At 51.7% G+C, this 127,302-nt stretch overlaps 15 gene segments (V, D, J or C); all 15 read right to left on the bottom strand.

Moving 5' to 3' along the window:
- Positions 1-7,306: 7,306 nt before the first annotated feature.
- On the bottom strand, positions 7,307-7,976 carry LOC114509472. The segment is given in 2 exon segments: positions 7,307-7,803; positions 7,887-7,976. Coding segments are annotated over 2 exon segments (390 nt in total).
- A 3,045-nt stretch (positions 7,977-11,021) lies between these two features.
- LOC114509469 lies at positions 11,022-11,946 on the bottom strand. The segment is given in 3 exon segments: positions 11,022-11,179; positions 11,430-11,738; positions 11,851-11,946. Coding segments are annotated over 3 exon segments (525 nt in total).
- Positions 11,947-15,649: 3,703 nt separating this feature from the next.
- On the bottom strand, positions 15,650-24,918 carry LOC114509468. The segment is given in 3 exon segments: positions 15,650-15,762; positions 24,244-24,573; positions 24,688-24,918. Coding segments are annotated over 3 exon segments (489 nt in total).
- A 3,402-nt stretch (positions 24,919-28,320) lies between these two features.
- On the bottom strand, positions 28,321-28,896 carry LOC114509466. The segment is given in 2 exon segments: positions 28,321-28,691; positions 28,800-28,896. Coding segments are annotated over 2 exon segments (468 nt in total).
- Positions 28,897-31,945: 3,049 nt separating this feature from the next.
- On the bottom strand, positions 31,946-46,016 carry LOC114509464. The segment is given in 3 exon segments: positions 31,946-32,029; positions 45,534-45,823; positions 45,936-46,016. Coding segments are annotated over 3 exon segments (432 nt in total).
- An 8,768-nt stretch (positions 46,017-54,784) lies between these two features.
- LOC114509462 lies at positions 54,785-55,376 on the bottom strand. The segment is given in 2 exon segments: positions 54,785-55,208; positions 55,292-55,376. Coding segments are annotated over 2 exon segments (390 nt in total).
- A 2,460-nt stretch (positions 55,377-57,836) lies between these two features.
- Positions 57,837-67,840, bottom strand: LOC114509461. The segment is given in 3 exon segments: positions 57,837-57,884; positions 58,806-59,143; positions 67,778-67,840. Coding segments are annotated over 3 exon segments (432 nt in total).
- Positions 67,841-71,371: 3,531 nt separating this feature from the next.
- Positions 71,372-72,008, bottom strand: LOC114509458. The segment is given in 2 exon segments: positions 71,372-71,775; positions 71,883-72,008. Coding segments are annotated over 2 exon segments (429 nt in total).
- A 15,052-nt stretch (positions 72,009-87,060) lies between these two features.
- On the bottom strand, positions 87,061-98,257 carry LOC114509453. The segment is given in 2 exon segments: positions 87,061-87,450; positions 98,195-98,257. Coding segments are annotated over 2 exon segments (399 nt in total).
- Positions 98,258-103,099: 4,842 nt separating this feature from the next.
- Positions 103,100-103,653, bottom strand: LOC114509184. The segment is given in 2 exon segments: positions 103,100-103,452; positions 103,562-103,653. Coding segments are annotated over 2 exon segments (399 nt in total).
- Positions 103,654-107,187: 3,534 nt separating this feature from the next.
- On the bottom strand, positions 107,188-107,711 carry LOC114509450. The segment is given in 2 exon segments: positions 107,188-107,558; positions 107,666-107,711. Coding segments are annotated over 2 exon segments (417 nt in total).
- Positions 107,712-110,784: 3,073 nt separating this feature from the next.
- On the bottom strand, positions 110,785-111,402 carry LOC114509186. The segment is given in 2 exon segments: positions 110,785-111,174; positions 111,282-111,402. Coding segments are annotated over 2 exon segments (429 nt in total).
- Positions 111,403-112,123: 721 nt separating this feature from the next.
- Positions 112,124-115,851, bottom strand: LOC114509446. The segment is given in 3 exon segments: positions 112,124-112,170; positions 115,314-115,616; positions 115,729-115,851. Coding segments are annotated over 3 exon segments (408 nt in total).
- A 4,812-nt stretch (positions 115,852-120,663) lies between these two features.
- Positions 120,664-127,302, bottom strand: part of LOC114509442 — an 8,613-nt gene continuing 1,974 nt past the window's right edge. The window contains 1 exon segment of the V gene segment in view: positions 120,664-121,157. Within this exon segment, the coding sequence occupies positions 120,679-121,157 (479 nt within the window).
- Positions 124,610-125,249, bottom strand: LOC114509443. The segment is given in 2 exon segments: positions 124,610-124,918; positions 125,038-125,249. Coding segments are annotated over 2 exon segments (273 nt in total).

Here is a 127,302-nt window from a genome sequence, read left to right as displayed (position 1 = left end):
ATGATGAGGATAGAAGGCAGAGTGACCCACGTGGTGGCACCAATTGGGGAACCTGTCTGTCTTTGTTCTCTGATGGCTACCCAGGCCTGCCAGCCGTGTGTCAGGGTCCCCATTGCCACTTGTAAACCCGCTTTCCCCGTGTGAGTCCTGCTGGGAACTCACGGTGACTGACCCAGTTCCAACCCCAGGGACAGGCTTCACCTTCCCAGGAGGAGTGAGACGGTCCCAGCACTGGGCACAGTGAAGGTGTCAGGGTGCTGCTGTGAAGGACCTTGTGCAGGCCAGGGCTCCAGGTCTGTTGGTAGCAGGGTCCCGCTGTCCTCACGGGACAGGCTGCTGTGGGGTCACATGCCTGGTAATGCCTAGGGGGTTCGCTCCCAGGACAACATCAGCCTGGTGACACTGCGGTCAGTTAAACCTCAGAGAAAGTCGAAAAGTAGCTATTGCGGCTATCTTCTGGAAACAAACCTCCCTGAGTCACCACTGAATGAGCAGGGCATTGTGGGTAAAGTTTCCATCCCAGGGCTCACCTTGGGACTCAGCCACACTCACTTGCCTGTGACCTTCACCCAGGAGGTGTAGCTACTCCCTTCCCGCCAGTTTCAAGGAGCAACATTTGCTTTCTCCCCACCTGGCCGTGGGGCTCTGAGTACCCATCGACCTTAACAATCAGACCCAGAGACCCCTGCACCCCCAGTGCTGTGCGGCTTGTTCCAGCTGCTGCGAGCCCGTCCTCAGCCCCTGTTCCTGACTTTCACTGGCCCCCCATGCCCCACATCATCCTCCCCAGTGGCCATGAGACACCTGCCTCTGTCAGGTTCCTGAACCCAAGGGATTTCCTACCTCGGTGCCCTCCCAGGTCCCAGCATCTTTACACCTGTGGGCAATGCAGGATTCAAAGGATGGCCCTTTGCATCATGGACCGATGGGTCAGGGTATTCCCCCGGGCACGTGGCAGCTGCTCTCCTGGCCTCCTTCTCATCCCAGCTCACACCCGGCTCCCTGCACAGGGCAGGGCCCTGGGGCTCTGCCAGGACCTGCAGGAACCCCCCAGATGCAGAGCTGCCCCGATGCACTTGCTGCAAGTGCAGGAGGCAGTTCCCTTCTCACGGGGCCTGATGTCAGCTGGGCTTAAGGCAGCTCATCTGGGCCCCAGGCTGGGAACCTGGGACAGACCCAGGGAAGAGTGAGGACAGGGCTCCCAGAGTCCTTGTCCCACATGTGTGGGGAGAGTACCCTGCCAGTCCTCCCCAACCACCCAGACCCCACTCAGGGGCCATGAGAAGAGACCAGATGAGGGGCTTGCCCACACTCTGCTCCTGGGGGTCACAAGGATGCAGGTGTCTCAGCTCCCATTCATCCCCGGATGGAAGGGCTCTGCATTCTCGTCTTGCCCCCCCCCCCAATTTGGGGGGTGCATAGGGCACCCAGGGATGACCAGCAAGGTAGTGGGGGTGAGTTTCATAATATGAATGCTTCACTCTTACTACTTTGCACCGAACATGAAGCCCTCTGCAGGAGAGGTGGAGGCCCTGCAGAGTAACCAGATCTGGGTGGGAGGAGGGGCAGAGGGGCTGCACTGGGCAGCCTGTGCTCTGGAGCTGGTCTGGTCCCGGGGCCCCAGGATGCTCCAGTCACTCCACCACCCGCCTCCCCAAAACTCAAACCATGTCTTCTCTTTCTGTGAGGTTCAGGGGTGTTCTCCTGGACAACGTCATAGGGTATGGGTTAGGATTTGAGAGATGCCCCTTCTCCTCCCTCTAGGGGTGCACCCACTGCACAGGCACTGAAGAGTTTTCTCTGGGTGTTCCAGAAGCTTCCTCTATCAGCATGTGCTCCCAAACCACCAGGATGTCCTAGGAGGCCCTTGCAGCCAGGCTCACAGGGACACTCACTGACCCTGGGTGGAGGACAGATGACCTTCCTCCTCCTGAGCCCTCAGCTGTGCCAGTCCCGGCGTGTCCCTCTGCCAGAGAAACTGCCAGAGTGGGTGAGTCCTCAGGACCCAGGAACATCCTAGGGTGACCCATGAACATGACACTGTGTAAATGGCAATGTGGCCTATAGTGCCGGGAAGAGGCTGCCTGGGGCCCTGGCTGGGGTCCGACTAAAAGTGGACAAGGGCGGCGAGCGGGCGCTGTCAGGTCTGTGTCCCCACGGTGGGCCCATTAGGAGTCTCTATGTGTCCATCTCCCCTCAGCCAGCAGCACACTCCAAATGCCTGTGTCCTGTTCTGTGTCAGACTCGCCTGCATAAAATCCATCTGAACACTCGATAATCATTCCATTGTGAAGAGGGAACAACAATCAGGATAATACTTTTCAAACATTCAGTGTTTTTTGCAAAGAGAACATATGTGTATGGGAATTCTGGTTAGAAAAACAGGAACGTGCTGCCTTCTGCTCCGGGCTGAAGGAGCTTCTGAACGTGTTTTTGTGTGTCAGTTGATTCTCTTCATCCGGAGTTGACGGGTTCTGGGTCAGCCCCTGTCGTTCCCAGGGAAACCACATGGGGGAACTGTCGCCAAGAACTTAGAGCCACTTACAGGAGGAAACCACAGCCTCAGACAGAGCCCCTGGACAGAGTAACTGGTGTCACCCTGGTCCCCGTGGCGGGCACAGCTGTCGCCCCATGTCCCTGTGTGAGGCATTTTAAAGACAGAGAAATTGGTCACTCACCACACACTAACTAGAGAAGTGATTTCCTGTTACTCAAGGCCGTCTGGACTCAGTGGTGTCTGTCAGTCGTCCCACCTCTGTGTTGCACTGAGTTGGAGACAAAGGGGTCCGTGCCCCTTATGTCACAGGCCCTGTGGCCCTGGGTTGAGAAAGAAGACTCTTCAGTAGTAGAGCCTGGCTAGAGGTGGTGACTAAGGGAGGGACAGCTCAGCCCTGAGAGCACAGGGAGGTCGTGTCTCATGTCCCCACACACTGGGAGCACCGTGGGAGCAGCCCTGAGGCTGCTGTCCCACAGCAAATGCAACCAGCAGCCTCGTGCGCTGCCTGCAGCCCAGGGACAGTGGGGACGAGGGCTGAGCTGCTGACAAGGTCAGAGACTCACCAGGGATGTTGAGCATCAGACTCATCCCAGTGGAGCAGGGGTCCGGGGCACTTCTGGAAGATCCAGTAGTAACAGGACCCAGTGAGACACATTACTGGTGTGTCCTGCTGAGGGAGACTTTGACACTGAGGATGCTGGGTCAGCAGAGGTCAGCCCCTGACTTTTGGACCTACAGGGAAGCCTGAGAAATGCAGGGTCCAGAACAAGACACCCTCAGAGAGGGGAGAGGAGTGTTTGGAGACGAGTGCATGTCCAGGACACCCACGGGGACACTCTTACTCAGCAGTCAAGGGGCCACCTGTCCCTCTGACATACTCTCCTCACCTGAGGGGGCTCTCCATGCAAACCCTCCCCTGGGGCAGGTTCTCTGTCAGACCCTTCAGGGCCTGTAACTCTTCCCAAAGACACCAGCATGTGAAAGACTTCTTCCCTGGGACCAGGATGAATTTGAGGCTAAGAGGGGGCATGGGATGCAGATCAGCTCTGGTAACAGTTGCCCTTCACTGGAGCCCAGGTCCTGTGGGGACGGGAAATCTGGGCACTTCCCTCCCGCAGGCCCAGCGTCTCCAGCCCTGGGGTCTCAGGTCTCAGGGAGCACAGGACAGGGGTGAGCACAGCCCCTTCTTTCCGTCCTTGTTACAGAACAGACCCGGGGTGGTGGTGAACTATTACCGAATGGACCCACCCTTGTGCTTCGGGGGTCCCCCACCCTGTACTAGGTTCACCTTGTCTGCCGCCAGGGAGAGACATCTCTCAATGCCAGAGATAGCTGAAAAGGAAAGGGATTATTTATTTAAAGTTACACAAGCTTAAGAGTAATGACTTCATGTCTTCATTGAGATCCCAAAGTCCTTTACAATACCCACAAACACACACTCCTCCTTCCCCTCTGCCCAGTCCAAGGTACTGTACCTCAGAAAACGAAATAGCAGTCTGTGGTCCTTCTCTGCCTAAGCCTCATGATTCCAAAAACACACAAGGTCCCAAAATGATGCATGGTCCCAAAAAGAACCCACATGGTTGCTGTGCCTGTGTTCAAATCCCAGCGCTAATCTTCCTCTGCTGCACCATTCCTGATCCTTCCACAATTGGCCACAGTTGCCATCATTCCCATATTTTTCCACCTGTACTGGGCGGCCATAGTAACTCTGGGCAGGTGTGGCTCTGTGGTGTGGAGCCAATCATCTCCAATCTCTTACGCAGGCTCTGTAACCAGGGGGAGTTGCCTCCTAGTTACACCCTAGGTGGAAGTCACTCCCTTCTCCGTGGCTCAAAGCTAGGCCACAGCTGTTTAACATATCCATGATACTAGGTGAAGGTTACAGATGTGTTAAACGACTATTCTAGAGGTTATATGCAAGACTGTTGCTATTCAAAACAACTCTTAATGCTCCATGAATCCCATCCCCCAGCTCAGACTTGTGGGGGTGAGGACATCCTATATATATTTTTCTAATATTTCCTGGACACTGAGTTCTGGACCCCATTATAAATTCCTATTTGACTCCCCTCTTGGCTGCACATTCTTAGACCCTGACACCACGGCCCAGCCCCACAGTGCCCTGTGGTCCCTGGCGCCTCACTGGGGGTGACCAGGAGAGATTGATAATTTCTATTTTGTAAAATAATAATATATGGGATTTAATGATTGTGAGAGAAATATGTGTGTGACAGAGTTAGTTCTCATGTGCTCAGGAGACACGTATTCTCAGGAGGAGGAAGGAAGGTCCGCATGTTCTGACTATGCAGCCCCCCTGCCTGTGTCTGTGACGTGGAGACCGATGCTGTGCAGGGACTCTGTGCGTCTCAGGATGAGCAATAAACACACCAATGGCTTCACATCAACAGCTTCTCTGTGCAAATACTCCAAGGCCGGTGGACACAACTTTTTAAGAAAAAAAACAGTAATTCTATTGTCATGTTACAGTGACTGGCTGTGGGTGGTGGAGAGTGGACGACACACCTGGGAGATGAGAGTAGGAAACACTTAGGACGTGAACTCAAGCTGGTCTGCAAGGTTCACCATCCTCCCCAGACACAGAGCCCTGGGGAGTGAAACTCCAGCAAGAACCTGTCCTTTTTTCTGGAAACGAACATGGAGATGGAGTTCAGTCCTGCAGAGTGAGAGGGAGAGAGGAGGGGGTGCGGGAAGCAGCAGCGGAGCAGAGGAGGGGAGGGACGGTGTGCGGGGCCTGGTCAGTGCACGTCTGCAGGACCCGGGTCCCTTCACCTGTGTGGGCTGCTCCAGGGAGAGAGGGAACCATGTCTATGACGAGGGTCAGTGTTGACGTATCACTGTGGACGTGTCATTAGCAACGTAATATTGTCACTTTAACGTGTAACATGTGTGGGCTCAACACGACTGTCTTTCTTCTTTTGTCCTTTTTTCATTCCCGCCTGAGGACATGCTTATTAATTTTAATGTGAAAGGAAGGGAGTGACAGAGAAATAGAAACATCGATGCGAGTTGGCAACATGGGCAGGTTGCCTCCCCACTTGCCCTGGCCAGGGACACAACCCGCAACCCAGGCATGTGCCCTGCGGAGAAAAAAATCCTAGACTCTTTGATTCCTGGGATGACACTACAGCCACCTGCACCACAGCAGCTGGAGAAACACTTCTGTCTTCATCACCATGTGTAGTCGCAGACACTGTGTTCATTTGTAACCTCACTCCGACCCTGTGTGCATGGACAGCGGGGCTCCATCACCACACCACTGTGAGACCCTGGACCTGCCTGTGCTCCCAGACTGAGTCACTCATTCCTGTTCAAGAACAGGACCAACTAAGGAGCGCCCCCTGCAGGCACCTCCATGCAAATGTCTCAATAAAACTTGCTCAGAGACAAAAGGTCTTTTGTTGTCCATTACTCTGTGTGTTCTCATTTGTTCTTGAATTTATTCTGGACATACAAATGTACAGTGGTGAGCAAAAGCAGGCTTGCAGTGGCAATGTAAATGAATAATACAACAGATAATAAATAGTAATACAAGAGTAAACTGCGTTTGGCCTGTTCACACCTGCAAGCCTACTGTTGTCCACCCCTGTGTGTGTGTGTGTGTGTGTGTGTGTGTCCTCAGAGTGTCCTTCTTCCTGTGTCGCCTGAAAAAATCTTACAGCCTGTTTTTTCTAATCTGTGTTAGCCCAGATAAAGTTCATTTCTGAGAGCTCAGTAAGGTTTTTTTCCTTATCCTCACCCAAGGATATGCCCACTGATCCCAGAGAGTGAGGCGGAAGAGAGAGAGAGCAAACAATAAAGACAGAGAGAGAGAGAGAGAGAGAGAGACAGCAGTGTAAGAGAGAAACACCGATCAGTTGTCCCCATCCCGTTGTGTCCCTGTTGGGGCTCAAACCCAAAACCTAAGTATGTGCCGTGACCAGAAATAACACCCCCAACATTTTGGTGCACAGGACAAGGCTCCCACCAACTGAGACACCAGGCCAGGGTGACTGGTGCATTCTTATGCACAGGTTCTGGAAATATAAAATGAATTGAATCACATGGAGTCAAGTTCAACTACAACAGGGTGATCCACTCACCCTTTTTTTATGTTGGATGCGCCTGGTTTAATTAATGAGAGTCTCATATTAGTGTTCCTGGTTCTGCAAGGCACAGGGTCCCCTAAATGAAACTTGCAGTTGAATTTGACACAGTTATTGTATTAGAAAAGATTTATGTACACAAAGTGATAAATAGCCTTAATTTGTATGAATTATAAGATTTTAAATGCTATACAACTGCAGTAGGTCTTAAATTAAAAAATAATATTATGTGGCCATTCCAGTATATATTGATATACAGTTCAAGAAACATTAAATAGCTTATGATTGTATTTAAAATGATATCAGTAGACTAATGAAACAATTATAAGCGTGTATTGTGATGAAAATTCTGAAAACAACTGACAAAAATGACTGAATCTACTTAAACTCTAAAAAGTGTACAAGTGATAAGAAGTGAGCTTTCTTAAAAGCTGTGTAATATCTATATTTCCTAGCTTTCCTTTAATAACATCGCACTGATTAAAAATCCCATGTGATGAAAAATACACGTTAGTCACATACAAAATGGTGATTCCATCCCTTCTTTCTCAGCTGACAAAATTCACAGTTCAGATGTCTCTTTATGGTGAAAACGTTTGACTTCGGCCTGCTCAGCCCATCGAGGTCCCTCTGCTCCCTGAGAATCATAAACACCTGGGCTCTGGTCTCTCTGGCAACGCTTCTCCCACGGCATTCCCTGTGGTTTCCTCCTCTTTAGTGCTCCAGGGTCGTAGACATCATTACAGAGTCCTTCCTGTCCCCTCTGTCCCATTGGGACTGTCTGGAGCACTGAAGCATGAGATCATGTGACTCTCAAACTCTGAGGCTGTTCTTAGACCAGGCTGGGCCAGGGCGAGGTTTATGTCCCAGGTCTTCGTCTGAACCTGTCACTGTGCCGAGCACCGCTGTACACCAGCCAGCAGTAGTACTTGGCCTCGTCCTCCAGCTGGGCCCCCGACAGGGTCAGGGCCCCCTTGCCCCCGAGAATGGAGCCTGAGAAGCGGGCCGGGGTCCACCCGTTTTTCTTGTCTATGTCATAAACCAATGTGATGGGGACTTGTCCAGACTTCTGCTGGAACCAAGATGGGTAGTGCTCATTGGTGACAGCTCCAGTGTTGTGGCCACAGGTGAGAGTGACTGTCTCTCCTGGGGACACTGTCAGGAAGGGCTCCTGGGTCACCACAGCCTGAGAGCTGGACCCTGAAATGAAAACACACACATCAGGAATGAAGAAGGAAGGCAGAAGGTCCCTTCCAAAGCTGGTCTCTGAAATGTCCATGAACCTGGGCAGAGGGTGAGGAGGAGCAGGAGCAGGAGAGGAGTCCCAGTCATGGTGCCAATGTGTCCAGGACACTCTGGCCCCACAGCTGACACTGGACCCTGTGGCGGCTCCTTTATCTCCCTCAGCTTCCTCGAGGGAGGGTTTGTGTTTGGGTCATGCTTGATGCAAATCTCAGCTCCTTATTTCCCCACCCTCAATTTCGTGCATCCCCACCCAGGGCCCGCTGTACTGTTGGAAGTCAACAGCTGGCCTGCCTGTGGGCTCTGTGTTGGTCCCCTGGGAGGAAGCACCTGCTGTAAAATATACCTCAAGCCCCTGAGCTTGCTGCCTTCAGGGTCATTAAATCTGAATTTACTGCAGGCCTTGTTCACCTCAAGTGGACCCACAGCGCCCCCTGGTGACAGCCTCAAAAAATAATACCTATAGTGTGAATTATGTAGAGCAAATGTTGTATTTCTTTCAAATCTGTTGTAATCTTTGAACATCCCATTTTATTGTCCAGGTATCACCGGGCTCATCGGTGTCCCTCCTCTGTGAATACTTGTTGGTTCTTTTTCTCCCAGTTCCTGGAATTCAATGTAACTGTTAGTCTGTTCTTCAGCCCAACTAGTGGGGTTTTAGTCACCAAGTGTCATTTTTATTTCAGTAAATTCCCTTCCATTTGAATTTATAATGTATGTTTCATTTCTGAGGTTCGCACCCTTTTCACTTGTTTAAACGGTGACCACAATGGTTGTCAAGGTAATTTCATGATTGTCTCTTAAAATCCGTGTCCCATGATTCCCACCTCTCAGTCATATCAAACCGAATGCGGGTCCGTCTGCCCGGCGCTATGAAGCCGATACTGAACAAGCAAGTGCTGCTGGGGCCACATGGCTGCTATGGAAAGGAGTGAGAACATGTTACTGGGAGAGAGAGTCAGAGAGAGAGAGAGAGGAAGTCTTTTTTAAATAAGGATTACCGTATTTTCCATGTAAAAGCATGCCCATGTTTCTGTGGGCATTACTAACAGTGTTATTATACCCAATATTATACCTATGGTATGTTACCATCATACCTGTGTAGAATGACCATTCTTATTTTTTCCTCAAAAATTTGGGCAAAAAAAATGTGCATTATACATGGCAAATATAGCACATTATCTTGGGCTTGGGAAGGACCAGGCACCTTTCCAAACTAACCAATCCACTTCCCAAGCTTTCCTGGGCTGGCTCAGATCCTCCCCTTAACCAATCCATTTCCTGGATAACCCAGGGTTCTGTGTCACACATCCAATCCAGTCCTTTACCCATGCTGGACACTCATCCGTCTTAGTTCCTACTGCACATGCTGAAAAGTAGAAGCAACCCCCAACCCACGCCATCTTGGCCTCTACTGTGCAAGTGCCCACCAGAGGAATTTCTTCAGGTGTTTATCCTCCCTGGGTAATGACCAGCAGCAATCCTTCCTGCCCACTCTGTGGATTCAGAAGTCACCTGGGAAAGGGATGGAGCTGTAGCTTTCTCACACAGCAGGCCCAGTGTCTGATTCCTCTCCACAGCCCATTAGGCTCAGCAATGTCTGATGCCATTGGCTCCCTTCCTTGATCAGCACCTGGTTACCAATGCTTACACAGCAATGAGATAAAGGGAGACAGAGAACGCAGAGGGGGACATGTATAAGGAGAGACAGAGACAGAGGCAGACAGGGAATGAGCCCAGGAGAGAGTGGACCTGTGGAAGTCAGGCTTCTCATAACCATGCTGAATGGCCCCTCATCTCTTTGTCCTTCTCTGTGGTTAGAGGACAGTCAGAAAGTCCATCCAGCCCCAAAGCAGAGGGGATCACACAGGGTGGGGGAACAGGAGGTGGGAACACTGGGAGTCACCCCGGGGCTCCCAGCACACAGGCCCCAGGAGGCACTTGGTCCTGAGTCTGTCCACACTGGAGCCCTGGAAGGTTGCCCGCTCCAGGGATGATGTTGGAATTTCAGGTCCCTTTAACTTTCTCAGGTGCCTGGGATGTAGGCAGGAGGATCTGTGAGTCCCCCTTGATCCAGAGCAGACCCGGTCTATTTGCACTGAGTTCTGTGCTCTGTCAGCCTCCATGTGTCCCTCCCACTGCCAAGCCTGTGCTTGAGTCCTGAGGATCCTCCCCCAAGGTGACAGGCACCTCAGGTGTTTATAGCGCCACACACGCCTCAAGACACAATAGGAGGGAGATGCTGGAAAGCTCCCACTCACAGACTGGGAGACTAAGGCATCTCGAGAAGATATAACTGCTTTAGGGTCCCCTCACTGGTGAAAAGGAGGAGCCTGATGCCAGGTCTGTGTCCTCAAAGCTGAGGCCCTGCCTGCACCCAGGGCTGGGGGTGGGGGTGATTTCACCTACGTTGTTATTCAACATGACACAGGTAGTATTACAGTGCATTTAAACAAGAAGAAATGCATGGTTGGATCTTTACATTGATGGGGACAGACATGTTGTCATTCCCCAGCCCCTACGGTCGGCCACAGCCCAAGGAGCTATGGGGCCAGTGCACCTGGGACAGAGGCCTTTCTCTGGGAGCTACAGGGACAGGGGTTCACAGAGAGGGCCAATGACAAGGTGGCAGCTCTGGAACATCCAGGAAAGAAGTCAGTGGTCACTGACAGAGACGCAGGATGCCCAGTCAGAGTTTGTGTCTGAAGTGACCAGAGATGGTGCCCCCATTCCAGCACCTGGGCTTCAGAGCAGAGCCACTCTGTGTCCCCAGCTGATGGGGAGCTGACTTCCTGTTCTGTCTGAGACCTGTTGTCCAGGAAGGGGCTGCGTGAGGTGCTATAAGTACAGCATGCGGAGGAGGCACACCCACTCCCCAGGGGCTGCCCTGTAAGGACCTGCCTTTGGTGGCAGCAACAGAAGCAGAAGCCACAGGTGTCCTGAGTGGCACAGGCTGGGACACCCCCTTCCTGCAGATGAGAACGAGCTTCTCCTGGTCTCAGGTCCAACAAGCCTGCAGCTCTGTGTGAGCACAGAGAACACTGTGTCAGGGTGGCTATGAGAGGCAGCCTTGTCCTCATCTCTCAGCCCAGTGAGGGTCAGGGACCCTGAGCTGCCCAACCTGGACCCGGGAATGGATCGTGAGCCACACAGGGTGGATCTATCCTGAGTGATGGTCAGGGTGGAGGCTGAGAGGGCACATGTTGGTGACAGCCCACACTCTGGGCCTTCCTGATATGAACTGACATGGACACAGACCGGTTCCCTGTCCCTGGATCTTGCTGACCCATCAGGGACTCTGTTCCCAGCATAGCCTCCCCCTGACACACAGGACCTTCCCCTCATTTGAGAAAACTGCACAATGTGTTGCTGCCTCACAGACAGGCCTCAGAGGCAGCGTTCAAAGGATGTGACACATGTTCCTGTCACAGTCCCCTGTGGTGGGTCTCAGACCTGAGTTCAAACCAAGCAAAGCAAGAAAGGAGCTGTCTTCTCAGAGGAGTGGGGACTGCCCCGGGGAACTGCACTGCAGGGGACAGCAGGTTTTTGTCTCACTTCCCCACGCCCCTGCAGCACTGTGGGACCACTGTTACTACTGTCATCCCATGCTGAGCAGTAATAGTCGGCCTCGTCCTCAGCCTGGAGCCCACTGATGGTCAGGGTGCCGACGCTGCCAGACCTGGATCCAGAGAATCGGTCCGGGATCCCAGAGGGTCTGCTGCTAGTATAATAGATGACGGTTTTAGGGGGTTTTCCTGGGAACTGTTGGTTCCAGTATACATAATTACCACCCCCGATGTTGGTGCTGCTTCCAGTGCAGGAGATGGTGACGGTCTGTCCTGGGTTCCCAGACACTGAGGGCGGCTGAGTCAGCACAGCCTGGGCCCAGGACCCTGGAGGAGGGAGACACACAGAGATGGTGATTCTGGGTCCAGAGGCAGGAACAGGAAGAAGACCCCCAAGCATCCTCTCAAGGTCTCCTCCCCTATCCCCTTATCCAGTCACCTGTGCAGTGAGCCAGGAGGGTGAGTAGGAGAGGGGACCAGGCCATGGTGGAGTCCATCCCTGAGTCCTGCCTTCTGTGGCCCCACAGCTGAAGCAGAGCTCCTCCAGACCTCTCCCTTCCCCTCTTCATACTCTGAAAGGGGGAGGGCCCACTCATGCAAATGAGACCCCCGCCCCCATTTTTGATCCCTCCCTGGGCCCTCTGTCAGGTACCTATGCCTGGGGATTTCAGGGGGGTTGGGAGAGAGACTGTGTGAAGCCCAGGACATGACAATGTCACAGCTGTATCCTGAGCAGAGGGCACCAGGCAGTGTCAAGTCACAAGTCCCAGCTCTGAAGACCCCAGACCTGCAGAAACAGTCCCTGAGCGCCCCCTGGTGCCCAGACCTAGACACACCACTGTGTGACATGCTGGCTGATTCCCATCACAGACAGATCCTGCCTCCCCACAGCCCTGTTCCCTGACCTGCTTCCTTAGTAGTGGTCCCGGTGCCCCCTATGGGGGATCCCTGTCACTCCAAGACACTTTCATGTCCTGCTCAGACTCCTCAGGGTGAGTCAGTCCACTTGTCCCTCAACTGGTCTGTGGGGTCAGCACCACGCTGCTGCTTTCCCTCATGTCGTCTTCCCTGGAGCGGGGTCAGGCCCAGAGCAGTAACTGTCCCACGGCAGCATGAGCCCTATTTCAGGACAGTTTTATTTTTTACTGTGATTCCTCCCCTGTTAGAAATTAATCACTGTTTCTCCAAGGCACAAAAATACTCTTTCAATGTTTTTCCTTTTTTCAGCAGAAATTAGTATATTTTTATGCATATAATTTTGGCCAAACTTTCCCTATGACCTGGTGTGGGGGAGGTTTGCCTGCAGAGCCCACCCCTCCACTGCAGATGAGAATAAGTCTGCCAAGACATGATCTGCTTGGGGAGGAAAGGTGGCCGATCTCTGAAGGAGAAGGACCAAAAGCCACTTCCTCAATGACTTTTTATTGCGTTTATTTGCGAAGAAATACAGGGCCTCTATGTAATGCTCATCAATCATTGTCAGGCACTAATAATCAAACAATAGATAACCTGACCTTGTCTTGGCAGGACCAGCCACACAGTGCCCCCTGCTGTTCTCGGATCCAGGGCCCACCTGCCCCTGGACTACACCCCACACCTCTGGAGGGCAACCAGATTTGGCCCTGGTACCTTTGGGATGTCAGTACCAAGAACAGGGAATGAGTGAGTTTCTCCGTGGGGCTGGAACTAAGACATTATTGTCTCTAGATAACCAATCACTTCCAGGTGACTACATGGATGAGGCATTCAGCGTGTTTGTGTCGCCAAAATATTTCAGGTTTTCTTGATATGTCCTCTTGCTTCTTCTCCTTGTGCGATGCCACTTCACATATAGAAAGATCTTCATCCAAGTTCGAGGCTCAAAACCTTCACCGCACTCTGCTGGTTCACACTGACAGAGAGTCTATGGGATCTACACTTATTCGATGACATTGTCTTCTCGGTGTGCTTTGGAGACACTGCTGTTCCGTTCCCACCCCCGCTGCCCAGGTACTGGCGGGCTGCGTCCCTCTCGGTCTCCGTACTCAGCGCCGTCAGAGAGGACGTGCCCTCCTGCTCTCCTCTCCAGCCTGTCATGTCCCTTCAGAGCTATTCTGATACTTTATTCTTTCCTCCTTTGTCTATATTTTATATTTATGATGTTTTCTCCTTTAATCTCTTTCAGTCTAATCTTAAAATTATGTGCATTCTAAAGACTGAAAACTACACCTTTACTATAAGCATCTCTTTTGTGTATATTGCTTCTCCTTTTCAATGTAACGGCCTCATTCCACACCGAGTCATAATCAACTTGTGTGAAAATGCCTCCAGTGTTGACCTGGAAGAAAAACCGGACCTTTCTGGAAATGTCCTTGTGTTTTTCATACTTGATGGAGCTGAGGGTTGCCTCATAGGCTCTAGATGGCAAGAAACTGATGTTTTTTTAAAGCCTTTAAATAATTAAGATTTTTTGTTATTAAACTGGTGCTGGTAAAGGTTAAGAGCCTGACAGCCAGGACCTTAAAGGGACAGGGCTCCCTCCTGTTCCTGGGAATCCAGGAGTCGTTTCTCCTGAGATTTCTCAGGAGAAAGGGAACACTCTGCTGTGTGCAGATGTCAGACCTCAAGGAATCATCAGCACATCCTGGGCCAGGCTCAGGGGACCTGAAGCTCCTCCCTGAACAGCTGTGCAGCAGGGACCACAGCAAAGTCCCACAGCGCCCCCTGGTGTTGGCAGGACACACATCTCCAAGTTCCCTGAAAGCCTTGGAGCCCAGGTGGTCCCTGCAGCTCAGCAGGTCACTGACTGTACCCCATGTCCATGACAGGACTCCCCAATACTGCGATTCTGATGCACTGTGTGTAGTCACAGCACAGTCCCTCACTCCATAATGGAGGCCCCACCTGTGCCTCATTCCTGACTGTGAGACACACATGCCTCTCAAATTCCGATGACGCTGTCGTTCTCAATGCTCTGCACACAATATGTCCACAGTCCCCACATCTCCCTGTCCCACTCCCGGTGGCCACAGGCAAGTTCCCATCTATACTCTCCGGGGCCACGCAGGTTCCCCTGACTGCTGCTAGAGTTTGTCCTCACTTTATTGTGTTCTTTGCACAATTACCAGTTCTATTTCACATGTACACATGTGGTGAGGCCACTCTCTGATGATAAATCTCTCCTACATACCCTCTCTACAGTAATTAAGGGAAAATCTTTGGTATCTCATTCAAGGTTTTGGTGCCGGTCGGCATTGGGTCCCATATCCTCCCTCCCATCTCCCGTCTGCAGCCTGTGAATGAGCACATGTGGACCCTGGGGGCGAAACTGAAACTTACATCTGGACTCTTTGGGGTTGAATACTGGTCCAACACCCTCTCCCATTTCCTAGCATTGTTGTTACGAGAGACACTAGCAACCCTTCACCCTACTGCACATCCAGAAACAGTGTCAGCTTAGACCTACTGGGGGATGACTCTTGGCCATTGGGCAAGGCAGGAGCAGTTCTGAAAGAGCTCACGGCAGGGCACCCCTGCATCCGCTGGTGTCGTCGCTGGCTCTGTTTGGAGCCTCCAACCTCTGCCGTAAGTCCCAGTAAGACGTCCTCAGGAACACCATTTAGCCTGTTTTCCTGAGGGAGGTGGGATTTCGAGATGCCTTGCCTGTGAAGAACCACAGGCTCAGCTACTAGAGCTGGACACTGGCTGTAAGGATGCTCACTGTCCTCTTCTTCCACCTCCCATTCTGGGTGCCCAGCCCCTTCACTGAGCACCTGGTCTAGATTTCTCCCTGGCAGGGGGTAGCAGACATCAGTTCCATATGTCCATATGCTCCAATCCCATGGCCTTCTCAAGATGTGGGCTATGTTTTTATTATGTTTCTATTATGTTTCACTCTAACATTTGTCTTCAAAAATCCTAGCTCTATAGTATCACTGATGTTAACCTGAAAACTAAAAGCCAATGTGAGAGGCTACAAGCATGTATTTGGGATAAAAAATCATTGCAAGCCTGGGGCATAGTTTCATGCAGAAAGCCACATTGTGTTCAATTATGCAGTGAAGGCAGTGGTTTTCATGAGATATGGGAGGAATTAATGTCATGGATAGAAGAGAAATATTTCTATTGGTAATAATGATCCAACAAATAAATTTCTACACTACAAATAAGCAAAGTTATTCTGTAGCTGCACTCCGTGGGTCCAGTTCTAAGGAACGTCTTGAATGGTGAGCCCTGTACTCAGGCTGTCTGCTCCCCCGTCAGCTGTGCAAACAGTTGTCGGGAGCAGGCAGTTGCTTTGACCCAGAACAAAGGTCAGGCGTTCCTGCCCTCAAGCAGCACAGAGGCTGGAGAAGGAAGACGAACACGAAACCTCCTCTGGGACGGGGGCTCCAGCTCCATTTCCCAGTGGCTCTGCCTCCTCTGCTTCTTTGCACCCGATTGTGAAGTTGTCTTGGTTGTTAAAAGCCAGCCAAGCCACCCTCAGACCTGACTGTCTGTGTGTGTGTGTCCTGGTGGGAATGACCTTTCCTTTGCTGTCCTGCCCATTCCCTGTGAAATTGTGGGTGACATTGGCTCCTATTTTAAAGAGACCTTTGTCTTCATGAAATGGTGGGTTAAATCCTGTCATGGCTTAGAAATGCGGATCTGATTGCATCCCCTGGGGCTGTAGAGAACAACCCTCCTGAGCCCACGTTCCCTAGACCAACTTCTGTGAAGAGGACACGGGGTGGTAGAAGCAGAGGGTGCACTGAGCTCTGGGTTTTTGTCTCACTTCCCCCCTGCATGTGTCACTGTGCTGATAGCCACCGTGCCACAGAAAACAATAGTACTCGGCCTCGTCCTCAGGCTGGGCCCCCGACAGGGTCAGGGCAGCTTTGGCCCCGAGGAGGGAGCCTGCGAACCGGGCAGGGATCCAGGAGTGTTTGCTGTTTGTATTATAAATCAGTGTGGTGGTGACTTGGCCAGACTTCTGCTGGATCCATTGTGGATAGTTATTGCTGGTGACAGCTCCAGTGCTGGAGGCACAGGTGAGAGTGACTGTCCCTCCTGGGGACACAGTCAGGGAGGGCTCCTGAGTCACCACAGCCTGAGACCTGGACCCTGAAATAAAAACAGACACATGTCAGGGATGAAGAGTAAAGGCAGAGGGACCCCCTCAAAGGCTGGTCTCTAAAGCATCCTCGGACCTGGGCAGAGGGTGAGGAGGGGGAGCATGAGGACAGGAGTCCAGGCCATGGTGGACACTTTCCAAAGTCCCTGGCCTCAGGCTGGCACTGCTCTCTGGGTGTCCCTTTATCTCCCCCTCAGCTCCCTGGGGGAGGGCTGTGTTTGCTGGGTCATTATGCAAATATGATCCCACAACACCATCAAATTCTGAGTCCCCAGGAGAGTTTTTGGCTTTCCTGTGAACAGATCGCAGTGGTTGCGTGAGCTGTCAGTCTGTCCCTTGAGAGGAAGCACCTGCTGTCAGTCAGGTCTAACTCAGGGCACGCTAGTGGGCAAAGAACTCTTTTTAATGGACCCATTTGAGTGGGTTTCAGCCATGCCCCTGTGAGAAGACCCACAGCGCCCGCTGGTGATGTCCTCTCAGAAACAGTCATGGTGGATGGAACTGCAGAAGGATGGTGGCACTTCCTGAATGAATGAATGAATAAATGAATGGAAAAAGTTGACCTATTCCTGATTTCTTGCATAGAGTTTTCTTTTTTAATTTTACATTTTGTGTTTTTAGTTCTATAATTCCCACTTGGTTTGTTCTCGTGACTTCTATTTACATTCGTAGTTTTCTCCTTTCCATTTGTACCAAGAACGCTCACTGTTGCCCTTCAGAGGGATGTCAGGGTCACTGCCAGACTGATGTCTGTCACTGTGTCTCCTCATCACAGTCCTCTCAGTGTCTGTGTCAGGTCACTCTCTATTCTCATCAAGTTTTTACCTCCTGCTTCTTGAAAAATCAGGTGGGGTTTTACTGGATCCAGGACTTTGGGGGGTCACAGGAGGAGCCCCTGAGTCCCATCTCCTCTGTCTTCCCTCAGGCCCCCCTCCTGCGGAGCTGCAGCACAGAAGGTCAGGGGGTGGGTGTTCAGCTCCCACTGGCCCCACAGGGGTGGAGCCCTGATTCCACTGCTCTGTGCTCTGACGCCTTCCTGGGGACAGTGAGGCAGTGGCTGTCACCTGCTGGTTCCCTTCATGCAGGGTGACAGACACACCCACTGCTGGCCCCTGCTGACCTCAGGGAGAGAAGCACAGGGCTGAGGCGAGTTTCTGTGCTCACTCCCCACTGGACTCTTTGGCCCTAGTGACACCAGGGAGGGGAGGGGACACCTGCAGTGCTAACTCTTCTCCCCCATCTCATCCAGTCACCTTTATTCAGTGCTGTTAGTGCTGGTTGGGTTCTATGCTGTGCTCTCCATGGTTCCCACACTCACCATCAGGGGGCGCAAGGGAGCAGACTAGCTTTGCCTTGTGCCTTTTCATTAGGTGTCTTTACTGAGTGATGAAGTTCAAGTTCAGCTCACCCCTGAGTAGCTAGAATCATGAGTGAGAATTTTTTGTCTGGTTAGAGTAACAGGAAAACATGGTCTGGCAAAGTATGTTGGGGAATGTTTCTTTCTCCTCTGTTTTCTTTCAAACTGTGTGGTCATTATTATTTCCCAGTTAAACTGTTTACTAAAATTAACAAAAAGTCTACCTGAGGCCAGATTTGTGGTTTTGAGCTTTGAAACTACAGCGGTAAAGAGCTGTCACGGCAAACAGGAAAGTAAACAGACGCATCTCTCATTCTGTCAGACATCACAGCAGACACACAGGGCACGTCGTCACTCGCTTGTGATTCTACAGCCAGTGTCGAGATGACTACAGATTCAAAATGAACTACACATTGTTGATAGATCAATTAGTCCAGTGATTTTGATTAAGGTGATGTATTCTGAAATATAAAGAGGTGAACCTGTTCAAATCTAATTTGCAATATCGTGTGAATCGTTTCTCGAGTGTGGCCATGACAGACAACATAGTGTTTCCTAACACTCCAAGGTCTCTGGGTCCCTGCCTGGGAGCTGAGGCCCCAGGGAAGCCAGGTCACAGGTGTGGGAACCCTGTATTTGTTGTCATGCCACCAGGAACTCCGAAACCGGGTCCACAGTGATTTTGTTTGCATTAGGAAACCACGTAGCAAATGGGACATTTATGTTGAACCATAAAGACAGACAGGGGTGGGACCGTGAGGTCTCTGGGTTGACAGCACAAGTGATAACAGAAGCCAAAACCTGAGCCAGTGTTGGTCACAGTCAGGGACAGGACAGTGATGGGTCACCAGAGAGGGGAGGGCACATGTTCACTTCACGTCCATGTGGCATGGGAGCTCTTTGTGGCTGGAGGTTATGAAGGCCTGTGACTATGCTAATCAGCCTCCTCATCAGGCTGGTCCTCACAGGTGGTCAAAGAGGCTGTGAGCACCAAGTAGGAGCTGGTGAAGAGGGATGACTCTCAGGGACCTTTGTCCCAGGTCCAAAAGTGGAGTGCGTCAGTGATGTGACTTCAGATTTTGGGACCATTACCATGGCAATGTTCAATGTGTTTGCTGACATACGTTCAGGAGAAGGTCATGTTGGATCTGGGCTCATCAAGACCCCCCACTTGGGGGGGAATATGACACAGGAACAGGGGGAGCACCCACTCCTGCTGCCCCATAGCCCAGTCCACAGCCAGTACTGTTAACATGCTCTAGTGGGTTAAGAGAGGACAAGGGGACAAAGTGCCTGTGGGTTTAGGAAACCCCACTCACAGGGGTCCCCATGGGCCTGAGTGGTGGCAGCTGTGAGAGCATCTCATCCATGGACCCACTTCACCCACGTGCCTGGAGCAGGCTCAGCATTTCCCCAGCACTAGCAGAGCATCCCCACCCTATAGTGACCCAAACAGATATCTCTGGGATACAGGTCACAAATGGCCCCTTTAATAATCCTTTCACATGATTTAGCTGAAGGCTTGGGGACTCAGAAAAGGCTCCAGGCCAGCTCTGTGCATGGAATTCCTCCTGGGCCTGAGTCTGTGCCAAGGATCTCACCTCCTAGCACCTCATCAGTGCTACGCAATGCTTTGCAGCCAGCCTTGTGCTCAGGAGCCTGGAAGGAAGGACAAGGTCACTGCTCTGCCCTCCAGGACAGCAGAGTCCCTGCTGTGGTGGACAGTACCCCACTGGGAGGGACCCCAGGCTCTGGGAAAAAAGAGCTCTCTCCTTATTTCAGGAGAACAGCAGTGTCACGTGCTCTGGTTATACTGCACTTGGGAAACAGGTAACACTTCGGTGACATCATGAATAATTCATTCCGTGTTGGTTCTGTTTTCCTGAGACTTCAGAAACACGGAATAAAACTTTCAGACTAGACCCCTTGTAAACCCAGAGATACTTTCAAGTAAGTTTGCATATAGTAGAGCTATTTTAAAATGTTCATTTGTTGTGAACCAAAACTCTTTTAGGCTGAGGTTGTTGTCACTCGTCCCCATCTGTGTGAGTCACTGTGAAAAGCACCATTGTTCCAGTTCCCACAGTGATAGTGGGCGTCGTCCTCAGGCTGCAGCCCAGAGATGGTCAGGAGCCCTGCATTGGCCGAGGTGTCTTAGGATCCAGAGAAGCGGCTGGGGACCCCGGAGCCCTGGTGCTTCTCTGAGTCTGATTTATATGCCAGGAGATACCGGGGAGGGCTCCCTGGCTTCTTCTGGTACCACCATATGTGGTGGTCGACAACACTGATGTCACAGCTGAGGGTACAGGTGAGTCTGGCTGTGGCTCCCAGAGAAGCAGAGAGGGAGGGCGGCTGAGTCAGCACAGGCTGGGAGAGGGAACCTACAGAAACACAGACACTTGTCAGTGCTGGGGCAGAACCAGGGGAAGTTTCTCAGGAGATGGAGCAGGAAGGGAATAAACTTGGGAACTGAGCCCTGGTCCCCGAGGCCTGTCCCTACCTGTGCAGTGAGAGAGGAGCACGAGGAGGAGAGGAGTCCAGGCCATGGTGCACACAGTCCCTGAGCCCACAGTGGGGCTGGGCTGCCCAGGCCTCCTTTTCTCTCCACCCTCTGCCAGGGGAGGGGCCATCCATGCAAATGTGTGTCCACCCTAGGGCTGCCCAGTCCCTCCCTGAGCTTTTGTGCTGGAGCTCAACTCACACCCCAGACAGAAGGCAATGGAGTTTGGTTTCACCCTTTAGGAGAGCCCGGAGAGCAAGCACCTGCTGAAACCGCACAAAGGATATTCCTCAGGAGAATCACCAGGCTAGAGAGGGCACCGCTGCTGAGTCCCCATCAGGGAACACAGAGTTCAGCTTCCAGGCCCAGGCTCCCTTGAGTGAACAGTCCTCACTGACCCCCTCCCTGTACTGCCACCTGCTGGTGACAAGGCACACCTGACTCTCTGGACCAAAACCCTTGAGAGCTCAGGTGGTTTCTGCAGCTCAGCAGGTCACTGACTCTGTTCACACATCCAGGGTCTGGTTCCCAGATACCGTGACTCTCATACTAGTTACTGTAGCATCTCACTTCCGGGGGTCCCCTTCTGTGGGAGGTGGAAACAGGAGCATATATGACAAATTGATTTGGCTTCACCCCCAGTGAAGATGTGGCACAGCACATGCACAGGGAGCTTCCAGTCCCACATGGCAGATGACGGACAGCTGATCCGGTTTGGAGGGCTCACAGGGGCTGCTCGGGGAAACAACATAGAAAGGGGGTTTCTCAGGCCTGGCGTTCATGTGGGATGCTGCTGGGGTCCCCAGTGACGTCAGGTGCTCACCTTGTAACAGGGTGCAGCCGAGAGGAGAGCCTCAAACAGGGATCTGTAATAAGATCCAGAAGAGACTGGAGATAACTGGCTCCACACCACAGGGCCACACCTGCCCAGAATCTGGCAGCTGTAGCCAGTTGTGAGAGGAGCTGGAAATGGGGCTGCAGAGGAAGATTGGCACTGGAATTTAAACCGAGATGCGGCAGCCATTGGAGGGGGAGAGCCATGCGCAGCCCTGCAAGAGAGAACCACACAGCTTTAGCACAGTGAGACTCTCGCGGCCCTGAGGGAGAGAACCACGCGGCCTTGACGGAGTGGGGACTCCCGCAGCCCTGAGAGGGGGAACCACGCGGCTCTGGCAGAGTGGGGACTCCCATGGTCCGGGGAGAGAGGACCACGTGCCTTTGCCAGAGTAGGGACCCCCGCAGCTTTAGGAGATATGGTACTCCGGACTGGGCAAAGGGGGAAGGAAGGAAGGACTGTGTCTGTTGGTGGGTGCTTTAAGGGACTTTAGGATTTTTGGTGAAGACATTAGGTCCCTACTTTAAGTTTGTATAGCATTAAATAAACGTTTCCTTTTCCTTTTCACAAATCTGTGGCATTGAGAGACGTCTTTCCTGTGGCGGCGGACATAACAGACCTGGGGGCTTCTTTCAGTAATAGCATATCGTCCCAGGCCCCCCTTGTTTGTTCTGTAACAACCTCACTCCCCCTACCAGGAAGGTGGTGTCTCTCTTAGAGCCGCGCTGCCCTGGCTTCAGAGAGCATGACGGGGGGATGTGACACTGTCCTTCCTGCTCCCCTCAGTGTGTCCCGTCTCACACCTGTGCCCCTCGCTGGCGCTCTTCACTCACCTGCAGCCCCTAGCTACTGTGAAGGCATCTTCCCACTCACACAGATGCACAAACTGCTGTGTCTGGGAGGCGACGAGCCCTACACACTCTTCCTCCTCGGCCTTGCTTATGCCAGCCTCCTCCCCAGATGCAGTTTCAGTGCAATAGGGACCCGGGGTAATCTCGCCGAGACTGCACACCTGAGTGGTCGGGAAGCAGCCCAGTGGCATGCACACCTCCCACCTCCCCCACCCACCCTGGATTCTCTTCACCTCTGGCCACAGGTCTGCCGACCTCAGTGTTCACCTCCTGTGGGCCCCTGACCTCCCCCACCCAAGACTCTCTCGTCTCTAACCTCTTTCTTCTTCAAGGCGCTGTGGCTGCCACTGAACACCGGCCACATGATCTGGTCTCAACGGCCCAAGCCTCACCTCATGGGGAGTCTCAGTAAAAGCCGTGTGTGGGTGCGTTAGTGTCCTGATGTGCTTAGGAAACAGAAACGTTCTGCAGGAGGAAAACCGTTGGCATGGGTTGACAACCGAAGCCACTCCTCTCTTTGTTATGACATCAAGACTGACCTTGTGCGGGGCCTCAAATTCTGAATGAGACAACTCTATATCAAGAGCTTGTGTACGCAAACGCTCCAAGTTTGGATGGATACGTTTTTAGAAAGAAGCAGTAACTGTACTGTTGTATTCCAGAGATCCCCTCAGGTGGTGGGAGGGGTGGAAAACTGTTACAGAACAAACAAGGGGGGCCTGGGACGATATACTATTACTGAAAGAAGGCCCCGGGTCCGTTATGTCCGCCGCCAGAGGAAAGACGTCTCTCAATGCCAGAGATTCGTGAAAAGGAAAGGAAACGTTTATTTAATGCTATACAAACTTAAAGTAGTTACCTAATGTCTTCACCAAAATCCCAAAGTCCCTTAAAACACCCACAAACACACAGTCCTTCCTTCCTTCCCCCTTTGCCCAGTCCGGAGTACCGTATCTCAGGGAAGGAAATAGGAGTCCATGGCTCAGGTAGTCCTCTGGTTCTTCCCAGGTAGTACTCCCTCTCGACTGGGAGACCTCCCTGGGTTCCCGGCACCCTCGGCTGAGTCACCGGGATCTCTGCTAAAACCAGGTGGTGGTTCCCCCTTCTAAAGCTGTGGGGGTCCCCACTCTGCCAGGCCACGTGGTTCTCTCCTCAGGGCTGCAGGAGTCTACACTCCATCAAGTCCACGTGCTTCTCCTTCTCCTCTCAGGGCCAAGGGAGTCTTCACTCTGCTAAAGCTGTGCGGTTCTCTCTTGCAGGGCTGCGCATAGCCCCCCCACCCCCAATGGTTGCCGCATCTCGGTTTAAATCCCGGCGCCAATCTTCCTCTGAAGCCCCATTTCCGGCTCCTCTCACAATTGGCTACAGCTGCCAGATTCTGGGCAGGTGTGGCCCTGTGGTGTGGAGCCAATTATCTCCAGGCTCTTCTGGATCTTATTACAGATCCCTGTTTGAGGCTCCTCTCTTGGCTGCACCCTGTTACACAACTACAGTTGGGAGATTCAAGTGGGAATGAGATTGTGAAGGGATTTGGTGCCGTTCTACTCGCTATTTATTCTCCCCACAGAAGGATACCTGGGGATGGAAATTATAGCGAGAACTTGAGAACTTTTTTTCTGAAATCCTAACGTGGAGACGGAGTTAAGACCTGAAGAGCCAGAGGGAGAGAGGAGGGGGCGAGGGGGCAGCAGCAGAGCAGGGCAGGGGAGGGCGGTGAGCGGGGCTGCTCAGTGTGCATCTGCCGCCGTTGTGACCACCTTTGCTGTCGGCTGGTTCACGTACAGAGAAAAGTGTGTCTATAGCCCAGGTGAATGTTAATACATCACTAGGGGCCTCTCATTCTAACACAGGACTCAGACTAGATGGCATGAGATTTATGATGAACATGATTGCCCTGGTTATTGTTGGTTGCTGCTGACAATAACATTTCTTCTTGATTAATCACTGTTACCCACTCCATGGGCACTTGAGTCCTGTTACATCACCCGAGGCTGTTGCTGGGACACCTTGGGAGTACTCAGGTAACAGGCATCATAGTGGGTTACTTTTCCACCTTCAGGGTCAGGTCTGACCACACAGGGGCGTCGCCTGCAGGTGTCATCACAGAGCCTTGACGGTACATGGGGCTCAGAGCCAAGGGCTCTGGGTCCAGAGGTTGTAGTCTCACTTCCTCGTCTTCTGAGCCACTGTGAGTCACTGTAGCTGCTCCCACTGCCATGAGGTGTGCCACAGTAATAGTCGGCCTCGTCCTCAGGCTGTAGCCCAGAGATGGTCAGGAGCCCTGCGTTGGCCGAGGTGTCTTTGGATCCAGAGAAGCGGCTGGGGACCCCAGAGTCCTGGTGCTTGTCTGAGTCTGATTTAAACTGCAGCATATACTGGATAGGGCTCCCTGGCTTCTGTTGGTACCAGTTTATGTAGTAGTTGCCAACACTGAAGCCACTGTTCATGGTGCAGGTGAGTATGGCTGTGGCTCCTGGAGATGCAGAGAGGGAGGACGGCTGAGTCAGCACAGGCTGGGAGAGGGAACCTGCAGACACAGACACTTGTCAATTAGGGGGCAGAACCAGGGGAAGCTTCTCAGGAAATGAGCAGGCAGAAAATAAAACAGAACACAGGCCTGGTCCCCGAGGCCCACCCCTACCTGTGCAGTAAGAGAGGAGCACGAGGAGGAGAGGGGTCCAGGCCATGGTGCACACAGCCCCTGAGCCCACAGTGGGGCTGGGCTGCCCAGGCCTCCTTTTCTCCCTACCCTCTGCCAGGGGAGGGGCTGTCCATGCAAATGTGTGTCCATCCAGGGGCTACCCAGCCCCTCCCTGAGCCCTGGTGCTAGAGCTCAGCTCACACCCCAGACAGAGAAGGATGTAGTTTGGCCTCACCCCTTTAAACATAACGGGGATCAGACAAGATCAGGTGCATTCAGGGTAGCATGACCTTACAGACTATCTGAATGAACCTCCAACACTAATTGGAAGGAACATAAGCACCCGTATGGTCATTGCCCCATTACTTGCAGTTGCCAAGATATGGAAACAGCCTAAGTGTCCATCAGCAGATGGGTGGATACAATAACTATGGGACATTTACACAATGGAATACAGCTCGGCCATAAAAATAAAGTTTTACCCTTTACAACAGTATGGATGGACGTGGAAAATTTTATGCTGTGTGAGATAAGCCAGTCAGAGAAAGACAATGAACATATGATTTCACTCACATGTGCAATGCAATGAACGAACTGAACTAATAAGAAAATAAAGACAGACTCTGAGATAGAGATCAGGGTGACAGCTAAGGGGGGAGGGTCAGAGGGTGGAGAGACTGAGCAAAAAGGAAACAGGATTCATGGACAGGGACAAGAGTAGGGTGATTGTGGGGGGAGGGGTGATTAAGGGGGACTGAATGATAATGGAAAAAATATAAGTAAAGAAAGGAAAAGCCTGGGGAGGAATCACCTGCTGAGAGAGCACAAAGGCCTTTGCTCAGAGGATCTGCCAGGCCACAGAGGACCCCTCACCAGAGTAACAATCAGTGAGTTCCAGCCCCTCCCCCAGCCCCAGGCTCCATTGAGTAAAGGGTCCTAGCTGAGCACCTGTGTTAGGAGTCCAGGACAGTCCCACAGCGCCCCCTGCTGATTGCAGCCCACATTCCTCACCATGGCCTGAAGCCCCAAGAGCCCTGCTGGTCTCTGCAGCTCAGCAGGTTGCACGTGGTTCCTTGGGCTTCATTCCTAAAACCAGAACGACTTTATGATCTAGAATTCCACTTGTGGGTATTTATCTGAGAAAACTAAAACATCTTTGAAACACATGTGCAACCCCAGGTCCAGGATAGCATTGTTATACAACAGCCAACATATGGAAATCACCTAAGTATCTGTTCATGGGTGAATGGCTAAAGATCATGTCATTCATAAGATATAATGTTAAATCAGTGTATCAATGTGCCTTTGAGAGAAATGAAATCTTGTCATTTGACATAACATGAATAAATCTTGGGGACATTATGCTTAAAAAGTAAGTCAGAGAGCAAGACAGGTACCATGATCTAACTTATATGTGTAATCTGATCAACAACAACAACAAAAAACTAATAAACACAAGATACAGAGAAGAAATTGGTGGTTGCCAGAGGCTGAGGTAGGCTGGGACAGAAATGAGAGAAGAAGTTCCAAGGTACAAATTTGCAGTTATAGCGTAAATCAGGCCCTGGCCAGGTAGCTCAGTAAGTAAGATGTGTTGAGATGAGACAAGGCTGTGGGTTCAACCTGTGGTCAGGACACGTACAGGAAGCAACCGATGAATGTGCAAACAAGTGGAACAACAACATCCACTTCTGTGTGTGTGTCTCTCTCTCACTGTTTCTCTCCTTCTCTGTCTCCCTGTCTCTCTCCCACCCCTTTCCTCCCTCTCTCTCTAAAGTCATTTCTCCTAAGAAGGCATCGTTATTTTGTAGAGTGTTATAGAAGCCAATATCTGGGAAAAGGCAGACTCATCACACTGGGCACCATCATGTGCAATTCCACTCAGTGGACAGGACAATAAAATATTCATGAGTGAACTAGTGCAGGAACAGGCACATTTGTAAACATTTCCCACTGCAATCCTACGTGCCCATGAACCAAACCTGAGTTCATTCTTGTATCTGCAACTCTGACACGTCACTGCCGGGAGCATCACGCCTCCTCCCCCTGGTGATACCTGTCAGTTTCCATTAATAAGGAGAGTAGTCTGACTCCCACCCGTGCCCACCCACTCACGTGATTATGTAAGGACAGTGCAGAGCACAGCCACACCTGCACTGTTACCTGTATCCCCCTGGGAATCCACTTTGTCACTCCGAGCACAGTTTTATGTGCAGTTTCCTTTGCTGGTAGAGTGACAGCAGCCCCCGCTGTGACAGGTACTTCAGTCAGTAACATTTCTCCACACCCTTCCCCTCAGGGCAGGGGCTCACGCCTTCTCAATCCAAACTGATGGGCTCCTGTCACCCTTCGCATTCCACCAAGGGACCCTCAACCTCCTAACCTGCATGTCAAGTGCACACGTTAAGGTCTATCATTGTGTTTCACAGTTTTCAATGCATTTCACAGCGTCGTAGTGCCATTTAGGAGACATTACACTGTCATACAGAATAATTCAGTTGTTCCTTTTTGTTTTCACATAGTCAAATTTAAAACAGATGTTCCCACTCTCCCTACAGTTTTGCCTCTTCCAAAATGTGACATCATTAGAATCATGTTAAAAATGACATCACCTTTTAAACAGAAGCCCCTTGTTGGAGGACCTCATGGCTGCTCCCGGCTTGGGGTGAGCCCACACACAGCGCTAATACACACCCACGCACGGCCTGTCGGTTGCTCTCAGGGTGGGGAGACTGTTGATAAAGATACGTTAAACTTTCACATGCAGGTGTTTCTCTGAACAGAAATTCCGATTTATTTTTATAATGTCATTTTATTTACTGTAACTTTTAATTGAGATATAATTGATATACAATATTATATTAGTTTCAGTGGCACAACATCATCAGTCTATGTTGATAAATATTGCAAATTCATCCGCAAAATGAGTCTACTTAACTTCCCTCACTACACATGGTAACAATGTTTATTATTTCTTGTGCTGCGAATGTTGGGGATCTGCTCCTTCAGCTGCGTTCACACACACACAGCCACAGCATCTCCGCCCCAGTCCCCGTGCTGTCCACGACATCTCCAGAGCATTCATTCCACAACTGGGAATTGGTTCCCTCTCACTGCCTTTACCCACGTGGCCACCTACTTCACCCCAGACCTTTGGGAACCACCAATCTGTTCTTTTTTTATGCTTTTACATGGGCATATATTACAGAAAATGTATTGAAACTCAGAAGACAAAACAAAGCAGTCAGCAGTGATTACACTGAAGGACATTATAAAGTGAGATGCAAACAGCTGACTCATCCTTCATGCACAGCACACACAGTGCTCAGGCCCCATGGTGGGTTCAGGGGCCCAACAAAATGTTTTATTTATTTGAACATCGCAAGAAAAACTGAATGCAAACCAGTCTTGAAGTCAACTGTCTCCATCGTGGAGGAAAATGGATTTTCAGTTTCATTTAGGACACTCAGTCTGGGAAAGTGCTGCTGTGAGTGATTGTGAAGACAGAAGGGAGAGAAGCATCCTCCAATCCCAGAGAGTGTGCTTGGGGGAACCTGGGCCAAAAACATCAGCCAGAGAATGAGTATAAGTCACAGGGCACAGGCCAAGCCTGAGCAGCAGCTGCTGCAGGGTTCAGCCAGCTCCCAGATGACACAGGGGTTCTTGTCTCACTTCCCCACAGGCCTGCAGCACTGTGCAACCGTTGAGACTTTTATCATGGCTCTGGCAGTAATAATCAGCCTCGTCCTCAGCCTGGAGCCCAGTGATGGTCAGGGTGGCTGAGCTGCCAGACTTGGAGCCAGAGAATCGGTCAGAGACCCCTGAGTATCGATTGCTATTACCATAGATGAGGAGTTTGGGGGCCTTTCCTGGGAACTGTTGGAACCATTGCACATCATAACCCCCGATGTTGGAGCTGCTTCCAGTGCAGGAGATGGTGACGGTCTGTCCTGGGTTCCCCGACACTGAGGGTGGCTGAGTCACCACAGACTGAGCCCAGGATCCTGCAAAACAAAGACACACAGAGATGGTGATTCTGGGTCTGGAGACAAACAAGAAAGTACAGCATGAGTTTGCCCAGGGCCCCATCCCCTGTCCCCTTATGCAGTCACCTGTGCAGAGAGCCAGGAGGGTGAGCAGGAGAGGGGACCAGGCCATGGTGGAGTCCATCCCTGAGTCCTGCCTTCTGTGGTCCCACAGCTGAAGCATGGTTTCCCCCAAACCTCTCCCTTCCCTTTGTACTCTGAGACAGGAGGGCGCATTCATGCAAATGAATCCCCAGCCACACCTCCTCAACTATTTCATTCGTCCCTGAGTCCAAACCACCCACCCCTGCCCCAGGACCCTGTGCATGACCCCTGTGAGGTGGGGCTTTGTGAGACCTGTGCATTAGGGAAGTCACATCTCTAAGCCTCAACTGGCTGGTCCCAGCTCAAATCAGCCCAGTTCCCTCAATAGCAACACCTGAGCGCCCCCTAGTGCCCAGGCCCAGATCCCATTGTGTGTGGTGACCAGAACCCAGAAGAGACAGCCTCTGACTTCCCCTTTCTGTCCACTGAAAACTGCCTTAGGGCCAAGCCAAGTGTCCCGTCTTGTGGCTTCCCCATCACCCCAGGGCACATTAGCATTTAGTGCTGTCCTCAGAGACCTCAGAGTGAGCCTTTCCTCCCCTCCCTGGGCTGTCCGTGCTCACGAATGACATGGTGTCTCTAAGATAAACCCATGAGCTAGTGTCAAGTCCAGAACAATGAGCTGCCCCAGGCAGGCATGTCCCCTGCCATAGGGTGAGCAGAGAAAGCTTCCACTGCCCCACTCCTCTGCCCCGTCCTCCTGCCTTAGAGCCAGGCCAGCCCCGCCCTCAGCAGCTTCCTCATTATCTCAGGGCAGACGTTTTGCTGTACACAGACACCCCGGGGTGAGTCTGTCCGTGTCCTCCTTGGCTGTGCTGTGGTCAGGGCAGGGGTCTGGCGTCTTGTACAACCTTCTCGGAGACCAGGAGCAAGTCCAGAGCATGACAGCCCCCATAGGTCATGAGCTGTTCTGTGTTGGAAACACATTTTCCCTTACATTGGCCCCTCCTTTTCTGCCAGAGCTCTCTTCCCTGTGGAAACCCCAGAGCCTGAGAAGATGGGGGTCCTTCTGTCCAGGGATTTGGGGGTGGAGAAAGGAAGCCCCTGTGGATGCCCAGTGGGCGGTGGTGTGGACCCCTCAGTGTCTGCCGGGATCTCCTCCTGGAACCAGTGAGCCCCACACGGAAAGCGTGGTTCCCTGTGAGACTCTGTGCCCAGGTCACCGCCATCCATCCTCAGGGGCCTCCCAACCTGACCTTGTCTGCTCCTTTTCCATGTGATCAAACACAGCAAATGTGCACTAGGTTCCAGAAGAAAATGACTTTAACACTCAAACTGTTTTACAGGGGATGATGAAAACTGCGTGTGCACATTTGTTGAGAATGGTATAGGAGCCACTCTCTGGCAAAAGGCAGACTCATCACCATGGCGAGCCATCTCTTTCAGCTCTGTGGAAGGACCGGACAATGAAACACAGAGGAGCACAGTGAGGCAGGAACACGCACGTTTATAAACACTCCCATGTGCAATCTCCTGCCTCCGTGACATGGAACAGGAGTTTTCTCTGCTGTCTGCAGCTCTAACACGTCACGACTTAAATCCGACAGGCTCCTCCCCCGGTGATAACTGTGAGTTTCCTTTAATAAGGAGAGCAGTCTGGCTCCCACCTGTGCACACCCACTCACCTGGTTATGTAACCGCAGTGCACAGCACAGCCACACCCGCACTGTTAGCTGCACTTCCTGGGAACTCACTTTATCACCTGGGCACAGTTGTATGTGCAGTTTCCTTTGTTGTTAGTCTGACTGGTGCCCCTCACCGTCACAGGAACTCCAGTCAGTAACTTTCCTTCCCCCACCTACCCAGGGCGGGGCTCATGCCTTCGATGTGCAAACTGATGGGTGCCTGTCACCTTCCACATTCCACCCCAGTACCCTCAGCCTCCTAAACTGCATGTCATGGGCACACGTTATGGCGTGTCATTGTGCTTCACAGCTTTCAATGCATTTGACAAGGTCACAGTGACTTTAAGTGTAATTACATTGTCACATAGAATAATTTTATCACTCCTCAAGAAATACCCTGGGTTCACACAGTGACGGCTTCTCCTTCTAAAGCCATGTGTACCACAGGTGTTCCTGCTCTCCCTACAGCTGTGTTTTCCAAAACGGGACATCATGAGCACCACACTGTGAATTGCATCCCCTCCTAAAAATGAGCCAGTTCTTGGGGAACATCACCGCTGCTCCCAGCTTGGGAGAGTCCACACGCAGCTGTAATGCACACCCGTACACTTTCACGTTGGGGAGACTGTTCATAAACACACTTTAAACTTTCACGGGCAGGTGTTTCCGTGGACAGAAATTTGGATTTATTTTCACCATTTCATTTTATTTACTGTAACTTTTTATTGAGTTATAAATGACATACAATGCTATATTAGTTTCAAAGGTACAACATTGTTGTTCTATATGAATACATTGCAAAATCAACACCAGAGTCAGTCTAGCTGACATGTGTCCTCAAACATAGTTACAATTATTATTATCTCTAGTTCTGAGAATGTTGGGGGTCTGCTCCTTTACCTGTGCTCACACACGCACAGCCACTGCATCTCCGCCCCAGTACCCATGCTGTCCACGACGTCCCCAGACCATTCATTCCACAACTGGGCTTGGTCCCTTTTCATTCCCTTTATGCACATGGACCACCCGCATCATCTCCCACCAACAAACTATTCTACTTTATACTTTTCTCAGACTATATTTTGTACTAAAAGTCAGAAGAGAAAGCAAAGCAGTCAGCAGGGATTACACTGAAGGACATTACAACACGAGACGCCAGCAGCGCTGACTCATCCTTCATGCACAGCACACACGGTGCTCAGGCCCCACGATAGGCTCTGGGCCCAACACAATGTTTCCTTTATGTGAACATCACAAGAAAATATTAATACAAATGAGTCTGAAAGTCAACTGTCCCCAGCTGGAGGGGAGATGGACTTTCAGTTTTACTTGGTCCCTTGGTCAGGGAAAGTGCTGCTGTGAGTGACATTAGAGATAGAGGGAGAAGAGAATCCTCCCCTCCCAGACAAGGTCCCTGGGAGAACCTGGGCCCAGGACAGCGGCCAGAGAATGAGCAGAAATCACAGGGCACAGGCCGAGCCTGAGCAGCAGGAGCTGCAGGGTTCACCCAGCTCCCAGATGACACAGGGGTTCCTGTCTCACTTCCCCGCAGCCCTGCAGCACTGTGAGAGCACTGAGACTATTGTCCCATGCTGAGCAGAAGTAATTGGCCTCGTCCTCAGCCTGCAGCCCAGTGATGGTCAGGGAGCCCGAGGTCCCAGACTTGGAGCCAGAGAATCGATCAGGGACCCCTGAGGGTCGATTGTTAGTATTATAGATGACACTTCGAGGGGGTTTTCCTGGAACCTGTTGGTACCAGTGTACACTTCTACCCCCAATGTTGGAGCTGCTTCCAGTGCAGGAGATGGTGACCCTCTGTCCTGGGTTCCCTGACACTGAGGGAGGCTGAGTCAGCACAGCCTGGGCCCAGGACCCTGGAAGAGAGAGACACACAGAGATGGTGATCAGGAGTCTAGAGACAGGAGGAGGAACCCATCTTCCCAGTGTCCTTCCCCTGTCCCCTTATCCAGTCACCTGTGCAGTGAGCCAGGAGGGTGAGCAGGAGAGGGGACCAGGCCATTGCAGCAACCATCCCTGAGTCCTGCCTTCTGTGGCCCCACAGCTGAAGCAGAGCTTCCCCCAAACCTCTCCCTTCCCCTCTTCATACTCTGAGAGAGGGAGGGCCCACTTATGCAAATGAAATGCCCAACACTCTGCTATATTATTCCTCCCTGGGCCCAAACCCGGTGCCTCTGCCTGAGGAGGCCATGGGTGTTTGCAGGGTGGGGCTGTGTGAGACCCAGGGGTTGGGAAAGTCACAGCTGTTAGCCCAGGACAGAGGGCACTAGGCAGTGCCAGCAGGTGGGTAACAGCTCAAAACACCCTGGTCCCTTGAAACAGCACCCAAGCGCCCTCTAGTGTCCAGGTCAGGCACAGCACTATGTGACATGGTACCCAGAACCCATCAGAGACAACCTCTGCATCCCAGGGCTCTCTGTCCACTGAACCCTTGTAGGCCAGGCCAGGGGTCCCCTCTTGTGGCCTCCCCGTCACCTCAGGGCATTTAATGCTCTACTCAGCATTGTCTGGTAGTGTCTGTTCCCAGCTCCCTTGGGACTGGTCAGTGGTCAGGACTGAGGTGCTGTCTCTCACACAAACTCTTAGGCCAGTATCAAGCCCAGAGCAATGCCAGCCCCAATCCTATTTGCTGTCTGACCAAGACTTGACCGTCTCTGTGGTGGAGATCAGGCAGTGTGACTTAGGTCCTCGTCCCAGACCCAAGCAGTCCCTCCCGAAGCCCCTGGGTCTATGGGCAAAAGTGCCTTCGACGGCCCCGTGTTCAGCCTCCCGATGCTCACGAATATTCTCCACCTGAGCCTCAGCCTGTGGGGCCATGACCAGGCTGGGGTGTCATCAGGACAGTCCAGTGTGAAGGTGGGACTGCACCAAAGGCCACGGATCACGGAAGGGCCTCTGAACTCTGGGTCCTGAGGGACAACTGAGTGTAGGGAAGGCCCCCGAGTCTGGTGTCAGGCCCAGGGGTGAGGTGGGTCTGTGGGCCTGGCTGGGGCTCTGATGGAAGGCTTGCATCTCCTTCTCCTCCTCCTCTTGGGCTGGTGCCCTGGCTCAGCCCGGGATCCCTGCAAGTCTCAACATCCATCCTCACCCTCCTTCCCTCCTGTTCCATCTGCCTACAGGAGCCCAGAGGTGTCAGGAGAATGAGCAACAAGCTCTGGACACAAAGGAACAGTTAGGGACCCTGAGGGTTCAGGACATCAGTGTGACTCTTTGGGGCTCCTGTGTGGGAGCTGTTGGTGCCTGGACACAGTGCAGCCCGACTCAGCGGCTCCTTCCAGGGCAAACGGAGTTGACGTTCCAACCAGGGGGTGGCCAGTTAGCGGGGACAGTCCAGACCACCCACAGGGCCCTGGAAGGGACCTCGGGGCACATCTGAGGAGGAACCCAGCCCTGAGAAGGCCCAGTGACCCTGCCTGCGGTCAGTCAGTGGAGTTTGTGACACATGGATCCCAGGAACAGTGAGGAACTTGTATTGTCCCCTCTGCTGACACCCACCCGAGCACCCTCTCAAGGGGACGTGCATTTAAATCAGTAATAACATGTAAAGGAAAAGTGTTTGTATAACCTTCCTGCTCAGTGCTGACGGTTTACTGTGTTTGTGTGTAAGCAGGTATATCACAACATGTTAAAAATTCTTTTTTATTGATTGCTGAATATTGTGTTTATTTTCCTACAGACATTGTCAGATAATTTTTTTAGTATTGGGACCAGAATAACATATGTTATGAACTACTTTTTAAATTATACACCAATTTTATTAATTGTAGACTAGAAATTTTAAATTATTTTGAAGGGAACTATCAATTTGGTCTCTAGACTCCTATCTACAGATGGTAGTTTTCCTCACTTTAAACTTCAATGGACTCCTCAGCTCCGAATCTTTTCATTTTTCTTGCTTCTGTTACAGATTTGACACTTCCACAGTCACACGTGTCATGGCAGATGTGTCAGCAGCCAGCACGAGGGCCCACGACTCCAGGGTGGTCTTGTGTCAGATTCTGGTAGGTTCCTCACTCCTGAGCTGAGGACATTGGCATCAGCCTCCCACTGACCCCTCCACTGCTTGCCCAGAAGGGGCCTGTGTCCCCGGGTAAAGTATCTGCCTGGCAGAGTGAACAGACTGGGAATGTGAAACCAGAAAGGATTCCCTTCTCCTCAACACCAGAGACACTGGGAAAGTCTTCAGATCCTCGGAGGGCGCTCAGAGATTGAACAACCGAGTCACTTCTGACGTGAGTCAGATGAAGGGAAGTGAGCACAGATGGTGGGACCACAGAGAAAGGGGGGGTCGTATCTTCAATTCTCAACTGGAACACACTGACGAAAACATTTTCTACCTGGTCCTACACATCAGCCTGTTCTCGGGACTGGATGTAAAACTCGTGTGGGAAGTGTTCCTTGCCAAACCTGAAGCCAGACTTTCCATCGAAAAGGCTCTGAGACACATGTCCCAGGTCGCCCACTCCAGGGCTGCTGCTGTCCCTGAGCCACACTGTCCACATCTGTGGTGCTGCTGCTTCGGCAACACATGACCGTGTTCCTGAGACCCGGCCCCACGTGGTGGCTGCATGAGCCAGCACAGCCTGCAGGCAGGAACTGGAAGACACAAATAAAGAGGGAGTGAGATGTGGGGCCCCTGCTTCTTTGTCCCCAGATTAATTCCCTTGACAACCAACACCCCCAGAGGTTGTGATGGTTCCAATGGGCTCAGAGTGTCGATGAGATTTCAGGAACTTTATGTGTCAAAATCACCCAGTTCTATCCCAGCTGCTGCCTCTGCCAGGACAGTAGCTCTTGACTGTCTGTCCTGGTCCCAGGCCTGAAGGAGGCTGGGTGAGCAGGGAGAGATGCAGGACCTGTGTGCACAGGGCAGGGACCACACGGCAGGGAGGGGCAGAGCTGGGGCGGGAAGCCCGAGGGAGCCTGAGCTTTACCTGTGTCGGGTGTGATCAGTGAGGAGGAGAGGATCCAGGACGTGGGGGAGACGACCTGAGCCCTGATCTAGGCCCGGGAACCAGCCTCACACCCACAGCCCCCTCCGCAGCACATGTGCTGGAAGACCTTGCAGCTAACTAACCGCATGTCCTTCCATTTGGGAGAAACTGTTGTCTCGGGCACACTGAGAATTTGGAAAAACGAACTAGGATATTTCCTTAAGTTTAAATTTCTTGCCATGTTTTGCATGTTTCACTGTATCAGAGTATCCTTTCTTTCGGATGGACCCTTAAGTATTTCATATGTATGTCAAATAGTCCTGGCACCGAACAAGCCGGTTCTGGTGCCTGCTCCAAGGAAAGCCAAATTGGTGAGGCAGGAGTTGGTGCAAAAGACCAAGATTTGTTTAGGTGTCTTGGGACCTGGGAGATGGGTGGATTCCTGAGTCCAAGCCCATGTCCCCTTCCTGCTCAAGCTGGAAGATCTTACAGGAGTAGGAAGGGGAGGGCTCTTCTCTCCTATCCTATTGTCTTGCTGGTATTCCGTAGGTTGGATCATGTCCATTCTTCTTACCAGCTATTGGTGGCTCAGTGTGTCTCCCTTGCTGCCATCTTTGCCAATGGGGAAGAGACTCCCTGAGTTCTCTGACTCTCTGTGGTACCTGGGTCAGTGGGGAGGAGGTGGGGGCTGTGGAACACACTGTCAAGGACCCTGCAGACCCACAGTCCTCAGCCCACACCCTGATGCTGGACAAGGTGCCCAGGCCTCCTGTAGAGCCCGTTGGAGTCCTGGGAGCATATCTGGGTCCCAGCCTGCCCACCTGTGCTCTGTGAAGCATCCACATGGCCCATGACTCACAGTGGCCAGCTGGGACCTCGCTTCAAATGACTGCAGCGTACGATAACAGTACTGCTGTTCTTTTTTACATTCTGAAAGTTCACTGCTAGTATATACAACAGGGTACGGTTTATGCCGACGTGTCGGTTTGCATCTCCCGATTCAGACTTGAGCACTCAGACTGGAATCCTGTCTCAGTCACCCCTCCAGCCTGAGCTGGCCTTGGCCGGGATCAATGTAACTTGACCTCCTCAAATGTCTCCGATGGGAAACTGTTCTCTCAGCAAGGAATTTCTGTCTGTAAAACAGTTAACACAGCGAGAACATATGGTCAAGACCCGTTCTAAAGGTTGCACTGAAGGAAAAGATGTGACATTGTCAGAACTACTGGTCCAAGGAAACTCAGGCGCAGAAGGAAGATCACACCGCACAGACAACGCTGAGCTAGAGCCGGTCAGAGCCACCCGCCGGGTTGGCTGCACTGGGACTGGGGAGGAGAGAGGAGGTTTCTGTCTCACTTCCTGCTGCTCTCACTCTCAACTGTGCTGCTCCGCCCCCTTCCATGGACGTTTCTGACTGCAGAGGAGCCCACCTTGCAGAGGCCCCCACAGAAGCTCCCGTGAGGCTCAGAGCGTAACCTCTGGGCCCAGGGGTTTCTGTCTTACTTCCTCGTCATCGGAGCCACTGTGAGTCACTGTAGCTGCTCCCACTGCCATGCTCTGTAGCACAGTAATAGTCGGCCTCGTCCTCAGGGTTGGTCCCCGAGATGCTGAGGGAAGCTTTGTTCCTAGAGATGGATCCAGAGAAGCACTCAGGGACCCCAGGGGGTGGTGGCTTGTGTCATAGATGAGCATTCGGGGAGGCTGGCCTGGGGTCTGCTGGCACCAGTTAGGGTCGTTACTATTAGAGACTGACCAGAGCTAAGGCCACAGGTCAGCGTGACTGTCCCTCCTAGAGACACGGACAGTGACGGCTCCTGGGTCACCACAGCCTGAGCGCTGGACCCTGAAAGGAAAACAGACACATCAGGAATGAGGAAGGAAGGCACAAGGTCCCTTCCAAAGCTGGTCTCTGAAATGTCCATGAACCTGGGCAGAGGGTGAGGAGGAGCAGGAGCAGGAGAGGAGTCCTGGTCATGGTGCCAATGTGTCCAGGATACTCTGGCCCCACAGCTGACACTGGACACTCTGGCGGCTCCTTTATCTCCCTCAGCTCCCTGGAGGGAGGGTTTGTGTTTGGGTCATGCTTGATGCAAATCTCAGCTCTTTATTTCCCCACCCTCAATTTCGTGTGTCCCCACCCAGGGCCCACTGTACTGTCAGAAGTCAACAGCTGGCCTGCCTGTGGGCTCTGAGTTGGTCCCCTGGGAGGAAGCACCTGCTGTAAAATATACCTCAAGACCGTTAGCTTGTTATATTCATGGTCATTAAATCTGAATTGACTGCAGGCCTTGTTCACCTCAAGTGGACCTACAGCGCCCCCTGGTGACAGCCTCAAAAATAATACCTATGGCGTGAATTATGTAGAGCAAATGTTGTATTTCTTTCAAATCTGTTGTAAACTTTGAACATCCCACTTTATTGTCCAGGTATCACCAGGCTCATGGTCTTCCATCTCTGTGAATACTTATTGGTTCTTTTTCTCCCAGTTCCTGGAATTCAATGTAACTGTTAGTCTGTTCTTCAGCCCAACTAGTGGGGTTTTAGTCACCAAGTGTCATTTGTATTTCGGTAAATTTTCTTCCATTTGAATTTATAATGTATGTTTCATTTCTGAGGTTCGCTCCCTTTTCACTCGTTTAAACGGTGACCACAATTGTTGTCAAGGTAATTTCATGATTGTCTCTTAAAATCCGTGTCCCATGATTCCCGCCTCTCAGTCATCTCAAACCGAATGCGGGTCCGTCTGCCCGGCGCTATGAAGCCGATACTGAACAAGCAAGTGCTGCTGGGGCCACATGGCTGCTATGAAAAGGAGTGAGAACATGCTACTGGGAGAGAGAGTCAGAGAGAGGGAGAGACAGTCTTTATTAAACAGGGATTAACGTGTTTTCCATGTAAAGTGCACCCATGTTTCTGTGGGCATTACTGACAATGTTATTATACCCAATATCTTACCTATGGTATGTTACCATCATACCTGTGTAGAATGACCATCCTTCTTTTTTCCTCAAAAATTTGGGCAACAAACGTGCGCATTATACATGGCAAATACAGTACATTATCATGGGCTTGGGAAGGACCAGGCACCTTTCCAAACTAACCAATCCACTTCCCAAGCTTACCTGACCTGGCTCAGATCCTCCCCTTAACTAATCCATGTCCTGCATCTCACGGGGATCTGTGTCTCACATCCAATCCAATCTTTTCCCCAGGCTGGACATTCCTCTGTTTTAGTTCCTACTGTGCCTACTGCAAAGTAGAAGCAAACCCCACCCCATGCTATCTTGGCCTCTACTGGGCATGTGCCCACCAGAGGAATTTCTTCAGGTGTTTATCCTCCCTGGGTAATGCAGCAATCCTTCCAGCAGCAATCCTTCCTGCCCACTCTGTGAATTCAGAAGTCACCTGGGAAAGGAGTGGAGCTGTAGCTTTCTAACACAGCAGGCTCAGTGTCTGATTCCCCTCCACAGCCCATTAGGTTCAGCAATGTCTGATGCCATTGGCTCCCTTCCTTGATCAGCATCTGGTTGCCGATCCTAACACAGCAATGAGATAAAGAGAGACAGAGTACGCAGAGGGGGACGTGTATAAGGAGAGACAGAGACAGAGGGAGACAGGGAAGGAGCCCAGGACAGAGTGGACCTGTGGAAGTCAGGCTTCTCATAACCACGCTGAATGGCCCCTCATCTCTTTGCCCTACTCTGTGGTTAGAAAACAGTCAGAAAGTCCATCCAGCCCCAAAGCAGAGGGGATCACACAGGGTGAGGGAACAGGAGGCGGAAACACTGGGAGTCACCCAGGGGCTCCCAGCACACAGGCCCCAGGAGGCACTTGGCCCTGAGTCTGTCCACACTGGAGCCTGGAAGGTTGCCCGCTCAAGGGATGATGTTGGAATTTCAGGTCTCTTCAACCTTCTCAGGTGGCTGGGACGCAGGTAGGAGGAGCACTGAGTTCCCCTTGATCCAGAGCAGACCCGGTCTATTTGCATTGAGTTCTGTGCTCCGCCCGCCTCCATGTGTCCCTCCCACTGCCCAGTCTGTGCCTCAGTCCTGAGGATCGTCCCCGAAGGTGACAGGGACCTGAAGTGTTTAGAGCCCCACACACCTGAGGACACAGTAGGAAGTAGATGCCGGAAAGCTCTCAATCACAGACTGGGAGACTAAGACATCTCCAGAAGATATAACTGGATTAGGGTCCCCTCACTGGTGAGAAGGAGGAGCCTGACGCCAGGTCTGTGTCCTCAAAGCTGAGTCCTAGGCTGCACCCAGGCCCCCCCAGGGCTGGGGGTGGGTGTGACACTGTGTCAGTATGTGGACAGTGGTCGTGGAGTTGGATGTGGCACAGGGTGCTGGTGAGCAGTGAGCAGCCCAGAGGGACCCTTGGGAACTTTTATTCTAGGAGCAAGCACAGGTGGGGACCTGAAGCAGTGATCTCACTTCCTGGTGATGGAACAACCCAGAACTTGGCACCCTGGTGACCGGGCAGCCACATTCTAGAGAAGCTCCCCCTCAGCTCACTTGGTGGCAGATGCTCCAGAGACAACACGTTCACTTGTTTTGTCCCCAGGGAGGGAGGCACTTGCCTCAGGAAATCACGCAATGACAGAGACCTCACACTTTGCAACTGTTGTCAGCCAAGACGCCTCTGATCCTTTCCCGAGGGACCCAAAGATGACCCAGAGAGGCTCAGGGGTTCCAGTTGTGCCTAGACCAGCACTCAGATTCCACCAGGGCAGCCCTCTGTCCCCTCTGTGTCATGTGTGTGGAGGTGAGGAGTTCTCGTGGGCTGGTCCCACACGCACCCTCCACAAATGCAGCCTGAGGGGGACCAGAGCCTGGCCTGGTGGTCACTTTCACACCCCAGTTCAAGGCAGGATGTGGAGTGTGGGGCGCCCTCTGACCCCAGTTTATCCTGAGCTGGGGTGGTGAACCTCCTGTCCCAGGGGTACAGTTATGGGGAGACACAGGGCTTAGCTGATGTGGGAGAAGAGAGTTAATTCGGTAGGAAGAACCCCATGGATGGTGAGGGAGGCCTCCAAGGCCTCCGGATCAGCCCCTGGTCACGGTCATTGCAGAGGTGACCTCAGGATATGGGGAAGGAGATGATCGATGGGCCACCTCTCCACCTGCCCTAGTGACATGCAGCTGGGCCACAACACCAATAAGGCCTGCAGGGGCACAGGGTAAGTGTGGCCATTGGGGGGCGCTTGTTTTCCATAAAAAATTCCCGGATGGCTGGTGAACACCCTCAACCCAAATGTTGCAAGCACTGTTTCCCACGGTCCCTCCCACAGTCTCCATGTGGTCCAGAATCTTCGGCCCCAACCTGGATCCCTGGGCTCATCTCCCCTGGACTCGGCTCGAGAACCTGGCACTTTCGGAGGTAGAGACCGACAGTGAGGTCCCTGGGAAGTGCGGTGCCTGGGGGCCTGTGGGGCGGGGCCGGGTCTGCTCACACAGAAAGGAAACCCGGACCTGGTGCTGGATCAGGAGGGAAGTCTGGCCTCAGACCACCCACCTGGAGGACTGCAGGCAGGGAAGACGTGCTGTGCTGGGTCCTGGGCTGACGCTTCTCTGGAAGCTCAGGCTGTGGTTGGTGTTTGGGGGCACATGGAAAGGCAGGCACATGGGTGATCATTTCTCGTCTTGCAGCTCCAGCCCCAGCCAGGAGGCAGAGCCAGCTCCAGCTTCAGCACCTGCACATCCTGAGGTGCCAGGTGCAGGGGCAGAAGCCAGTGCAGATGTAGGGGCCGCTCCAGAACCAGAGGAACGTCCGCCTCCGGAGCTGCTCCAGAGCTGCAGGCCGCGCCAGCAGCAGCATCCAATCCTCCCGCAGCTCTGCAGGCTGCACGTGCACACGGTGCATGGTGGGCCCTGACCCTCTGACACCTGCAGGGGGTCCCTCCTTGCCCCTCCAGGGTAACAGAGGTTTTCCTGAAATGTCTGGCGCTCCTCGTCCTGCCACGCACAACTCCAGTCTCTGCCTCCACCTTCGCAGGATGACTGTTCTGTGACTCCCTGAATTCACCTGGCCATTTACTTATATGGACACCGGTTAGGTGAGTTCAAAGGGCCACCCTATGGTAATATGGCCTCATCTCTGCTCAGAAAGCATTTGTAAATAATGCCACATGGTGGAGTACTGGGTATCAGGATCTTCGCACACTTCCTTCAGTGCACAATTTAACTGCCAACATCTAGGAGGAAGGGTCCTTCCCCAAATTTTATACTTGAGAAATATTGCTGAAAACAACACATGTTATTGCATTTACAATAAAATGATTCATGATAAAAACATAATCTTCACTAATATTGAAAAGAGGGTTCTTTCCTTATGAGGAAATGAGTGTCACTTCAGTCCTCAGTTCCAACTCCACAGTTCCTGTTCCCCTGGAGTACAGAGGATGGTGGTCTGCTCTTTCCAGACAAATTTCTTCCTGGCATGTTCAAAGGACAGCAACGCAGCAAACATTTTAGTTCATGGGATGCATAGACAGTTTTTAAGAAGATCTGATTTAATTTAGTTGAAACTGGTAAAAGATAACGGCCTTGGTGGGCTTCACAAGTCCCAGTGAAGAAGGTAAAATGCCTCTTGGTTTTAGAAATTGACTCAATATTCTTAAGTTTGCAGTATTCTCTTCATCTGTGTCACATGTTTCTTGTCAAAATTTTGTCTAAGGTGTCCTAAAAGTTGTTTACATTTCAAACAAAAGTTTCCTGTATTTTCTTACTCCCTGTGTCAGTTTAGTAACAGGCAGATATGAGGCTGTGCTGCGTGTGCAGATGGGCCGAGTGTCTGCGCAGTGGGATGCAGGGGGTCCCCCTTCCTCCCGTGCCCCGGGGGCAGCTCTGCTTTACTGTGTCAGCGCTGCCCAGTCCCCACACTCCCAGACCCTCAGGCCTCTCAGTGAATGGTTACTTAGGACCAGGAGACCCTCTTCCCTAAGGCCCTCCCTGCTCCAGGCACCCGGAGAGATCTTTCCCCTTATGTCAGGCAGGTGCTCCCTGCTTAAAAAGATCATGAATTCTCTTGCTGCTTTTTGAACAAAACACTGTCTCCTCCTAGGAGAATCCAAAGCAGTTTGGTCACTTCAGGGAGAACGGTCCTGTGGTGGAGGTGCCCAAGGACTCAGAGTCTGCGGTCTCGGAGGCCATTTATCCCGGACTGGTACCGTGTGCAGATTTCATCAGGGTGTTGGCCCTGGAGGAGGTGGTTCTGCTGCTTCAGTGATGCAGGGGCTGCAGTGCAGTGAGCATTTTGTACATAATACTCAGGCCCCAGGCAGATGTCAAGATGGGCCTTTCTCATTGAAGAGGATTAGCTCAGGAGGAAGGATCCACCAGCTTCTAGGGCAGAGCCTTCAGAGTAGAGGATTCAGCACTTGGCAGATGGGGCCCTGCTGCAAGCTGCATCCCAGAGGCAGGAAAAGGACACGCAGGGTCAGGGGAGGTGGTGACAGCAAGGTCATTCCACAAGGATCCAAGATATCAGGTTCCGTCTCCCAAAGACCCACTCTTTTTGGAATTCCCTCAGCCCCTTCATGGGGGCGAGCACCAGACTAGAGGCTGCACCTCACGGTACCCGCTGCAGTCTCTGCAGCTTATGGGGCTCTGGGCACTGATGGAGGACACAGTCTTTACATTTCTGTCCACACAGAGATGGGTTTTTCGTATTTTCTGTCTCAGTTTGCATCTCTGAGGGTCAATGTCAGTATTATAGTTCATGTCCTAGAGTGGTGTTGTCCAGTCTGACCCTGATGCTGTCACTATGGCAACTCTGGAAGGGTCAGGAGTCCTCCTTGGGGCCCCAGTGGAGTCCCTGAGCCTTAAGATTTCATGACAGGGGGTCGTCCACGTGCCATTGACCTTCAGGTTCACATGAGAGTGAAAATGCTCTCAGATTTGGGCTATAGTGAGATTCCACTAGTTTGTGGATTTTTTAAATCTCTTGATATTTATTTGTTAAAATATTGGCAGACTATTTACCAAATGATAAAGACAAAAAGAATCAAGCATGAGAAATAGAGTTCTCCCAGGTACAAAGAAAATGAAAAGACACATAAGGAACAGCGTCTCCCCATCGTAATAAACGCAAATGCAGACGAAGGAGACGCCACCACCAGCAGCTCCAGGTGGCACATCGGGTTCACGTCCACACGGCAGATCAGAGCAACCACGGGCTCTGGAGAAGAAACTGATAATGCAGAAAGTTTAAATGAAATGAGGATAAAATGAAAATGACTAACTATATCGAAAGAGATACAATATACATTTTCCTATGAACATAAAGGGATTTCAAAGATGAGTAAAAAGGATACTTTCTCTAGAAAATACACAACATATTATAAGGAAGTATTCCACACAAAAAGTGTAAAATAAAGTGACTTTTGCCACCAACACAAAAAATTTACAACGGAATCTTTCAAAAGTGTCTGCTACATACATATTTTTCCAAACCTTGAAAAAGTGGAAGCTTTCCTGATTCCCACAGAGAGCAGGTGTAACAGTGACACCTGCACTGGACAGAACAAATGCAGAAAAGGGTCAATTACAGACGACAACGTGACACATGATCCAAATGTTCTCACGTCAGTATTAACGCAGATCCAACAGCAGGCCAGTAAGTGGACGCACCAGCATCACATTTGATTCCCTCCAATGTCCAACTTACACTTCAGTTGATCGACCCTCTCACAGAGCACATCATATTACTAGACCAAAGGATAAGATCAAAACACTTCAATAACTTCAGAAGAAGCCTTTGAACAAAGTATAAAAGTAACTTATAGTAAAAACACACACAGTGTGAACAGCAGGCACGTTTTGCAGTGCGGGAACTCACACTCCCTCCTCACACACCCGACTGAGCCCCACACTCAGCTCTCAGCTACTGAGGCGGGAGGACGACATTCCCACAAAGATGGGGAACTGGCCACTGTGACTTCACCTGCGTTGTCATTCAGCATCACACGATAAGTACTAACAATGTAGGTAAACAAGACAAAATTCATGGTTGGATCATAGCACTGGTTACTTTTCACATTCGGTCATGCTCCAGCACCAAATGCCGGCCACAGCCCGAGGTGCTGAGGGGCTGGTTCAGCCAGGACACAGGCCTCTCCCTGGGAGCTACAGGGACAGGGGTTCACAGTGAGGGCCAACCAGAGGGTGGCAGCTCTGGAACACCCAGGAAAGGAGTCAGTGGTCACTGACAGAGACACAGGATGCCCAGCCAGAGTTTGTGTCTGAAGTGACCAGAGATGGTGCCCCCATTCCAGCACCTGGGCTTCAGAGCAGAGCCACTCTGTGTCCCCAGCTGATGGGGAGCTGACTTCCTGTTTTGTCTGACACCTGTTGTCCAGGAAGGGGCTGTGTGAGGTGCTGTGAGGACAGTGGGTGGGAGAGGCACACCCATTCCCCAGGGGCTGCCCTGGAAGAACCTGCCTTCTGTGGCAGCAACAGAAGCAGAAGCCACAGGTGTCCTGAGTGGCACATGCTGGGACGTCCCCTCCCTGCAGATGAGAACGAGCTTCTCCTGGCCTCAGGTCCCAGAGGCCTGCAGCTCTGTGTGAGCACAGAGGATACTGGCACAGGGTGGCGGTGAGAGGCACCCTTGTGCTTAGCTCTCAGGCCAGTGAGGGTCAGGGACCCTGAGCTGCCAGAGCTGATTCTGGGAATGGATCGTGAACCACACAGGGTGGACCTGTCATGAGTGATGGGCAGGGGAAAGGCTGAGAAGGGACATACTGGTGACAGTCCACACTCTGGGCCTTCCTGATGTGCACTGACGTGGACACAGACGAGTTCCCTGTCCCTGGTTCTTGCTGACCCATCATGGACTTTGTTCCCAGGACAGCCTCCCACGACACACAGGACCTTCCCCTCGTTTGAGAAAACTGCACAATGTGTTGCTGCCACAGACAGGTCTCAGAGGCAGCGTTCAAAGGATGTGACACATGTTCCTGTCACAGTCCCCTGTGGTGGGTCTCAGATCTGAGTTCAGAACAACCAAACCGAGAAAGCAGCTGTCTTCTCAGAGGAGTGGGGACTGCCCCGGGGAACTGCACTGCAGGGGACAGCAGGTTTTTGTCTCACTTCCCCACAGCCCCGCAGCATTGTGGGACCTCCGGTACTGCTGTCATAGGACTGGCAGTAATAGTTGGCCTCGTCCTCAGCCTGGAGCCCAGTGATGGTCAGGGTGCCCATGCTGCCAGACTTGGATCCAGAGAAGCGGTCAGGGATCCCCAAGGGTCTACTGCTAGTACTAAGGATGACGGTTTTAGGGGGTTTTCCTGGGACCTGTTGGTGCCAGCCGACATGGGAACCACGCCCGATGTTGGTGCTGCTTCCAGTGCAGGAGATGGTGACAGTCTGTCCTAGGTTCCCAGACACTGAGGGTGGCTGAGTCAGCACAGCCTGGACCCAGGAGCCTGGAGGAGGGAGACACACAGAGATGGTGATTTTGGGTCCAGAGACAGGAGCAAGAAGAAGACCCCCAGGTGTCCTCCCAATGTCGCCTCCCCTGTCCCCTTATCCAGTCACCTGTGTAGTGAGCCAGGAGGCTGAGCAGGAGAGGGGACCAGGCCATGGTGGAGTCCATCCCTGAGTCCTGCCTTCTGTGGCCTCACAGTGGAAGCAGAGCTTCCCCAAAATCTCTCCCTTCCCCTCTTCATACTCTGAGAGAGGGAGGGCCCACTCATGCAAATGAGACCCCTCAATTTCTGATCCCTCCCTGGGCCCTCTGTCAGGTACCTGTGTCTGGGGACTTCAGGGGGGTTAGGGGTGAGCCTGTGTGAGACCCAGGGCATGGCAAGGCAACAGCTGTGACCTGAGCAGAGGGCACCAGGCAGTGCCAAGTCACAGGTCCCAGCTCTGATGACCCCAGACCTGCAGGAACAATCCCTGAGCGCCCCCTGGTGCCCAGACCTAGACACACCACTCTGTGGCATGCTGACTGAGGCCCATCGCAGACAGATCCTGTCTTCCCACAGCCCTGTTCCCTGACCTGCTCCTTAGGGGCAGTCCCAGGTGCCCCCTTATTGGGGATCCCTATCACTCCAGGACTCTTTCATGTCCTACTCAGATTCCTCGGGGTGAGTTGCTCCACGTGTACCTCGGCTGGTCCTTGGTCAGCACCGCGCTGCTGCTTTCACTCAGGTCGTCTTCCCTGGAGCAGGACCAGGCCCAGAGCAGTGACTGTCCCACGGCGGTGTGAGCCCTGTGTTCAGGGCACTTTTATTTTACACTGTGACTCCTCCCTTGTTAGAAATTATTCTGCATTTCTCCAAGGCACAAAAATAATCTTTCAATGTATTTTCTGTCTTTCAGCAGACAATAAGTATATTTCTATGCATATAAGTTTAACCATGCTTTACCTAGTAAGTGGGAACTTCATTGTTTCATACATTGAATAAGTAATTCCCATGGTCCCGTGTATATTGGAATGAGAGCAGATATCTGATTTTTTGAATCAGGTTCTCTGACCCCAGCTTCCTGGACCCAGAAGGGGACAGTGACGGTGACAGTACCACCTGTCACCAGGACCTTGTGAGTAGGGATCCTCAGATGTGACTTCAAGGTCACCGGGGGAAGCACTTTGGAAAGAAACCCAGAAGGGGATGCATCATGGATTGTGGGGCCCCAGGCCCAGGTGCTGGTCCTCTGGGACTGTCCTCCCTGAGGGAGGGGCAGAGGAAGCAGAGGCACCCAGGGGATGTGGGCAGGGCCACCATTGCCACTTGAAAACCCGCTTTCCCCGTGTGAGTCCTGCTGGGAAAGGAGGCCATACTTCGGACTTTCTGCTGCCTCCTCCCTTTCCCAGGAATATGTCATTTCAGACCATTCCTCACAGATGGGAGGGGGTGTTGCTCTCCTCAGAACTGAGATTTCGTGGAACATTAAAAATGTTGGGGGTCAGAGCTGCTCATTGTTCAGACTGGAACCACCTTGCCCATTTCCCTGGCCAGTTTCCAGTGTCCACACACCAGACCCAACTGATGGATGATGAGGATAGAAGGCAGAGTGACCCACGTGGTGGCACCAATTGGGGAACCTGTCTGTCTTTGTTCTCTGATGGCTACCCAGGCCTGCCAGCCGTGTGTCAGGGTCCCCATTGCCACTTGTAAACCCGCTTTCCCCGTGTGAGTCCTGCTGGGAACTCACGGTGACCGACCCAGTTCCAACCCCAGGGACAGGCTTCACCTTCCCAGGAGGAGTGAGATGGTCCCAGCCCTGGGCACAGTGAAGGTGTCAGGGTGCTGCTGTGAAGGACCTTGTGCAGGCCAGGGCTCCAGGTCTGTTGGTAGCAGGGTCCCGCTGTCATCACGGGACAGGCTGCTGTGGGGTCACATGCCTGGTAATGCCTAGGGGGTTCGCTCCCAGGACAACATCAGCCTGGTGACACTGCGGTCAGTTAAACCTCAGAGAAAGTCGAAAAGTAGCTATTGCGGCTATCTTCTAGAAACAAACCTCCCTGAGTCACCACTGAATGAGCAGGGCATTGTGGGTAAAGTTTCCATCCTAGGGCTCACCTTGGGACTCAGCCACACTCACTTGCCTGTGACCTTCACCCAGGAGGTGTAGCTACTCCCTTCCCGCCAGTTTCAAGGAGCAACATTTGCTTTCTCCCCACCTGGCCGTGGGGCTCTGAGTACCCATCGACCTTAACAATCAGACCCAGAGAACCCTGCACCCCCAGTGCTGTGCGGCTTGTTCCAGCTGCTGCGAGCCCATCCTCAGCCCCTGTTCCTGACTTTCACTGGCCCCCCACGCCCCACATCATCCTCCCCAGTGGCCATGAGACACCTGCCTCTGTCAGGTTCCTGAACCCAAGGGATTTCCTACCTCGGTGCCCTCCCAGGTCCCAGCATCTTTACACCTGTGGGCAATGTAGGATTTAAAGGATGGCCCTTTGCATCATGGACCGATGGGTCAGGGTATTCCCCCGGGCACGTGGCAGCTGCTCTCCTGGCCTCCTTCTCATCCCAGCTCACACCCGGCTCCCTGCACAGGGCAGGGCCCTGGGGCTCTGCCAGGACCTGCAGGAACCCCCCAGATGCAGAGCTGCCCCGATGCACTTGCTGCAAGTGCAGGAGGCAGTTCCCTTCTCACGGGGCCTGATGTCAGCTGGGCTTAGGGCAGCTCATCTGGGCCCCAGGCTGGGAACCTGGGACAGACCCAGGGAAGAGTGAGGACAGGGCTCCCAGAGTCCTTGTCCCACATGTGTGGGGAGAGTACCCTGCCAGTCCTCCCTGACCACCCAGACCCCACTCAGGGGCCATGAGAAGAGACCAGATGAGGGGCTTGCCCACACTCTGCTCCTGGGGGTCACAAGGATGCAGGTGTCTCAGCTCCCATTCATCCCCGGATGGAAGGGCTCTGCATTCTCGTCTTGCCCCCCCCCCCAATTTGGGGGGTGCATAGGGCACCCAGGGATGACCAGCAAGGTAGTGGGGGTGAGTTTGATAATATGAATGCTTCACTCTTACTACTTTGCACCGAACATGAAGCCCTCTGCAGGAGAGGTGGGGGCCCTGCAGAGTAACCAGATCTGGGTGGGAGGAGGGGCAGAGGGGCTGCACTGGGCAGCCTGTGCTCTGGAGCTGGTCTGGTCCCGGGGCCCCAGGATGCTCCAGTCACTCCACCACCCACCTCCCCAAAACTCAAACCATGTCTTCTCTTTCTGTGAGGTTCGGGGTTGTTCTCCTGGACAACGTCATAGGGTATGGGTTAGGATTTGAGAGATGCCCCTTCTCCTCCCTCTAGGGGTGCACCCACTGCACAGGCACTGAAGAGTTTTCTCTGGGTGTTCCAGAAGCTTCCTCTATCAGCATGTGGTCCCAAACCACCAGGATGTCCTAGGAGGCCCTTGCAGCCAGGCTCACAGGGACACTCACTGACCCTGGGTGGAGGACAGATGACCTTCCTCCTCCTGAGCCCTCAGCTGTGCCAGTCCCGGCGTGTCCCTCTGCCAGAGAAACTGCCAGAGTGGGTGAGTCCTCAGGACCCAGGAACATCCTAGGGTGACTCATGAACATGACACTGTGTAAATGGCAATGTGGCCTATAGTGCCGGGAAGAGGCTGCCTGGGGCCCTGGCTGGGGTCCGACTAAAAGTGGACAAGGGCGGCAAGCGGGCGCTGTCAGGTCTGTGTCCCCACGGTGGGCCCATTAGGAGTCTCTATGTGTCCGTCTCCCCTCAGCCAGCAGCACACTCCAAATGCCTGTGTCCTGTTCTGTGTCAGACTCGCCTGCGTAAAATCCATCTGAACGCTCGATAATCATTCCATTGTGAAGAGGGAACAACAATCAGGATAATACTTTTCAAACATTCAGTGTTTTTTGCAAAGAGAACATTTGTGTACGGGAATTCTGGTTAGAAAAACAGGAATGTGCTGCCTTCTGCTCCGGGCTGAAGGAGCTTCTGAACGTGTTTTTGTGTGTCAGTTGCTTCTCTTCATCCGGAGTTGATGGGTTCTGGGTCAGCCCCTGTCGTTCCCAGGGAAACCACATGGGGGAACTGTCGCCAAGAACTTAGAGCCCCTTACAGGAGGAAACCACAGCCTCAGACAGAGCCCCTGGACAGAGTAACTGGTGTCACCCTGGTCCCCGTGGCGGGCACAGCTGTCGCCCCATGTCCCTGTGTGAGGCATTTTAAAGACAGAGAAATTGGTCACTCACCACACACTAACTAGAGAAGTGATTTCCTGTTACCCAAGGCGGTCTGGACCCAGTGGTGTCTGTCAGTGGTCCCACCTCTGTGTTGCACAGAGTTGGAGACAAAGGGGTCCGTGCCCCTTATGTCACAGGCCCTGTGGCCCTGGGTTGAGAAAGAAGACTCTTCAGTAGTAGAGCCTGGCTAGAGGTGGTGACTAAGGGAGGGACAGCCCAGCCCTGAGAGCACAGGGAGGTCGTGTCTCATGTCCCCACACACTGGGAGCACCATGGGAGCAGCCCTGAGGTTGCTGTCCCACAGCAAATGCAACCAGCAGCCTCGTGCACTGCCTGCAGCCCAGGGACAGTGCGGACGAGGGCTGAGCTGCTGACAAGGTCAGAGACTCACCAGGGATGCTGAGCATCAGACTCATCCCAGTGGAACAGGGGTCCGGGGCACTTCTGGAAGATCCAGTAGTAACAGGGCCCAGTGAGACACATTACTGGTGTGTCCTGCTGAGGGAGACTTTGACACTGAGGATGCTGGGTCAGCAGAGGTCAGCCCCTGACTTTTGGAGCTACAGAGAAGCCTGAGAAATGCAGGGTCCAGAACAAGACACCCTCAGAGAGGGGAGAGGAGCATTTGTTTGGAGACAAGTGCATGTCCAGGACACCCTCGGGGACACTCTTACTCAGCAGTCAAGGGGCCACCTGTCCCTCTGACATACTCTCCTCGCCTGAGGGGGCTCTCCATGCAAACCCTCCCCTGGGGCAGGTTCTCTGTCAGACCCTTCAGGGCCTGTAACTGGTGCCAAAGACACCAGCATGTGAAAGGCCTCTTCCCTGGGACCAGGATGAATTTGAGGCTAAGAGGGGGCATGGGATGCAGATCAGCTCTGGTAACAATTGCCCTTCACTGGAGCCCAGGTCCTGTGGGGACGGGAAATCTGGGCACTTCCCTCCCGCAGGCCCAGCGTCTCCAGCCCTGGGGTCTCAGGTCTCAGGGAGCACAGGACAGGGGTGAGCACAGCCCCTTCTTTCCACCCTTGTTACAGAACAGACCCAGGGTGGTGGTGAACTATTACCGAATGGACCCACCCTTGTGCTTCGGGGGTCCCCCACCCCGTACTAGGTTCACCTTGTCTGCCACCAGGGAGAGACATCTCTCAATGCCAGAGATAGCTGAAAAGGAAAGGGATTATTTATTGAAAGTTACACAAGCTTAAGAGTAATGACTTCATGTCTTCATTGAGACCCCAAAGTCCTTTACAATACCCACAAACACACACTCCTCCTTCCCCTCTGCCCAGTCCAAGGTACTGTACCTCAGAAAACGAAATAGCAGTCTGTGGTCCTTCTCTGCCTAAGCCTCATGATTCCAAAAACACACAGGGTCCCAAAATGATGCATGGTCCCAAAAAGAACCCACATGGTTGCTGTGCCTGTGTTCAAATCCCAGCGCTAATCTTCCTCTGCTGCACCATTCCTGATCCTTCCAAAATTGGCCACAGTTGCCATCATTCCCATATTTTTACACCTGTACTGGGCAGCCATAGTAACTCCGGGCAGGTGTGGCTCTGTGGTGTGGAGCCAATCATCTCCAATCTCTTACGCAGGCTCTGTAACCAGGGGGAGTTGCCTCCTAGTTACACCCTAGGTGGAAGTCACTCCCTTCTCCATGGCTCAAAGCTAGGCCACAGCTGTATAACATATCCATGAGACTAGGTGAAGGTTACAGATGTGTTAAACGACTATTCAAGAGGTTATATGCAAAACTGTTGCTATTCAGAACAACTCTTAATGCTCCATGCATCCCATCCCCCAGCTCAGACTTGCGGGGGTGAGGACATCCTATATATATTTTTCTAATATTTCCTGGACACTGAGTTCTGGACCCCATTATAAATTCCTATTTGACTCCCCTCTTGGCTGCACATTCTTAGACCCTGACACCACGGCCCAGCCCCACAGTGCCCTGTGGTCCCTGGCGCCTCACTGGGGGTGACCAGGAGAGATTGATAACTTCTATTTTGTAAAATAATAATATATGGGATTTAATGATTGTGAGAGAAATATGTGTGTGATGGAGTTAGTTCTCATGTGCTCAGGAGACACGTATTCTCAGGAGGAGGAAGGAAGGTCCGCATGTTCTGACTATGCAGCCCCCCTGCCTGTGTCTGTGACGTGGAGACCGACGCTGTGCAGGGACTCGGTGCGTCTCAGGATGAGCAATAAACACACCAATGGCTTCACATCAACAGCTTCTCTGTGCAAATACTCCAAGGCCGGTGGACACAACTTTTTAAGAAAAAAAACAGTAATTCTATTGTCATGTTACAGCGACTGGCTGTGGGTGGTGGAGACTGGACGACACACCTGGGAGATGAGAGTAGGAAACACTTAGGACGTGAACTCAAGCTGGTCTGCAAGGTTCACCATCCTCCCCAGAGACAGAGCTCTGGGGAGTGAAACCCCAGCAAGAACTTGTCCTTTTTCCTGGAAACGAACGTGGAGATGGAGTTCAGTCCTGCAGAGCGAGAGGGAGAGAGGAGGGGGTGCGGGAAGCAGCAGCGGAGCAGAGGAGGGGAGGGGCGGTGTGCGGGGCCCGGTCAGTGCGCGTCTGCAGGACCCGGGTCCCTTCACCTGTGTGGGCTGCCAGGGACAGAGGGAACCATGTCTATGACGAGGGTCAGTGTTGACGTATCACTGTGGATGTGTCATTAGCAACGTAATATTGTCACTTTAACGTGTAACATGTGTGGGCTCAACACGACTGTCTTTCTTCTTTTGTCCTTTTTTCATTCCTGCCTGAGGACATGCTTATTAATTTTAATGTGAAAGGAAGGGAGTGACAGAGAAATAGAAACATCGATGCGAGTTGGCAACATGGGCAGGTTGCCTCCCCCACTTGCCCTGGCCAGGGACCCAACCCACAACCCAGGCATGTGCCCTGCGGGGAAAACAATCCTAGACTCTTTGATTCCTGGGATGACACTACAGCCACCTGCACCACAGCAGCTGGGAAACACTTCTGTCTTCATCACCATGTGTAGTCGCAGACCCTGTGCTCATTTGTTACCTCACTCCGACCCTGTGGGCATGGACAGCGGGGTTCCATCACCTCACCACTGTGAGACCCTGGACCTGCCTGTGCTCCCAGACTGAGTCACTCATTCCTGTTCAAGAACAGGACCAACTAAGGAGCGCCCCCTGCAGGCACCTCCATGCAAATGTCTCAATAAAACTTGCTCAGAGACAAAAGGTCTTTTGTTGTCCATTACTCTGTGTGTTCTCATTTGTTCTTGAATTTATTCTGGACATACAAATGTACAGTGGTGAGCAAAAGCAGGCTTGCAGTGGCAATGTAAATGAATAATACAACAGATAATAAATAGTAATACAAGAGTAAACTGCGTTTGGCCTGTTCATACCTGCAAGCCTACTGTTGTCCACCTCTGTGTGTGTGTGTGTGTGTGTGTGTGTGTGTGTCCTCAGAGTGTCCTTCTTCCTGTGTCGCCTGAAAAAATCTTACAGCCTGTTTTTTCTAATCTGTGTTAGCCAAGATAAAGTTCATTTCTGAGAGCTCAGTAGGGTTTTTTTTCCTTATCCTCACCCAAGGATATGCCCACTGATCCCAGAGAGTGAAGAGGAAGAGACAGAGAGCAAACTATAAAGACAGAGAGAGAGACAGAGAGAGAGAGAGAGAGACATCAATGTGAGAGAGAAACACCGATCAGTTGTCCCCATCCCATTGTGTCCCTTTTGGGGCTCAAACCCAAAACCTAAGTATGTGCCGTGACCAGAAATAACACCCCCAACATTTTGGTGCACAGGACAAGGCTCCCACCAACTGAGACACCAGGCCAGGGTGACTGGTGCATTCTTATGCACAGGTTCTGGAAATATAAAATGAATTGAATCACATGGAGTCAAGTTCAACTACAACAGGGTGATCCACTCACCCTTTTTTATGTTGGATGCGCCTGGTTTAATTAATGAGAGTCTCATATTAGTGTTCCTGGTTCTGCAAGGCACAGGGTCCCCTAAATGAAACTTGCAGTTGAATTTGACACAGTTATTGTATTAGAAAAGATTTATGTACACAAAGTGATAAATAGCCTTAATTTGTATGAATTATAAGATTTTAAATGCTATACAACTGCAGTAGGTCTTAAATTAAAAAATAATATTATGTGGCCATTCCAGTATATATTGATATACAGTTCAAGAAACATTAAATAGCTTATGATTGTATTTAAAATGATATCAGTAGACTAATGATACAATTCTAACCGTGTATTGTGATGAAAATTCTGAAAACAACTGACAAAAATGACTGAATCTACTTAAACTCTAAAAAGTGTACAAGTGATAAGAAGTGAGCTTTCTTAAAAGCTGTGTAATATCTATATTTCCTAGCTTTCCTTTAATAACATCGCACTGATTAAAAATCCCCTGTGATGAAAAATACACGTTAGTCACATACAAAATGGTGATTCCATCCCTTCTTTCTCAGCTGACAAAATTCACAGTTCAGACGTCTCTTTCTGGTAAAAATGTTTGACTTCGGCCTGCTCAGCCCATCGAGGTCCCTCTGCTCCCTGAGAATCATAAACACCTGGGCTCTGGTCTCTCTGGCAACGCTTCTCCCACGGCATTCCCTGTGGTTTCCCCCTCTTTAGTGCTCCAGGGTCGTAGACATCATTACAGAGTCCTTCCTGTCCCCTCTGTCCCATTGGGACTGTCTGGAGCACTGAAGCATGAGATCATGTGACTCTCAAACTCTGAGGCTATTCTTAGACCAGGCTGGGCCAGGGCGAGGTTTATGTCCCAGGTCTTCGTCTGAACCTGTCGCTGTGCCGAGCACCGCTGTACACCAGCCAGCAGTAGTACTCGGCCTCGTCCTCCAGCTGGGCCCCCGACAGGGTCAGGGCCCCTTTGCCCCCGAGAATGGAGCCTGAGAAGCGGGCCGGGGTCCACCCGTTTTTCTTGTCTATGTCATAAACCAATGTGGTGGGGACTTGTCCAGACTTCTGCTGGAACCAGGATGGGTAGTGCTCATTGGTGACAGCTCCAGTGTTGTGGCCACAGGTGAGAGTGACTGTCTCTCCTGGGGACACTGTCAGGAAGGGCTCCTGGGTCACCACAGCCTGAGAGCTGGACCCTGAAATGAAAACACACACATCAGGAATGAGGAAGGAAGGCAGAAGGTCCCTTCCAAAGCTGGTCTCTGAAATGTCCATGAACCTGGGCAGAGGGTAAGGAGGAGCAGGAGCAGGAGAGGAGTCCCGGTCATGGTGCCAATGTGTCCAGGACACTCTGGCCCCACAGCTGACACTGGACCCTGTGGCGGCTCCTTTATCTCCCTCAGCTTCCTCGAGGGAGGGTTTGTGTTTGGGTCATGCTTGATGCAAATCTCAGCTCCTTATTTCCCCACCCTCAAATTCGTGCGTCCTCACCCAGGGCCAGCTCTACCCTAGAGAGTCAACGGCTGGCCTGCCTGTGGGCTCTGAGTTGGTCCCCTGGGAGGAAGCACCTGCTATAAAATGGACCTCAAGCCAGTGAGGTCCATTTGTTGCCTTGACGGTCGTTAATCTGAATTAACTGCAGGCCTTGTTCACCTCAAGTGGACCCACAGCGCCCCCTGGTGGTGATAATAGCTATAGTGTGACTCATTTAGAACAAATGTCCTATTTCTTTCCAATATGATGTAATCTTTGAACATTTCACTTTATTGTTCAGGTATCACCAGCTCATGGTTTTCCATATTTGTGAATACTTCTTAGTTCTATTTCTCCCCAGTTCCTGGAATTCAATGTAAGTGTTAGTCTGTTCTTCAGCCCATCCAGTGGGGTTTTTAGTCATCGAGTGTCATTTTTATTCAGTAAATTCCCTTCCATTTGAATTTATAATGTATGTTTCATTTCTGAGGTTAACTCCCTTTTCAATTGTTTAGACAGTGACCATAATCTTCGTTAAGGTAATTGTATCATTGTCTCTTAAAATGTGTGTCCCATGATTGCCACCTCTCAGTCACCTTGAAATTCAATGCGGGTTTGTCTGCCCGTCACTATGAAGCTGATACTCGACAGGCAAGGGCTGCTGGGGCCACACGGCTGCTATGAAAAGGAGTGAGAACATGCTACTGGGAGAGAGAGACAGAGAGAGAGAGAGAGATTCTTTATTAAACAGGGATTACCGTATGTACCGTGTATAAGAGCACCCACGTGTCTGTGTGCATTATTGACAGCATTATCATACCCAATATTACGCCTCTGGTATGTTATCCTTATACCCATGTATGATGGCCATTCTTATTTTTCCCTCAAAAAATGGGGCAAAAAAAGTGCACATTATGCATGACAAAATACAGTACATTATCTTGGGCTTGGGAAGGACCAAGCACCTTTCCAAACTAACCAATCAACTTCCCAACCTTTCCTCGGCTGGCTCAGATCCTCCCCCTAACCAATCCATTTCCTGCATCTCTCAGGGTTCTGTATCCAACATCCAATCCAATCCTATTCCCAAACTGGACACTCTTCATAGTTCCTACTGCGCATCCTGCAAAGTAGAAGCAACCCCCACCCCACGCCATCTTGGCCTCTCCTGGGCATGTGACCAGCAGAGGAATTTCTTCAGGTGTTTATCCTCCCTGGGTGATGCAGCAATCCTTCCAGCAGCAATCCTTCCTGCCCACTTTGTGGATTCAGAAGTCACCTGGGAAAGGAGTGCAGCTGTAGCTTTCAAACACAGCAGGCCCAGTGTCTGATTCCTCTCCACAGCCCATTAGGTTCAGCAATGCCTGATGCCATTGGCTCCCTTCCTTGATCAACATCTGGTTACCGATGCTAACACGGCAATGAGATAAAGGGAGACAGAGAATGCAGAGGGGGACATGTATAAGGAGAGACAGAGGGAGAGGGAGACAGGGAATGAGCCCAGGAGAGAGTGGACCTGTGGAAGTCAGGCTTCTCATAACCACACTGAATGGCCCCTCATCTCTTTGTCCTTCTCTGTGGTTAGAAAACAGTCACAAAGTCCATCCAGTCCCAAAGCAGAGGGGACCACACAGGGTGGGAGAACAGGAGGTAGAAACACTGGGAGTCACCCCGGGGCTCCCAGCACACAGGCCACAGGAGGCACTTGGCCCTGAGTCTGTCCACACTGGAGCCCCGGGAAGGTTTCCTGCCCGAGGGATGATGTCGGAATTTCAGGTCTCTTCAACTTTCTCAGGTGCCTAGGATGCAGGCAGGAGGATCTGTGAGTCCCCCTTGAGCCAGAGCAGACCCGGTCTATTTGCACTGAGTTCTGTCCTCTGCCAGCCTCCATGTGTCCTTCCCACTGCCAAGTCTGTACCTGAGTCCTGAGGATCCTCCCCCAAGGTGGCAGGCACCTGAGATGTTTATAGCCCCACACAAACCTCAGGACACAGTAGGAGGTAGATGCTGGAAAGCTCCCAATCACAGACTGGGAGACTGAGACATCTCCAGAAGATATAACTGGTTTAGGGCCCTCTCACTGTTGGGAAGGAGGAGCCTGATGCCAGGTCTATGTCCTCAAAGCTGAGGCCCTGCCTGCACCCAGGGCTGGGGGTGGGGGTGATTTCACCTACGTTGTTATTCAACATGACACAGGTAGTATTACAGTGCATTTAAACAAGAAGAAATGCATGGTTGGATCTTTACATTGATGGGGACAGACATGTTGTCATTCCCCAGCCCCTACGGTCGGCCACAGCCCAAGGAGCTATGGGGCCAGTGCACCTGGGACAGAGGCCTTTCTCTGGGAGCTACAGGGACAGGGGTTCACAGAGAGGGCCAATGACAAGGTGGCAGCTCTGGAACATCCAGGAAAGAAGTCAGTGGTCACTGACAGAGACGCAGGATGCCCAGTCAGAGTTTGTGTCTGAAGGGACCAGAGATGGTGCCCCCATTCCAGCACCTGGGCTTCAGAGCAGAGCCACTCTGTGTCCCCAGCTGATGGGGAGCTGACTTCCTGTTCTGTCTGAGACCTGTTGTCCAGGAAGGGGCTGCGTGAGGTGCTATAAGTACAGCACGCGGAGGAGGCACACCCACTCCCCAGGGGCTGCCCTGTAAGGACCTGCCTTTGGTGGCAGCAACAGAAGCAGAAGCCACAGGTGTCCTGAGTGGCACAGGCTGGGACACCCCCTTCCTGCAGATGAGAACGAGCTTCTCCTGGTCTCAGGTCCAACAAGCCTGCAGCTCTGTGTGAGCACAGAGAACACTGTGTCAGGGTGGCTATGAGAGGCAGCCTTGTCCTCATCTCTCAGCCCAGTGAGGGTCAGGGACCCTGAGCTGCCCAACCTGGACCCGGGAATGGATCGTGAGCCACACAGGGTGGATCTATCCTGAGTGATGGTCAGGGTGGAGGCTGAGAGGGCACATGTTGGTGACAGCCCACACTCTGGGCCTTCCTGATATGAACTGACGTGGACACAGACGGGTTCCCTGTCCCTGGATCTTGCTGACCCATCAGGGACTCTGTTCCCAGCATAGCCTCCCCCTGACACACAGGACCTTCCCCTCATTTGAGAAAACTGCACAATGTGTTGCTGCCTCACCGACAGGCCTCAGAGGCAGCGTTCAAAGGATGTGACACATGTTCCTGTCACAGTCCCCTGTGGTGGGTCTCAGACCTGAGTTCAAACCAAGCAAAGCAAGAAAGGAGCTGTCTTCTCAGAGGAGTGGGCACTGCCCCGGGGACCTGCACTGCAGGGGACAGCAGGTTTTTGTCTCACTTCCCCACGCCCCTGCAGCACTGTGGGAGCACTGTTACTACTGTCATCCCATGCTGAGCAGTAATAGTCGGCCTCGTCCTCAGCCTGGAGCCCACTGATGGTCAGGGTGCCGACGCTGCCAGACCTGGATCCAGAGAATCGGTCCGGGATCCCTGAGGGTCTGCTGCTAGTATAATAGATGACGGTTTTAGGGGGTTTTCCTGGGAACTGTTGGTTCCAGTATACATAATTACCACCCCCGATGTTGGTGCTGCTTCCAGTGCAGGAGATGGTGACGGTCTGTCCTGGGTTCCCAGACACTGAGGGCGGCTGAGTCAGCACAGCCTGGGCCCAGGACCCTGGAGGAGGGAGACACACAGAGATGGTGATTCTGTGTCCAGAGGCAGGAACAGGAAGAAGACCCCCAAGCATCCTCTCAAGGTCTCCTCCCCTATCCCCTTATCCAGTCACCTGTGCAGTGAGCCAGGAGGGTGAGTAGGAGAGGGGACCAGGCCATGGTGGAGTCCATCCCTGAGTCCTGCCTTCTGTGGCCCCACAGCTGAAGCAGAGCTCCTCCAGACCTCTCCCTTCCCCTCTTCATACTCTGAAGGAGGGAGGGCCCACTCATGCAAATGAGACCCCCCGCCCCCATTTTTGATCCCTCCCTGGGCCCTCTGTCAGGTACCTATGCCTGGGGATTTCAGGGGGGTTGGGAGAGAGACTGTGTGAAGCCCAGGACATGACAATGTCACAGCTGTATCCTGAGCAGAGGGCACCAGGCAGTGTCAAGTCACAAGTCCCAGCTCTGAAGACCCCAGACCTGCAGAAACAGTCCCTGAGCGCCCCCTGGTGCCCAGACCTAGACACACCACTGTGTGACATGCTGGCTGATTCCCATCACAGACAGATCCTGCCTCCCCACAGCCCTGTTCCCTGACCTGCTTCCTTAGTAGTGGTCCCGGTGCCCCCTATGGGGGATCCCTGTCACTCCAAGACACTTTCATGTCCTAATCAGACTCCTCAGGGTGAGTCAGTCCACTTGTCCCTCAACTGGTCTGTGGGGTCAGCACCGCGCTGCTGCTTTCACTCATGTCGTCTTCCCTGGAGCGGGGTCAGGCCCAGAGCAGTAACTGTCCCACGGCAGCATGAGCCCTATTTCAGGACAGTTTTATTTTTTACTGTGATTCCTCCCCTGTTAGAAATTAATCACTGTTTCTCCAAGGCACAAAAATACTCTTTCAATGTTTTTCCTTTTTTCAGCAGAAATTAGTATATTTTTATGCATATAATTTTGGCCAAACTTTCCTTATGACCTGGTGTGGGGGAGGTTTGCCTGCAGAGCCCACCCCTCCACTGCAGATGAGAATAAGTCTGCCAAGACATGATCTGCTTGGGGAGGAAAGGTGGCCAATCTCTGAAGGAGAAGGACCAAAAGCCACTTCCTCAATGACTTTTTATTGCGTTTATTTGCGAAGAAATACAGGGCCTCTATGTAATGCTCATCAATCATTGTCAGGCACTAATAATCAAACAATAGATAACCTGACCTTGTCTTGGCAGGACCAGCCACACAGTGCCCCCTGCTGTCCTCGGATCCAGGGCCCACCTGCCCCTGGACTACACCCCACACCTCTGGAGGGCAACCAGATTTGGCCCTGGTACCTTTGGGATGTCAGTACCAAGAACAGGGAATGAGTGGGTTTCTCCGTGGGGCTGGAACTAAGACATTATTGTCTCTAGATAACCAATCACTTCCAGGTGACTACATGGATGAGGCATTCACCGTGTTTGTGTCACCAGATATTTCAGGTTTTCTTGACACGTCCTCTTGCTTCTTCTGCTTGTGCGATGCCATTTCACATATAGAAACATCTTAACTCAAGTTCGAGGCTCAAAACCTTCACCGCACTCTGCTGGTTCACACTGACAGAGAGTCTATGGGATCTACACTTATTCGATGACATTGTCTTCTCGGTGTGCTTTGGAGACACTGCTGTTCCATTCCCACCCCCGCTGCCCAGGTACTGGCGGGCTGCGTCCCTCTCGGTCTCCGTACTCAATGCCGTCAGAGAGGACGTGTCCTCCTGCTCTCCTCTCCGGCCTGTCACGTCCCTTCAGTGCTATTCTGATACTTTATTCTTTCCTCCTTTGTCTATATTTATATTTATGATGCTTTCCCCTTTAATCTTTTTCAGTCTAATCTTAAAATTATGTGCATTCTAAAGACTGAAATCTACACCTTTATTATAAGCATCTCTTTTGTTTATATTGTTTCTCCTTTTCAATGGAATGGCCTCATTCCACACCGAGTCATCATCAACTTGTGTGAAAATGCCTCCAAAGTTGACCTTGAAGAAAAACCAGAGCTTTCTGGAAATGTCCTTGTGTTTTTCATGCTTGATGGACCTGAGGGTTGCCTCATAGGCTCTAGATGGTAATAAACTGATGTTTTTTAAAAACCTTTAAATAATTAAGGTTTTTGTTATTAAACTGGTGCTGTTATTTAGCTGAGAGCCAGAACCTTAAAGGAACAGGGCTCCCTCCTGTTCCTGGGAATCTGGAAGTTCCTCAACGAATCCAGGAGTCGTTTCTCCTGAGATTTCTCAGGAGAAAGGGAACACTCTGCTGTGTGCAGATGTCAGACCTCAAGGAATCATCAGCACATCCTGGGCCAGGCTCAGGGGACCTGAAGCTCCTCCCTGAGCAGCTGTGCAGCAGGGACCACAGCAAAGTCCCACAGCGCCCCCTGGTGTTGGCAGGACACACATCTCCAAGTTCCCTGAAGGCCTTGGAGCCCAGGTGGTCCCTGCAGCTCAGCAGGTCACTGACTGTACCCCATGTCTACGACAGGACTCCCCAATACTGCGATTCTGATGCACTGTGTGTAGTCACAGCACAGTCCCTCACTCCATAATGGAGGCCCCACCTGTGCCTCATTCCTGACTGTGAGACACACATGCCTCTCAAATTCCGATGACGCTGTCGTTCTCAATGCTCTGCACACAGTATGTCCACAGTCCCCACACCTCCCTGTCCCACTCCCGGTGGCCACAGGCAAGTTCCCATCTATACTCTCCGGGGCCACGCAGGTTCCCCTGACTGCTGCTAGAGTTTGTCCTCACTTTATTGTGTTCTTTGCATAATTACCAGTTATACTTCACATGTACACATGTGGTGAGGCCACTCTCTGATGATAAATCTCTCCTACATACCCTCTCTACAGTAATTAAGGGAAAATCTTTGGTATCTCATTCAAGGTTTTGGTGCCGGTCGGCATTGGGTCCCATATCCTCCCTCCCATCTCCCGTCTGTAGCCTGTGAATGAGCACATGTGGACCCTGGGGGCTAAACTGAAACTTACATCTGGACTCTTTGGGGTTAAATACTGGTCCAACACCCTCTCCCATTTCCTAGCATTGTTGTTACGAGAGACACTAGCAACCCTTCACCCTACTGCACATCCAGAAACAGTGTCAGCTTAGACCTACTGGGGGATGACTCTTGGCCATTGGGCAAGGCAGGAGCAGTTCTGAAAGAGCTCACGGCAGGGCACCCCTGCATCCGCTGGTGTCGTCGCTGGCTCTGTTTGGAGCCTCCAACCTCTGCCATAAGTCCCAGTAAGACGTCCTCAGGAACACCATTTAGCCTGTTTTCCTGAGGGAGGTGGGATTTCGAGATGCCTTGCCTGTGAAGAACCACAGGCTCAGCTACTAGAGCTGGACACTGGCTGTAAGGATGCTCACTGTCCTCTTCTTCCACCTCCCATTCTGGATGCCCCGCCCCTTCACTGAGCACCTGGTCTAGATTTCTCCCTGGCAGGGGGTAGCAGACATCAGTTCCATATGTCCATATGCTCCAATCCCATGTCCTTCTCAAGATGTGGGCTATGTTTTTATTATGTTTCTATTATGTTTCACTCTAACATTTGTCTTCAAAAATCCTAGCTCTATAGTATCACTGATGTTAACCTGAAAACTAAAAGCCAATGTGAGAGGCTACAAGCATGTATTTGGGATAAAAAATCATTGCAAGCCTGGGGCATAGTTTCATGCAGAAAGCCACATTGTGTTCAATTATGCAGTGAAGGCAGTGGTTTTCATGAGATATGGGAGGAATTAATGTCATGGATAGAAGAGAAATATTTCTATTGGTAATAATGATCCAACAAATAAATTTCTACACTACAAATAAGCAAAGTTATTCTGTAGCTGCACTCCGTGGGTCCAGTTCTAAGGAACGTCTTGAATGGTGAGCCCTGTACTCAGGCTGTCTGCTCCCCCGTCAGCTGTGCAAACAGTTGTCGGGAGCAGGCAGTTGCTTTGACCCAGAACAAAGGTCAGGCATTCCTTCCCTCAAGCACCACAGAGGCTGGAGAAGGAAGACGAACACGAAACCTCCTCTGGGACGGCGGCTCCAGCTCCATTTCCCAGTGGCTCTGCCTCCTCTGCTTCTTTGCACCCGATTGTGAAGTTGTCTTGGTTGTTAAAAGCCAGCCAAGCCACCCTCAGACCTGACTGTCTGTGTGTGTGTGTCCTGGTGGGAATGACCTTTCCTTTGCTGTCCTGCCCATTCCCTGTGATATTGTGGGTGACATTGGCTCCTATTTTAAAGAGGACTTTGTCTTCATGAAATGGTGGGTTAAATCCTGTCATGGCTTAGAAATGCGGATCTGATTGCACCCCCTGGGGCTGTAGAGAACAACCCTCCTGAGCCCACATTCCCTAGACCAACTTCTGTGAAGAGGACACGGGGTGGTAGAAGCAGAGGGTGCACTGAGCTCTGGGTTTTTGTCTCACTTCCCCCCTGCATGTGTCACTGTGCTGATAGCCACCGTGCCACAGAAAACAATAGTACTCGGCCTCGTCCTCAGGCTGGGCCCCCGACAGGGTCAGGGCAGCTTTGGCCCCGAGGAGGGACCCTGAGAACCGGGCAGGGGTCCAGGAGTGTTTGCTGTTTGTATTATAAATCAGTGTGGTGGTGACTTGGCCAGACTTCTGCTGGATCCATTGTGGATAGTTATTGCTGGTGACAGCTCCAGTGCTGGAGGCACAGGTGAGAGTGACTGTCCCTCCTGGGGACACAGTCAGGGAGGGCTCCTGAGTCACCACAGCCTGAGACCTGGACCCTGAAATAAAAACAGACACATGTCAGGGATGAAGAGTAAAGGCAGAGGGACCCCCTCAAAGGCTGGTCTCTAAAGCATCCTCGGACCTGGGCAGAGGGTGAGGAGGGGGAGCAGGAGGACAGGAGTCCAGGCCATGGTGGACACTTTCCAAAGTCCCTGGCCTCAGGCTGGCACTGCTCTCTGGGTGTCCCTTTATCTCCCCCTCAGCTCCCTGGGGGAGGGCTGTGTTTGCTGGGTCATTATGCAAATATGATCCCACAACACCATCAAATTCTGAGTCCCCAGGAGAGTTTTTGGCTTTCCTGTGAACAGATCGCAGTGGTTGCGTGAGCTGTCAGTCTGTCCCTTGAGAGGAAGCACCTGCTGTCAGTCAGGTCTAACTCAGGGCACGCAAGTGGGCAAAGAACTCTTTTTAATGGACCCATTTGAGTGGGTTTCAGCCATGCCCCTGTGAGAAGACCCACAGCGCCCGCTGGTGATGTCCTCTCAGAAACAGTCATGGTGGATGGAACTGCAGAAGGATGGTGGCACTTCCTGAATGAATGAATGAATAAATGAATGGAAAAAGTTGACCTATTCCTGATTTCTTGCATAGAGTTTTCTTTTTTAATTTTACATTTTGTGTTTTTAGTTCTATAATTCCCACTTGGTTTGTTCTCGTGACTTCTATTTACATTCGTAGTTTTCTCCTTTCCATTTGTACCAAGAACGCTCACTGTTGCCCTTCAGAGGGATGTCAGGGTCACTGCCAGACTGATGTCTGTCACTGTGTCTCCTCATCACAGTCCTCTCAGTGTCTGTGTCAGGTCACTCTCTATTCTCATCAAGTTTTTACCTCCTGCTTCTTGAAAAATCAGGTGGGGTTTTACTGGATCCAGGACTTTGGGGGGTCACAGGAGGAGCCCCTGAGTCCCATCTCCTCTGTCTTCCCTCAGGCCCCCCTCCTGCGGAGCTGCAGCACAGAAGGTCAGGGGGTGGGTGTTCAGCTCCCACTGGCCCCACAGGGGTGGAGCCCTGATTCCACTGCTCTGTGCTCTGACGCCTTCCTGGGGACAGTGAGGCAGTGGCTGTCACCTGCTGGTTCCCTTCATGCAGGGTGACAGACACACCCACTGCTGGCCCCTGCTGACCTCAGGGAGAGAAGCACAGGGCTGAGGCGAGTTTCTGTGCTCACTCCCCACTAGACTCTTTGGCCCTAGTGACACCAGGGAGGGGAGGGGACACCTGCAGTGCTAACTCTTCTCCCCCATCTCATCCAGTCACCTTTATTCAGTGCTGTTAGTGCTGGTGGGGTTCTATGCTGTGCTCTCCATGGTTCCCACACTCACCATCAGGGGGCGCAAGGGAGCAGACTAGCTTTGCCTTGTGCCTTTTCATTAGGTGTCTTTACTGAGTGATGAAGTTCAAGTTCAGCTCACCCCTGAGTAGCTAGAATCATGAGTGAGAATTTTTTGTCTGGTTAGAGTAACAGGAAAACATGGTCTGGCAAAGTATGTTGGGGAATGTTTCTTTCTCCTCTGTTTTCTTTCAAACTGTGTGTTCATTATTATTTCCCAGTTAAACTGTTTACTAAAATTAACAAAAAGTCTACCTGAGGCCAGATTTGTGTTTTTGAGCTTTGAAACTACAGCGGTAAAGAGCTGTCACGGCAAACAGGAAAGTAAACAGACGCATCTCTCATTCTGTCAGACATCACAGCAGACACACAGGGCACGCCGTCACTCGCTTGTGATTCTACAGCCAGTGTCGAGATGACTACAGATTCAAAATGAACTGCACATTGTTGATAGATCAATTAGTCCAGGGATTTTGATTATGGTAATGTATTCTGAAATATAAATAGGAGAAGCTGTTCAAATCTAATTTGCAATAACGAGTGAATCGTTTCTCCAGTGTGGCCATGACAGACAACATAGTGTTTCCTAACACTCTGAGGTCTCTGGGTCCCTGCCTGGGAGCCGAGGCCCCAGGGAAGCCAGGTCACAGGTGTGGGAATGCTGATTTTCTTATCATACCACCAGGAACTCCGAAACCAGGTACACAGTGATCCTGTTTGCATTAGGAAACCAGGTAGCAAATGAGGCATTTATGTTGAACCTGTAAAGACAGACAGGGGTGGGACCGTGAGGTCTCTGGGTTGACAGCACCAGTGATAACAGAAGCCAAAACCCAAACGAGTATTGGTCCCAGTCCGGGACAGGACAGTTATGGGTCACCAAAGAGGGGAAGGCAAATGTTCACTTCACATCCATGTGGCATGGGAGCTCTTTGTGGCCGGGGTATGAAGGCCTGTGACTATGCTAATCAGCCTCCTCATCAGGCTGGTCCTCACAGGTGGTCAAAGAGCCCATGAGCACCAAGTAGGAGCTGGTGAACAGGGATGACTCTCAGGGACCTTGTCCCAGGTGCCAAAGTAGAGTAGCTGATCTGACTTGAGATTTTGGGACCATTACCATGGCAATGCTCAGAGTTTGCTGACATATGTTCAGGAGAAGGTCACATCGGATCTGGATTCAACAAGAGCTTTATGGGGGGTCGAAGGGTGTGACTCAGGAACAGAGAGTGGAGCACCCGCTCTTGCTGCCCCACAGCCCAGCCCCCACTCTGGGCTGTTGCCACAGTCCAGTGGGGTGCAAGAGTAAAGGGGGACATAGCCAATGTCTGTGGGCTCAGGAAACCCCACTCACAGGGGTCCCCATGGTCCTGAGTGGTGGCAGCTGTGAGAACATCTCATCCATGGACCCACTTCACCCACGAGCCTGGAGCAGGCTCAGCATTTCCCCAGCACGAGCAGAGCATTCTCACCCTATTGTGACCCAAACAGATGTTTCTGGGCCACAAGCCACTAGTGGCCCCTTGGATAACCCTCTTGCAAGATTCAGCTGAAGGCTTAGGGACTCAGCAAAGACTCCAGGCCAGCTCTGTGCATGGAATTCGTCCTGGGCCTGAGTCTGTGCCAAGGATCTCACCTCCTAGCACCTCGTCAGTGCTACGCAATGCTTTGCAGCCAGCCTTGTGCTCAGGAGCCTGGGAGGAAGGACAAGGTCAGTGCTCTGCCCTCCAGGACACCAGAGTCCCTGCTGTGGTGGACAGTACCCCACTGGGAGGGTTCCCAGGATCTGGGAAAAAAAGTGCTCTCTCCTTATTTCAAGAGAGAAACATCAGTGTCAAATGCTCTGTTTATATTACCTTTGGGAAACAGGTATCATTTCAGTAACATAATGAATAATTTCTTCTGTGTTGGTTCTGTTTTCCTGAGACTTCAGAAACATGGACTAAAAAATACAGACTAGACCCACTGTAAACCTGGAGACACTTTCAAGTAAGTTTGCAAATAGAGGAGTTGTTTTTCAATGATCATTTGCTTGAACCAAAACTCTGTTAGGCTGAGGTTTTTGTCCTACTTCCCCATCTGTGTGTGTCACTGTGAGGAGCATTATTGTACCCAATCATACAGTAATAGTCGGCCTCGTCCTCAGGCTGCAGCCCAGAGATGGTCAGGAGCCCTGCATTGGCCGAGGTGTCTTTGGATCCAGAGAAGCGGCTGGGGACCCCGGAGCCCTGGTGCTTGCTTGAGCCTGAGTAGTAGTACAGCAGATACCGGGGAGGGCTCCCTGGCTTCTGCTGGTACCACAGTATAGCATAGCTGCCAACACTGACGCCACTGCTGAGGGTGCAGGTGAGTCTGGCTGTGGCTCCAGGAGATGCAGAGAGGGAGGGCGGCTGAGTCAGCACAGGCTGGGAGAGGGAACCTGCAGACACAACACTTGTCAGTGATGGGGCAGAACCGAGGGAAGCTTCTCAGGAGATGGAGCAGGAAGGGGATAAACTTGGGCACTGAGCCCTGGTCCCCAAGGCCCGACCCTACCTGTGCAGTGAGAGAGGAGCACGAGGAGGAGAGGAGTCCAGGCCATGGTGCACACAGCCCCTGAGCCCAAGGTGGTGCTGGGCTGCCCAGGCCTCCTTTTTTCCCCACCCTCTGCCAGGGGAGGGGCCATCCATGCAAATGTGTGTTCATCCAGGTGCTACCCAGCCCCTCCCTGAGCCCTGGTGCTGGAGCACAGCTCACACCCCAGACAGAGGTAGATGTATGTTGGCTTCACCCCTGAAGAATCATCGGAATCAGACAAGATCAGGTGCATTCAGGGTAGCATGGCCTTACAGAGTATCTGAATGAACCTCAATCACTAATTTGAAAGGACATAAGCACCCCTATGTCCATTGCCCCATTACTTACACTCACCAAGATACGGCAGCAGCCTAAGTGTCCATCAGCAGATGAGTGGATAAAACAGCTATGGGACATTTACACGATGGAATACTATTCGGCAGTAAAAAAAAAGAAAGTTTTACCCTTTACAACAGTATGGATGCACCTGGAAAATATTAGGCTGTGTAAATAAGCCAGTCAGAGAAAGACAAATACCATATGATTTCACTCACATATAGAATCCAATGAACACCCTGAACTCACAGGAAAACAGAGACACACTCTGAGATAGAGACCAGGGTGAGAGCTAAGGAAGGAGTCAGAGGGTAGAGGGACTGAGCAAAAAGGGAAAAGGAAAGGACACATGGATGTGGACAAGAGTAATGTGATTGTGGGGGAGGGGTGATTAAGGGAGAATGAATGGCAATGGGAAAATATCATTAAAGACAGAAAAGGCCTGGGGAGGAAGCACCTGCTGAGAGAGCACAAAGGTCTTTGCTCAGAGGATCTGCCAGGTCAGAGAGGACCCCTCACCAGAGTAACAATCAGTGAGTTCCAGCCCCTCCCCCAGTCCCAGGCTCCACTGAGTAAGGGCCCTAGCTGAACAGCTGTGTAAGGAGCACAGTATGGTCCCACAGCGCCCCCTGCTGGTTGAGCGCACACACTTCACCATGGCCTGAAGTCCCAAGAGCCCTGCTGGTCTCTGCAGCTCAGCAGGTTGCACATGGTTCCTTGGGCTTCATTCCTAAAACCAGAACGACTTTATGATCCAGAATTCCACCTGTAGGTATTTATCTGAAGAAAACTAAAATATCTCTAAAAGACATGTGCAACCCCAGGCCCAGGACAGCATTGTTGTACAACAGCCAACATATGGAAATCGCCTAAGTGTCTGTTGATGGGTGAATGGCTAAAGATGATATCATACATATTATATAATGTTAAATCAATGAATGAACGAGCCTTTGAGAGAAATGGAATCTTGTTATTTGAGACAACATGATTAAAACTTGGGGACATTATGGCATGTAAATAAGTCAACCAACAGGACAGACTCCATGATCTCACTTATATGTGTAATCTGGTCACCACCAACAAAAAAAAAACTAATAAACAAAAGATACAGAAAACAAATAGGTGGTTGCCAGAGGCAGAGGTAGGGTGGAATAGAAATGAGTGAAGAAGTTCCAAGGTACAAATTTGCAGTTATAGCATAAATCAGGCCCTGGCCAGGTAGCTCAGTAAGTTTGATGTGTTGAGATGAGGCAAGGCTGTGAGTTCGACCTGTGGTCAGGACACGTACAGGAAGCAACCGATGAATGTGCAAACAAGTGGAACAACAACATCCACTTCTGTGTATGTGTCTCTCTCTCACTGTCTCTCTCCTTCTCTGTCTCCCTGTCTCTCTCCCACCCCCTTCCTCCCTCTCTCTCTAAAGTCATTTCTCCTAAGAAGGCATCATTATGTATTTTAGAGTGTTATAGAAGCCAATATCTGGGAAAAAAACAGACACATCACATTGGACACCATCATGTGCAATTCCACTCAATGGACAGGACAGTAACATCTTTATGAGTGAACTAGTGCAGGAACAGGCACATTTGTAAATATTTCTGTATGGAATCGTTCGTGCCCATGAACCAAACCTGAGTTCATACTCTTGTCTGCAACTCTAACACGTGGCTGCCGGGACCATCATGCCTCCTCCCCCGGGGATAAATGTCAATTTCCATTACTGGGGTGAGTACTCTGGCTCCCACTCTTGCCCTCCCACTCACGTGATTATGTAACGACAGTGCAGAGTACAGCCACACCTGCACTGTTACCTGTACCCCCTGGGAATCCACCCTGTGACTCGGAGCACAGTTTCAGTGCAGTTTCCTTTGCTGGTAGTGTGACAGCAGCCCCCACTGTCACAGGTACTTCAGTGAGTAACTTTCTCCCCACCCTTCCCCTCACGGCAGGGGCTCATGCCTTCGCAATTCAAACCCATGGGCTCCTGCCACCTTCCACATTCCACCACGGGACCCTCAACCTCCTAAACTGCATGTCATGTGCACTTTTTAAGGCCTGTTATTGTGCTTCGCAGTTTTCAATGCATTTGACAAGGTCGTAGTGCCATTTAGGTGCCATTACATTATTATGTAGAATAATTCAGTTGCTTCTTCTTTGTTTTCACATAGTCGAATTTAAAACAGATGTTCCTACTCTCCCTAGAGTTTTGCCTCTTCCAATATTTGACATCATTAGAATCATGTTAAAAATGACATCGCCTTTTAAAAGGAAGCCCCTTGTTGGAGGACCTCACTGCTGCTCCCGGCTTGGGGTGAGCCCACACACAGCTGTAATACACACCCACGCACGGCCTGTGGGTTGCTCTCAGGGTGGGGAGACTGTTGATAAAGATACTTTAAACTTTCACATGCAGGTGTTTCTGTGAACAGAAATTCTGATTTCTTTTTATAATTTCATTTTATTTACTGTAACTTTTTAATTGAGGTATAATTGATATACAATATTATATTCCTTTCAGCTGCACAACATCATCATTCTACATTGACAAATATTGCAAATTCATCACCAAAATAAGTCTACTTGACTTCCCTCACTACACATGGTAACAATGTTTATTATTTCTTGTGCTGAGAATGTTGGGGATCCGCCCCTGCAGCTGCGTTCACACACGCACGGCCACAGCATCTCCACCCCAGTCCCCGTGCTGTCCACGACGTCCCCAGACCCTCTCATTCCACAACGGGGAGTTGATCCCTTTCACTGCCTTTAGCCACGTGGCCACCCCCTCACCCCAGACCTCTGGAAACTACCAATCTGTTCTAATTTTATGCTTCTACATGGACATATTTTATAGAAAAGTTATTAAAAATCAGAAAACAAAACAAAGCACTCAGCAGTGACTACACTGAAGGACATTATAATGTGAGATGCAAAGAGCTCACTCTTCCTTCACGCACAGCACACACGGTGCTCGGGCCCTGCGTTAGGTTCAGGGGCCCAACACAATGTTCTATTTGTTGGAACATCACAAGAAAAACTGAATGCAAACTAGTCTTGAAGTCAACTGTCTCCATCAGGTGGGAAAATGGACTTTCATTTTCATTTAGGACACTCAGTCTGGGAGAGTGCTGCTGTGAGTGACTGTGAGGACAGAAGGGAAATACCCTTCAACCCAGACAGTGTCCCTGGGTGAACCTGGGCCCAGGACGGCAGGACAGAAGGAGAAGTCACAGGGCACAGGCCGAGCCTGAGCAGCAGCAGCTGCAGTGTTCACCCAGCTCCCAGATGACACAGGGGTTCTTGTCTCACTTCCCCACAGGCCTGCAGCACTGTGCAACTGCTGAGATTGTTATCATAGGTCTGGCAGTAATAATCAGCCTCGTCCTCAGCCTGGAGCCCAGTGATGCTCAGGGTGGCTGAGCTGCCAGACTTGGAGCCAGAGAATCGGTCAGAGACCCCTGAGGCTCGTTTGCTATTATCATAGATGAGGAGTTTGGGGGCCTTTCCTGGGAACTGTTGGAACCATTGCACATCATAACCCCCGATGTTGGAGCTGCTTCCAGTGCAGGAGATGGTGACCCTCTGTCCTGGGTTCCCAGACACTGAGGGTGGCTGAGTCAGCACAGACTGGGCCCAGGATCCTGCAAAACAAAGACACACAGAGATGGTGATTCCGGATCTGGACACAAAGAAGAAAACGCATCATGAGTTTGCCCAAGGCCCATCCCCTGTCCCCACATGCAGTCACCTGTGCAGTGGGCCAGGAGGGTGAGCAGGAGAGGGGACCAGGCCATGGTGGAGACCATCCCTGAGTCCTGCCTTCTGTGGCCCCACAGCTGAAGCAGGGTTTCCCAAAATCTCTCCCTTCCCTTTGTACTCTGAGAGAGGAGGACCCATTTATGCAAATGAATCCCCAGCCACACCTCCTCAACTATTTGATTCCTCCCTGAGTCCAAACCACCTACCCCTGCCCCAGGACCCTGTGCATGACTGCGAGGTGGGGCTTTGTGAGACCTGTGCATTGGGGAAGGCACATCTCTAAGCCTCAACTGGCAGGTCCCAGCTCAAATCACCCCGGTTCCCTCAGGAACAACACCCGAGCGCCATCTAGTGCCCAGCCCCAGACTCCATTGTGTGTGGTGACCAGAACCCAGAAGAGACAGCCTCTGACTTCCACTTTCTGTCCACTGAAAACTGCCTTAGGGCGAAGCCAAATGTCCCCTCTTATGGGTTCCCCATCACCACAGGGCACGTTAGTGATGTCCTCAGAGACCTCAGGATCAGCCTCTCCTCACCTCCCTGGGATTTCCATGCTCAGGAATAACGTGCTGTCTCTTACTTAAACCCTTAGGCCAGCATCAAGTCCAGAGCAGTGACCAGCCCCAGGCAGGCATGTCCCCTTCTGTGCAGGACACGGGTTCGTTGCTCCCTGGTGTTAGAGGTCTCCTTCCCTGTGGGTCCCCAGCAGAACTGAGGAGAAAGGGCCCCTTCTCTCTAGGGATGGGGGGGCTGTGGGGAGAAAGCCCCCTCCTCCTTAGTGTGTGATGTTGTGTGAACTTTTGTCATCATCCCAACTTCAGGGAACCCTCGGTCCTCACACACTGTGAGCACCGATCCCTCCTGGGAGTCTGCTCCCAAGCTCACATTGAAAAGTTGGCCGGGACCTTGTCAAATCACATTGTTTGTGGCATTTCTCTAAGAGTAAAAAGGGCCAACATGCAGAAAGATCTAGAAAAATTTTCAATTACTTGGAAAACTTTTTATTAAAAGTTTATAATCAGTCACCACTTATCCAACTTAAAATGCATGTATGATATTTATTTAAGATTCCTCTCAATAAGATTCAGTTAAAAATTCCACCATGGGATCCTCAACTCTCTACATTAGATTTCACGTGCCTACGTTAAGCTTCTGTCACTGTGCTTAAAGTTTTCAATGAGTATGACAGAGCCATGGTGTCATGTGGGTGCGGTTACATTGTCATGCAGAACAATTCCATTGCTCCCGAAGAAATACGTTGCGCTCACACAGTCCATCTTCTTCCGCAAACACCCGGTGCACAACACACGTCCACACTGCTCTGGAGTCGTGCTGCTTCCAAACGTGACGTAATTACAATCGCACTCGGAATACAAATTCCCTTCCCCAAACAGGCCCCTGGCCGGAGGACGTCATCGCGCCTCCCAGCTGGGGCGAGTCAGTGGACGGCTGTGAGGGACGCCCAGGCACAGGGGCGTGGCTGCTCTGTGACTGGGGAGACTAGGAGTAAAGAACCATAAAGTTTCCCATGCAGGTTTCTCTAGGGTCAGAAGTGTGAATTTATTTTTATGGTAATTTTTATTGTATCTCTTTAACTCAGGTTAATTCGTATACAACACTGATTAGTTTCAGTTGTACAACACTATCGTTCCATATGGAAATGTATTACGGAATCACCACTAGGTAAGTCTACCTGACATCCATCACTACACATGGTAGCAATTTGTATTATTTCTTGTGCTGAGAACGTTGGGGGTCCACTCGTTCAGCTGCGTTCACACAGGGACAGCCACAGCATCTCCGCCCTAGTCCCCGTGCTGTCCACGACGTCCCCAGACCATTCATTTCACAACTGGGAGTTGGTCCCGTTTAACTCCCTTTACCCACATAGATGAAACTACCAATCTCTTATCATTTTATTCTTGTAAGGGGCCATATTTTGTACTAAGTATCAGAAGACACAACAGCAGGTCAGCAGTGACTACACTGAAGGACATTATAAGATGAGATGCAAACAGCTGACTCACCCTTCACGCACAGTACACACAGTGCTCAGGCCCCGTGGTAGGGTCAGGAGTCCAACACAATGTTACATTTTTGTTGCCCAAAAAATAATGAATACAAACCAGTCTGAAAGTCAGCTGTCCCCAGCTGGAAGGGAGATGGACTCTAAGTTTTGTTTGGACCCTTAGTCTGAGAAAGTGCTGCTGTGAGTGACTTAGGACAGAAGACAGAAGAAATTTCTTCAGTGTGAGACAGGGTCCCTTGGTGAACCTGAGCAGTCAGAGAATGAGCAGAAGGCACAGGGAACAGGAGGAGCCTGAGCAGCAGCAGCTGCAGGGTTCACCCAGCTCCCAGATAACACAGGGGTTCTGTGTCACTTCCCCAGAGACCTGCAGCACTGTGCGAGCATCGAGATTGTCATCATAGGACTGGCAGTAATAATCGGCTTCATCCTCAGCCTGGAGCCCAGTGATAGTCAGGGTGGCTGAGCTGCCAGACTTGGAGCCAGAGAATTGGTCAGGGACCCCAGGGGAGCGATCTTCGTCATAATAGATGAGGGTTTTGGGGGCCGTTCCTGGGAGCTGTTGGTACCATTGCACAAAATTATCCCCGATGTGGGAGCTGCTTCCAGTGCAGGAGATGGTGACCCTCTGTCATGGGTTCCCAGACAGTGAGGGCTGCTGAGTCAGCACAGGCTGGGAGAGGGATCCTGCAAACACACACAGTGTCAGTGATGGGGCAGAATCAGTGGAAGCTCCCCAGGAGATGGAACAGGAAAGGAATAAACTTGGGCACTGAGCCCTGATCCCCGAGGCCTGTCCGTACCTGTGCAGTGAGAGAGGAGCAGGAGGAGGAGAGGGGTCCAGGCCATGGTCCCCACCGACCCTGAGCCCACAGTGGGGCTGGGCTGCCCAGGCCTCCTTTTCTCCCCTCCCTCTGCCAGCGGAGGGGCCGTCCATGCAAATGTGTGTCCATTCAGGGGCTGCCCAGCCTCTCCCTGAGCCCTGGTGCCAAAGTTCAGCTCACACCCCAGAATGAGGGGATGAAAGTTGGCTTTATCACTTGAGTGAATCCTGCTGGGGAAGCACTTGTGAAACAACGTAAGTTCCCAGCTCTGGGGACCATATAAGTCCTGAGAGGACACAGCTGCAGAGTCCCCATCATTAAACACTGGGCCCAGCCCCCAGGCCAAGGCTCCTGTTAATAAATAGTCCTTAATGAGCTCCTGGGTAAGCTGAACAGGGCAGCCCCACAGCGGCCCCTGATGGTCAGACAGCACACATGTCTCCCTGAAGCAAAACCCTGAGAGCCCAGCTGGTTTCTGCAGCTCAGCAGGTCACTGGCTCCATTCATTCACACATCCAGGGTCTGGTTCCCAGATACTGTCACTCTGAGACACTGTACTGGTTCCTGGTGCATATCACTCCCAGGAATCCTCAACTGTGGGAGATGCAAACTTCTACCTAAAAGAAAAATTAATTTGGATTCGCCCCAGTGATGATACTGCAAAAGTAAATGCACAGAGACTTTCATGTCCCATGTCACAATAGAGGGGGCCACTCTTCTGGTTGGAAGGGGCATAATGGCTGCTCAGAAAATTTGCCAGGAGCACATGCAGGGGACACGTGACATGCAGAGGAGGCCTATTCAGCACACATCTCAAGTCACCTGATGCACGCACAGTTTTCACAGATCTGATGTGATTAAGTGATGGGCAACAATAATGGCTGTTGAAGGCTTCACACTTACCAACGGAAATGTAGCATGCTTATCCATTTCAGAAGTGGCCTTTTGACCTTAGGTGGTGGAGTCCTGTGTACCTGTGTCACGTGTTTCTTGTTAGGGTTTTGTCATAGGTGACCTAACATTTGCAAATGTCATAAACAAATCTCTACCTACTTGTGTTCTCTTACTGATTGTGTTCTTTCTGTAGCAAGGTAAATGTGAGATTGAAGTATTTTTATGTCAACTGTTGTGTTTTTCAGTTCTTCCATTTCCATTGGGTTTGTTTTCATGATATTATTTCAACTCTGAGTTTCTCTTTTTGCCCATTTGAAACAAGCAGGCTTATGATTGCTCATCAAATGGATGTTGGGATTGTTCTCAAAATATACCAGTCACAACATTTCCTCATCTGAGTGAGCTCAGTGTCAGCATAAGTAAATTCTCTTTCCCACTCAACTTATTTTTTTAACATGACAAGCAATGTATTTACCCTGGATTCAGGATTTGGGCAGATGCCACTCAGAGGAGCTTAGCAGAGAGAGAGTGAGGCTTGGACTTCAGTCCTGCCCGGCACCCCGCCCACCCACACTGAGCAGGGGCTCCTCGTCCCCGAGGCTCCTCCCTGTGCCGCAGGTGTCCCCGCACCTCACTCCTTCCTCTAAGGGGTGACCTCCACTGCACGCGGACTTCCTCCTGCTCCTCCTGCCACTTAGATAATTACATTGTTGGGACCATACAGGTGCCTGAGCCCTCAGAGTGAATGTGTGCTCCACTCAGAGAATGGAGGGGCCGAGGGCATGGAGACCCCTGCACACCCTCTGTTTCAGGGCCTGGGGTGACTGGCTCCTCTCTCTCTCCTCACACTTTACTTCCCACCATGTCATCCCACTGCCATAAACCTCATCAATTGTCCCGTCCTCAACTGCAATGGGACCTGTGTCCACTTATAACCAGTCACAGGGGACGTCTCCAGGAAGAGACCAGAATCATTCGGAAGTGAGATCTGCTCTCCTGGTGCTCGCCCCGCTGACAGCATCCTCATGACGTGGTCACAGCACTTCCCTTCCAGGACGCAGCCAGGTCCCCACAGCCACGGACAGGTGACTCCTATGCAACACAGTGAGCTGATGTGCCCTGTGCCTTCTTCAGAGGAGGCGTCAGGCGTCAGTGCACAGTATGCACTCCGGGAGTCGGTGAGAGTGGAGTGGGACTGGATAAAAAAGTAAGTACGTATACACACGCACACACACACACAACCACAGGAATGTAGTAGATTAAGGCACTAAGGAAATAATGGTGTTAACATTCTGTACATGAGTGGAATACAAGTCTGACAAACACACAGTGGGGTCAGGAGCAGGTGTGTTGAGTGAACACAGAAGCACTGTGGACAGTGAGGGAGGCTCCTACAGGGTCCCGGGGACGTCAGGGTCACCATACTGATCACTGTCCCTGAGCTTCAGCGCTCCTTTGACAGCCGTGTTGCTACCATCCGCAGTTCAATGGTCATATTCAGCTGCATCCTCGGGCTGCAGGCCGGTGATGGGCAGAGAGGCCGTGCTGCTGGCCCTGGAGCCAGAGAACCGAGTGGGGACCCCTGAGGGCTGAGAACTTCTGAGCATCACAGTTTGGGGGCCACACCAGGAACCCGTTGGTACCAGCCTGCACTGAGGATCCCAACACTGTTGCTGTCTTCAGGGCAGGAAAGCCTGACCTTCTGTCCCCCTCATTTTATTCTCACTGCAGGTGGAGAGTGAGCATGTCACCCCCACTTTCCTGGTGCCCTTCCTGCGTCACTAACCAAATGCCTGGCCCACAGCAACTTCCCTCATTGATCCGAATGATCCATATCTTTTCCTTTGCATTCTTACTTGTTATTAGGACATTCTGGGCCCCACCCCATACATCCACGCCACTCTTACTTCTTCTGCCAATTCCAAACTGAAGACCAGTCTATTGATGAGGCCTGGTTGGCCCATGTCCCCGCCCACCCTCAGGCCCAAACCCACCCACATAACCGTCTCCCATGTAGGTGCTTTTTCCCACCCTTTACACTCTCCCTCACAGCACAGCTTCCGGGGCTGAGAGGAAGCAGATAGAGAGCTGAAAATACACAGCTGGCACAGTTTTGTTTCAGTGGTAATTAAGAACAGATTCTAAGTCCTTCAGATAAAAATTCACTTTTATCTCATCCCTGGAACATCCAATGTGTATCCCAGCATGAATTCGAACTCCTCCCCCTTAGGACAACCCCACAGCGCCCCCTGCAGGGTCCATGTCTCAATCCTTCCAGGTCTTGTGACCCACCTGAGGAATGCAATACAGTGTTCGTGATTTTGGATGATTTTACTAATCACTCTAAATCTCACTGGTAAGTGGTCCTGGAATTTTGGTCCACACAGAGAAGAGTAGAGACTGTTCTATCTTCTGTAGGACACACCTTGTCCCATGTGATCTCTGAAAAACATTTAGTGTGTGAGCAGGCTGAAAAGATAGTAACAATGGATTACCAAAATTTGTAACTACAGACAATAAGGAAACAATTGCACATCCCCAGGCACTAGGAAAAGAGTAGCCAACTGAAGAAGCGACAAGAAATGCCGCCCTCAGTTACCCTTGGTCCCAGGCACCTCAGGGGTGACAGCTGCAGGCTGAAAGAGCACAGGGAGGTTTCAGTCTCACTTCCCCATGACTCTGGAGCATCGTGTAAGTGTCACTGCTGCTGTCCCATGCACCGCAGTAGTAGTCAGCCTGATCCTCAGGCTGCAGCCCCGAGATGAGCAGGAGCCCTGCATTGGCTGAGGCATGTTTGGATCCAGAGAAGCGGCTGGGGACCCCGGAGCCCTGGTGCTTCTCTGAGTCTGATTTATAACCCAGGAGGTACCGGGGAGGGCTCCCTGGCTTCTGCTGGAACCAGAATATATAGTAGGAGCCAACAACAAAGCCACTGCTCAGGGTGCAGGTGAGGGCAGCTATTGCTCCCGGAGACACAGAGATGGACGGCGGCTGAGTCAGCACAGGCTGGGGGAAGGAACCTGCAGAAACACAGACACCCTTTATGTCCTGGAGGAACAACGAGACAGAAGGACACTTTCAGCGTGTGGGGAGAGGGAGTCCAGGGAGGTGGGGTGTCAGGACATCCTGACCTGTGCAGTGAAGGAGGAAGACGAGGAGGGAGAGTGGGGTCCAGGCCATGGTGGGGATGCCCCAGTGCTCTGCTGAGGCTGACACCCTGCTGGTCCCTCTTATCCCCTGAGACACAATAGAAAGGGTTCTTTATGCAAACTCACTCCATCCTCTGGCCAATGAAATCCCTCCCAAGGCCCTGTGTGCCCCCCAGTGTCCTGGTTCACACCTGGGAGGGGTGGACCTGGGCTGGGCCTCACCTGAGGCTCCCCAGGGGCCCAGTGAGCACAGACACCAGTCACCACATGCCTAGTTTCCCAGCTGAGAGCCCACACAGACTGCTCACCAGAAAACCTCAGAGCCCCCGCTGCCCCACCCAGGCCCATCACGCCCGTGACCAGGCAGCAGGTGACTGACTGAGACCCTGTCCTCATGACCGCCTTGTCCTCCGCCCACTCCCTGCCCAACTACAGAGCCAGGCCCCCCTCAGGGGCTGCCTGCTTCCTCCTTCCAGTCTGTTTTCTGTTCGGGCCCCTTCACCTAGAATCACCCAGACTTCACCCCACTCCCTAAGGAAACTCCGGGCAATGGCGCCTCCTGCATGAGCTGCACGAGACACAGACGCACAGGAGCCGAGAACACGGACAGTTCGGCCATGCAGCCACCGCCCAGGCTGCTCACGAAGGCAGGTTTGTCACCTGCCGCGGGGCCCTCACTACATCAGCTCTCGGGACTCACAGAGCAGGTACGGGGAGGTCTGTGGTGAGTGTCCTTCTGTGCTTGCTCGTGTTCTCCAAGTGGCGTGGGCCCTCTCCCAGGCTGACAGCGCTCTGCTTTGGGGGCTTTATGAATAGAACCTGGGTGTCTTCTTTCATCAGGCGACTTGATTCTCCTCCTCCAGACTTCTCCTCGGTTTCTAACTACCTTTGCCTTCCCTTCCTACTTGATACCAATCCGGTCAGTTTAATGATTTTTAAACATGTATGTAGATACTTTTGGAGAAGGGAGCTTTCATCCCCACCGCAGACCCGCCGATTCGGAATCTGCGCTGCCCAGGCCCCGGAAGCTCCCTGTGCAGAGTGAAGTCGGGGGGGCTCTGGCCTCGCACACACGAAGGCCCCGCAGGGCTTGTGCTGGGCAGCGCGTCCCCTCCTCAGTCTCTCCTCTCCCCGGGCTCAGCCAGCAAACTCTCGTCCTGCTTCCCCTGCCAGCCCCTCGCACCCAGACAGACTTCCCCAGGCTTCCCCCTGAGAGTGGGAGGCGTCGCCCCTTACCTCACAGAACACAGACGGATGACGGAGGGTGCTGATAATGCCATGATGGTCTCCACATAAGGACACTAGCAAACAGTCGGACCGATACAATGGCCACAATTTGCATTACTTCCTACAATCAAAATAATGGTAGCAATTGTTATATGTTTCTGTAGGTTTGAGACAGGAGACGTTAAGCTTCAATGAAAGAGTAGTTGATAAAAGGTAAATATGTGAGCACAAATTTGACGATAGTGTGGGAAAATTGCGAATGGAGGTTCTGTAACGTGTGCACGCGGCTGGGGAACATGGTGACGGTAATTGTTCGACGCTCTGGTTTCCTGGAGATGCCACTTCAATGGGCCACTGCTCGGTGGCTCACATTCACAGAAACGTGCTGTCTTGTGCCCCCGGAGGCTAGAAGTCTGCGTCCTGGATGGCGGGCACCTGTCCCTCTGACACCTGCAGGGGACCCTTCCACGAGCCTCCACAGCTAACGGAGGTTTTCCTGACGTGTCTGGGGTTCCTCGGCCTGCAGCTGCACAGCTCCAGCCCCTGTCTGCGCCTTCACACAGCAATCTCCTTCCTCTCCCCGTCATCACTGTGGTCTTCCATGGACGCTAGTCATGCCCCACTAGGAGGCCACCCTACCTCACATGGCCTCATAGTAACTAATTACACCTGCAAGATGATATTTTTAAATAAAAACACCCTTTGAAATAATGGGGGTTGTGATTTCACAGATCTTCTTGGAGTAACCAATTTAATGGCCCACATTTGGAAAGAGTAATGCTTCCCCAAACCTTCTATTTTAAAAATATTTTAAATGCAATACATACACTGCAATAAAATATTTCCTGAAGAGCAAACTTTGCTAATAAACAAAAGGACGGTTTCCCCTGATTCCTGGGGGAACACCGCTGGACAGGGCCCTTCTGCAGGAAATGTGCTGGGCTCCAGCCCTTCATTCTAACTGAGCAGTCACAGATCCTCCTGGACTGCGCCGCAGATGGATTCCACCTTCCGGGGCATGTTTGACAGGTTCCACACCCCCGGGCCCCAGCAGTGGTCTCTGGCGTGGGTGAGGTGGGCGAGGAACAGGGCACAGGGTGAGGGAAGCACCAGGAGGACAGGAGTCCAAGTCATGGTGGACACTGTCCAAGGTCCCCTGGCCTCAGGCTGGGGCTGCTCTATGGGTATCCCTTTATCTCCTCCTCAGCTCCCTGGGTGAGGGGTGTGTCCTCCATTGGTGGGACGTCATGCAAATATGAGCTCACAGCACCATCCTATTCACAATCCTCAGTCCGGTTTGAACCCTCATTCTCAGGAGGAATCTGTGAGCTCTGAGTCTGTCCCTTGAGAGGAAGCACCTGCTGTCCCCGCTAACTCACACAAGTGACCATGGGTCAGGGCCATTCAACTAGAACCATTGAGTTTGTTTCAGGCCTTGAAGCTCTGAGAAGACCCACAGCGCCCCCTGCTGACGTCCTCTAGCTTACTCATGGTGGTGGGAACTACAGAAGGAATTATCAATATAGGCCCTTCTTTTCTGTCAAAAAGTAAAATAAATAAGTAAATAAGTAAGTAAACAAACAAATACACAAAGTATTACCTGATCTTGATTCCCTGTAGATAATTTTCTCTTTTTATTTCAACTATTGTTCTATCAGTTCCACAGTCCCCATTTGTTTTGTTTTCGTGACTTCCGTTTCGATTCCGAGTTTCTCTCATTTCCTAATGCTCATAGTTTCCCATCAAATGTACCTGACGATGCCGCCTGAACACGTCTGTCATTACCGTCGTCCGTCTCATGTCTGTGTTACTGTCAGCGGCGCGTCTTTTCTCTGAGTCTGTGTGAGACGCCAGGTGCTTTTTTCTGAGTTCTGGACATTTTGGAAAACACATTAGGGTCCTCTGGGTCCCATCTACTGTCTTTCACCCAGTGACCCCTGTTCGGAGCGGCACCAGGTCAGGGGGCACGTTCGGTTGCCACTGGCCCCAGCAAAGGTGGAGCCGACTGCAAGGCCAGCTGTGTGCTGCTCTCCCCTTCCTGGGCACAGTGAAGCAGAGACTGTCCCCAGCGGGTGCCCATCCAGTGGAGTGAGAGACAAGCCCGCCGCCGGATGCGTGAGCTCCTGGGCGGCAGCGGGGGTGGGCGCTCAGCTCCCCGCTGAGCCCTCTCCTGTCACCACACCAGGGACAGTCCAGGGCAACTCAGTCCCAACTCCCCTGCCTCCCACTTCTCACTTAGTGCTATTAATGCAGGATGGGCTCAAGGTTCATTTCTCAAGGGCCCACATAGTCACCATCAGGGGGCACACGGGTGCAACGTAGTGTTGGTCACAGTCAGGGACAGGGCAGTGTTGGGTCACCGGGGAGAGCTGGGCAGATGTTTCCCTCCTTTCCCCAGGTAACAGGAGCCCTGGTGGCATTAGGTTGTACTGAGTCCTGTGACAGTGATAATCAGACTGCTGATTGGGCTGGAGCCCAGAGGTGGGCAAGGAGGTCGTGAGCACCACCAAGGAGCCAGAGAAGATGCTGAGCCCCTAGGGTCACTGACCTCTGTCCTAGGTCACAAGGTCAGAGACCTGCCAGGAAGCCCTGAGGACCAGTAGGTTCACTGCTCCCTGTGCAGGAGAAGGGATGGTGGATCTGGGCTCACAAGAGTTTCCCAGGGGCAGTGAGCCAGGCACACCCTGGGGACGTCCTGCTCCTGCTGGCCCACAGCCTGGCCCACACCCTGGAGTGCTGGAAAGTTCCAATCACATCTGAGAGGAGAGGGGACAGTCAGGGCCTGTGGGCTCAGGAAAACCACTCACAAACGTTCCCATGGTTCTGTGTGGTGGCAGCTGTGAGAGCACCTCATCCACGGACCCACTTCTCCCACGTGCTCTGCAGAAGGCTCAGCATTTCCCCAGCTGCTGTGGGGCCTCCCCCACCACCTTGGGACACAGAAAAACAGATTTTCTCTTCCCAGGCCCTGCCTTTGCCCATTAACCACCCCATCCTCGACTTCACAACTGAACTCAGGGCCCCAGCAGGGCTCACAGGTGAGCCTGCCCCTGGAATTCCTCCTGCACCTGAGTCTTCACCCAGCATCTCACGTCTGAGTTTCCAGGCCCTGAGACACATTGGCCCTCAGCCTGCCCGGAGCTCAGGGCAGGGTGGGAAGGGGACAGTCTCTGCTCTGAGCCCTCCCGGTGCAGATCCGTGTGGTGAGGGACTGGCCCCTGCTGGGATGGTCCTGGGCTGTGACCAAGGAGAAAGGCAGGGAGGGCTGCTCCCTTACTTCAAGGGACAAGGAAGATCCTCAGACTCTGGTTGTATTGCACACGGATGGAGGGCAACACTTCTGTGAAAATGAATAATTTGTTTTTGTTCACTTTTGTGTTTCTGAGACTTAAGGAATACAGAATAGAATATTGAGAGTATCCTCACAATGAAACAAAGGTACTTCCAAGTAGACTTCGCATGTACACAGGTTACTTTATAACATTGAATTGTCATGAACCAAAACTGTGTTAGGCTGAGGTTTTTGTCCCACTTCCCCATCTGTGTGAGTCACTGTGGTGAGCATCACTGTGCCAAATCTCACAGTAATAGTCGGCCTCGTCCTCAGGCTGCAGCCCTGAGATGGTCAGGAGCCCTGCATTGGCCGAGGCGTCTTTGGATCCAGAGAAGCGGCTGGGGACCCCGGAGCCCTGATGCTTGTTTGAGTCTGAGTAGTAGTACAGCAGATACCGGGGAGGGCTCCCTGGCTTCTGCTGGTACCAGTACATAGTTTTACCACCAACACTTATGTCACTGCTGAGGGTGCAGGTGAGTCTGGCTGTTGCTCCCGGAGATGCAGAGAGGGAGGGCGGCTGAGTCAGCACAGCCTGGGAGAGGGAACCTGCAGACACAGACACATGGTAGTGAACAGAAGGGTCAGGGTGCAGTCTTTCTGGGTTGGTCTCCGAGGCCCGTCCCTACCTGCACAGTGAGAGAGGATCGCGAGGAGCAGAGGGGTCCAGGCCATGGTGAGCATAGACTGTTCTCAGGCCACAGAGCTGGGGCTGGGCTGCCCAGGCCTCTCTTATCCCCTCCCTGCTCACAGACGAGGGGCTGCTCATGCAAATGTGTCCCCACCCAGAGCTTGTCCCCGAAGGGGCACTGACAGGTCTGTGGCCCTTGCCCGCACAGCCAGCCTGTTCTGCTGGTTTCCCCTGTGGGTGGGTCTGGGGGAAGCCTCTGCTGGAACCACACACAGGCCCACATGCAGGGGACTCAGGCACTCCCAGAGAGGACACACCTGCCCAGTCCTCCCAGGAAGCAAAGGGCCAGCCCTGCTGCCCCCTGTAAGAGCAGACCAGGCACAGTCTCACAGCGACCCCTGCTGGTCGCTTTAAGCCACTCCAACACCTCACCTTTCCCTGCTTACTTGACTTCCCTCTTTCCAACACAGGAGGGTCACCCCTGCAGGGACCACACTGGGGCACTTCTGGTGTGAGCATCACTGATTCAGGCCTCCTCCATGGGCGGTGGTCCAGCGGAAGTACCACAGAATCCTGCCGAGGAGAGCGTGGGGACCACTGCGGAGCAGAGGCCACAGGGCCTGGATCTGAGAGCGAAGTGGACCTGTCCCCGTGGAGGGCCCTGAGGAGGGAACTTGCTCTGGGTGCTGAGTGTGACCAGCCGCTCACTGAGGGGACAGAGCCCTTCACAGAGGAGGACGTAGAAGGAGCAGGACGCTGACCCTTGCAGAGCAGGGTGGGGAGGAGTCTGCACACCCATGGGGCTCATCTGTATGGAGCAACTAAACAATAAGGGCTGTGGGGAGGGGGCAGGACCTGGGCGTCCTTGGGAACCACGTGGGACCCGCCTGCAACTTTGGCCCACGTGCTGGGACATTTTTACCGCCCTTTAACCTGTCCTCAGAGCTGCATTCATTCAATCATGCTCATACCTTAGGGATTTGTTCTGTGGGAAGTCCTAGGGCAGACCTTGGGACAGAGACCAGCAAGGGCACATTTGGGGGGGGGGGGCCTGGCAGGAGATGGCAGCAGAAGGAACAAGCACAGGGTGGGTGGGCTGCTGTCCTGAATGGGACTCGGAGAGGGGAACGACGTGACCCCATGGTGTGGGTTAAAACTCAGATGTGTTAGAGAAAAGGTAACACGGTTCTTACGGTCACAGGTAGTCATGTTCTTACAGTCCCTTGTCACTCTACCCCATGACATCTGTCCTTTCCCTGGCTGGCCAGGGGCTGTTGGACCAGACAACCTTTTATTCAGTGAATCCTCACAGGCACCCTCGCAGATGAGCAAACATCCTAACTCTGCCCGCTGCAGGGTCCCAGGCTGACAGTGCTTGTCATAAGAGCGACTTCTGACGCCCTACAGACCCCAATACTGTGCTCCATCATTATAGCCACCGACTGCGGCAGGTCTGACGTTCCTAGGAGACACGTATTCTCAGGAGGAGGAAGGAAGGTCCGCATGTTCTGACTATGCAGCCCCCCTGCCTGTGTCTGTGACGTGGAGGCAGACGCTGTGCAGGGACTCGGTGCGTCTCAGGATGAGCAATAAACACACAAACAGCTTCTCTGTGCAAGTGAAACTGGAAAAGGCAGCAGACCTCCTGCTGCCGGTCACTACCAAACCCAGTAACCAGAGTCAGAGATTGAATATTTATGGGCGCTTTATTCAGATGGCCAGCGACCTGAGAAGAGGGCGGGTTCCCACCCTGAAAGACCCTTCTCACGTTTTCCTTCCAGGCCAACGTTTTTATAGCAGGGAATAAACAAGGTGTGGTGAGGGGTTTTGAAATTCAAGGAGAATTAGGTGAAAGAAACTGCAACATTCTTATCCTGGGCAGTTAGCTGTCCCCTGGGACGGGTGGTCCTCTGTCTCTCCCTGGAACTCAGTGTCCCGCATGCCTCCCCTTGTCCCCAGGCGGTGGTCCTCAGCAGTGCCCCAGGAGGTCGGCAGTTTCTCCCAGGGGCCAGGATGGGCCTTCTCTGTAGTTTCTGAAACAAAAGCTTTAACATATGCATTACTCACTAGCTTTATAACTATTTACCTTAAACTAACCTTTTCCAACTCTTGAGTCCCCTCTCACAAGTACTCAAAGGTGGATGGTTGCATCTTTTGAAAGAAGCAACAATTCTATTGTCATGTTACAGAGACTGGCTGTGGGTGGTGGAGAGTGGACAACACACCTGGGAGATGAGAGTAGGAAACACTTAGGACTTGAACTCAAGCTGGTCTACGAGGTTCACCATCCTCCCCAGACACAGAGCCCTGGGGAATGAAACTCCAGCAAGAACTTGTCCTTTTTCCTGGAAACTAACGTGGAGATGGAGTTCAGTCCTGCAGAGCGAGAGTGAGAGAGGAGGGGGTGCGGGAAGCAGCAGCGGAGCAGAGGAGGGGAGGGGCGGTGTGCGGGGCCCGGTCAGTGCGTGTCTGCAGGACCTGGGTCCCTTCACCTGTGTGGGCTGCTCCAGGGACAGAGGGAACCGTGTGTCTATGACCCAAGTCAGTGTTGATGTATCACTGTGGACGTGTCATTAGCAACACAATATTGTCACTTTAAGGGGTAAGGTTTGCTGGTGAACATGACTTTCTTTCTTCTTTTGTCCTTTTTTCATCCTCACCTGAGGACGTGCTTATTGACTTCAGAGGGAGAGGGGTCGAGGGGGTGAGAGAGAGAAGTACCAATGGGAGAGAGAAACGATGGCCTGTTGCCTCCTGCACCTGCCCTGACCAGGGATTGAACCCACGACCTAGGAATCTGCCCTGACTGGGAGCACAAACCCCGACCCTTTATGAGACCGCACTCCAACCACCTGCACCACACCAGCCAAGGAAAACACTTTATAGTTGCAGACACAGGGTCAATTTCTTACCTTACTCCTACCCTGTGTGGGCTCCATCCCCTCTCACTGGTGTGAGAGCCTGGAATGCCTTGTGCTGGCTCCCTGACTAAGTCACTCATTCCTGTTCAAGAACGGGGCCTAGTGAGGAGCGCCCCCTGAAGGCACCTTGGCAGAAGTTTTCAATAAAAGATCCTCAGAGACAAGGGCTCTGGGCCCAGGGGTTTCTGTCTCACTTCCTCTTCATCTGAGCCACTGTGAGTAACTGAAGCTGCTCCCACTGCCATATTGTGTAGCACAATAATAGTCGGTCTCGTCCTCAGGCTGCAGCCCCGAGATGACCAAATGTGCAGCATTGGCCGAGGTGTCTTTGGATCCGGAAACTCGACTGGGGACCCCAGGTCTCAGCTGCTTGTCTGAGTCTGAGTAGTAGTACAGGAAAAACCGGGGAGCGCTCCCTGGCTTCTGCTGGTACCAGTACATGTTTTTACCAGCAACACTGAGGTCTCTGCTGAGGGTGCAGGTGAGTCTGGCTGTGGCTCCCAGAGATGCAGAGAGGGAGGGCGGCTGAGTCAGCACAGCCTGGGAGAGGGAACCTGCAGACACAGACACATGGTAGTGAACAGAAGGGTCAGGGTGCATTATCTCTGGGTTGGTCTCCGAGGCCCGTCCCTACCTGCACAGTGAGAGAGGATCGCAAGGAGCAGAGGGGTCCAGGCCATGGTGAGCACAGACCGTTCTCAGGCCACAGAGCTGGGGCTGGGCTGCCCAGGCCTCTCTTATCCCCTCCCTGCTCACAGACGAGGGGCTGCTCATGCAAATGTGTCCCCACTCAGAGCTTGTCACCCAGGGCACTGACAAGGTCTGGGGGCATTCTCCAGGGAGCCAGCCTGATGTGCTGGTTTCCCCTGTGGGTGGGGCTGGGGAAGCATCCAGGGTTGGCCAAGCCCCTCCGTGAGCCCTGGTGCTGGAGCTCAACTCACATCCCAGACAGAGGGAGATGGAGGTTGCCTTCACCCCTTGCAAGAGCCCTGGGAGGAAGCGTCTGGTGAGACCACACGAAGGTTAATGCTCAGGAGAATAGGCCAGACCCAAGAAAAGACACAGCTGCTGAGGTTATGTAGCATAGAGCCCGGCCTCCGGGCTCAGGTTCCTTTGTGTGATGTGTCCTCACTGGGCAGCTAGCTGTACAGGGACCACCGTGCAGTCCCACTCTGCCATCTGCTGGCCACAGGGCCCACTTGTGTCCTGGATCAAAACTGAGAGTCCCGCTGGTTTCTGTAGCTCAGCAGGCCACTGACTCTATTCACACATCCAGGGTCTCGTTCCCAGATACAGTGACTCTGAGACACTGTACTGGTTCCTGGTGCATCTCACTCCCAGGGGTCTCATCTTGGGAGGGGCAAACATGTACCTATATGACAAATTACTTTGGCTTCACCCCCAGTGAAGATGCAGCACAGGGCATGCACAGGGAGCTTCCTGTCCCACATGGCAGATGATGGACAGGTGATCCGGTTTGAAGGGCTCACAGGGGCTGCTCAGGGAAATGACCTAAGAAGGGGTTTTCCAGGAAAAAGCTCGGTGACATGTTCAAAGGACAGCAACGCAGCAAATATTTTAACTCATGGGATGCATGTACAGTTTTTATGCAGATCTGATTTAATTTAGTTGAAACTGGTAAAAGGTAATGGCCTTGGTGGGCTTCACAAGTCGCAGTGCAGAATGTAAAATGCCTCTTGGTTTTAGAAATTGACTCAATATTCTGAAGTTTGCAGTTTTCTCTTCATCTGTGTCACGTTTCTTGCCAAAATTTTGTCTACGGTGTCCTAAAAGTTGTTTACATTTCAAACAAAAGTTTCCTGTATTTTCTTACTCACCATGTCAGTTTAGTAACAGGCAGACATGAGGCTGTGCTGTGTGTGCAGATGGGCCGAGTGTCTGCGCAGTGGGATGCAGGGGGTCCCCCTTGCTCCCGTGCCCCGGGGGCAGCTCTGCTTTACTGTGTCAGCGCTGCCCGGTCCCCACACTCCCAGACCCTCAGGCCTCTCAGTGAATGGTTACTTAGGACCAGGAAACCCTCTTCCCTAAGGCCCTCCCTGCTCCAGGCACCCAGAGGGATCTTTCCCCTTATGTCAGGCAGGTGCTCCCTGCTTAAAAAGATCATGAATTCTCTCACTGGTTTTTGAACAAAACACTGTCTGCTCTGAGAAGAATCCAAACAGTTTGGTCACTTCAGCGAGGACGGTCCTGCGCTGGCGGTGCCCAAGGACACAGAGCCTGCGGTCTCAGAGGCCATTTATCCCAGACTGGTACCGTGTGCAGATTTCATGGGGGTGTTGGCCCTGGAGGAGGTGGTTCCACTGCTTCAGTGATGCAGGGGCTGCACTGCAGTGAGCATTTTGTACATAATACTCACACCCCAGGCCTATGTCAACATGGACCTTCTTCATTGAAGAGGAGTAGCTCAGGTGGAAGGATCCACCTACTTCTAGGGCAGAGCCTTCAGAGTAGAGGATTCAGCACTTGGCAGATGAGGCCCTGCTGCAAGCTGCATCCCAGAGGCAGGAAAAGGACAAGCAGGGATAGGGGAGGTGGTGACAGCAAGGTCACTGTGTTAGAGTACAGGATATCAAGTTCCGTCTCCCAAAGACCTACTCTCCCTAGAATTCTGTAATCCATTCATGGGGGCGAGCACCAGACTAGAGGCTGCACCTCACGGTACCCGCTGCAGTCTCTGCAGCTTATGGGGCTCTGGGCACTGATGGAGGAGAAAGTCTTTATGTTTCTGTCCATACGGAGACGGTTTCCTCATACTTCCCCTCTCAGTTTCCATCTCTGAGGGTCAATGTCAGTTTTATATTTCATGTCGCAGAGTGGTGTTGCCCAGGCTGGCCCTCATGCTGTCACTGCTGTGCCCCTTGAGGGGGCAGGGGTCCTCCTTGGATCCCCAGCGGAGTCCCTGAGCCATACGACTTCATTATAGGGGGTTGTTCAGGTGCCACTGACCTTCAGGTTGACATATGAGTACATGAAGAAAGTGCACTCAGATTTGGGCTACATTGAGATTCCACTGTTTTGTGTACTTTTTAAATCTATTCATACTTATTTGTTAAAATGCTGGTAGAGTATTTACCATATGATAAGGAGAAAAAGCATCAAGACTGAGAAATTGAGTTCTCCCATGTACACAGAAAATGATAAAGACACATAAGGAACAGCGTCTCCCCATCGTAATAAACACAAACGCAGACAAAGGAGATGTCACCACCAGCAGGTCCAGGTGGCACATCGAGTTCACGTCCACACGGCAGATCAGAGCAACCACGGGCTCTGGAGAAGACATTGATAATGTAGAAAGTTTAAAGGAAATGAGGATAGTATGAAAATGAAAAATATATTAAAACAGCTACAACACAGATTATCCTAGGAAGAAAAAAAGAGGTTTCAAAAATTGAGCAAAAATATACTTTCCTTTGAAAAAAACAGAACATATTATAATGAAAGCATTCCACACACAAAAAATTATAAGATAAAGTTACTTTTGCAAACAAGAAGAAAAATCTTGCAATTCGATCTTTCAAAAGTGTCTGCTACATGCACATTTTTCCAAACCTTGAAAAAGTGGAAGCTTTCCAGATTCCCACAGAGAGCAGGAGTAACAGTGACACCTGCACGAGACAGAACAAATGCAGAAAAGGGTCAATTACAGCTGATAATGTGACACATGATCCAAATGTTCTCACGTCAGTATTAACGCAGATCCAACAGCAGGCCAGTAAGTGGACGCACCAGCATCACATTTGATTCCCTCTAATGTCCAACTTACGTTTCAGTTGATCGACCCTCTCACAGAGCACATCATATTACTAGAACAAAGGATAAAATCAAAACCCCTCAATAGCTTCAGAAGAAGCCTTTGAACAAAGTATAAAAGTAATTTATAGTAAAAACACACACAGTGTGAACAGCAGGCACATTTGCAGTGCGGGAACTCACACTCCCTCCTCACACACACGACTGAGCCCCACACTCAGCTCTCAGCTACTGAGGCGGGAGGACGACATTCTCACAAAGATCGAGAACTGGCCAATGTGACTTCACCTGCATTGTCATTCAACATCACACGGTATGTATTGACAATACAGGTGAACAAGAAGAAATTCATGGTTGGATCACAGCACTGGTTACTTTTTACACGTGGTCATTCCCCAGAACCAAAGGTCGGCCATAGCCCGAGGTGCTGCGGGGCTGGTCCAGTCACGACACAGACCCCTCCCTGGGAGCTACAGGGACAGGGGTTCACAGTGAGGGCAATGAGAGGGTGGCACCTCTGGAACATCCAGGAAAGAAGCCAGTGGTCACTGACAGGGATGCAGGACGCCCAGTCAGAGTTTGGCTCTGAAGTGACCAGAGATGGTGCTCCCAGTCCAGGGCCTGGGCTTCAGAGCAGAGCCACTCTGTGTCCCCAGCTGATGGGGAGCTGACTTCCTATTTTGTCTGAGACCTGTTGTCCAGGAGGGGGCTGAGTGAGGTGCTGTGAGGACAGGGGCTGGGGGAGGCACATCCATTCCCCAGGGGCTGCCCTGGAAGAACCTGGCCCAGGGTGGCAGCAGAAGCAAAAGCCACAGGTGTCCTGAGTGAACATGCTGGATGTCCCATCCCTGCAGATGAGAACGAGCTTCTCCAGGTCACAGGCCCCACAGGCCTGCAGGTCTGTGTGAGCACAGAGGACACTGTGTCAGGGTGGCTGTGAGAGGCATCCTTGTCCTCAGCTCTCAGCCCAGTGAGGGTCAGGGACCCTGAGCTGCCCGACCTGGTCCCGGAAATGTATCATGGACCACACAGGATGGGTCTATCCTGAATGATGGGCAGGGTGCAGGCTTAGTGGGGACACGTTGGTGACAGCACACATTCTGGGCCTTCCTCAGGTGCAATGATGAGTTCCGTGTCCCTGGTTCTTGCTGACCCATCACAGACTCCGTTCCTAGCACAGCCTCCCCATGACACACAGGACCTTCCCCTCGTTTGAGAAAACTGTACACTGTGTTGCTGCCACAGACAGGCCTCAGTGGCAGCATTCAAAGGATGTGACACATGTTCCTGTCACAGTCCCCTGTGGAGGGTCTCAGACCTGAGTTCAGACCAACCAAACCGAGAAAGCAGCTGTCTTCTCAGAGGAGTGGGGACTGCACCGGGGAACTGCACTGCAGGGGACAGCAGGTTTTTGTCTCACTTCCCCACGGCCCTGCAGCACTGTGGGAGCACTGCCACTGCTGTCATAGGACTGGCAGTAATAGTCGGCCTCGTCCTCAGCCTGGAGCCCACTGATGGTCAGGGTGCCGACGCTGCCAGACTTGGATCCAGAGAAGCGGTCGGGGATCCCCGAGGGTTTACTGCTACTACTATAGATGACGGTTTTAGGGGGTTTTCCTGGGAACTGTTGGTACCAGTATACAGATCTACCACCCCCAATGTTGGAGCTGCTTCCAGTGCAGGAGATGGTGACGGTCTGTCCTGGGTTCCCCGACACTGAGGGCGGCTGAGTCAGCACAACCTGGGCCCAGGACCCTGGAGGAGGGAGACACACAGAGATGGTGATTCTGGCTCCAGAGACAGGAGCAGGAAGAAGACCCCCCCCGGGGGTCCTCCCAAGGTCTCCTCCCCTGTCGCCTTATCCAGTCACCTGTGCAGTGAGCCAGGAGGGTGAGCAGGAGAGGGGACCAGGCCATGGTGGTGACCATCCCTGAGACCTGCCTTCTGTGGCCCCACAGCTGGAGCAGAGCTTCCCCCACACCGCTCCCTTCCCCTCTTCATACTCTGAGAGAGGGAGGGCCCACTCATGCAAATGACACCCCCCTAGTTTCTGTTCCCTCACTGGGCCCTCTGTCAGGCATTTCAGGGGGATTAGGAGTGAGCCTGTGTGAGACACAGGGCGTGGCAAGGTCACAGCTGTACCCTGAGCAGGGGGCACCAGGCAGTGCTAAGTCACAGGTCCCAGCTCTGATGACCCCAGACCTGCAGGAACAGTCCCTGAGCGCCCCCTGGTGCCCAGACCTAGACACACCACTGTGTGACATGGTGGCTGACACCCATCACACACAGATCCTACCTCCCCACAGTCCTGTTCACTGACCTGCTCCCTTAGTGGTGGTCCCAGTGCCCCTCTATGGGGGATCCCCATCACTCCAGGACACTTTCATGTCCTTCTCAGACTCCTCAGGCTGAATTGGTCCACATGTCCCTTGGCTAGTCCTTGGTCAGCACTGTGGTGCTGCTTTCACTCAGGTCGTCCTCCCTGGAGCAGTGACTATCCCACGGTAGCATGAGCCCTATTTCAGGACAGTTTTATTTTCTACTGTGATTCCTCCCTTGTTAGAAATTAATCTGTCTTTCTCCAAGACACAAAAATAGTCTTTCAATATATTTTCTCTCTTTCAGCAGACAATAAGAATATTTTATGCATATAAGTTTAACCATGCTTTACCTAGTAAGTGGGAACTTCATTGTTTTATACATTGAATAAGTAATTTCCATGGTCCCGTGTATATTGGAATGAGAGCAGATATCTGAGTTTTTGAATCAGATTCTCTGATCCCCGCTTCCTGGACACAGAAGGGGACAGTGACGGTGACAGTACCACCTGTCACCAGGACCTTGTGGATGGGGATCCTCAGACATGACTTCAAGGTCACCAGGGGAAACAACTTTGGAAAGAAAACCAGAAGGGGATGCATCATGGATTGTGGGGCCCCAGGTCCAGGTGCTGGTCCTCTGGGACTGTCCTCACCTGAGGGAGGGGCAGGGGAAGCAGAGGCACCCAGGGGATGTGGGCAGGGTCCCCATTGCCACTTGTAAACCCGCTTTTCCCGTGTTAGTCCTCCTGGGAAAGGAGGTCATACTTAGGACTTTCTGCTGCCTCCTCCCTTTCCCAGGAATACATCATTTCAGACCATTCCTCACAGATGGGAGGGGGTGTGGCTCTCCTCAGAACTCAGCTTTTGTGGAACATTAAAAATGTTGGGGGTCAGAGCTGCTCATTGTTGAGACTGGAACCACCTTGCCCATTTCCCTGGCCAGTTTCCAGTGTCCACACACTAGACACAACTGACCAATGATGAGGGTGGAAGGCAGAGTGATCCACGTGGTGGCACCAGTTGGGGAAACTGTTTTTGTTCTCCGATGGCTACCCAGGCCTGCCAGCCGTGTGTCAGCCTGTGACTGACCCAGTTCCAACCCCAGGGACAGGCTTCACGTTCCCAGGAGGAGTGAGACAGTCCCTGCCCTGGGCACAGTGAAGGTGTCACGGTGCTGCTGTGAGGGATCTCGTGCAGGCCAGGGCTCCCGGTCTGTTGGTAGCAGGGTCCCGTTGTCCTCATGGGGCAGGCTGCTGTGGGGTCACATGCCTGGTAATGCCCAGGGGTTTCCACTCCCAGCACAAAATCAGCCTGGTGACACTGGGGTCAGTTAAACCTCAGAATGTTGGAAAACTAGTGATAACCCACTTGTCTTCTGGAAAACAAACCTCCCTGAGTCACCACTGAACGAGCAGGGAATTGTGGGTAAAGTTTCCATCCAGGGCTCACCTTGGGACTCAGCCACACTCACCTGCCAGTGACCTTCACCAAGGAGGTGTAGCTACTCCCCTCCCACCCAGTTTCAAGGACCACACTCTCCCCACATCCCATCCTTCACTTCCTCCCTCTGAAACCTGAAAACCAGACTGTCCTTCTCCCGCTCCCCTGCTCTGTCTCAGACCAGCACCAGGCTCATGTCTCACCAAACCACTGCCTCCTCCTGCTCACGGAACTGACTCTCATCCCCTCCCATCCTCCGCTGTGCAGCGGCTGGAACTCCGACACTTAATCAGATTCGCTGTCTTCCCAGTCACATCCTCTAGTGCTCCTCGCCCCTACCTTAGCCCAGCACACAGGAGGTGTCCACCTTGTGGTGAACTTATGTGGGCCCAGGAACACTCAGCCATCTGGAGTCAGACACAGCTGAGCTCTGTGTGTGTCCCTGGTGCTGTCCTGACCAGTCACAGATTCTCCTGGGCAGCCTGCCTCTGGCATCAGGAACTATCTGCTGGGTGACAGACCATCAGATGACATGTCGTTTTCTAAGACAGACTTTGGAGGCGTACATTGAGACAGTGGGCTACGGGTTCTAGACTGTGCTCTCTGATATGACTGTGAAACACTAGATTCCGCTGAAATAAATAAACAATGAGGGATCTGTAAAAACCACATTGTGGTGGGGAAAGTCTTTGTCCCAGTGTGCAAAAGGCAGGAGAGCATTTCCCCTGTTGGCCTTTCCCTAAGCTGGTCCTGGCAGGACCTGCCCCACACTGCCCCCTACTGGTCTCTGACCCAAGGCCCACCAGCCCCTGGACCACAGCCCGCACTCCTGCAGGGCACCCTGGTTTGCCCCTCGAGCCTTTTGGATGTCACTATCCGCAGCATGAGAATGAGTAGGCTTCTCCTTGGAGTTGGGAACTAAGACATTATTGTCTCCTGACAACCAGTGACTTCCAGGCCGCTCCATGCAGGACACATTCACTGTGTTTATGTTGCCAGACATTTCAGGTTTTCTTGACATGTCCTCCGGCTTCTTCTGCTTGCCTGGTGCCATTTCACATGGAAGAATGTCTTAATCCCAGTTCAAGGCTCGAAACCTTCACTGCACTCTGCCGGTTTGTACTGACACAATGTCTGTGTGAATGTCGGGACATCGTGTCGTTGGTGTGTGTTGGAGACGCTGCTGTTCGACCCCGCCCCCACTGCCCAGGTACCTGCGGGTTGTGTCCCTCTCGGTCGCCACAGTCCACACTGTCAGAGAGGACGTGTCCTGTCTTCCTTCTTCCCACTCGGGCCTGCCATGTCCCCTTCAGCACAATTCTGATGATTTATTCTTTGCTTTTTTGAATATATTATATATTTATGATTCTTTTGCCTTTCCCCCTCTTATCTAATCTTAAAATTATTTTCAGTGTAAAGCCTGAAAAATTGGTCACTACTATAAACAACTTTTTTGTGTGTATATTGTTTTCCCTTTTTCAACCCATTCCACATTGAGTCCTAATGAACTTTTTTGAAAATGGCTCCAAATTTGAACTTGAAGAGAAAACAGAGTTTTCTTGATATTTTCATGTAATTTTCATAAATGGTGGTATTGAGTGTTGTGTCATAGGCTCTAGACTTGAATGAACTCCAATGTTTTTAGAAACTTTTAAATAATTAGGATTCGTGTTATTAAACTGGGTACTGCGTATAAGTTATGAGCCTGAGAGCCAGGGCCTTGAAGGGATAGGGCTCCCTCCTGTACCTGGGAACCCGGCAGTTCCTCAAGGATGTGACCTCAGGAGGAAGTGGACATGCTACTGTGTGCGGATGTCAGACTCAAGGAAGGATCAGCACATCCTGGGCCAGGCTCAGGGGACAGGTAAGGGACTGGGCTTCAGGGGACCTGAAGCTCCTGACTCTCACAAGCAGGGATTCTTTCTGTCATTCCCAGTCAACATGAGGGTGGAGATATTGTAGCTTCTGGTGACAAAGAAATGTTCTTTTCATTGCACGAGAATGAAGAACAGGAGGGAATTTTTGTGCATTCCTAAAGTAGGTTTGACTCAGAAGCATCAGTCCCTGCAGCTTCACTAGCACAGGGACAGAGAATCCAAACGTGAGCTGGTGCTGTCCACAAGTAGGGACAGATGTTTGGGGTTCTAATGGGGGGAATGGAGGGGAGATGTTCTAGCACTTCCCATGGACTGCATGTTCCTGGGTCTCTGGGTTGTCCTCAGACCTTTGACCATGACCACCAGCCTCATTCTCCATCAGGCTGCAGCCCTGTGTGATCACGGAGGGGTGTGCCCTGACCTGACTCTGGAGAGCCGGGGTGGAACTCAAGGATGTCCACCATGCCTCCGAGGTCACACATTTAGGGGCTCTGCCTGGGGGTCTGGACCGGCATCAGACACGCCCACAGTGCCTGTGCTTCTCCCCTGGTGAGAGCATCCACAGGACCTTCCTGGGTGGAGTCTCCTTGTGCACACCCCGGGGAGGCTGTGCTTCCTGATACTGCAAAGTGCCCCTGGGAACTTGTGTTGGTTAAAAGCTACAATGGGACACGAGGAGAGGGAAGAACAGTCCTGGTCTCGTGGCCTCAGGAAACACCCGTCACGTAAATTCTTATGGATTCTGAGAGATATGGGCTATAGAAGAGTCACATCCAGGGACCCACTTCACCCACCTTCTCTGGAGGAGAATCACAGTTTCTCCAGCAACACTGGGGCCTCGCCTTCATCCTCTCACATCCCACATGGGGGTTTCATGTCCTCAGGCCCTCGATCTGCACACCTATTCTTCCCTGACACCCTTCTCCCTGACATCATAACCCAGGTACCTGCGTTAGAACCAGGCCTGCTCTGTGCCTGGAATCTTCCCAGACCTGGGTCTTCACACAGCACCTGAACTGCCTTGTCTCAGGGACCAGGGTGCCTCAGGTCCCTGGAAGGGATGGGCAGGCTCTGCTGTGACCCCTTCATTGGACTCCTTGACCTCAGACCAACTTCTTATGCTGCCCCAGGCTTCCTTTCCTTCCCACCTTCTGCCACAGGATGCACCATCCAGGCAAATATGTGTCCACCCAGGGGCTGCCCAGCCCCTCCCTGAGCCCTCCTGTGAGCCCAGAGCTCAGCTCACACCAAAGACTGAGGGGGGTGGAGGGTGGCTTCACCCCTGCGAGAGCCCTGGGAGGAAGCACCTGTTGAGACCACACAAAGATTCCTCCTCAGGGGACTCTGCCCAGCCGCAGAGGACACAGATGCTGAGGCCCCAGCAGTGAGCACAGGGTCCAGTCTGCAAACCCGGGCCCCACTGAGTGAACAGTCCTCCCTGAGCAGCTGTGCAGGGACCACTGCAAAGTCCCACAGCACCCCCTGGTGTTGGCAGGGCACACATCTCTCTTTGTTCCCTAAAGGCCTTGGAGCCCAGGTGGTCCCTGAAGCTCGACAGGTCACTGACTGCATCCCCACGCCTATGGCAGGACTCCCCGATACTATGATTCTTATCTACTGTGTATAGTCATAGCCCAGTTTCTCACTTCACAGTGGAGGCCCTGCCTATGCCTCATTCCTGACTGCTAAGATACACATGCCTCTCAAATTCCAGTCTTTCTCAAAGTTGTGCACACAGTATGTCCGCAGTCCCCACACCTTCCCGTCCCACTGCTGCTGGCTACAGGCAGGTTCCCATCTACACTATCTGGGACCACGCAGGTTCCCCCTCTGCAGTCTCTTATTTATCCTCACTTTGTCCCTGGGCATCTGAAGACTCGCCGTACCTGTGCAGTGGGAGAGAAGCATGAGCAGGAGAGGGGTCCAGGCCATGGTGCAGGCAGCTTCCTGGGCCCCAAATGAGGTCTGAGGTGGGCTGGGCCTCTTTCATCTCCCCCATTGGCTGGGAAGAGGAGGAGCTGTTCACTCTTATTTGTTTCCCCCAATGATGATGAACCTTTTCCACCCTGAGAACCAGCCAAGTGAGAGCCTAGCTGGTTGGACAGGGAGCTGGTGGGTGAGACTGGGTTTGCCTGCTGGGAGGGTCCAGGGTGGAAACAGCTACTGGGACCTTACACAAACCAGTGAGCAGCAGGCTCTGCCCAGCCCAGTGGGGATGCAGCTGCAGGGTCCCCATCAGTAACCACAGGCCCCAAGCCACAGCGGGAGGCACCCAGTGCCTGGTCCTGGTGGACCCACAGCACCCCTGCTCTCACTGCTCAGAATTCATCTGTGGATGGAAACACCTGGTCACTGTCGGTCCGCAGACGTCCCTGGGCACACCACGTGCTGTGCCCCAGGTCTCTGATAGAAACAAACCACCTTTTCCAGTGATGGGTCTTGGGGTATGAGGGGAAGGAGACATGGAAATAAGAACCACCTTCGCATGCTTCCAGAGCTCTAGGAGGGAGAGAGCAGAGGGCTCTCAGGAGGCACCCCTGAGCTGCCATTTCAACCAGGGCCCCAGGGAGGGGGCTGGGATCAGGGCTTAGACTGCACAGTGGGGTCATCCTGGAGAAAAAAGAATTTCGAAAAGACGGGCAGGTTTGTGAGACGGTGTACCAGGCTTGGCAAATACTCAGACTCATAAGAACGTGAGGCACTGAGGCAAAGCCTGCAGACTGAGCATTGCAGTGTCGGAGGGCAACGCACTGGCTGGACGAGGGAGCACAGGGGATCCAGGTGGCTAAGAACCTTCTCTGACCTAGTGGATAATCGTCAAATATGCACGACCACTTAGGGAGGGGTATTTGACAGAGAACCAACTGCACATACAGTGCGCACCATTTCATAAGGTTGGCATTTGTGTAAACCTGAGAAATCAACACCAATTCATCAAGAGAATGAGTGTACTTGTCAACCTCACAAACAGATCCATAGTCTTTCAAATTTCTTTCTTTTCAGACCCATCTCCCCAGTTCCCAGGCCAGCACTGATCTGCATTTCCCCCACAAACATTCAATGTCCTATTTTAGCATGGCATACATTTGAAATAATATATTATGCCCTGTCTTTATATTTCATCTGGCACTTAGAAACTGAACCCACACTACATCGTACATCCATGTCTTTTCGTTGCTAACAGTGCCCAGTCTGTGGATGATGCACCAGGCCTTTCAACACCCGCCCACGGAGACATCGGGGTCATTTCCGGTTTGCGGAGACTGGAAGGACAGCAGCTCTGAGTGCTTGTGAGGCCCCAGGGTGAGCACGTGCAGTGTGTGCGCCTTGCTCTCTGGTACGCGGCAGTGGGACGTGCTCGGAGGCACGTCTGTAACGTTTGAGGAAGTACCAGACCACCTTGAAAAGCGATTCCATGACTTTGGCTCCCACCAGTCGGACCTGAGAGCAGGACCTGTGCCATGTCCCGGCCCGCACTCTGCCCAGTTACTCACGGGACCTTCAGACACTCTTAGAAGTGTGGCGCCATCTCCTGTGGCTTCATCCGCACGTCACTGACACCTTCTGAGGCCGAGCATTTCTCCCCGTGCTTGTTTCCCATCTTCATATTATACTCGGGGCAGCTTCTTTTGAAATTACTTTCTCAGCACTAAGTGGCCTACATTAAAGTTTTTTTTTGTTTAAATCAGATACACGACTTGCAAATGGTCTGTGGCTGAGGTTGCCATTCTGTCCACATTGTCTGTCAAAGAGCACAGTATTTACAACCTGGTAAAGCACAGAGGATTCATATCTGGTTTTTCTTCTGCTATTCCAGCTCAGAAAGTTTTTCCAGCTTGAGATTTTGTACACATTTCCTGGTGGAATTGTGTTTTCATCTCTAAATGTTAGCAGTTCTATTTCTAGCACAGAGGGTGTTCTTCTCCTTTACAGTGATAATGTGTCCCCTCCTTTACTCCTGGGTTACCACACAAGGCGGGGTTTAAGACATGTCTCTCCTGATCCACAGATGAAGAAGTCAAAGGAGCCAGTGAGAAGAAAGGAACCCTCGGTGATTTTATGTCCCAGAGGCTGCAGCTACCAGGTTCCACCCCGGGCACGGGAACAGGGGCTCTGGCGGCCCCTGGGGGCAGGCACAGCTGCTGACACCTCAGCAACAGCTCCAGGACCATGGGGCTCCCCCAGACTCCATGTCAGCGGGGCCCCTGGGTGTGAGCTCCCCGAGTGAGAAGAGAAGAATTCTGAGAAGATGGTCGGAGGGGGCAGGGCCTGTCCAGGATGAGCTCCCACCCTGGGCTGAGGCCTGGACACACAGACTCCCTAAGTCACATCACCTCTGGGCCTCTGCCCACCTCAGGCAGCTTCCTTCTCTCGCCACATCTTCTGGACAGTTCTCTGCTGTCAGCAGGTGATGGTACCTGTGATGGTTTACCTGGCTGTAAGCATGTTAGGGGGCTTCCTTAGACCCTCGGATCCAGGAAAAAGCCTCCCTGACTCAGGGAGGGGGGATGGGAGTGACAGCAGAGTCACAAACACAGACAGACAGGGACAGGAGGGGATGAGCTAGGAGCAAGGTGGCAGGTCTGTCTGGTTCCCAGGGACCTTGAGGAGGAGCAGGAGGAGCTTCCCTCCTGGAGGGTTAGGGTTGGGAGGGCTCCCTGCCTCTTCACTGCATGAACCTCGCATACCTGACTCTAGGGGGCAGCAAAGCACCAATTCCCCATCTACCCCCTCAGTCCTGGCTGACCATCTTCTGATGCACAGCATACAAAACGGACTGATGCGGAAGATTTTGACTTTAGGGAAGGTCTGCAAGACTAGCAGCTCTGAGGAAGCTGTGGCCATAACTGAGACATCTTTTGAACAAAAGCTGCCTTAAAATTAGAACAGGCAAACAAACCAAAATAAACCAACAAAAAATGTTTGCATGTGCTGCTCCATATGAATACACAGCCCTTTGTAACACTCTTCATTGGGAACTGGACTCTGTAAGATACCCCCAGCCCGCCCCTGGGAGGGTAAGTCGCAGAGCTGAGCTGGGAGTTGCTGTACACAAATGTTCTCATTCTGTCGTTTATAATGCGTGTTGGGAGACTCCTTGGGATACGCGTCAAACCTCAAATCGGTGAGCTTGGTGTCAAGTTCAGGTATAACATCCCTATTAAAGGCCATGTTTGCATCTTCTTGTAATGTTTCTTTGAAATAAGAAAATAATAGTACAACTGTAATAGTCAAATTAACTGTTACCATCATTCTTGTCACCTGGAAAGCAGCTGGTTACACAAATCTTATATGAAACAAAATTGAGGCTTTGGAAGTGAAGGGAATTTTTGGTTGTCACCAAAGTGATTGTGACTTCACCCCCTTTATTGGTGGGGGAGTAGAAGCCAGAGCCCAAAATTCTCAGTGACCACCATGTTATAGCTTAACCACCCAGTACAGTCTAACCCAGAGTTGCCCATAGAAAAAGGCATTAAGCATCAGTAGGAGGACTTGCCACAGAGCTTTTAAGATTGCCTTCATTTCACCTAATATGAGGTGCTGCATGAAATTCTGAATGGGTCCCTGATGTTCTAACACTCACTGCACGGCTCCAATGGAACAGTGCAGACCTGAGTGTGGAGGCGTGCCTAACCCTCCTCTTAGAAATCCAGAGGAGTGGTCACTTCAACACTTTGTGCAATTACATTAAATCATAATGCAATGTGTGTGTGTGTGTGTGTGTGTGTGTGTGTATTCCTGCCCTAATTCCTGAAGCAGAAATCCTGAAACACTTGAAAAGCCCTGGGTGGCACAAGTGTCCCTCTCCCTGACATGGTGACTCTGGGTGGGCTCCTGGATGGGGCTTGGTCACCACAGAGACCAACCCCGATCAGAAGGTTGGAATTTTGAGCCACACTCCCACTCTCTTCACAACAGAGGAGGGCTGAGAGACCCAGTTAATAATTAACCATGTCTATGATGTGAAAACCCCATACAATTCTCCAATGTCTGAGCTTGTGGAGCTTCTGATTTGACCAAGGAATCCACAGCAGGAGGGTGACACATGCCAGCATCACAGGGATAGTCACTTTTATGCTCAGGACCTTCCCAGACCTCGTCACCCACACACCTCTTCATCTGCCTGTTCCTCTCTGTCCTTTATCCCACTCTCTAACAATGTGGTAGAGTAAGTGCTCCCCTGAGTTCCACGAGATGCTCTAGCAAACTAATCACACCCAAGGGCAGGATCATGGGAACCCCCTGGATACAGCCAAATCCCACAGAAACTGGGGGCAGTCTGCAGACTTCCTGTTGGTGATTGGCATCTGAGTGGGGACAGTGCCTGTGGGACGCAGCCCTGACCTGTGCATCTCACACTGGCTCCAGGCAGACAGTGTTAGCACTGAGGTAAATCATGAGAAATAAAGCTGGTGTCTGAGAGAATCTGTTGCTATGATGAAGAATTCCTTCAAGTTTGGTGGCCATGAGCTTCAGAGGTAAAGTTTTCTATGTGAGCAGTAAAGGAGATAGAACTGGAGGGTAAAGCTAAGTTTTTTTAGTTTAAAAAATATTTTTGATGGTAATTTACTGCAGATGCTATGGGCCTGTGACCTCGGGCTCTGTTGTCTCCCGTGGGTGTTCCTGGGATTCCCTGGGCTGGCTTAGGTGACAGGCCTAAGCTGTGGGTTACACTTTCTCCCGCAAGGACAGGTGTTGCACAGAGAAGCCTCCCCTGCAGGGGCCATCACCTGAAAGGGAAGCTCAAAGCCAAATTATGTGGGCCCAGGGGTTTTTGTCTCACTTCCTCGTCATCTGAGCCACTGTGAGTAACTGTAGCTGCTCCCACTGCTATGATCTGCAGCACAGTAATAGTCGGCCTCATCCTCAGGCTGCAGCCCAGAGATGGTCAGGAGCCCTGCATTGGCCGAGGTGTCTTTGGATCCAGAGAAGCGGCTGGGGACCCCAGAGCCATGATGTTTACTTGAGTCTGTGTAGTAGTACAGGAGGAACCGTAGAGAGCTGCCTGGCTTCTGCTGATACCAGTACATACCATAGTTGCCAACACTGAAGCCACTGCTCACAGTGCAGGTGAGTCTGGCTGTTGCTCCTGGAGATCCAGAGAGGGTGGGTGGCTGAGTCAGCACAAGCTGGGAGAGGGAACCTGGAGAAACACAGAAACTCAGCAGGAATGCGGCATGGGCCAGCATAAGGTTATTTTGAACAAGAGAAGAAAAATCTCGGTTAGTGGACTCTTCAAGCACAGTCCCTACCTGTGCAGTGAGAGAGGAGCATGAGGAAGAGAGGGGTCCAGGCCATGGTGCACACAGCCCCTGAGCCCACAGTGGGGCTGGGCTGCCCAGGCCTCCTTTTCTCCCCTCCCTCTGCCAGGGGAGGGGCCGTCCATGCAAATGTGTGTCCATCCAGGGGCTTCCCAGCCCCTCCCTGAGCCCTGGTGCTGGAGCACAGCTCGCACCCCAGACAGAGGTAGCTATAGGTTGGCTTCACCCCTGAAGAATCACAAGGATCAGACAAGATCGGGTGCAATCAGGGTAGCATGTCCTTGCAGAGCATCTGAATGAACCTCAAACACTAATTTAAAGAACATAAGCACCCCTATGTCCATTGCCCCATTACTTACACTCACCAAGATATGGCAGCAGCCTAGGTGTCCATCAGCAGATGAGTGGATAAAACAACTGTGGGGCATTTGCACAATGGAATACTACTCGGCAGTTAAAAAAGAAAATTCTACCTTTTACAACAGTATGGATGGACCTGGAAAATATTACACTGGGTAAATAAGCCAGTCAGAGAAAGACAAATACCACATGATTTCTCTCACATGTGGAATCCAATGAACACCCTGAACTCACAAGGAAAACAGAGACACGCTCTGAGATAGAGACCAGGGTGACAGCTAAGGGGGGAGGGTCAGAGAGAGGGAGAGACTGAGCAAAAAGGAAACCGGACTCATGGACATGGACAAGAGTAGGGTGATTGTGGGGGGAGGGGTGATTAAGGGAGACTGAATGGTCATGGAAAAATATCATTAAAGAAAGAAAAAGCATGGGCAGGAAGCACCTGCTGAGACAATGCCAAGGTCTTTGCTCAGAGGATCTGCCAGGCCACAGAGGACCCCTCACCAGAGTAACAATCAGTGAGTTCCAGCCTCTCTCAGCCCTAGGCTCCATTGAGTAAAGGGCCCTAGCTGCCCTTCTGTGTAGGGAGCAAAGTATGCTCCCACAGCGCCCCCTGCTGGTTACAGCGCACACTCCTCACCACGGCCTGAAGCCCCAAGAGCCCTGCTGGTCTCTGCAGCTCAGCAGGTTGCACATGGTTCCTTGGGCTTCATTCCTAAAACCAGAATGACTTTACGGTCCAGAATTCCACTTGTGAGTATTTATCTGAAGAAAACTAAAACATCTCTAGGAGACATATGCAGCCCCAGGTTCAGGACACCATTGTTATTCAACAGCCAACATATGGAAATCACCTAAGTATCTGTTGATGGGTGAATGGCTAACGATCATGTCATACATAATATATAATGTTAAATCAGTGTACAAATGAGCCTTTGAGAGAAATGGAATCTTGTCATCAGAGACAACATGAATAAATCTTGGGGACATTATGCTTCATAAAGTAAGTCAAACAGCAAGACAGAAACTGTAATCTCACTTTTGTGTGTAATCTGATCAACAAAAAAACCCTTAATAAACCAAAGATACATAGAACAAACAGGTGGTTGCCAGAGGCTGAGGTAGGTAGTGTGTGACAGAAATGAGAGAAGAAGTTCAAAGGTACCAATTTGCAGTTATAGCATAAATCAGGGCCTGGCCAGGGAGCTCAGTCAGTTAGTTGTGTCGCGATGAGCAAGGTTGTGGGTTCGACCTGTGCTCAGGGCACATACAGGAAGCAACCGATGAATGTGCAAACAAGTGGAACAGCAACATCCACATCTGTGTGTGTCTCTCTCACTGTCTCTCTCCTCTTTCTCCCTGTCTCTCTCCCACCCCCTTCCTGCCTCTCTCTCTAAAGTCATTTCTCCACAGAAGCCATCATTATTTGTTTCAGAATGTTATAAAAGCGAATATGTGAGAAGAGGCAGACTCATCACACTGGGCAACACCATGTGCAATTCCACTCAATGGACAGAACAACGAAATATTTATGAGTGAACTAGTGCAGGAACAGGCACATTTGTAAATATTTCCAACTGCAATCGTACGTGCCCATGAACCAAACTCGAGTTCATACTCTTGTCTGCAACTCTGACACATCACTGCCAGGAGAATCACACCTCCTCCCCCTGGGGATAAGTGTCAATTTCCACTACTGGAGTGAGGAGTCTGGCTCCCACCCGTGCCTCCCTCCCCCCCCAGTCATGTGATTATGTAACGACAGTGCACAGCACAGCCATATCCGCACTGTTACCTGTATCCCCTGGGAATCTACTTTATCACCTGGAGCACAGTTTTAAGTGCAGTTTCCTTTGCTGTGAGTCTGATTGGTGTCCCCCACTGTGACAGGTACTTCAGTCAGCAACTTTCCTCCCCTCTCTGCCCCGCAGGGCAGTGGCTCATGCCTTCTCAGTGCAAACTGATGGGCTCCTGTCACCTCCCGCATTCCACCACGGGACCCTCAGCCTCCTAAAATGCATGTCATGTGCACACATTAAGGTCTGTCATTGTGCTTCACAGTTTTCAATGCATTTCACAAGGTCGTAGTGCCTTTTAGGTGCCACTACATTGTCATGTAGAATAATTCAGTTGCTCCTTCTTTGTTTTCACACAGTCAAATTCAAAACAGATGTTCACACTCTCCCTAGAATTTTGTCTGTTCCAAAATGTGACATGATTAGGATCACATTATAAATGACATCGCCCTTTTAAAACAAGCCCCTTGTTGGAGGACCTCACGACTGCTCCCAGCTTGGGGTGAGTCCACACACAGCTGTAATACACACCCACGCACGGCCTGTTGGTTGCTCTCAGGCTGGGGAGACTGTTAATAAAGACACTTTAAACTTTCACATGCAGGTGTTTCTGTGAACAGAAATTCCGATTTATTTTTATAATTTCATTTTATTTACTGTAACTTTCTAATTGAGACATAATTGATATACAATCTTAGATTTATTTCAGCTGTACAACATCATCATTCTATGTTGATAAATATTGCAAATTAATCAACAAAATGAGTCTACTTAACTTCTATCACTACACATGGTAACAATTTTTATTATTACTTGAGTTGAGAATGTTTGGGATCCGCTCCTCCAGCTGGGTTCACACACGCACGGCCACAGCATCTCCTCCCCAGTCCCCGTGCTGTCCACGACGTCCCCAGACCCACTCATTTCACAACTGGGAATTGGTCACTTTTCACTCCCTTTATGCACATGGACCATCCCATCTTGTCCCATGTCTGGACACCACCAAATTGTTCTAATTTTATGCTTTTATAACACAACATTTTCTAGTAAAAATGGGAAGAGAAAACAAAGCAGTCAGCAGGGATTACACTGAAGGACATTACAACACGAGATGCCAGCAGCGCTGACTCATCCTTCACGCACAGCACACACGGTGCTCAGGCCCCACGACAGGCTCCGGGCCCAACACAATGTTTCCTTTATGTGAACATCACAAGAAAATATTAATACAAATGAGTCTGAAAGTCAACTGTCCCCAGCTGGAGGGGAGACAGACTTTCAGTTTTAGTTGGTCGCTTGGTCAGGGAAAGTGCTGCTGTGAGTGACATTAGAGACGGAAGGGAGAGGAGAATCCTCTCTCCCAGACAGCGTCCCTGGGGAAACCTGGGCCCAGGACAGCAGGAGAGAATGAGCAGAAGTCACAGGGCACAGGCCGAGCCTGAGCCACAGCTGCTGCAGGGTTCACCCAGCTCCCAGATGACACAGGGGTTCTTGTCTCACTTCCCCACAGCCCTGCAGCACTGTGTGAGCATTGAGACTATCATCCCATGCTGAGCAGAAGTAATTGGCCTCATCCTCAGCCTGGAGCCCAGTGATGCTCAGGATGGCTGAGATGCCAAACTTGGAGCCAGAGAAGCGATCAGGGACCCCTGAGTATCGATCGCTATTATCATAGATGAGGACTTTGGGGGCCTTTCCTGGGAGCTGTTGGTACCATTGCACACTGTTATCCTCAATGTTGAAGCTGCTTCCAGTGCAGGAGATGGTGACCCTCTGTCCTGGGTTCCCAGACACTGAGGGTGGCTGAGTCACCACAGACTGGGCCCAGGATCCTGCAAAACAAAGACACACAAAGATGGTGATTTCGGGTCTGGACACAAAGAAGAAAACACATCATGAGTTTGTCCAGGACCCATCCCCTGTCCCCATATGGAGTCACCTGTGCAGTGAGCCAGGAGGGTGAGCAGGAGAGGGGACCAGGCCATGGTGGAGACCATCCCTGAGTCCTGCCTTCTGTGGCCCCACAGCTGAAGCAGGGTTTCCCCAAACCTCTCCCTTCTCTTTGTACTCTGAGACAGCAGGTCTCATCTATACAAACAAATCCCCAGCCACGCCTCCTCCCTGAGTCCAAACCACTTAGCCCTGCCTGAGGACCCTGTGCATGACTGTGAGGTGGGGCTTTGTGAGACCTGTGCATTTGGGAAGTCACACCTCTAAGCCTCAGCTGGCTGGTCCCAACTCAAATCAACCCAGTTCCCTCAATAACAACACTCGAGCGCCCTCTAGTGCCCAGGCCCAGACTCACCATTGTGTGTGGTGACCAGACCCCTGAACACAGCCTCTGACTTCCCCTTTCTGTCCACTGAAAACTGCCTTAGGGCCAAGCCAAGTGTCCCACCTTGTGGCTTCCCCATCACCCCAGGGCACATTAGCATTTAGTGCTGTCCTCAGAGACCTCAGAGTGAGCCTTTCCTCCCCTCCCTGGGCTGTCCGTGCTCACAAATGACATGGTGTCTCTAACATAAACCCATGAGCTAGTGTCAAGTCCAGAACAATGAGCTGCCCCAGGCAGGCATGTCCCCTGCCATAGGGTGAGCAGAGAAAGCTTCCACTGGCCACTCCTCTGCCCCGTCCTCCTGCCTTAGAGCCAGGCCAGCCCCGCCCTCAGCAGCTTCCTCATTATCTCAAGGCAGACGTTTTGCTGTACACAGACACCCCGGGGTGAGTCTGTCTGTGTCCTCCTTGGCTGTGCTGTGGTCAGGGCAGAGGTCTGGTGTCTTGTACAACCTTCTCGGAGACCAGGAGCAAGTCCAGAGCAGTGATCACCCCCATAAAGGCAGGTCCCCTTCTGTGCTGGACACACATTTTTTCTTGTATTGGCCCCTCCTTTGTGACCAGAGCTCTCTTCCCTGTGGAAAGCCCAGAGCCTGAGAAGATGGGGGTCCTTCTGTCCAGGGGTTTGGGGGTGGAGAAGGGAAACCCCTGTGGATGCCCATTTGGCGGTGGTGTGAACCCCTCACTGTCTGCCGGGATCTCCTCCGGGAACGAGTGAGCCCCACACGGAGAGCGTGGTTCCCTGTGAGACTCTGTGCCCAGGTCACCGCCATCCATCCTCAGGGGCCTCCCAACCTGACCTTGTCTGCTCCTTTTCCATGTGATCAAACACAGCAAATGTGCACTAGGATCCAGAATAAAATGACTTTAACACTCAAACTGTTTTACAGGAGATGATGAAAACCGCGTGTGCATATTTGCTGAGAATGGTATAGGAGCCACTCTCTGGCAAAAGGCAGACTCATCACCATGGCGAGCCATCTCTTTCAGCTCTGTGGAAGGACGGGACAATGAAACACAGAGGAGCGCAGTGAGGCAGGAACACGCACGTTTATAAACACTCCCATGTGCAATCTCCTGCCTCCATGACTCTGAACAGGAGTTCCCTCTGCTGCCTGCAGCTCTAACAGGTCACAGCTTAAATCAGTCAGGCTCCTCCCCCTGGTGATAAGTGTCAATTTCTATTACTAGAGTGAGCAGTCTGGCTCCCACCCGTGCCCACCCACTCACGTGACTATGTTACCACAGGGCGCAGCACAGCCACACCCGCGCTGTTACCTGTTGCCCCCTAGGAATCCACTTTATCACCTGGCACTGTTATCTCCTTTGCTGTTATTCTGACAGGTGCCCTCACTGTCACAGGAACTTCAGTCAGTAACTTTCCTCCTCATCTCCCCAGGGCGGGGCTCATGCCTTCACAGTGCAGACTGATGGGTCCCTGTCACCTTCCACACTCTACCATGGGACCCTCCACCTCCTAAACTGCAGGTCATGTGCACATGTTCAGGTCTGTCATTGTGCTTCACAGCTTTGAATGCGTTTGACAGGTTGTAGTGCCTTCAAGTGCCATCATAGGGTCACATAGAATAATTTTCTCACTCCTCAAGAAACACTTTGTGTTCACATAGTGACCTCTTCTCCTTCTAAAGCCATGTGTACCACAGGTGTTCCTGCTCTCTCTACAGTTGCTCTCTTCCAAGTGTGACATCATTAGACTCCTACTCAGAAAAACATCCCCCTTGAAAAGAAAGCCACTGCGGGGGGATGCCGTCACCGCTAGCAGCCAGCGCTGAGTCTGCAGACAGCTGACTGCACATCCATGCACAGGTGCTCGGTTGCTCTCAGATTGGGGAGGTTATTAATACAGATCCTATACACTTTCACGTGCAGGCGATGCTGTGGGCAAAATTTGACTTTATTTTTATAATTACGTTTAGTTTTTGTGTCTTTTTAATTGCTGTATAATTGGAACACAACATGATGTCCATTTCAGGTGTACAAGGTTGTCATTCTGTGTTGATAAACATTGCAAAATAATCACTAAGTAAGTCTAGTTGACTTCTATCACTATACCTGGTAACGATTTGTATTATTTTTTGTGCTGGGAATGTTTGGGGTCCACTCGTGTAGCTGCGTTCACACACACATGGCCACAGCATCCCCACCCTAGTCCCTGTGCTGTCCACAACGTGCCCAGACCCATTCATTTCACAACTGGGAGTTGGATCCCTTTACCCTCTTTACCCATGTGGGCCACCCCCTTCACCTCCCACCTCTGGAAACCACCAATCTGTTATAATTTTTACTTGTAAGTAGCCAAATTTTGTACTAAAGATCAGAAGACAAAACAGCAGGTTAGCAGTGATTACACTGAAAGACATTAGAATATGATATGCAAACAGCTGACTCATCCTTCACCCACAGCACACACGGTGCTCAGGCCCCATGGTAGGGTCAGGCGTCCAACACAATGTTACATTTGTGTTACCATTACAAAAAATAATGAATTCAAACCACTCTGAAAGTCAACTGTCTCCATCTTGTGGGTAAGTGGAGTTTTACAGTCATTTAAGACTCTTAGTCTGGGAAAGTGCTGCTGTGAGTGACTCTGAGGACAGAAAGGAGAGAAGCATCCTTCCCTCTCAGACAGGCTCCCTGGGGGAACCTGGACCCAGGACAGCAGGAGAGAATGACCAGAAGGCACAGAGCACAGGCCGAGCCTGAGCAGCAGCAGGTGCAGGGTTCACCCAGCTCCCAGATGACACAGGGGTTCTTGTCTCACTTCCCCACAGGCCTGCAGCACTGTGGGACCGCTGACACTGCTGTCCCATGCTGCACAGAAGTAATCGGCCTCGTCCTCAGCCTGGAGCCCAGTGATGGTCAGGGTGGCTGAGCTGCCAGACTTGGAGCCAGAGAATCGGTCAGAGACCCCTGAGTATCGATTGCTATTATCATAGATGAGGACTTGGGGGGTCTTTCCTGGGTGATGTTGGTACCAGTACACATAATTACCCCCAATGTTGGAGCTGCTTCCAGTGCAGGAGATGGTGACCCTCTGTCCTGGGTTCCCAGACACTGAGGGTGGCTGAGTCACCACAGACTGGGCCCAGGACCCTGAGGGAGATAAAAACACAGAGACTGTGATTATGGGTCTAGAGACAAACAAGAAAGTACAGCATGAGTTTCCCAGGGTGCCACCCCCTGTCCTCATAAGCAGTCACCTGTGCAGTGAGCCAGGAGGGTGAACAGGAGAGGGGACCAGGCCATGGTGGAGTCCATCCCTGAGTCCTGCCTTCTGTGGCCCCACAGCTGAAGCAGAGCTTCCCCCACACCTCTCCCTTCCCCTCTCATAGTCTGAGAGAGGGAGGGTCCACTCATGCAAATAGATCTGCCCCCCTTGCCCCCGATTTCTGATCCCTCCCTGTGCCTGTTGTCAGGTACCTGTGCCTGGGGACTTCAAGGGGGTTAGGGGTGAGCCTGTATGAGACCCTGGACCCTCGTGCTCACTAAGTCATGTCACCTCTGGGCCTCTGCCCACCTCGGGCAGCTCTCTGCTCCCTGCACACCTTCTCCTGGAGGGCTCTCTGCTGCGAGCAGGTGATGTTACCCCTGAGGGGTGACCTGGCTTGAAGCATCTTCTGGGACTTCTTTAGACCCTCAGAATCCAGAAAGGGCTTCCAGCACTCAGGGACTGGGGCAGAAGTGACAGAAAAGTCACTGGCAGAGGCCAGAGAGGAAATATGGGTGGTTGGCTGGGAGCAGGGTGGCAGGTCTGTCTGCTTCACATGGACCTACAGCAAGAGCAGGAGCTTCCCGACTAGAAGGCTGGGACGGGAAGTGCTCCCTGCCCCTTACTGCATCCACCTGGCAGGTGTGACACTGGGGGAAACAAAGCTCCATTGCACCCATCACACCACTGAGTCCCGGCTGTGCTTCTCAATGCCAAACTTCAAGAGGTGATTTTGCAGATTATACTTTTAGAGAAACAGCTACCCACACAAGACTGGCAGCCCTAAAGATGGCCATGGCAACAACTGAGACAACATTTGGACAGAAACTGCCCTCAAAATAGAACAGGTAATCTAAATAAAGGAATGAACACCCACCCACCTCCAAACTAAGTCATCACTTATGAAAGAGCCCTGAGCAAGAATGCAATTCGGTTTGGCCTTGGTGCTTCTGGGCAGGTGATTCCGTGTTGGAGGTGCACAGGGAGACAGAGCCTGTGGTCCTGGAGGCCCTTTATCCGGGCAGCTGAGCAGGGACCATGTGCAGGTTCCATGACGGGTGTTGGCCCTGGAGGATGTAATTTTGTTGCTTCAGTGAGGCAGGGGCTGCAGTAGAGTGAGCATTTTGTAGATAATACTCAGACCCCAGGTAGATGGCAAGATGGGGCTTTGTGATTGATGAGGAGTGTCTCAGGAAGAAGGATCCTCCTGCTTCTAGGGCAGAGCCTTCAGAGTAGAGGATTCAGCACTTGGCAGATGGGGCCCTGCTGCAAGCTGCATCCTAGAGGGAGGAAAGGACAGGTGGGGAACAGGGGAGGTGGTGACAGCAAGGCTATTCTGCTAGGGTCCAAGACATCCAAGTCCCATCTCCCAGTGACTGGCTCTTCCTCGAATTCTGTAATCCATTCATGGGGGCGAGCACCAGACTAGAGGCTGCACCTCACGGTACCCGCTGCAGTCTCTGCAGCTTATGGGACTCTGGGGACTGAGGGAGGACACAGTCTTTACGTTTCTGTCCACACGGAGACGGTTTCTTCACATTTTCCCTCTCAGTTTCCACCTCTGAGGGTCAATGTCAGTATTATAGTTCATGTCCCAGAGTGGTGTTGCCCAGGCTGGCCCTGATGCTGTCACTACAGAGGCCCTGTAAGGGGCAGGGGTCCTCCTTGGGGCCCCAGTGGAGTCCCTGAGCCCTAAGATTTCATTATAAGGGGTCGTCCAGGTGCCACTGACCTTCAGGTTGGAATGTGGGTGAGTGAAGAAAGTGCTCTCAGATTGGGCTACAAAGAGATTCCACTAGTTTGTGGGTTTTTTAAATCTCTTGACACTTATTTGTTAAAATACTGGTAGAGAATTTACCATAAGTTAAAAAGAAAAAAAGAATCAAGAGTGAGAAATTGAGAACTCTGCCATGTACAAGAACATGATAAAGACACATGAGAAACAGCATCTCCCCATCACACTAAATGCAAGTACACCCGAAGGAGACATCACAACAGTAGCTGTAACTGGCACATGGAATTCACGGTCAGATGACAGATGAGAACAACCACTTTCTAGATTTGGAGTGAAAATTAATAATGTAAAAAATTAAAAATGCTATGAGGAAACTATGAAAATGAAAAAAGTTATTAAAAATAGCTAAAATGCAGATTTTTCTAGGAAGATAAGTAAAGGTTTCAGGAAGTTGAGTAAAATGAACAATTTCCTTAGAAAAAATAAAACACATTACAATGGAACTATTTCACAAAAAGAGCATCAGGTGCAGTTAGTTGTGCAAAAACACTAAGTCCTTCAGAGACTGGATGTTTCAAATGTGTTTGATATATACGTGCATTTATTTCCAAACATCGAAGAAATGGGAGCTTTCATGGTTCTTACAGCAAGCAGGTATTACGGAGAAACCAACACCTGACAGGGAAAATACAAAAAAGGGAAAATTACAGGAAATAAACCAAATTATTAATGCAAATGATTTAATCAAAATGCTAACAGAGAGATTCCAAAATCAAACCAGTAAATAGATACAGCATTGCCACAGCTGATTTGTTCCAGATATCCAACGTAGGTGCCATATCGACAAGCCATTAATAAAATACATCATATTAATAGATGGAAGGATAAAATCTTATGACCTCAGTAGATTCAGGAAAAGCCTTTGATCAAATTGAAATATATTTGTAATAAAAACACACACAGTGTGAACAGCAGGCACATTTGCAGTGCAGGAATTCACACTCCCTCCTCACACACACGACTGAGCCCCACACTCAGCTCTAATCTACTGAGGCGGGAGGACGACATTCCCACACTGACTGGGAACTGGCCACTGTGACTTCACCTGCGTTGTCATTCAGAATCACACAGGTAGTACCAACAATGCAATTAAACAAGAAGAAACCCATGGTTGGATCTTTGCATTAATGGGAACACACACGTGGACAATTCCCAGGCCCAAAGGTCGGCCACTACCCAAGGAGCCTAGGGGCCAGTGCAGCTGGGACACAGGCCTCTCCCTGGGAGCTACAGGGACAGGGGTTCACAGTGAGGGCCAACGAGAGGGTGGCAGCTGTGGAACATCCAGGAAAGAAGTCAGTGGTCACTGACTGAGACGCAGGACGCCCAGTCAGAGTTTGGGTCTGAAGTGACCAGAGATGGTGCCCCCATTCCAGCACCTGGGCTTCAGAGCAGAGCCACTCTGTGTCCCCAGCTGATGGGGAGCTGACTTCCTGTTCTGTCTGACACCTGTTGTCCAGGAGGGGGCTGTGTGATGTGCTGTGAGGACAGGGGGTGGGAGAGGCACACCCACTCCCCAGGGGCTGCCCTGGAAGAACCTGGCCCAGGGTGGCGGCAACAGAAGCAGAAGCCACAGGTGTCCTGAGTGGCACATGGTGGGATGTCCCCTCCCTGCATATGAGAACCAGCTTCTCCTGGTCTCAGGTCCCACAGGCCTGAAGCTCTATGTGAGCACAGAGGACACTGTCACAGGATGGGTGTGAGAAGCAGCCTTTTCCCCAGCTCTCAGGCAGGTGAGGGTCAGGGACCCTGAGCTGCCAGACCTGACCCTGGGAATGGATCGTGGGCGACACAGGGTGGATCTGTCATGAGTGATGGGCAGGGTGGAGGCCGAGAGGGGACATGTTGGTAACAACACACACACTCTGGGCCTTCCTGATGTGCACTGACTCGGACATAGCTGGGTATCGTGTCCCTGGTTCTTGCTGACCCACGAGGGACTCTGTTCCCAACACAGCCTCCCCCTGACACACAGGACCTTCCCCGCATTTGAGAAAACTGCACAATGTGTTGCTGCCACAGACAGGCCTCAGAGGCAACATCCAAAGGATGTGACACATGTTCCTGTCACAGTCCCCTGTGGTGGGTCTCAGACCTGAGTTCAGACCAAGCAAACCGAGAAAGCAGCTGTCTTCTCAGAGGAGTGGGGACTGCACCGGGGAACTGCACTGCAGGGGACAGCAGGTTTTTGTCTCACTTCCCCACGGCCCTGCAGCACTGTGGGAGCACTGCCACTGCTGTCATAGGACTGGCAGTAATAGTCGGCCTCGTCCTCAGCCTGGAGCCCACTGATGGTCAGGGTGCCGACGCTGCCAGACCTGGATCCAGAGAAGCGGTCGGGGATCCCCGAGGGTCTACTGCTAGTATCATAGATGACGGTTTTAGGGGGTTTTCCTGGGAGCTGTTGGTACCAGCCCACATAGTAACCATTCCCAATGTTGATGCTGCTTCCAGTGCAGGAGATGCTGATGGTCTGTCCTGGGTTCCCAGACACTGAGGGCGGCTGAGTCAGCACAGCCTGGGCCCAGGACCCTGGAGGAGGGAGACACACAGAGATGGTGATTCTGGGTCCAGAGACAGGAGCAGGAAGAAGACCCCCAGGTGTCCTCCCAAGGTCTCCTCCCCTGTCCCCTTATCCAGTCACCTGTGCAGTGAGCCAGGAGGCTGAGCAGGAGAGGGGACCAGGCCATGGTGGAGTCCATCCCTGAGTCCTGCCTTCTGTGGCCCCACAGCTGAAGCAGAGCATCCCCAAACCTCTCCTTTCCCCTCTTCATACTGTGAGAGAGGGAGGGCCCACTCATGCAAATGAGACCCCCCAATTTCTGATCCCTCCCTGCGCCCTCTGTCAGGTACCTGTGCCTGGGGATTTCAGGGGGGTTAGGGGTGAGCCTGTGTGACACCCGGGGCATGGCAAGGTCACAGCTGTGTTCCCTGAGCAGAGGGCACCAGGCAGTGCCAAGTCACAGGTCCCAGCTCTGATGACCCCAGACCTTCAGGAACAGTCCCTGAGCGCCCCCTGGTGCCCAGACCTAGACATACCACTGTGTGACATGCTTCTGAGTCCCATCACACACAGACCCTGCCTCCCCACAGCCCTGTTCCTCGACGTGCACCCTTAGGGGCGGTCCTGGTGCCCCCTTATGGGGGATCCCTGTCACTCCAGGACACTTTCATGTCCTACTCAGACTCCTCAGGGTGAGTCGGTTCACACGTCCTTCTCCTGGTCTGGGTGGTCAGCACTGCGCTGCTGCTTTCACTCATGTTGTCTTCCCTGGAGCGGGGTCAGGCCCAGTGCAATGACTGTCCCACAGTGTCGTGAGCTCTATTTCAGGACAATTTTATTTTTTACTGTGATTCCTCCCCTGTTAGAAATTAATCACTGTTTCTCCAAGGCACAAAAAAATAGTCTTTCAATGTCTTTCCTTTTTTCAGCAGACATTAGTATATTTTTATGCATATAACTTTAGCCAAACTTTCCCTATGACCTGGTGTGGGGGAGGTTTGCCTGCAGAGCCCTCCCATCTGCTGCTGATGAGAATAATCTGCCAAGACATGATCTGCTTGGGGAGGAAAGGTGGTCAATCTCTGAAGGAGAAGGAGCAGAAGCCAGTTCCTCAATGGGCTTTTATTGGGTTTATTTGCACAGAAATACAGGGCCTCTATGTCATGCTCATCAATCATTGTCAGGCAGTAATAACAAACAATAGATAACATTCAAAGAAATATGAGGGCTTATTTTGAGTCAGGGTCAGATAGCTAAGGGGGCGTAATACTTTGGGGAAACTCCTGCTATGCTTGGACCCTTATCATTTAAATTGTGGGCATTAGCAAAGTAGGTTTCATAGGATTTTATGGATTCCTTCTTAGGCCTGATCGCCCCAGAAAACCCAGGCTTTCCAACACAGAGCGCCACCCACCTCGGTCATTGCTTCTGGCTTAAGTGGGTCAGAGGAAGTAAGCCAAGAGACTAGGAGACTTCTTGCAGACAGAACGAGGACTCAGGCTATGTCAAAGGCAAGGGGTGAGGGTCCACCACCCCCTTTTTTACAGGCCCCCAAGTCCTTCCCTGAGGGCCCCTTCCTGACCATGCTTGTCTTAGGTCTTCCCTCCTTTGAGGAATCTTACCCATCATTGGCTAACCAGTCATCAGCCTGGGGCCAAGCAGGGTGAAGTAAAAGGGGGCAGAGGCAGGCCCCTGCCAGGGAGATAAGCTTTGTGACCTTAATGGTCCCAAAGAGACAAAAGCTTATAGGACATAAGCTTATGGTCCGAAGGTCCCTTAATCAACCTTAGCCACACGGGATTGCAGCTTCTGAAATCAAGCAGGGTGGTTCCCCACAACCTGGTATCTTCATTATGTTATACATTGAATAAGTAATTAACACTGGTCCCATGTATATTTCAATGAGTGCTGGATATTAATTGTTTTAGTCAGTCTCAGTTTGATCCCATTCACCTTGGCCTTTTCCTAACCTTGTCTTGGCAGGACCAGCCCCACAGTGCCGCCTGCTGGCCTCTGATTCAGGCTCCACCAGCCCCTGGACTACACCCCGCACTCCTGGAGGGCAACCAGATTTGGCCCTGGGACCTTCGGGATGTCACTACCAGGAACAGGGAATGAGTGGGTTTCTCCATGGGGCTGGGACTGAGACATTATTGTCTCTAGATAACCGATCACTTCCAGGTGGCTACATGCATGAGGCATTCACTGTTTTTATGTCACCAGATACTTCAGGTTTTCTTGACATGTCTTCCTGCTTCTTCTGCTTGTGCGATGCCACTTCACATATAGAAACATCTTAACTCAAGTTCGAGGCTCAAAACCTTCACTGCACTCTGCTGATTCACACTGACAGAGAGTCTATGGGATCTACGATTATTTGATGACATTGTCTTCTCGGTGTGCTTTGGAGACACTGCTGTTCCATTCCCACCCCCGCTGCCCAGGTACTGGCGGGTTGTGTCGTTCTCGGTCTCCGTGCTCAATGCTGTCAGAGAGGACGTGTCCTCCTGCTCTCCTCTCCGGCCTGTCACGTCCCTTCAGTGCTATTCTGATAGCACTACTTTATTCTTTCGTGCTTTATTCTTTCCTCCCTTGTCTATATTTTATATTTGTGATGCTTTCCCCTTTAATCTTTTTTAGTCTAATCTTAAAATTATGTGCATTCTAAAGACTGAAATCTACACCTTTACTATAAGCATCTCTTTTGTGTATATTGTTTCTCCTTTTCAATGGAATGGCCTCATTCCACACTGAGTCATAATCAACTTGTGTGAAAATGCCTCCAAAGTTGACCTTGAAGAAAAACCAGAGCTTTCTGGAAATGTCCTTGTGTTTTTCATGCTTGATGGACCTGAGGGTTGCCTCATAGGCTCTAGATGGTAATAAACTGATGTTTTTTAAAAACCTTTAAATAATTAAGGTTTTTGTTATTAAACTGGTGCTGTTATTTAGCTGAGAGCCAGAACCTTAAAGGAACAGGGCTCCCTCCTGTTCCTGGGAATCTGGAAGTTCCTCAACGAATCCAGGAGTCGTTTCTCCTGAGATTTCTCAGGAGAAAGAGAACACTCTGCTGTGCGCAGATGTCAGACCTCAAGGAATCATCAGCACATCCTGGGCCAGGCTCAGGGGACCTGAAGCTCCTCCCTGAGCAGCTGTGCAGCAGGGACCACAGCAAAGTCCCACAGCGCCCCCTGGTGTTGGCAGGGCACATATCTCCAAGTTCCCTGAAGGCCTTGGAGCCCAGCTGGTCCCTGCAGCTCAGCAGGTCACTGACTGCATCCCCATGTCTATGACCTTACTTCCCAATACTGTGATTCTGATCCACTGTGTATGGTCACAGCACAGTCCCTCATTCCATAATGGAGGCCCCACCTGTGCCTCATTCCTGACTGTGAGACACACATGCCTCTCAAATGCCAATGATGCTATTGTTCTCAATGCTCTGCACACAGTATGTCCACAGTCCCCACATCGCCCTGTCCCACTCCCGGTGGCCACAGGCAAGTTCCCATCTATACTCTCCGGGGCCACGCAGGTTCCCCTGACTGCTGCTAGAGTTTGTCCTCACTTTATTGTGTTCTTTGCATAATTACCAGTTATATTTCACATGTACACATGTGGTGAGGCCACTCTCTGATGACAAATCTCTCCTACATACTCTCTCTACAGTAATTAAGGGAAAATCTTTGGTATCTCATTCAAGGTTTTGGTGTCAGTCGGCATTGGGTCCCGTCTCCTCCCTCCCATCTCCCCTCTGCAGCCTGTGAACAAGCACATGTGGACCCTGGGGGCTAAACTGAAACTGACATCTGGACCCTTTGGGGTTAAATACTGGTCCAAGGCCCCTCCCAATTCCTAGCACTGCCGTTACGGGAGACACTAGCAACCTTTCACCCCACTGCACATCCAGAAACAGTGTCAGCTTAGACCTACTGGGGGATGACTCTTGGCCACTGGGCAAGGCAGGAGCAGTTCTGAAATAGCTCACGGCAGGGCACCCCTACATCCGCTGGTGTCGTTGCTGGCTCTGTTTGGAGCCTCCAACCTCTGCCGTAAGTCCCAGTAAGACGTCCTCAGGGAAACCATTTGGTGTGTTTTCCTGAGGGAGGTGGGATTGCAAGTTGCTCTGCTAGGGAAGAACCACAGGCTCAGCTGCTGGAGCTGGACTCTGGCTGTAATAATGCCAACTGTCCTCTTCTTCCACCTCCCATTCTGGATGCCCCGCCCCTTCACTGAGCACCTGGTCCAGATTTCTCCCTGGCAGGGAGTAGCAGACATCAGTTCCATGTGCCCATATGCTCCAATCCCATGTCCTTCTCAAGATGTGGGCTATGTTTTTATTATGTTCCCACTATGTTTCACTCTAACATTTCTCTTCATATATCATAGCTGTATAATATCACTAATGTTAACCTGAAAATTAAAAGCCAATGTGAGAGGCTACAAGCATTTGTTTGGGATAAAAAATCATTGCAAGCCTGGGGCATACTTTCCTGCAGAAAGCCACAATGTGTCAAATCATGGGATAAAAGCAATGGGTTTCATGAGATAGGGCAGGAATTAATGTCATGGATAGAAGAGAAGTATTTCTATTGGGAATGATGACCCAACAAAGAAATTGCTACAATGAAAATAAGCAAAGTTATTCTGTAGCTGCACTCCGTGGGTCCAGTTCTAAGGAGCGTCTTGAATGGTGAGCCCTGTACTCAGGCTGTCTGCTCCCCCGTCAGCTGTGCAAACAGTTGTCTGGAGCAGGCAGTTGCTTTGACCCAGAACAAAGGTCAGGCATTCCTGCCCTCAAGCACCACAGAGCCTGGAGAAGGAAGACGCACAAGGAACCTCCTCTGGGACGGGGGCTCCTGCTCCATTTCCCAGCGGCTCTGCGTCCTCTGCTTCTTTGCACCAAACTGTGAAGTTGTCTTGGTTGTTAAAAGCCGGCCAAGCCACCCTCAGACCTGACTGTGTGTGTGTGTGTCCTCATGGGAATGACCTTTCCTTTGCTGTCCTGCCCATTCCCTGTGAAATTGTGGGTGACATTGGCTCCTATTTTAAAGAGACCTTTGTCTTCACAAAATGGTGGGTTAAATCCTGTCATGGCTTAGAAATGTGGATCCCATTGCACCCCCTGGGGCCATAGAGAACAACCCTCCTGAGTCCCCACCTGTGAGACCAGCCTCTACGAGCAGTAGACGGGGGATGGCAGAAGCAGAGGGTGCACTGAGCCCTGGGTTTGTGTCTCACTTCCCCCCTGCATGTGTCACTGTGGCGATGGCCACTGTACCACAGAACACAGTAGTACTCGGCCTCGTCCTCAGGCTGGGCCCCTGACAGGGTCAGGGCAGCTTTGCCCCCGAGGAGGGACCCTGAGAACCGGGCAGGGGTCCAGGAGAGTTTACTGTTTGTATTATAAATCAGTGTCACGGGGACTTGGCCAGACTTCTGCTGGATCCAGTATGGATAATTACTGCTGGTGACAGCTCCACTGCTCAAGGCACAGGTGAGAGTGACTGTCCATCCTGGGGACATAGTCAGGGAGGGCTCCTGAGTCACCACAGCCTGAGACCTGGACCCTGAAAGGAAAACAGACACATGTCAGGAATGAAGAATAAAGGCAGAGGGACCCCCTCAAAGGGCAGTCTCTAAAGCATCCCCGGACCTGGGCAGAGGGTGAGGAGGGGGAGCAGGAGGACAGGAGTCCAGGCCATGGTGGACACTTTCCAAAGTCCCTGGCCTCAGGCTGGCACTGCTCTCTGGGTGTCCCTTTATCTCCCCCTCAGCTCCCTGGGGGAGGGCTGTGTTTGCTGGGTCATTATGCAAATATGATCCCACAACACCATCAAATTCTGAGTCCCCAGGAGAGTTTTTAGCTTTCCTATGAGCAGATCGCAGTGGTTGCGTGAGCTGTCAGTCTGTCCATTGAGAGGAAGCACCTGCTGTCAGTCAGGTCTAACTCAGGGCACGCAAGTGGGCAAAGGACTCTTTCTAATGGACCCATTGGAGTGGGTTTCAGCCATGCACCTCTGAGAAGATCCACAGCGCCCCCTGGTGATGTCCTCTCAGAAACAGTCATGGTGGATGGAACTGCAGAAGGATGGTGGCACTTCCTGAATGAATGAATGAATGAATGAATGAATGAATGGAAAAAGTTGACCTATTCCTGATTTCTTGCATAGAGTTTTCTTTTTTAATTTTACATTTTGTGTTTTTAGTTCTATAATTCCCACTTGGTTTGTTCTCGTGACTTCTATTTAAATTCTGAGTTTTCTCCTTTCCATTTGTACCAACAATGCTCACTGTTGCCCTTCAGAGGGATTTCAGGGTCACTGCCAGACTGATGTCTGTCACTGTGTCTCCTCATCACAGTCCTCTCAGTGTCTGTGTCAGTTCACTCTCTATTCTCATCAAGCTTTTATTTCCTGCTTCTTGAAAAATCAGGTGGGGTTTTACTGGATCCTGGACTTTGGGGGGTCACAGGAGGAGCCCCTGAGCCCCATCTCCTCTGTCCTCCCTCAGGCCCCCCTCCTGCGGAGCTGCAGCACAGAAGGTCAGGGGGTGGGTGTTCAGCTCCCACTGGCCCCACAGGGGTGGAGCCCTGATTCCACTTCTCTGTGCTCTGACGCCTTCCTGGGGACAGGGAGGCAGTGGCTGTCAATTGCTGGTTCCCTTCAAGCAGGGTGACAGACACACCCACTGCTGGTCCCTGCTGACCTCAGGGAGAGAAGCACAGGGCTGAGGCGAGTTTCTGTGCTCACTCGCCACTGGACTCTTTGGCCCTAGTGACACCAGGGAGGGGAGGGGACACCTGCAGTGCTAACTCTTCTCCCCCATCTCATCCAGTCACCTTTATTCAGTGCTATTAATGCTGCCGGGGTTCTATGCTGTGCTCTCCATGGTTCCCACACTCACCATCAGGGGGCGCAAGGGAGCAGACTAGCTTTGCCTTGTGCCTTTTCATTAGGTGTCTTTACTGAGTGATGAAGTTCAAGTTCAGCTCACCCCTGAGTAGCTAGAATCATGAGTGAGAATTTTTTGTCTGGTTAGAGTAACAGGAAAACATGGTCTGGCAAAGCATGTTGGGGAATGTTTCTTTCTCCTCTGTTTTCTTTCAAACTGTGTGTTCATTATTATTTCCCAGTTAAACTGTTTACTAAAATTAACAAAAAGTCTCCCTGAGGCCAGATTTGTGTTTTTGAGCTTTGAAACTACAGTGGTAAAGAGCTGTCACGGCAAACAGGAAAGTAAACAGACGCATCTCTCATTCTGTCAGACATCACAGCAGACACACAGGGCACGTCGTCACTCGCTTCTGATTCTACAGCCAGTGTCGAGATGACTGCAGATTCAAAATGAACTGCACATTGTTTATAGATCAATTAGTCCAGTGATTTTGATTAAGGTGATGTATTCTGAAATATAAATAGGTGAAGCTGTTCAAATCTAATTTGCAATATCGTGTGAATCGTTTCTCGAGTGTGGCCATGACAGACGACATAGTGTTTCCTAACACTCCAAGGTCTCTGGGTCCCTGCCTGGGAGCTGAGGCCCCAGGGAAGCCAGGTCACAGTTGTGGGAACCCTGTATTTGTTGTCATGCCACCAGGAACTCCGAAACCAGGTCCACAGTGATTTTGTTTGCATTAGGAAACCACGTAGCAAATAGGACATTTATGTTGAACCATAAAGACAGACAGGGGTGGGACCGTGAGGTCTCTGGGTTGACAGCACAAGTGATAACAGAAGCCAAAACCTGAGCCAGTGTTGGTCACAGTCAGGGACAGGACAGTGATGGGTCACCAGAGAGGGGAGGGCACATGTTCACTTCACGTCCATGTGGCATGGGAGCTCTTTGTGGCTGGGGGTTATGAAGGCCTGTGACTATGCTAATCAGCCTCCTCATCAGGCTGGTCCTCACAGGTGGTCAAAGAGGCTGTGAGCACCAAGTAGGAGCTGGCGAAGAGGGATGACTCTCAGGGACCTTTGTCCCAGGTCCAAAAGTGGAGTGCGTCAGTGATGTGACTTCAGATTTTGGGACCATTACCATGGCAATGTTCAATGTGTTTGCTGACATATGTTCAGGAGAAGGTCATGTTGGGTCTGGGCTCATCAAGACCCCCCACTGGGGGGGGGGATATGACACAGGAACAGGGGGAGCACCCACTCCTGCTGCCCCATAGCCCAGTCCACAGCCAGTACTGTTAACATGCTCTAGTGGGTTAAGAGAGGACAAGGGGACAAAGTGCCTGTGGGTTTAGGAAACCCCACTCACAGGGGTCCCCATGGGCCTGAGTGGTGGCAGCTGTGAGAGCATCTCATCCATGGACCCACTTCACCCACGTGCCTGGAGCAGGCTCAGCGTTTCCCCAGCACTAGCAGAGCATCCCCACCCTATAGTGACCCAAACAGATATCTCTGGGGTACAGGTCACAAATGGCCCCTTTAATAATCCTTTCACATGATTTAGCTGAAGGCTTGGGGACTCAGAAAAGGTTCTAGGCCAGCTCTGTGCATGGAATTCCTCCTGGGCCTGAGTCTGTGCCAAGGATCTCACCTCCTAGCACCTCGTCAGCACTACACAATGCTTTTCAGCCAGCCTTGTGCTCAGGAGCCTGGGAGGAAGGACAAGGTCAGTGCTGTGTCCTCCAGGACAGCAGAGTCCCTGCTGTGGTGGACAGTACCCCACTGGGAGGGTCCCCAGGCTCTGGGAAAAAAGAGCTCTCTCCTTATTTCAGGAGAGAAACAGCAGTGTCACGTGCTCTGGTTATACTGCACTTGGGAAACAGGTAACACTTCAGTGACATCATGAATAATTCATTCTGTGTTGGTTCTGTTTTCCTGAGACTTCAGAAACATGGAATAAAACTTTCAGACTAGACCCACTGTAAACCCATACATACTTCCAAGTAAAGTTTGCATATAGTAGAGCTATTTTAAAATGTTCATTTGTTGTGAACCAAAACTCTTTTAGGCTGAGGTTGTTGTCACTCGTCCCCATCTGTGTGAGTCACTGTGAAAAGCACCATTGTTCCAGTTCCCACAGTGATAGTGGGCGTCGTCCTCAGGCTGCAGCCCCGAGATGGTCAGGAGCCCTGCATTGGCCGAGGTGTCTTAGGATCCAGAGAAGCGGCTGGGGACCCCGGAGCCCTGGTGCTTCTCTGAGTCCGATTTATATGCCAGGAGGTACCGGGGAGGGCTCCCTGGCTTCTTCTGGTACCACCATATGTGGTGGTCGACAACACTGATGTCACGGCTGAGGGTACAGGTGAGTCTGGCTGTGGCTCCCAGAGAAGCAGAGAGGGAGGGCGGCTGAGTCAGCACAGGCTGGGAGAGGGAACCTGCAGAAACACAGACACCTGTCAGTGATGCGGCAGAACCAGGGGAAGTTTCTCAGGAGATGGAGCAGGAAGGGAATAAACTTGGGAACTGAGCCCTGGTCCCCGAGGCCTGTCCCTACCTGTGCAGTGAGAGAGGAGCACGAGGAGGAAAGGGGTCCAGGCCATGGTGCACACAGCCCCTGAGCCCACAGTGGGGCTGGGCTGCCCAGGCCTCCTTTTCTCCCCACCTTCTGCCAGGGGAGGGGCTGTCCATGCAAATGTGTGTCCATCCAGGGGCTACCCAGCCCCTCCCTGAGCCCTGGTGCTAGAGCTCAGCTCACACCCCAGACAGAGAAGGATGTAGTTTGGCCTCACCCCTTTAAACATAACGGGGATCAGACAAGATCAGGTGCATTCAGGGTAGCATGACCTTACAGACTATCTGAATGAACCTCCAACACTAATTGGAAGGAACATAAGCACCCGTATGGTCATTTCCCCATTACTTGCAGTTGCCAAGATATGGAAACAGCCTAAGTGTCCATCAGCAGATGAGTGGATACAATAACTATGGGACATTTACACAATGGAATACAGCTCGGCCATAAAAATAAAGTTTTACCCTTTACAACAGTATGGATGGACGTGGAAAATTTTATGCTGTGTGAGATAAGCCAGTCAGAGAAAGACAATGAACATATGATTTCACTCACATGTGCAATGCAATGAACGAACTGAACTAATAAGAAAATAAAGACAGACTCTGAGATAGAGAACAGGGTGACAGCTAAGGGGGGAGGGTCAGAGGGTGGAGAGACTGAGCAAAAAGGAAACAGGATTCATGGACAGGGACAAGAGTAGGGTGATTGTGGGGGGAGGGGTGATTAAGGGGGACTGAATGATAATGGAAAAAATATAAGTAAAGAAAGGAAAAGCCTGGGGAGGAAGCACCTGCTGAGAGAGCACAAAGGCCTTTGCTCAGAGGATCTGCCAGGCCACAGAGGACCCCTCACCAGAGTAACAATCAGTGAGTTCCAGCCCCTCCCCCAGCCCCAGGCTCCATTGAGTAAAGGGTCCTAGCTGAGCACCTGTGTTAGGAGTCCAGGACAGTCCCACAGCGCCCCCTGCTGATTGCAGCCCACATTCCTCACCATGGCCTGAAGCCCCAAGAGCCCTGCTGGTCTCTGCAGCTCAGCAGGTTGCACGTGGTTCCTTGGGCTTCATTCCTAAAACCAGAACGACTTTATGATCTAGAATTCCACTTGTGGGTATTTATCTGAGAAAACTAAAACATCTTTGAACACATGTGCAACCCCAGGTCCAGGATAGCATTGTTATACAACAGCCAACATATGGAAATCACCTAAGTATCTGTTCATGGGTGAATGGGTAAAGATCATGTCATTCATAAGATATAATGTTAAATCAGTGTATCAATGTGCCTTTGAGAGAAATGAAATCTTGTCATTTGACATAACATGAATAAATCTTGGGGACATTATGCTTAAAAAGTAAGTCAGAGAGCAAGACAGATACCATGATCTAATTTATATGTGTAATCTGATCAACAACAACAACAAAAAACTAATAAACACAAGATACAGAGAAGAAATTGGTGGTTGCCAGAGGCTGAGGTAGGTAGGGTGGGACAGAAATGAGAGAAGAAGTTCCAAGGTACAAATTTGCAGTTATAGCATAAATCAGGCCCTGGCCAGGTAGCTCAGTAAGTAAGATGTGTTGAGATGAGGCAAGGCTGTAGGTTCGACCTGTGGTCAGGACACGTACAGGAAGCAACCGATGAATGTGCAAACAAGTGGAACAACAACATCCACTTCTGTGTGTGTGTCTCTCACTGTCTCTCTCCTTCTCTGTCTCCCTGTCTCTCTCCCACCCCCTTCCTCCCTCTCCCTCTAAAGTCATTTCTCCTAAGAAGCCATCGTTATTTTGTAGAGTGTTATAGAAGCCAATATCTGGGGAAAGGCAGACTCATCACATTGGGCAACACCATGTGCAATTCCACTCAATGGACAGGACAATCAAATATTCCTGAGTGAACTAGTGCAGGAACAGGCATATCTGTAAATATCTTCATATGCAGTGCTACGTGCCCCTGAACCAAGCCTGAGTTCATTCTTGCATCGGCAACTCTGACACGTCACTGCCGGGAGCATCACGCCTCCTCCCCTTGGTGATACCTGTCAGTTTCCATTAATAAGGAGAGTAGTCCTGCTCCGACCCGAGCCCACCCACTCACATGATTATGTAACGACAGTGCAGAGCACAGCCACACCTGCACTGTTACCTGTATCCCCCTGGGAATCCACTTTGTCACTCTGAGCACAGTTTTATGTGCAGATTCCTTTGCTGGTAGTCTGATTGGTGTCCCCCACTGTGACAGGTACTTC

The sequence above is a fragment of the Phyllostomus discolor genome, chromosome 13, assembly GCF_004126475.2.
Source record: "Phyllostomus discolor isolate MPI-MPIP mPhyDis1 chromosome 13, mPhyDis1.pri.v3, whole genome shotgun sequence".
NCBI classification, from domain to species: domain Eukaryota; kingdom Metazoa; phylum Chordata; class Mammalia; order Chiroptera; family Phyllostomidae; genus Phyllostomus; species Phyllostomus discolor.
The sequence above is the reverse complement of the archived record's forward strand: the minus strand, read 5'-3'. Positions and strand labels throughout refer to the sequence as shown.